General features: G+C 39.1%; 2 protein-coding genes across 3 annotated transcripts; one reads left to right on the plus strand and one right to left on the minus strand.

Moving 5' to 3' along the window:
- Nucleotides 1-23,899: 23,899 nt before the first annotated feature.
- kif18a (kinesin family member 18A) lies at nt 23,900-54,954 on the minus strand. 2 transcript variants are annotated; one of them, XM_022201075.2, is made up of 18 exons: nt 54,817-54,954; nt 51,813-52,158; nt 49,575-49,732; nt 49,294-49,398; nt 48,572-48,682; nt 48,141-48,338; nt 44,516-44,692; nt 44,330-44,404; nt 44,062-44,162; nt 39,569-39,731; nt 38,824-38,988; nt 37,688-37,809; nt 36,939-37,228; nt 34,344-34,400; nt 28,635-29,016; nt 25,053-25,145; nt 24,776-24,873; nt 23,900-24,470 (listed from the first exon to the last, which is right to left on the minus strand). In XM_022201075.2, the coding sequence occupies exons 2-18, from the start codon at nt 52,126-52,128 to the stop codon at nt 24,337-24,339; spliced, it is 2,745 nt and encodes a 914-aa protein (XP_022056767.2). In that variant the 5' UTR covers nt 52,129-52,158; nt 54,817-54,954; the 3' UTR covers nt 23,900-24,336. The 2 variants fall into 2 exon arrangements, with proteins under 2 accessions (XP_022056767.2, XP_022056776.1); XM_022201084.2 differs by having other exon boundaries at nt 24,776-24,876; nt 54,817-54,953.
- Nucleotides 54,955-54,972: 18 nt separating this feature from the next.
- mettl15 (methyltransferase like 15) lies at nt 54,973-111,936 on the plus strand. The gene is given in 9 exon segments (XM_022201052.2): nt 54,973-55,093; nt 58,081-58,332; nt 83,886-84,022; nt 97,971-98,162; nt 99,122-99,132; nt 99,135-99,220; nt 99,223-99,310; nt 110,541-110,879; nt 110,882-111,936. Coding segments are annotated over 8 exon segments (1,179 nt in total). The 5' UTR covers nt 54,973-55,093; nt 58,081-58,095; the 3' UTR covers nt 110,971-111,936.
- The last annotated feature ends 671 nt before the right edge of the window (nt 111,937-112,607 follow it).

Here is a 112,607-nt window from a genome sequence, read left to right on the forward strand (position 1 = left end):
ATAGTTTATTATCCTTGAACTCAGTCCTTGTAGGCTTTTCACACAGGGGGCTACTCATTACAGGCTTCTAATAAAAGGCAGCAGCGACGTAAAGGAGAGAGGTAACACACATCAGCTCGAAGTGGATGAACAACTCCCCCCTCGCCTTCGGTCCTGATCAGGATGCATGTGTCCCCGTCACCTCTCGGGCTCCTACCATCATCCTACTCTCAGGCCTTTTTGCTTCTTGACGTGGTAACTTGACTTGCTCCTACTTGTGATGTTGTTAACACTTCCTCTGCTCCCACAGCTTTTTCGCAGACTCTGTTACTGACTCATGCTCGTCCCTTTTCCACTATCCATGCCCTCCTCCGCACTCTTCACCACAATATCTTATGGCTGAGTCCGAGGTCACAGATCAATCACTTCATCCCCTGGGCTGCATATGACTGCATGGCATTTCGCTCTACGGTCTGCCAAGATACTTCACCTCTTTTTGAGCTTACTCGCGCAACTTTTAAGTGTTTGAGTGGAAAACATTTTGGCAGAGGGAGCGTTATTAGCCCGCGCCATGGGGCAAACGTGGAGATAAATGTGCACAGATGAGTTGGTATAAATGCTGATATAAACTGGACGCAGTAAATAGATGTAGAATAGGAGAATAATAGTAGAAATAGTTGGCTTGTTACCACTTGTTGTTATTACTCTTCACTTCCAAAGCCACCAGCTGCCTATAAGATGCAATCTTTTCTCATTTAATCTGACCTTTCTTTAGGAACTGCCAACAAAATGCCTATGAAAGCCTGGAATGAATCCCGACTCCGACTCCTCAAATGACAACTGTACCCAAATTAATCACAAAGTATTGTTAAAGCCATTCCAACACTGCCGTCATCGTGCTTCCCTGTTTACATCTGCTAATCACATTTGGGCCCAGGCAAGTCTCAGGAATCATTACTAAAATGCAGAGTGCCAGCCTAAAATTTTGAGTCTATTAGCACTTTCCTCCCCCTCGCCATAATAACAACTATTAAGCGAGGATGGATCCAGTCGGGGCTGTGTGTATCATTACTCTGTCTTAATCTTTGTTCCATAAATATTGATAACAAGAGCCCCGCGTCATGTGTTACTAGTACCTGCTGTTAAAAATAGAAGGCCCGCTGATGGCAGGTTATCTCTTACTGTCAGATCCCAGTGCATCTCCCCCCTCTACCTCTTGTATCTACAGGAAGTTGAGCTCTGGGACAAAGAGCAGACAGAAAACAGCAAATGGTCCGATTACACACCAGTAAATCAAACTATCATGCTGCTCGTCTTTTCTATTTACCTTCTGTGCTCAAACGTGTTGTAGTTTGCGGGGAAAACAATATGGCCAATATGAAAAAAACACTGATTTATCCACATAACGGCGTAATTGATTCAGAAATAATGAAGCATAATTTCATAATGAAGGAGTCAAAATAGCTTAATACAGTCACCCTGTTGACAATGTGCTTCATGCTGTACATCTGTCATTCTGTAGTGCAGCTTCATAATATTTCTGTAGAGTGTGGAATTAATTATCAGGCTCGGTCGGTGACTCAGAGCTCAGGTCTTCGGAAAGTAATGCAGCCCGTAAATAATCGCCCTACTGCCACCATACTTCACACTGATGACGAGTGCTGCATTTGTGCTAATTTCGCCGTTCTATGTATAGTGTGACGGACAGTGTCGGGATGAATGATATTTGGGTTGCCCCGGTGGCTCAGCCAGGCTAAAATTGAACCCGATGTGCCGCTGTGGCATTGAGGGTTTCTGTATCATCCGTCTCCTCCTGAGCATCTCTTACCAGTTAAACACCAGGTGACTATGTAAACTCTGTCTTTACTGCCTGGAGGGGGAGAAATGTGGAGCTCTGGGTGTGACATATAAGTGCATTGATCTCCTAACTCTGACTAACCTCCGTCTGCTCGACAGCCTGGAGTGGAGGATGCTGCCTGCCTGCCATTATCTTTATGACTGCCTGGGTGAGATGGGTAATCTGGGCCTGCCGCTGGACTGAGAGGCTGCTTAACTACATCCGGCAACAAGGAGGGTAGGCACAACATTTTGGATTCACTAAGATATGTTAAACATCTCTCCTCTCTTGGTCAGCGGGAAAAAAAAACCAAAAAAACCCCACAGAAATATGGATTTGAACTTGTCTCCGATCAAATATGGCCCCAGGACTGTGACTTATTCATGTCTGAAATGAATGCAATGTATTTTAATTCTGCAGCTCTGTGAGTGGAGGCTGTGTGTGAGTGTTTGTGTAAAGCTTGAATGTGTACGGAGTGGTACGAATTTGAATAGATGTATTTGCATCTTGTTGCTTAGCCAAAGGCATTATTGGTTCCCAGTGGTAGTGACCTGAAATTTTGCATGCACGGCAACCCTGCACATGGTAGCCTCTTTATGATCCCCCGAAATATTGCACAGTAGAAGTACGAGGCACTGACCTTCAATGCAGCACATACATGTAACACACGTCGATGCAGATGTTCACATTTCATGATTGTCTCCCCTTCCCGGCTTTGTTTTTTCCTCCTTCTTCTGAGCTCTGCAAGGAGAAGAGAAACAACAAAACAAGCACGTTTGGATTCGGACACTGATTTGGTGGTTTTAGTCATTAATATTCAATCTGATTTGCGTGCAACCCTTTCCTTTAGGTAACCAGGAAGTCAGACATACTGGAATGTAGCAGAAAAAAATGACCGAAAGGACGACTGCGACAGTAAAATACCAGGCGTGTGGTTATTTTTATAGCTTGCAGATGTATAGAAGTCATTCTACAGCAATACTGCGTGCATACTCAGGAGGTAGGTGGTAGATTGGGAGCTCAGATATTCACTTTATGTGATTCTGTCAGACACGGCTGAGGTGGACTGAAGCTGTTGACCTTGTAATGGATTTCTGAACTGGACATGGAAAACCGCAAAAATCTTCTTTTACTTCGAAAAACAAGAAAGCCCAGTCTTTTTTTATTATTATTATTCCAGTGCACTGTGCCAGACTATTTAGGGAGTATTTAGGTACAACCACAATCCGTTGTAAATACCCTGCTGTAAAATCCAGTGTAAGCCAACTTAAAGTGTACAGTCAGTCAAGGTCAGGAACCATGTGAAACTCATATCAGCATTACTCGGGCTTTAAAACAAAACAGTTTTTTTTCAATGTTTTTATGTAAAAGCCCTATTCTGACCCCATACTAAAATGCCTATGTGATGAATATAATCTTTATCTGCTTAAGCACTTGTGGGCGCCCAGGAGTGGAAGGGGTCAAGAGTTTTAGCTCCGGTCGTCTGATATAAAAGACAGTGGCGGCAGCCTGCAGAGGAGGTGGAGGCTCGTGACTTGGAAGCTGGGAGTTCAAATCCCCGGATTGACTAACGAAAGCTGCGCAGGGCAGCAACACTGTGCTTCTGCCTCAAAAGCAACTGTCAAAGTGTTGATGAGGGAGAGTCGCTGCAGTCCCAAACTGTTCAGCCACCAGCACCATGGCAGCTTCGTCTTTCACCTTGTCTGGATAAATTAACAGATTTTAATCAAGTTGGGATTTAGATTCGAACGACAGCTGATAGTGAACCAATCAAATCAACAGCAGAGATACAAAATCACCGCGCCTCCTCACACTGCTGCTACAACTCCAGATTATTTAAGGTTTATGGTTCACTATTTTAATCTGAAGCAGCATTCTGTAGTTGCTCTGAAGTTTTTCTTACATCTGATGATTGTCATCAGCAGAGCGGACTCATTGTTATGTAATTAAAGATTTTGCCCATTTGAAGTTTTCTTAGCAGTTAAAGCTTGCTGATGAAGATGATGTGACATTAAAAGAAGCCCCAAAACAGTTACGAAAAGGACCTTGTGTTGAGATTGTTTCCCTAAGTGCCGGTCAAGAACGAACAATGAACCTCAAGTCACTGAGAAGAAAAATCATTAAAGGGCTCACAAAAAAGGTGAAATTGGAACATTTTTAATTAAATGACATGCAAATGCCATCTGGGAATGGAAGATTACTCGATATTACCGAAAGCACCAAAACAGCCCATACAAGAATCTTTTTATGAGATTACATCATCCATGAAATTTCAAAAAACGAACGGAAATAATCAAACTAACGTTCTTAGACCGGGGAGCTAAAAAGATTTTCATTTTGGTGATAGATGCTGATCAGATATGACAATTGAAAAGGGCGGACAAATGTGCTGTCCATAGAAATGACCAATTTCCAGTTTGGGACAGAACTGGACTGATAATTTTGCCAAGTAGATAGATTGACTGGAATTAACTTATTCTAGATATACTGGAATCAGCTATGTGGGATGATTTGTAACAAGAAATTACATTGGAGAAAAAACATATCTGTGAGTTAGCTTCAAGACAGTGTTGTTACAAGCCAATATGTGTTTAGTAATGTTATTAAGCTGAGCTTCTCTATTGTTAGTACATCAGTATAATATATTTGTATGCATAGAGAAACTGATTGAAACTTAGTTTTCTTGACCTAGCTGACAAAATAATCCCTCAATTCATAAAATCACAAATTGTCTTTTTCTTGCCAAGTGTATAAATGACAGGTTTGTGCTTTTATGAGGCCACAACTGTGGGACTTGGTGGAGTTTCTTTGGTCAAGTCAAGGTAGTGCAGATTAAACAAACCACTAAAAGTAAACCATATTAACGACTGAACTTTAGGCCTTTTTCTCACTGAAAGTCTGAACCAGCATTCATGTTTTTGTTACATTATGCACCTTTGATCAGGATAGTTTTAGTTTCACATTGGAGTTGCTGCATGAAAGAACTTCACCACAGACGTCCACTGTGCTATCATCACCCAGGTCTTCTATAGTTGGTTATACACCATTCTGGTCTGGCTATACTTGACTGTCTGGAAGCGCCTCATTATCAATCTGCATAAGGGATAAAAAACAGAATTCTTTGAATCAATCACAGTTGCATTGAGAGGACAAAGCCCAAGATACAGCAGTGGTGCCCCTTCAAATAGTGAAGGAGGAAATGTTTTAGTGAAACTTTTGGGCACAGAGAGGCAAGCACAGCCATTAAAAAATAAAATTCACAGAAAAAAATTGGTGTACATTTGCCTTTCTGCACGATTCAAGCCTTGGGCACTAACTTGCTAGCCCGGAGTTGGCTGTTGCTGTTTTTTCATTGGATTTTGAAAACATAAACACACAGATAGTAGATGGGAAGGAGAAAGCCACATGAAAAACACAGTCAATGGCATTCTTAAACCTGCAGTCTACATCCTGTGAACCAGACTAGCTATACTTGATGCTGATTGGTTTGCAGATAAGTGTCCAGATTGCTATTCAAGCCATCGTGAAAGGGAAATAAGACTTTTCTTATTGCTTACCAAGTTAAATCCATACCAAGACCATCTCTTTTCATCGGAACAAGTTTCGACTGATTGGTCTGGGAGAGTTTCACAACTGTAATTTTGGTTCCAATCAAAATGAGTTATCCAAAAGTCTGGACCAAACAAGTTAAGTAGCATTGGACATAACCAGGTGGGCTGTCTCCCTCTGTTTACAGTCGTTGTGCTACGCTAAGCTAACCACCTCTTATCCAACTCTGCGAATAAGCGTATAGACCCAAATGCTTCCCCATCCCCCCAAAGTCAGACAAGATTCCCCATTACAGTTGACAGACAGACAGTAGGCACAAAGTTTAAAATAAAGGTCTTGAAGGGAATAAAAGCTCTGCAGTAAATGGTGAGGGAATTGTTAAGGATAATACAAAGGAGTGGGATTTCTTGTGTATTTGTCTGCGAGGGATATCCCAGCCAAAGTTTCTCTATACATCAAAGCGCCGCCGCAAATAAAAGCACACTTGTCAGGGGCGAACAAACTGCCTCCTTTGTGCCTTCTACCAACCAAATTCAGGCGCACAAAGCCTTTGGATGTACAACACTGCAAAGAAGACATACTATTCAGATGACATGCTTTGCTCTCTTGTGGTTTGCTGTGTGCTTTTGTCTGCCCTGACCAGGACAGATATATAATATCACTGGATCAAAATCCTTTCAGTCCCTTTTACTCCCTGTTAAAGACTCCCGTTACACTCCCTCCCCCATACACTCCACTATTCTTTCTTTTCTTAAACAAAGTAAACTTGATGCAGCCAGATAACACTTTCAGCCCTCAGGCCTAATGCCCAAAAATGAGTCTCAGGTTCATTCAGTTTTTTTAGTGAAGGGCCTTGTACAAACTGTGGTCAGACAGACTGGACACGTTTCACCGTTGACAGGAAATCTTTGTCCGTTTTGGTTTTCTGTTTCTTTAAACATCTGTCGCCTGCACCTTTCACATTGCTGTGAAAATAATCACTTAGAAAGTTCTTCCGAGCCATTAAAAAAAAAGAGAAGAAAGTAGTCTTATCACCCGCGCACACTCCAACATGACTCATGACTACACACCTGAATCACAGCAAAACTGCTTTTCCTCGCTCTCATCGCCGTGTTGTTTTTGAGGTATGTATTAGTTCAAATCAAATTTAAAGGTATCTTGACAAGGTGTCATAATTTATTTTGAATGTGACTGAAAAAAAGCCTCAAAATTTACATTTAACAGCCTGTTCTAATTGACGTCGGCAGTAGCTGCACACCTGCAGGTGGGCAACTCTCAAAGGGGACACAGAATATATCAGAGGGATCTCCAGATGATTAAAAAGAGAAAAAAAATCTTTTTGGTTTTAAAAAAACATTTCATCTCCAACATTTTCATTTCAACATAGTGGTCAAAATCATTTTTAATCATTTGTAAATTTCAGTAGAGCATCAGAAGTGAATGGTGGCGTTAGGTTTAACTTTGTGATATAATATATATATATATATATACATATATATATATATATATATATATATATATATATATATATATATATATATATATATATATTTAACCACACATTTGCTGTTATTTTCAAGAATTCCAGTTTGAGGAAAAGCAGAAATGAAGCAAAGCAATCCCAATTTGACTATGTATGGAATGAGATGCTTAATGAACAAAATGCACGGATTCTTGGTTCTCCTTATAAAAAAAAAAAAAAAAACACCCAGGAAACATATGTCAGAAAACCACCTAATAATTGATTGGATGGAAATATTATAAATAATATATAATGGCCAGTACAAAAAGAGGAGGGGGCCTTTTTAATTGTGAGATGAACTTGTGTGTCGCTTTGAACCTAGGGAGTCTGATTTTACTGCAATTTAATGGTGCTATCTACTATTTTTGCTCATTTTCTTTAAATATATATATATTTGACAAAAGCGTCAAAGCACACCTGAGCTCACTAAGAGACACAATGGTGAGAACCAGTGCTTCACTCTGCCTTAAGAGATTTCAGCATGTTGAATAAAAAGAAATCTCTGAGTGAATGCAGTGACTCATCACCAGGGTCATTTGCCTTTCACTGCAAATGAGTGTGGGTGTCTGCCTAACTTGCAGTTATAAGCTAGATATTGTTTTTTAATCATCGGAGAGAGAGAAAAAGGGTGAGAAAGGGAGACCTTGTGTTTGTGTTTATGTGTACAGTATGCACGAAAGAGTGTAAGAAGCACAAGTGCGCGTGTGTCTGTGTGTGTGTGTACAGTAACACTGAGGGCCCCATTTGGAGTCTTTGAGATGGATTGTGCGCCCGGAGACACGCATGTTATTAATCAAACAGGCGCTTTGGCCTGGAAGTGCAGTTTCCTGTCTTTTGACAGAGAAGCCCTCTGTGTGTCAGCAGTGAAGCATGCCTCTCTTTCTCATGTATTTGAGGGGGGAACGCGCCAAAAGTGGGAGGAGATACGATAAGTGTGGCTGGTGGCGCATTCTGCCCGGTTGCCTAAAGTTCAAACACTTATTTTAGGGCTTGTTTTAAGTGAAAAATTTTCCATCTTTCCAAAGCAGGTGCATTTTTTGCAAAAGATTTTGAAATTAAAGGCGACGGTAGGCAGGAGAAAATCTAATTAACCTCTATCTGCAGAAATCCAGCCCACATACAGCTGAAATTATATCCATGGTAACACTTCATTTGAAAGGGTGTGCATAAGACTGGCATTACACTATCATGGAAACTCACATGAAAACTAATGTGATCGTGAATTAAACTTCATTGGTCTTTTGTGGCTATTGCAATAAAGTGTCATGTAATTGTAAATGTCACCTAAAGCTGTCAGATGCTTTCAGCTGTACCATGACACTGACTATCTAACATCGCTTTGTTCACAAAACAGCCATGAAGAGTGTCACAAAATGGAACAATGTGTGTTTAAACCTGTGGGTAATGTGGACATTAAGTTTCAACAAAAACGATGTTTAAAAAGTACGATATCACTTTATCTTCTGCATCCATTCATAAACCCACCAGCTACAACATTGCAACCACTGATACCTGATATGAAAACCTGGATCCTAGCGTTCATGTGGGTGCTACTTTGACACGTACCACCCATCTAAACATTGTTGCAGATCAAACACATCCACCATGGCAACAGAACTCCCTTACAGCAGCAGCCTCCACCAGCATGATGATGTACCACACCACACCGCAAATAATGTGCAAGGGACATGACCAAGATACCAAGGTGTTGACCAAGACTCAAAACTCAATATTCCAGTTGAGTATCTGTGGGATGCGCCGGATCAAGCCTGATCCACAGAGCTACCACCATACAACCCACAGAACCAATGCCAATGTCCCATCCCAGAGACACAAAGACAACCCCCATAGCCTAAAAGTACCGTGTGCATACCCTGATGGTCAAAGTTGGCACAATGTAATGGTAAAAAATGCTAATAAGAACAGCAACACCACTGCAGCATATCCGTCTTTATGTATACGATAGAGGAATCAAACTTTTTCATCCATCATCATCATTGTTATTACACCGTGTAATCTTCATTAGGATCGTAGGGGGAGTCTATCCCAGCTGCCTTAGGGTGAAGGCAGGGGACACCTTGGACAGGTCACCAGTCTATCACAGGGCTACATATACAGACAAACAATCACACTCACATTCACACCTACGGACAATTTAGAGATACTAATTAACCAGTTTTTGGACTGTGGGAGGAAGCCAGAGAACCCGGAGGAAACCCATGCATGTAGAGGGAGAACATGCAAACTCCATGCAGAAAGATCCCAGGAAAGCTGGGACACGAACTGGGGATCTTCCAATCTTCTAGCTGCAAGGCGAAAGTGCTAACCGCCGAGCCACGATGCAGCCCTCAAACTTTTTCACAGATGTTTTAAATAAATTGTCATCAATTTTGTCAATATGCAGCTATTTCAGATTAGTTTAAAAAGCTGACACTGACTGGGATTACTAGCAGCACCAGAAGCTGAGCTAACCAACATTTACTATCCAGTAAGATACTTTGCTAGTTAACATGGTTAAGCCTTTAAAAGGAAGTCAATTGCTAACAAATTCAACAAGAACTGCTAACAAATTTTAACTCAATCTGCTACAGCATGGTTGTATGTCTCTACCAACCAATCAAACTGCAGTTCAGATTCATGTCAGTCCTAATTCTTATAACACATTCTGACAAAGTACCAAATTGTCGTCACAGCAGTCAACAATGCTTCAAATGTAGATGTCACTGCAAATAAACTACAAATTCATACAACCTGACAGCACACGCAATCTAAAAAAATTCCACAGTTTAAGGTTGATGAAGATTAGTGTCACCAATTCAGTTTCCGACCTGCTGTGGTCACTACCTCCAAGACCGTGTTGGATTATGACTTTAAATGTGAATACGAATTCTTGAGCTGTGGCCAAAAATGTGTTGAGTGAAGCTGAATCAGTTCATCCTTGAAACTAAGTGAACATTTCAGTCATATTAGTTTACGTTCATGAGAATGGGACAAACAGACAGACAGCCCCAAAATGGCATCAAAGTATAAAAACTAGCTCACATATTGTTTATCAGAACTAACATACAAATTCCCCTTACAGTGTTACAAAAAGCCTCATTCACATGGACTCCTCTTGTCAGCAAACCAAGCATGATCCCACTTGGAAAGACCACATGAGTATGAAGGTACACAAACTACTACCTAATGTGTCATGCAGTTACAGCTGTCGTAATCTTACTCTGTTGTTCCACAGTTATTTTCATAATGTTTTATTCATCCTTAAACACTTATGCACACAACCTATAAAAGCCCCACAGTCACTGGTCCTGAGAACAGCAACAGCATCAGTCTTTTTAATTAAATAGCAACATTTTCATTGAATCATTTTGGCTGCTAGAGGGCAACAGAGGAAGCAGGAGCCACCCCCTTAGTAGGTGCTTGAATTAATAGTGAATTAAAATTAATGAAATCCAGGGAAAATTTTACAAATATAAATCCGGCATGGCAAAGGCAGGCACGTAACTGCAAAATCTACTATTGACTACAGCCAAGGACCTATATTGGCGATTATGTCTCTCTCTCACCTCATATTTCCAGCCTCTTCTCTTCCACTATATAATAAAAGAAAAATCTTTTTCTTTCGGCTGTATTACTGCAAGTGACTACTGGGGGAAAATGACAGTATGGTTGAATTGCAGCGCTTTGTACAGCCATCTCAACAGTCATAATACTATCACCGATTCATCAACATCACATCTGACTTTAACACTGGCTACTTGCTCCACAAATCAAAGCTCACACAAGAAAGTGTCAATGCAGTATTCCAGTAAGAAACCCCCATGACTTTTGAATTCTGTCACTTTGTGCTGCTAACGTCAAGCTGAAGCCAAAGACAAACCCAACAAAACTCCAATCGGATCATTCTGGAAGACTTTCGGAATTCTGGTGAGACTTTTTTGCTCCTGCTAGCAAGAACAAAGCATTTTAATTTCACCACGGTTCTGCTTAGTGCCTCTGAAGCGACAGAAAAACCCCCCCTAATTTTCAAGAAATGCAGATGTAATATAATTAAAAGTGATGGCAAGACACTTGAGAGACATTGGAATTTACAGTCGGGAAGAATATCAACAGAACTTGTGGCTTCTCCCAAGTCTATTATACATCACAACCAAATGTTTTATACGTACCGATAATAATGATAAAGGCGTTAAAGTTGAACTACCCTAACAAGTGCAACAGAACTTACAGGAGAGTGAAGCAGATGTGAATCAAGCACAGTCTGTACGCGCCCACACAGTCCTGAGAGGAGGTCTAATCAGGCAAAGCAAGTGAAAACACCTGTGTGGGTGTAACATGAACGTGGCTCTAACTTTATTTGAAACAAAACCAATTAGCCCTGAATAAAAAGTTGCTCTCTTGTAGAATAAAAAGGATGTCAGGATGGATAAGGGGTCTGTGCTGAGATTACAACGCCTTCCCCCTGCAGGTAATCCTCCCGCCGTCGTCTAAAGCAGCCTGTGTGAGAGACGTGTACGTTTTTCACTTAATTGGGCAGCGTGACTGTTTAGTGTTTAGCACTGTTGCGGCACAGAAAGTGGATTCTCAGGTAAAGTAAAAAGTGCAGCACAACTGTGTGGTGTTTGCATGCTCTATAGCGGTGATTCTGATTGGTGCAGGATGGATTTTGTTCTTTAAATATTTGTTTTAAATTTTAAACTTCACCATCTCAAGCATCTACAAGTGTCATAAGATCTATCCACTTGGTACTCCATCCCGTACTCGGTTATATATATATAAAATACACACAGGAATAATATGACAATCCCTACCAGGGACTGTTTGGTAGATGCTGTCTCGGGTCCAGATCAGATGCAGTGCATATCAAATAATGCGAAGGCTAGCTGTGTAAAATCAGGTGTATATCACTGTTGGGAATACAACATCAGTATCACTTGTTAAAACTGCTCCTCTATCCAGCTACTGCATATGGCTGCTCATCTGAACACTCAAATTCGCTTCTTTGTGTGTCAAATGAGGTCTGAAGGCACTTGAGAGCGTGTCGAGCTTCCTTCTTGTCTACAAATGTCTAGTTTTGCAGAGCCTGACTATTCTGCAGCACAGAATGAACATGCACCTTGTGACAAAAATAGCAAACAATAGTTGTTGGCTTGTTAGCTTTTGTTTAAACCGATCACAATCGTCTGGGGCGGTGCCAAGCGAAGGACGCAACAACGGGGATCCCTCAAAATAATTTCAAAAGAATTGTTTTGGTGGAACATTTGAATGTAGGGAAGAAAGAAGTGTCATGAAAATGGATAACTCACTAAAAAAAAAAAAAACAAGTGTTGCCTTAATGTGCAATCGAAATGCTCTGCAAACATTTTCAGCGTGGTAGGTTGCTAGTCTGGAGACTGTTTGCCATAGCAAAGTGGAATTGGAAAATGGTAACATGTAGATGGTGAAAGAGGAAGAGGTTGTGTGAAATACGCAGAAAATGGCAGGCTTATACCTACAAACTACATCTGGTGAGCTAGTCTAGTGGATCCCAAAAAGTAAGCGAGCAAGAGTAAAGTTCACTCTAAAAAACTGCATCCATTGATCATGGCCATAAGCCACACATACATTCAGGTTGTGACAGCTTTATTCTATGAATCACAAACCAAAAATGTTAAAACCACTGATATACTAATGAATGCCATGTCAAAAATAACAGCTTCTTCCCCACTGCCATCACCCTGAACAACAGCTGAGCAATTCCTACACACCTGTACAATAGACACATGTAGAAAATTTTATTTTTTTGCGCCATCAACAGCATTCTCTGCTTTTTGCACTGCATCATGCACTTATCATTTGCACTACTGTGTTTACATACTCCTTTCCAGCTGTACATTTCTGTACATATTGTGTTATATTTAATTTTGTTACTATTTTCCCCCCTCCTTGTTCCTCTTTCTATGCTTTCTTTATTTTTTGTCATTCTCTTCCATATTCCTAGGGCGACACCAACAGCCGAACCAAATTCCTTGTATGTTGTGTACGTACTTGGCCATTAAAGCTGATTCTGATTCTGAATTAACGTTTGTCTTCAGGTCCCACTGCAATTAAAGGACAGGAGAAATGCAAATGGCAATTTTTTACCACAAAAACTAAGTCTAATTCAAATCTAACACGTCTCTCTTATAAGCATCATGGTTCAACGTCATCAAGTGGAGAATCCACTCGTTGGTGACTAACTTTAGGAAATGAACAGTGCAGGCAAAGATGACGGAGCAACAGGACGCTGCAAACTGAACGAGGAACAGGGGAGGCTTTGACAGGGCCTTTGGAGGGAACAGGTGCAAAGAGCTGCCGGGAATCGAAGATCATTTGAATGTCTGAATATTCCCTAACCATCCTAAAGAGGTGGAGTCACCCATCCACTCAATGTGCAGTCTTTCGTGGAAGTTGCGGTAAACGGTAATGAGCACACACTCATGCACTGTGTAATACCAGTAAGTTTGGGACTTAACCCTGTCTCCATGGCAATCACTGCAATGATGACAAATTTGCTGGTTCAGTAAACAAAACGACAAAATCTGGAGCCTTAAACTGATGTCTCGGTGCGTTTTAGTGATATGGACGTTACACATGTAACACAGAAGGGACGCATTAACACAGGAGGACATTTCACACCGTGTGCCTCACAGACAGAAAGAAACAGAATCGGTTTGTCAGAGTTTGTGTTTGCAGTCGGCGGGATCAGACTTTAAGTCAGCAAAGTACTTCAGTGGACTCTGCAAATCGTGAAATGTTTATTTGCAAGGCTACCTGCACGATACAGCTCATTCTCCTGAGGATGAGTCATCCACAGGCTACATACAGTACATTTGAGGTGGGCTTTGGATAAGCTCCTGGAGGAGAATGTAGAGGGGCAAAGAACACTGCTGAGCCATCACAGATGTACTGATTTTCTGTCACATTGTTTCACAACAGGAGACATTACCTGGTAAAGGGAAGTGTAACTCTCACCCATCCCCCACGTTTACCACCGCACAAGGTCCTGTCAACAGTCAGCTGCGTATTGATAAAGGGAGCTGGGTATTTTCTGCCACATCTGTTTCTCACAAAATTTCTTCACGCAGATCATAGCACGAAAATGATCACACACGCTATGTCTCTCTATATATGCAGACATATGATAACTGTGTGTTGCAGTGACCATACAAAATAATCCACTCTTTGGTGGCATTCGACTGAGAAAGAAAAACACTTCGCGCCATCTGCCTTTCTATGATTTACCTTCCCTTTTTTATGTAGCAGACTCGATACAAAAAACGTCCTTGAGGATGGATATTTGCAGTTATTTCGATCGACAAGGCCTCGTTTTTACAAAGTCAACCAACCCACAAACGTCCTTTTTCTATTTTTTTTTTCCCAAAATCATCTTAGGATACCAATATCTTTACAAAATCTGCTGCTTTTGTTAAAAATATAACATTTGCCAGTCCACTGTCATTTTACTGTTTGTCTGCTGGATGTAACAACATCATAAATTAGCAAAAAAAGTATTCCCGAAAAGAAGAAAATGACTCACACCAATGTCTAGTTTTGCCTCCAAACCCCAAAAGAGAGAAAAGCACCAAATGCTGATTTTCAAGTTGCTTATATATAGTTCATAAATGATCAAAATTACAGCTTTCTAAAGTCTTTCCAAAGGATTAACCAAATAACCAACTCAGTTTAAAGCTCTGAAAAGACACAAAAGCTGTGAAGCCTTACCTGATCCAGACTGTCCTCTGTACTGAAGTATCTCCTCAAAGGCGCCACAAGTTCAATGGAAAACTCAGCTAATTTTATTTTTTATGTCTATTTGTTTGCGCCCCACAGTGGGATTTACTGGACACAAATGTTCATGGTGTAAACAACAATCTTCATGGGCCTGTTTTACATGCCAAACCAGGTTGCATCCCAGGAATTTCCATAAACCCCATTTAAATATTTGCATCGAGCGTCATGTGATGGGACAAGCAAAAGAAAGTCTTTTCTGCTTTTCTTATGATGCAGTGATTTTGACTGAAATGTCAAATAAATTAAACTGTCTTTCCTAAACAAGTCACATATTTTTATTTCACTGAGTTATCCACAAAAGTCCCCTCCCTAAAAAGAAATGCGGAGGTGCATAAAATAATGAATATCAAGGCTGATCTTGACAAGTATTTAAAGCAGAAATATTAATCTTCCTTTTTTAACATCAACATGACATACTGTAACCTTTGTGCACACAACCAGAAAGTGTACCTGCTTTTAGGTGTCATATACATAATAATTCTAGGCTAAAAGAGGGAAAACAAAAGCCGACAAAGACACTATTAGTGGCAAAAGGACAGACAGCACTGGTGGTCAGCTCTCCACGAGTTGTTCCACTCTGACATATTGCTTTAAGATATCAGGTCATCTAATTAGACAGGGGATGAAAAGTTCACAGCTGTGACGTGCGGCCTTGTGTTAGTCAGGAACATTGTAGGAGAGATCATACAGTTTGCTTTTATGTGTAGTAGTCTGTGTGTCTCCTCCTGGCCACGCACAAATGAAAAGGCTCATTTCAAACGCCGGATTAACCAAAACACAATCTCAATTTCATTTAGGCCAACACTCATGGTTTATTTAATCAGAACTGTAATAAAGAATCATAATTGATTGCATCAGTGCTTTGTGTGTGTGTGTGTGTGTGTGTTTGTGTGTGTGTGTGTGTGTGTTAGTGTGATGGTATCTGGGGGTGTGGCAGGTTAAATGTTGCAAATGCTTCACAAGCAAATGCTGATGTTTCATCGACATGCGACATCTCTGTTTTGAGCAGCCTCGTCTGTTGTCTGTGTTTGTAGTCACTCTGAGTCTGCATAAGGTTTAGTGAAGGTTATTATCCCCGTAATGAGGAGCAAAAAAAACGGAAAAGGTAAAACAAATTCCCTTATACGTGTTCCTCTGACTTGGTGATGTTAAATAAGACATCTTCATGTAGTAACATAATGACAGTCAATCAAGAAAGTGCTCAGTCTTGAGGGGGAGATGCCATTAAAGTAACTGTGATCTTTGTTTAATGATGCAAAAATAGAGTTAACAACTTTGTGACGCATTTGCACAGAGGTGTTTTTTACTAACAAATGACAACACATAGCATGTAATGTCTCTCAGGGAGGCAAGATAAAACAATGGGTCCGACATGATCTGAGATTCTACCTGCAGTTGCTAAGCAACACCCACCTCCAACCTCTCAATCTGTCCCATTGGTCAGCAGGAAAAACGCACAAGGCGCCCCATTGGCTAAGAGAAAGTTAATAAACTTTAGCCAAGACCTGCCTCCCTGTGTGCGCACACACTCTCTCCCTCACACAATGAAGAGATTCTTGTGAATGAGAGCATGAGAGGGTGTCAGTGCTTGCGCAGTACAGTGCTGATATATGCATTGAGCTCCTGAGCTAAAAATAAAGATCACACTGAATGCTGTGCCACTGAAAGTTGCAAGACTGAATTCAAAGTGACAAGTCTAGTTCTCTCCAGACAGAGCAATGAGGTCCCACCCTCATAATAGATCCAGGAGGGTTTTTTTTTTACTTAGATTTTTTAGTATAGAATTCTAATAAAAGACTGTTCCCACCGATTCTCCACATTTGATCAGGCTAAAAATGCAACATAGGAAAGCCCAAAATATCTTTAAAATGCAATGTAAAAGTGGTATTTAGCAGCAGGTACAGACACCTACAGCTCTATCAAACGGCCTCAACCATCTTCCTATCAACAAGACTATCTTGTTCTTTTATATAGATGTTAAATTCAGTGTTATCTACCATTATTGAATTAATAAAAGTGGACATTGTATTGGTATTGTGTTGTGAATAATAGTTTGGTCAAGTTTGCATATGAGCTACACTGGGAGAAGCAAGGCAATTATTTATTCACTTATTATTAAGCTATATCTTTCATTTATTCACCGCGGGTAACTGACTAATTCCACAGTGGGGCCATTCCTAACTTTTCATCTTTTATTACATTATTACCTTTTGCCAATTTTAGTGTCACTCTAACTTTTGTTTAGGTATCTATTTCAAGTGAGGATTAACCGATTATCTGCTTTGCCAATTATCGACTCCGAAGTTCAGTATTTTTTGGATTTGCAATATTTTCGCCAATTCTTAATTTAAAAAAATATTTTAAAACTGTGCTGTTTTGGTCTGGATTCAGCTGGATGTCTCCCTCTGTCATCACCATAATGTGGCCTCAAGCAATGCTCCACCCATAAACATTTTTAAAAAATTAGAGTTGGTGTTAATCAAAATTTGCATGACAGGATTTTAATATTATTGTAAATGTATATCAGTTCCAAATAGCAGTAATAGCCCTCCTTGATTACCAATAATCAGTATCTATATCCACCCCGATAAAACCATATTGTTCAAGGCCTAATTTCAACTACTTACCTATTTCTTTCAGTTATTTAAAGAATTCATTATGGTGGACTTGGGAGCTCAATACACTGCACCTTGAGAAAAACAGAACGAAAATAGACAGAGCACAAGCAAACTAATAAACAGCATTACCAGTTTAACAATACATGAAAAGCATTGGGAAAAAGAATAACCAAATACCACAAGAAGCGGTGAACATATCTGAATGAATTGCACCCAGTGTAATATAGTCCCAAGGTAATCACATCATGATAAATGCTACACAAAGCAACCTACAAACCTTATAAAACAGATCAATTAATAAAGAGGAGTTGAGTAGATTTGTGGGAATAAAGATGACATCTGGAAGACATTGAGGTAAAACTGCATGTCTGCTGGCAAAAATGCAACATAGAACCTTGCGTTGCTGCAATAAGCTGCAGGAAGGTATAGCTGACACGGGACTGCCGGTGCACTGTTCCACTGTGCAGCAATGATGCAAAAACATGGTCATCATGGAGCAGTCATGGCAAGGAAACCTTACCTCATCAGAAAAGTCAGCATTTGAAGAGCACAAATCAACATCTGGACAAGCCAGAGTCATTTTGGAGGCAAGTGTTGAGCCCAAATTGAGCTCTTTGTCCACAATAACCAAAGGTGTGTTCAGAGAAAATTACTAGAGCAGCATTCAGTGAAGGAAGACCTTGCCAGCTGTTAAGCATGGGGGTGGAAATATTCCACTTTGGGGTTGTGAGCCAGCCAGCAGCACAGGAAACATCACACAACCAGGGGTAAGAGTTGTTTTCTTCCAGATATCATCAAATTTTGAATGCAGTCAGTCAAGAAAGTGAAACCCAAGAGTCTAGCTTCTAGGACAGGACAGTGATTCAAAACATACCTCAAAATCCTCCAGGAACTTCTTGATGAAACACAAGCTGGCCCTCTCACTCCATGACCTGTACATGACTTAGATTTAAACATGCTGTGCATTAAGACGGTCGTAAAATATCTCAGAAGTTCAGAAGAAGGACGAATGGCTGAAAAGTCCTAAATCAGGAGAAGAAAGACTCTTAGCTGGATCAAAAATACGTCTGCATGATGCAATGAAGTGGCTTTCGCTCGAGCTTTTGTTCAAGCCAGAATAACTGTTTCATTATTAACATTTTTTAGGTTAAGGAAATAAAAATTAACTGCATAGAAAGTTTTATTCAGATATGTTCACTTCAAAACTTAGTTCATCATAGTGACCTTCTAGTTGGTAGCTTACTTGTTACCTTAATTACTTAACTTTTGCTTACCTGGGTGGCAGCAGGGGAAGCAGGTCATCCATGCCTTCAGCAATGCTTTACAGCTCCTTCTGCTGGATCCTGGGGTGTTCCTAGGCCAGATGAGAAGCGTAAACCCTCCAGTGAGTTGTGGATCTACCCTGGGGTCTCGTCCCAGTTGGATGCACTTGGAAAATCATCAGAGAAAGGCAGACAGGAGGTATCCGAATCAGATGCCAGAATATGTAGCTGGTTTCTTTCGACGAGAAAAAAAAACTGCGATTGTGCTCTTGAGTTTTCTCCAGTTGGTTGAGCTCTTCACCGTTTCCCAGGATGAGGCCAGATGCTCTACCATTTCCCATTTCAGACACTTGCTTCTGCAGTCTCTTTCTTTCAAACACTAGCCCGAGGACGTGACCACAGATGAGGGTAGGGAAGTAGATCAACTGGTAAATGGAGAGCTTTGCCTTCCAGTTCAGGTCCCTCTTTTTATGACAGTCCAGTACGATGCCTGCATTACTGCTAACATTGCTTCAATTTGTCTGGTTACGTCATGCTCCATTGTCTTGGTAATTGTGAGCAAAATCCCAAGATAGTTCAACTCCTTCTCTTGGGACAGCAATTCATCGCTAACCCAGAGGGACTGCAGAGATATGCACCTGGGTATGAGTACCCTTGGCTGGGAATCACTGGTGCAAAGCCGTAGCTCAAGACAGCTGTTTTGAGATTATTGGCAACGTTACTTTCAGAATCAAAGGCTGGTCATCATTGGAGGTTCACCAGAGGCTTTAAGCTTTTAACAATACGTGGATCGTTCTTTAGCTTGGAATGGCAGTGGGCAAGAAACTTGTGCATCTGAAGTTGAAGTCTACTAATGCTCACCTATTCTGCACCCAACTTTATGATTTGGTTACAGAAAATGTCTGCTACAGGGATTCCTAAACTTTTCAGCCCCAGTCCCCTGAAATAACAGCTTCAGACACTCACAAATGCTAACAGGCCTGTCTAAACAAAGGCATAAGTTCAATGTCATATTGTGTGAATAACCAATATAAGTTAGCAGCAGAATACTTCAGTTAAGTAATTTCCATGTATAATGTGTAGTATTGCAGGGCTCCAGACTGCGACTAAATGGTCGCATTTTGCGACCAAAATTTGAGCTAGTGCGAGTAAATTTTTCATCTACTCGGGCATGTGCGACCAGTAAATTTACCGATTTCTTTTTAAATTATTATTGAATATTTTGTGTTACTGACAAACGTCTGCTCCACACTTTAGCCCAGTAGAGAGTCATGTGCAAATGAGCTGCCTGTTTGCCAACCAACATTAACTCCAAAAGAAGACAGGAATCGAAAACCAAAGAAGAAGAAGGCAGGCCAATGTGTGTGAGAGCGAGGGACGGACGAATGATGGTGAAGCTCCTGATGTTTCACAAAGCCTTTATTTACGTTCAGCCTTATTTTGAACACAAACTCACCTTTCTGTCCTTCACTCCTTTGTTGTCCTCATTCCAGCTGCTTATAAGTTTAGACACATCCTTTGCTAGACAGCAACAGCGTGGAACCGTTTTCTTTCATCTTCATGTGAATTTTCAGCAGCGTCTTCGTCATGTCAAGAAACCTTGGCTGTGTCCGAAATGGCAAACTAACGTACTACTCATACTAAGTGTGACGTCAAAATAAGTATGTAGTGCGTTCACATTAGATAGTATGAAAAGATTGAGTATGCGACAAATACCTGGATGTATACTAGACAATGTAAAATTTGTAAGTATGCACGTTGACCACACTAGTCATACTCAACCGCCCCATAATGCTTTGCGAGCTACCCACCGAAATGGAAGTCTCCGCGGGATCTGTGGCTGGACCCGGGCGATTTTTATTTTATTTTATGTGGTTAAGTAGTCATCCTAATCACCCCACAGATTTGAGAAATAGGCGTTTTATGACCAACGTTTTAAATTTGTCAGACGCCTCACAACGTGCTACTGAATGCTAGCAGCTTGTTGCAGCAGCTCGCTTTGCATACAGAACAAGTAGCAGCTACCTCCAGTAGCCTGCAGCTACAATTGAAACGATTCGCATAATCTGGCTAACAATTGCATGAGGAGTGCCGGCTTGTAATTGTCACATTAATTATGCGACTGTTTGTTGGCGTAAAATCGACCTGAAACCGGCATTCAGCCGAGATATTTGATAGCCGTACTTCCGGTTTTTGTCGTCGGAGGTTTGAAATGCATTATGGGAAACGTAGTAGTATACTACAATGTGAACGGTCGGCATTCTAATCATACTTACAGTACGTAGTATACAGTATATACTCATTGAGTATGCAGTATGTAGTACGTTAGTATGCCATTTCGGACACAGATAAACACTTCCTGTGCCGCTGGAATGGTTACAGAATAAAAGCCCGTAGCATTAAACATACGCCTCCAAAATAAAAGCCTGGAGAGAACGGTTATTTTAACACTAGCAAAACAAAGGCTTGCAAAAAATGATGAATTGATCAGCAGACCTTTATAAGAGGAATTTACACGTGATTTAGTATAAATGCATAACATGCACATGTATAACACATGCCTGTGTTCAGCACAAGGTCATTTTTATTAAAGTTTTCATCTGTCGGAAATTATACATCAACTGAGCAGCCTTGGTAGAGTACTGCGCTCTCTGAGTGCTTTTCTTGTTATGTTGTGTCAACTGCTGCACTATAAAATGTGAATTGAAAATAGTTTCTGCATTTATTGTGCAAGTATTTATCAGTAACACAGTGAAAATGAGAGAAAATGTGAATATTTACTTTGCAAGTCGATTTTGATGTGTGCCCCTAAATTTTCTGCTTGCGCTCCTAAAATTTTAAATTAGGGGCCACTGTGCTCCTAGGGAAAAGTTAGTCTGGAGCCCTATACTGAGTTAACGCTACACAGGAGCAGGTTTTCTTTGTTTAAACTCATTTCTAACATTTATGGCAATTGTTTGTCGTTTTCTAAATTTGATGGGGTCCTGGCTCTTTCGGAAAAAACTTGTCTACTATACAATTAGCAAAACTGTCCAAATCCAGTGCTCAGGACAAATCTGAGCCTAACAGTGTCACCACCTCATCTCATATTTGCGTCACTCGTATTGGAAACATTTAATCTTTTAAATTGTCTGGCATTCTCCCTTCTGTCATCCCTTTTTTCTTTTACATATTTACACAATATTTTGTGGCTGCAAAATTGTGAATAAAATCCGAAAAGAAAAATCATTTCTTTCCCGACTGAATGTGGAGTCTGGGCTGTGCTGAATGGTGAAATGCACGTATTGGCATAAACAAACAGCATTCTATCGATCAGCTTTCAGAGTCCACTTCTTTTCAGACATATGAAATGGTTGCTTTTTCAAATAAAAAAGTTGCGTGTGAGTCACTCCTCGGTCAGTTCAATTTTTTTGCCATTGTATTTGTTACTTTCTGAGTCTGTGCGACATCGCTTATTTAGTGTCAGAACGTCTCGTAACCGAAACTTCATTGAAAAACGCACTGAGACACAACGTCAATAGCACAAAAAGCAGATATTACATTTTAGAAAGGGATTTATTTATTGAAAAACAGCGGCAAATTCTGTTACAACCACTTTCATGATCATATACCTACACACGTGGACAAAATTGTTGGTACCCCTCAGTTAAAGAAGGAAAAACCCACAATTCTCACTGAAATCACTTGAAACTCACAAAAGTAACAATAAATAAAAATTTTTTGAAAATTAAATAATCAAAATCAGCCATCACTTTTGAATTGTTGATTAACATAATTATTTAAAAAACAAACTAATGAAATAGGGCTGGACAAAAATGATGGTACCCATAACTTAATATTTTGTTGCACAACCTTTTGAGGCAATCACTGCAATTAAACGATTTCTGTATTTGTCAATGAGCGTTCTGCAGCTGTCAACAGGTATTTTGGCCCACTCCTCATGAGCAAACAGCTCCAGTTGTCTCAGGTTTGATGGGTGTCTTCTCCAAATGGCATGTTTCAGCTCCTTCCACATATGTTCAATGGGATTCAGATCTGGGCTCATAGAAGGCCACTTTAGAATAGTCCAACGCTTTTCTCTCAGCCATTCTTGGGTGTTTTTGGCTGTGTGTTTTGGATCGTTGTCCTGTTGGAAGACCCATGACCTGCCACTGAGACCAAGCTTTCTGACACTAGGCAGCACATTTCTCTCCAGAATGCCTTGATAGTCTTCAGATTTCATCGTACCTTGCACACTTTCAAGACACCCTGTGCCAGATGCAGCAAAGCAGCCCCAAAACATTACTGAGCCTCCTCCATGTTTCACCGTAGGGACAGTGTTCTTTTCTTCGTATGCTTGGTTTTTGAGTCTATGAACATAGAGTTGATGTGCCTTACCAAAAAGCTCCAGTTTGGTCTCATCTGTCCAAAGGACATTCTCCCAGAAGCTTTGTGGCTTGTCAACATGCATTTTTGCAAATTCCAGTCTGGCTTTTTTATGAGTTTTTTTCAGCAGTGGTGTCCTCCTTGGTCGTCTCCCATGAAGTCCACTTTGGCTCAAACGACGACGAATGGTGCGATCTGACACTGATGTACCTTGGCCTTGGAGTTCACCTTTAATTTCTTTGGAGGTTGCTCTGGGCTCTTTGGATACAATTCCAACGATCCGTCTCTTCAATTTGTCATCAATTTTCCTCTTGCGGCCACGTCCAGGGAGGTTGGCTACTGTCCCGTGGGTCTTGAACTTCTGAATAATATGAGCCACTGTTGTCACAGGAACTTCAAGCTGTTTAGAGATGGTCTTATAGCCTTTACCTTTAAGATGTTTGTCTATAATGTTTTTTCGGATGTCCTGGGACAATTCTCTCCTTCGCTTTCTGTTGTCCATGTTCAGTGTGGTACACACCTTTTCACCAAACAGCAGGGTGACTACTTGTCTCCCTTTAAATAGGCAGACTGACTGATTATGAGTTTGGAAACACCTGTGATGTCAATTAAATGACACACCTGAGTTAATCATGTCACTCTGGTCAAATAGTTTTCAATCTTTTATAGAGGTACCATCATTTTTGTCCAGGCCTGTTTCATTAGTTTGTTTTTTTAAATAATTATGTTAATCAACAATTCAAAAGTAATGGCTGTTTTTGATTATTTAATTTTCAATAAATTTTTATTTATTGTTACTTTTGTGAGTTTCAAGTGATTTCAGTGAGAATTGTGGGTTTTTCCTTCTTTAACTGAGGGGTACCAACAATTTTGTCCACGTGTGTATAACCTCACGTTATTAACTGTACAAGATTAAAAAAAAATAGAACGAAAAACACACAGAAATACAAACAGCTCAAAATGGAGCAGTTTTAGCTTTATTATAGCTGCCCTGGGAATTGTGGTCATCGAAAAGACGATAGTTCAAAGTACATAACGTACATAAAACACAGAACATTCACAGGACATGTTGCTTTATTTTTGTTGTTAGTGTGTGAATGACTGTAGAATTTTTAAAAAAAAGTTAAAATCAATGTAATCAGTCAGAAAGAGAAAGAATAATCTAAACAGATGACCAAACCTACACAATGTTTATGTACAGTCAAGTAAAATTCCTTAAAAAAAAAAACACATTAGTGCAACTAATATTACTTTTGATGTTATTACATTTCCACAGTAAAACCACAACATTTTGAGAGAACTGTTTTTAAAGAGATGAATGTGGACGAACTGAAGTGCAGAGCGAAAATGTTCATAGAGGCCAAATAGTGTGATATTAAAAATATTGTTCCTTCACATCCGCTTGGCCACTCGTCTTAACTGTTGGGATGTCTTATAGAAAATAGATTTGGATTTCTGAGGTTCCAGGAGGTTGAGATTTCCTTCAGAAATGCTCCTCACAACTCTCCGGGGTTTGTTCTCCGAACCTGACGATCAACAACAACAGTGTCAAGAATAAACACTTCTCCATTCCTAATAGTTCTGAATAATGACGCGGACTGATCAATGAGGCCATATGTAACATGAAGAAATAAAAGCAAGGCTCTGTTACACATACAGCAGGTACAGTCTCAAGTTATCAAAGACACACAGGACACAATAATTATAGTTGCTTTTTGGAAATAATATCTGGTGCATGTACACGTCACAACAGTTTGCAGTGTCAGTTGTTATGACTATGTATATTTTGTGTTGTCGATGTCGTCTTTAGCTGCACTTTGTTGACACTTACCAGCAAAACGATGCACTCTGAGGGGAGCTGGGGCCACTGAAGGCTCTTTCTTTATGCGCTTTGGTGCAGAAAAACCCTGTGTTGACTCGTCTCTGATGCTGCTGCAGGAAATACAGCAAAGAGAAAATCAGCACAAGTCCCTCATCATCTACACTGAATTTGCATCTTGTTAACACTTGGTTAGCTAAATTATGTTAGGTATAAACTATTGTGTACAGAAAGAGGCACCACAGTATGATTTACATGAATATAAGAGAAAACTAAGAGTGTACGTTACCGGTTAAATTTACGCTTTCCTTGTGCAGCGGACGTCATGCCCATGTAGGTCGGGTTGGCTCGTCTCACATCCTGCAAGGACTGGATCTGTTGTCTGCAGAGTAAAGGTTCATGCTACCATGACATCTCTGCTGTTAGGACTTCACGTCGGAATAAGAAACATTTTTCCTTCGAAATCAGATGACTAAAAAAAGTCATCTTAGAACTAGAAACTTCTTTGGCAAGTTTTTCAAAATGTATATCCAAATCTGAACTTGATATCTGACACATCAACAACGTTTGCATATCCAAATACACTTGAAGCAGCATTTCCGCACCTATTACACCATCAGACATAAAATGAATAAATTAGTGTTAAATGATTCGATAAAACATAACACTATCCCATTTTACAGACTGTAAGGGTCATATTTACCAGTTCCACCTCAGGCATGGATGAATTAGTTATATTAGACATTTTAACCCCATAAAAGTAGCTTCTAGCTCAAATTCCTCTGGCCAGACCATGTTGATCTGTGGTTTAAATTAACAAGTGCATAAATTGCTTTATTCTATTGCAGGACACAGTGTGAACGTTTGTCAGGCCGACTATGTGACTGCGTGCTGGTGGCTTCCAAAAACAATCCCAGGCTGTAAAAACCCTACCAAACGAAATCTGCTGAGTAAAATGGGTATCAGCTTTTATGTAATTAACATTAACCTGTAATTATCCACGTTTAATTAGCTTTTCTCATTCATTACTCAGCCAGGCCTCTACATTTGGTTGTCTGTCTGATACACTTTGCATGAACTCTGTACAGAGAATTGCCACTCATCCACCCTGCAGCTCTGAAAAAACAATTCTTTCCTTTTTTTTTTACAGCTGTCAGAATGAAACTAACACACTAAGTGACACGGTTTATCATTTTGCATCATCTACAATAGTCTTGAACTAAGAAATGGTTTCAAAGGTAAAGCTTTTTCTTGCCATCTAAATGCAGTAATTTTCCTTTGAGATTTGACCAGTCCTGTCTCAAGACAACTTTGCTGTCAGGTGCTAAGTGCCCTACTGAAGTCTGGATTAGCTCCAATCTTTCATATGTGAGGGAAACTAGCACTTCGTGATGCAGTGTGTTTGTGGTGATGTTTTGAAACAATTTGGTTTGTTTGTGAAGCAGTTTTATTGTTTGAGAGGATAGGTTTTGATTTTGAGGTTGGTTAGGAACAAATTTATCTGACAAATAAAATGATCCCCATTTTGTTTGCCACTTCCAGCTGAAGACACGGAAGCGCTGCTCAGCTCAGCTGATTTAAGCCTCTTGGCCCAATGTTCCAGTCCGGAAACTTGCAGCTGGTGACAATACTTATACTATTTGCAACTCTGGTCTCTGCCTTGTTTTGAATAAGGTCGGGAGGATTTACCACCTTTGCATGGTTGAGTTACCATTCAGAGTGCTTTGAAAGATTCAGTGGGCAGCCAGAGGGATGACTTTCAAGACAGCTTTGAAACATTTCATGGAACAGATTCAACAGATGCCTGTGTTAGTTCCCCCTGAACCAGGTTTTAAATATACAATAGATTTTGCTCAATTAAATTAATTAAATTCTGTCAAGACAGAATGTGTGCTACTAGAGCTGTCTGGGTTAAAAAGCATGAATATTTAACCACTGTTGATTCATTGTGCTTTTGTTTGGCATTTAGCACTAAAGTTATAAATAGATTCTAAAGAATCTGCTGTTGATGGGGGAAAAGCCAAATACTTAATTTTTTTGTGGTAGAAACTACTATTAATTAATTTTAATATGAATTTAAGTGCCCTAGTTAATTCTGGCAACCTGTAGCTCCAACCAGAAAATGAAATGAACTGCAGAAGATCTGAAATGATGACTTTAGATTGATCACGACTGTTGTGGAACATTGAATAAAAACTGTATATGACTGACTTTTACACTTGATGCTTCTAAAAGTACTTGATCCAAATAATAGACATCCTGATTCATAACTATGAGCTTAATGTGTTAAAAATATGGATCTGATGCACACAAAGCTGCACTGGGACCACATGTAAAATGGTCCCAGTGACTACGAGTTAATTTAACATTAGTGAACTGCAGCTGATATAATCTTCAGTGACTGCTGGTGAAACTGGTCATTTTACTTGGCAACAGCAGCAGTCAGCGGGGTATAAAAATGAAGCCTGCTAGCAATATCACCATGTTTTCAAAATTGCCCTTTTTGATAACAAATAACAGGGCAACATGAAAGTCCAATAATGATTCCAGGTTTAGTGAACTGACAATTGGCAAAAAAAAAAAGGAAACAGAAAACTAAGTGAAGAAGTCACTAACAGAGTAAAACTCTACTTAGAGATATTCATGACATTCATAATTTGTGCTTGCTAATAAAAACTTCAAAACAGTTCATTCAAAAAGTCCTGGAGTGAGGAGTAAATTCTGAATTAAAGTCTCTCATATTTTCTGACATTAGGAAGGAATGATGAATCAGTTAATTTAGTGACTTATTTCTCTCTCTCATGAAGTCTATTAAAACAGCAAGTGACAAAATATTTCATTTATGAGTGTGTGCTGTTTTTTTTGGTTCCATTTACACTTACCCACCTTATCTTTTGTAAAACATTTCATTCTCTTTATCTGGACAAGAACTTAAGTGATGAATAGTTTATGCTGCCAAGGTACTGGTTATTGATCAGCTAATTGCATGCTTGTCAAGACATCAACAACATTACATCAAACCAGGGGGCCTTGGCCAAGAGAGACAAGAGTGCCTGTGAGTTTAGCTTGCAGACAAGGATAATAAATACATAAAAAGATAGCAAAGTAGGTATAGTTAATGTTGGAAAAACAGGCTTTAGAAAAGAGACTTCCTTGATTAATGATAAATAGTATGTAAATGAGAAAATGCCTCGTTTTTGTCCCCCTGTCAAGTATCTGTTCTGTGTGTCAACCAGGTGCCACTGATAGCTCTATTTGTAAGGAGTCCATTTAAAAACACTTCCTGATTACTGTTTTCATTGGTAAAGAAAAAAAAATGCATGTTGAGATAAATTTGGTTCTGATAAGTTGTGGCAACTGTTGATGAATTTGGCTTTTGAAAAACATGTCAGTTATGTCTGTTTTGGTTCATGTTGTGAAGCATTTTCTTTCGTGTTTCCCAAAGTCTTTCAATTGCCATTGAAAAAGAGTGCTTTAGTCTTTCTGACAGTATTTCTTGGTGAGCAACATGTACACCACTGTAGCAGTCGGTTTCAGATTGATGTAAGTTCAGTCGATGGACAGAAAGTCATGGGTCAAAGATTTCAGCTTTTCTGCCAATGTTCCCCAACTGCTCGCTTAACAGACTAGCTAAAGAATTTCAGAGCAAATTGGAGTTTCTGCAAAAAACGAGCAACAATTATGTCCTGGAAAGCCTACAAAGGGAATCACTGTCATGTAATAGCACAAGCACTGTTTTACACGTTAGAAGTTTTGAGTTGTGAAACATCAAAGAAGCAGATCTAAATTAAGAAAATCACAGAGAATGGCTGGGTCTCAGAATAAATATACTGCTAAATATCCAAAAAATGAATAGATTTTTCTCTCTCACCTTTTGGTAGGTATCTGGTTCACCTCACTGGCCTTGGGAGGATGCTGTAGTTGGCTTGGACCTGAGAGGTCAGAGGACGTTGATGCTTGACACGGACTGCCAGTGCTTATTATGATGGTTTCATTGCATGCGGTTTGGTCATCTTTGTCTAGAACTTCAAAGGTCATGTTGGGGTCCATGGTGCAGGAGGAGCTCAGCAGCCTGGACTGAACAGTTTGTTGCACAGGTTCTGGTGTGCATTGAATGGGGCATATGCCCTCCTCAAACACTTGGCTCCTGGCAATGGTCCGTGGGCTTTGTGGTGGGAGTAACGCAGACAAATTTCTCCTAATAGGCATTTTGGGTGGTGGTTCCTTTGTCATATGTGTTTGACTTCCTCTACCTTGAAAAACAAACAATCAGTTACTATCAATGAAACAATCCAAAGCTGCAATGAAGTCAATTCATCTGAAAAAGCACAATAATAAACAACTGAAAGACAACACAGCCACAAAGGGAGCTGATAAACTTTGACTGTTACTTATTTTCTTGGAAAGTTCAACAGAGAAATACTTGAGATTTGAAAGTTATCAGGAGCTTAAACTAGGAACTGTTTAAGGACAACTTTCATATACCAGAATTATATGGTTCCTTATCAAAAACTAAATATTTGAACAGTACAAATGAGAGCCAAAGTAGACAGAGAGCCCTACTGTAAATTAAAAAGGGATTGTCCATGCATGCTGCTCCCTGTATCCTGCATTTATCTGCTCATTGTGTATCCAGTGTTTATTACTCCAGATGTTGTGTGTAGTGTGTACTCGCTGGTCAAAATGCCACATGACGTAGGACGTTGTACGGCAGCAAGTCTCCATGATGCTTTGTGACAACCTTATTTGCTCACTAGAATCACCCCTGTAACTGATATTACTTCAGTTCAAAGGCATACTGTTATCTTTCAGACAGACTATTTTGCAGGGTCATTCATCCGTTTGCAGGAAGAAAGAAGGGCCACGTGTGGAAACACATCATTATTATTATATTATAAAGGTTGTGCCACCTGCATTGCCTTGATAGACACTTAGCAACTGAATTTACCTTTGATGATTACCATGTTTGTTGACTGTTTCGTCAGTAGACCTTTCCATGGTTGTATTTGTAAGCCTTTGGCCTGCCTTACTTTTGGTCACTGAGAAATGATTAACAATAACATCACACCATTTCAAGCTTTCATTTCAGATGTCAGCATTTGTAACAAGTCATCTTTATAATGCATTTTATCATCGTATTGTTTACAACTAGAGGCCCTGAAAGTGAAAGCAAATCAAACCACTTTAAAAAGGTACGCAGGGCAACAGTAAACATAGCACTCCCCAAATGATGCTGTCCTCCGTACTCAATCAGTAATCAGTAATAAACACTGAAGTGCTCTGGGCTAAAGAGCGCAATTTAAAAAATGTCACAACAGTGAAATGAGATGGACTGTTCCCTTAAGGTATACCAAAGTGTGATCACTAATGTTGGAGATCTTATGAATGGCACAAGGCAATTAAAAATTACAGTGCCCTTCCTGCGAATATAAACGTAAACTTTACAATGTCAGTTTGGAGCTGTGACACGCGTTCTTCCTCCAAAAAGCACTGCGTTTTATAAATAGACCAGAAGGTGAGGATTTCACAGCCTTTTTTTAAACCGAGGAAGACGTGGAGCTCAAACACACAACTCTGAACTCTGTGAACTTTTCTTTTAAAAGAAGAAAATGTAGGCGCTACTGTTGGCATTACTAAAAATAAAATAAGTCTTTTTTTGTTCTTATATCATAGGCTATGTAGTTTTTTTGGCTCCATAATGTTAAAATGCACCTTTCCAGAGAATATCAGGGGAATAAAACATCTTGGGGAGATAAATATGCCCTAGAGCAGTGTCTAGTGTGCTACTATTAGCTAGCAGGTCCGCGACATCCAACTGCATTGCCAAAACTCAACCCAACAAATATGCATTACACTTTGTGATCATTGCAGTCCTTTCCAACAAGGGTTGATCTTTTTTTTTAAAAAAAAACAAAAACACAAACACATTTTGCTTGGTCTGCTCAGCTAGCCAAAAACGTGCATCTTGAGAATTAATTTAAGGTTTTAAATGTTATTATCTTAGGGTTAGATGGAAGCAATTGATTCGCCGTGGCGACCCCTGAAGGGAAAAGCCAAAAGGAAAAGAAGAAGAAATGTTATTATTTTGTGACACAAAAAGGGCAGTGGCCAACAAAACATTTATGTATTGTATCAAAAATTGTACACACAAAAACATAAAAATCTCCTGTCACTCCAACTTCTTTGCACACAGTTGCTGTCTAATAAAAGTTGCGGCACTATCACTGTTGTCAGCGTATGCTAATTTTCAATGCCAAAGGCTGTATAAGTGTTTATTTTGTGGGTTAGCCAAACTACGTAATGAGACTGTAATGAAAACAGATGTCTGTACACTCCTTCAAAGCTAGTTTGTTTGACAAACAACAATTGGAAAGTTTTGCTGTTAAAATAGACCAACAGACTGTGACTCTTCACTCATTCTAGCCTTAGCCAGCTGTGGATGTCATTTTCCCATCCACATGTAGAGCTAACACCAGCAGATAGTCATTAATATTCAAGATCCACTGTCTCCCAAATAGCTGAGGGATTTGCGTTAATTAGTGGTAATTATTGCAAGAAAGTAAATTCCTAAACAGGCTAATGTTAGTATAATTTCATAGGCGGTAAAATAAAAATGTTTGTGCAGTTCAATTTTTTAGATTTGATACAATTTTTAAATTAAAACACATTATGTTCAGACTAAATGACAGTGAACCCTCTGGCTTCATCCAAACTAAAATAGAATTACTGAAATAAAAATGGCACATTTAAATATTGATAAATACATGAAATTCTATCCAACTTTTTTTTTTTTTTAACCACAATGCTATTCAACAACATCATCAACAAAAACACAGTGAGGTTAAATCACAGAGACTGCATCACATTAGGAGCACTATTACACTCATGGCATTTCCTGCAGAGGTGTGGTGGGGGTTAGGAAGGAGTCTAAAAAAGAAAAACGCCAGCACATAAAGGAAGTGAGAACACTAAATGCAAAGGTGAATGACTGATTTATACATTTCCCTAAATATCAAATGCAATATTTAGAAAATGTGAGTCAGACATCAGACAGCACACCATATGAAGAGACGGTGATAAATAGCCCTTTTCTGTGGCAGAGGAGTTGTCCTCAGCAATAAATGGCAGCAGAGTTCCTTCAATCACATATTTTTGGCTTGTAGGGGATTAATACATGCATGAGTTGCTATTTCTGGTGGAGGCTGCACTGAATTAGGGTCGCCTGGTTGCTGCTGCCTGTTTTTTATAGTGCGCCTTTTCTGGTTGGTGGAGCAGGGGAGTTTACGTCTGTTGACGTTTTTTCCTGCCCTGCCTGTGGATCTGCATTTTCATGAATGAAGCTCAAGAGGGATTGGGAGGGTTAGATGCTAGACAGACAGAGAGAAAACATTGGAGGGCAGGAGGGAGAGAAAGGCAGAATGGAGGAAAAAGCCAAGCAAAGAGACATTTGAAGCATAAGGAAAGGCAAAAATCTAAGCAGGAAAAGGCAGATGGAAGAATTGAGAGGTAACAGATCTAATAGGAATAGAAAAAGAACAGTCTGAGGGTGGCAGCGGGACACAGCTGAATGAAAAAATCCCAGAACTATTAATAAATGCATGCGTGGACATGACACAATCGGCGGTAAATTGTGGAATGCAAAAAATAATCCTGCACGGGGATCACGTTTGTGCAATTTGCTCTGACAATGCGGTGAGCAAGGAGTTAATGCTCTTTCAAAACCACAACCCTCTCTAAAACCGATAAAATTTGATTGGCTTTGCAAGCTGCAGGGTGGAGCTATTTCTCATAACATGCTGCAGTGACTACCATTAAGAGGTGAGGAAGCAGTAAGGGACTGACAAACAGCATCAAGAAAAGAAGAGGAGTTTGGCTGAATGCTAAATAAAAGCTTTGTTTATTAAAACACACGTGCTGTTTCACCTCTATATGATCTTGAAATTGTCAGTAACTGAATAATGATTTTGCACAGCATATATGAAGCTGTGCTTACTATTTGTACATATAGCAGGTGTGCACATATATGACATGCACATAGGACTGAAAGCTCTTGATTAAAATGAACACGGACAGGATAGTTTTCAAGGTTGGAAAAGAATTCAGTGAGTGCATAAAGGAGAAGCATGCAGAGGGCTAGGATTTTATTAAAAAATGAAACTCTGGGTACAGGATACAAAGAATAGAAAAACAGAGATGCAAAGACAGTTATATAATGTTTTAATAAATTATAATACCATGTCAATTTCAATAGTTGATGATAATCTATTGTTAAGCATATTGCATGCATGTTGTGTTAAAAAAAGGATATTTTTCTAGATAATGTACTATTTCATAAGGTGCCTCTGCAATACAGGATGTAACTACAATCAATCAGACAGTAATTCATGTAGATAAAATTGATATGTTAACTTTTTTTTGTTTCAGGCACATTTAGCTATAACAGCAGATTACTAAAGTTACACTGAAACAGTTAATGTATCTATATTTCCTAATAAAAATAAAGGTTGTGGATTGCTGTATATTTTTATGTGCTTGATTAATTTGGTAAATAATGGGGATTAAAATCTAAAGTAATAGTGAAGAAAAAGGGTGTTCATTAGTGCTTTTTAAAATACTTTATCCACTGAAAGTGTGACTCTATGTCTTTAAAATGTGAAGTGTAAAATTCACTGTAGCAAAACAATTAGTGTGTGCAGGCGTTGAAATTTGCAGATAAACAAAGAAAAGTGTGAGCATGAATGAATAATAAACCACAAAATGGATAACAGTAAAACAAGCTGGCTTGACTTGTAACACTGGTCAGACAGACAGACTGTACGGCGAGTCGGGCTCTCATACAACTTCCAAACTAAATACTGTTTTGGAGCTTACATATTACAATAGGTTGCTGGGAGATTTAATAGCCGTGGTGACAAACTCCCTGGTGTGATTGTATTTCATTTCATTTCAAGAAACTGTGGTCATCTGGCAAAAGTATTTTCTTCAAAAGTTACATTTCCCACAGTATGTTCTAGTGAAATGTAGACCACCTGCAGTAAATATCATTACAGTCAATTTGAACTGCCATATTTCACGGAGGTTTTTGTGCTACATTTCCCCAACGGCTTTCCGTGTACAGATTTCCCTCAATAAAACCGTTTGTGAGCATTCACATCCTTTCATTATTCAAGTTTTGGCCAGGACAGAACGTCCGCACCACAACTATAAATCAAATTAGATTACATGTCTCATTTTTACTGCATATTTTACTACCTTGAACAACTGCTTTGTGGCTGAATGGCTAAAAACATGTTCAACAAATAAAAAACAACATGGCAAAGTGAAAACTTAACATTGCACACAACAATTCCAAATTTATACGGCAAACCACTTTATGATCTGCGCGTTCTGCTTCAATAAAATGTAGAATTGTCTCTTTATGTGTGTTTGTGGAAATGTTATGCACTGAGTAAAAAGTGACTGTGAGAGGTGAAATAAGTGAATGATTGAGGGTTAGGTGGGAATAATAGGTATGCAGGGTTTTAGATTAATGACTACAGTATGTGTGAGCAAGACGGGGGCGTGGGGAGAGTCGACTTACCTGTTGGTGATGGAGCAGTGTTGCACAACAATGTTCTTTGTGTGTGCCTCTCTGCACCTGAGAATTAAAAGGCAGAGACATGTGAGGAGATTATAACACAGACAAGTGAAAAACATTCTGCAATTCTGGTGTGGTTTTATTCCATTAAAATGTTTGATAATGCTTCGCTTTTCTTGCTTGTACCTGAATTTAAGATTGAAAGTCAGTCAAAAGAATTCAGTGAACATTTTAATAAAGTCGTCCATCTGACACAAAAATGCAAAAATTACAATGTTGAAACATTTCCAAACACCGTGATTCACTGTACAGATGTTCAGTCAGCCAAACAAACTTCATCTTAATAAAAATGTGGTCTGGTTGCTGTAGCACATTCAATAAAATGAAACCTTGTGCAAAAGCCAAAGCATAACACACAGTGAATGTGGCAGAAACATGAAATCCGAAGACAACATTGCCAGTGAAAGTTTTTACTCAGTGTATTCCCCAAAGACCGAGTCAAGAGTGGTTTGGCTCTTTTACAAACATTTTACGGTCTTTCAATATTTAAACTACAACCCATAGGAGGCTGACACTAATATCTATATTTACAAGACATCAAATTCTTTGTTAGTGACAGTGAAGTTAATTAAAAGTCAGCAAAAAACACTTTCAAACGAGCACTAAATGTAATGCAATTGGAAACAGGCAAGCAGTGGCACAGAGGGACAGGTGCAGACTTAACTACCTGACAAACGATAGACACCATCATAGTGAGTGAGTGAGTGTTGTTGGCCAGCTTTGGTTCATGCTCCACTGTCTGTCATGGCTTATATGTCACGAGGGCCTGGTGCTGCTAGGTCATGCAGAGATGACAAATAAAAATGAACTGTGCCGTCTTACAGGTCCCACAATGCACACTAGACCTGGACTGATGCCAAATACACTTACTGAACCACCTGACTTTTATATTTAACGCCGTCGTAAAACTTACAACCGTGCGTCACGTGTGTGTACTTCATGTTTACTGAAATTATGAGCTGAAGAGTTAGAGGTGGCCATGTGTGAGGTTAGTGGTGAGCGTGTAAAACCGGCTTTTAAAAATATATCACAACAACACAAAATTAATAATGACAATTTAAAAAATAAAATAAAACAAAGAAAATTTTTATGTTATGTTGAAATTACAATACATTGGCCTAAAATTAAAGACAAAATATCTACTTTTAAGCTCAATATTTGCAACATATTCCCTGAGGAAAAAGCTAAACATCAGGTGTGCAATGCAACAAAAGTAAGTCTGCTTTCAATTGGTCACCTCTCTCACATTCTGTCTTTTACAAGTCACATGTGGCCACACTGAACTTAGTGGGATTCCCAGTGAAGTCAAAACATTGTGAAATTGATGTTTAATTAGTCAGTAAACCATAATATCTTTTTAAACTTTGCAGTGCATCTTGTCTGATGGCTAAATTCATCTTCAGGTAAGCATACTGAACTTAGCGGGCCATTTTTTAAACATTATCTATCCATCAGCTAGGAGATGGCATGTGAGAGGAATGGCTGAATGTTATTTTCTCCCTTATCAGTTTGACACAGGTTCGTTCAATCTGAAGCCTCCGAGTTCCTCATTCTGGGAGAAGTGAGATCGTCATATACACTTGATAAACTGAGGGGGACAAATCATTTATATTGAATTATCAGGGTGACATGTCTCCCAATAAAATGCTGCCTTTTTAATATTTCTTCGGTCAACACAAGTTGACGCATGTGTAAGTTATTGTTTTGTAACATTTTTCTGGATGAATATATTTTGGGGCCGTGGCGTGTCAAAGTTGATCTTCAACATTTAAGTCCCTTTCCGGTCATCGACTTAATCCCTAGAAACTCATCTCTGTGTATCAAAGTTACATATTTAGAAGTTTTTTTTCTGCATGAAAATAATCCCTTCCTGCCCTAAAATAGTTGTAGAGATGCAACTCTAAACCCTTGCTTCATTCAGAATGTGCTGTTCTATGAAATCCTCACCTCTCTCTCTCTCCACCCATCACCCCCTACTTGGTGCAGCTTGAGCAGTCCAGCTCACCTATGGCTCTGCTTAAATACTGGGAAACACATTCTGAAGAAAAATGATGACACAGAAAGCTGGCCCAATGCAAGTATTGCTTCTTTAGGTTTGTTACATATGAAAGCCCGAATCTGTGTTTTTGAGACTGACACTGCAGTGTCAAGGTGGAAGTGCTCAGTCATGGTGTTGACAGCTTATTTCACTCCTATGTTTGCTAGCATGAATAAGATGTCACATGGAAATGCTTACAAAGTAGAAAACTCGATTTCCACTGGAGACGTCCTCATTATAAGCAACCACTCAGCACAGCAACATTTGATGCTTTAGTGTGTTAAGCATTTTGTGGTCATGTGGTCAGGTTTTCCTGTATTTCTCTAGTTGACATAATTCCAGTGAAGTTATCTGGTAATACATTTTAGCACTGAATTAATCAACTGAGGGAAAACTGACACAAAATCGATAAAGATTAATTGATGATCCTACTCTTCGCACATGCTAAATAAACAACAGCAGAAGAATAAAAAAAGGTTTATAACAGTATGATGACTTACTGCAGGGGCTACTCTGGTGATAATGCAGACGTGAGAAAGACAGGACAGATGCCAGCTCGCTGCGGAGCCCCACGTTTCCTGCCTCATTTGTCTTCTGTGAATCCACACCAATCCCTTCACCTTTCGGCTGCTGCCTCGCCCCTTCCTGGTCGGCCCAGACCACACCTCTCTCCCTCAACACAAGGTGCTCTAGCTCGTGGTTCTCCATCTCATCTGCTCCTGTGGCCAGCCCAGCCCCGCGCAATGCAGAGTAGTGCCGACTGTAAGCTGGCAACAATATGTTCACCATCCTGAAATGCAATAGAAAACTAATATTGAGACATTTTTTCGCCAGGAAAAAATACCGGGCCACAGTGAGGTGAAGTGCATTTTCTTCAGATGAACTATCAATCCATCTTAATCCTCATTAGGGTCGGAGTCTGTCCCAGTTGACTTAGGGTGAAGGCAGGGGACACCCTGGACAGGTTGCCGGTCTATCACAGGGCTACACATGGAGACAAATTTTCACACTCACATTCACACCTACGGACAATTTAAAATCACCAATGTAGGGAGAAGCCGGTGAACCCTGTGAGAACCCACGCACGCAGAGGGGAGAACATGCAAGCTCCACACAGAAAGATCCAAGGCCCAGACTGGGGCACGAACTGATCTTCTCGCTGTGAAGCAATAGTACCAATGTGCAGTCCCACATGAACTATAGAAATAGAAAACTTAATTCAGTGGGAATTAATTTTAGGTCAACCTACTTCTGCATGCGTTTGTTTTCCTGATCCTGCAGTGTAGTGAGCTCGACCATCTGCTTTATGTGTTGGTTGAGATCATTCACCTGCAGCTCCAGTCTGTGGCAATGTAGGTCCTTCTCCAACGCCTAAACAAGGGAGATGAGGTCAGAGAGCAGAAATAATGAGGCAACAGCCACTGAAACATAACAGCATATTGAATTAGCACTCTAGTGAGCAGAATTAAAAGAAAAAAGGTGGTAGGGGGTAAGGATACTAGGGAGAAGATGCAAAGTTCTATGTTTATCCACGTTTCAGCACAGAAGCTGACTGCTCAGGGAAAGGGAGGGGAGTAAAGAAAAAAAAAAACAAACTCTGACGTAAAGAAACTACGAAACAACAGCAGAGAGAACATTTGACCGGTGGGTGCGTCATAGTTCTGGGTCAGTTCCTGGAAGAAAGGATAAAGAAGAAAAAAATAACATGGACATGGTTTTAGGTAACTGGCTGCTGTGTGAGGGATGAGTAAAGGGTATTGATTTATTCTCTTCAGTGATCCACGAGTGAGCTGGAGAAATAAAATGAGCACGGTTCTAATTACTGAGAGAACAGATGGGAAGAAAACAAAGACAGTCACGACACCAGTAGAGACACAGCCTACCTTCCAAAATAAACAAACAAAAAACACCAAGCAATGAGTTTTGACGGATGTAACCCACATTGTAAAGTTTTTCCACAATTTCCAATCATGCTCATTTGCCTTCGTACATTTCTTCCAGTTTAGTTTTACTCACTTTTTGCCTCTACTGTTCTATTGTTCAAAGACTTGTGAGAACTTGTGAGTGACCCATCACCAAGTGTTGCTGGAATTTATATTAACATGAATATAGATATTTGAGTCACACAAATTCAATTACCTGAAATAATTAGATATTATAATTAAATTTGGCAAAATGTTCCCAAACAGCTGTTTAAATACAAAAAAAATAGGTGTTACACTACACCATGAAGCAACTGTATTTTGAGGAGAGCGCAGCACGAAATAAAAACGTGTGAAAAGTCTACTACACAATTCTGTCACAACAAAAAATTGCAAATTCTTGTTCATTACGCTGTGGTTTTCAGCACCGGTAAACACAAACAGGTCAAGAAGTTCTACTTACCTCTGAGGTGTGATCATTTGACTTCAGCAATTTAATCTCATTCTCGACACGATGAAGCCAACCATCATTTTCCAGAAAACGTGTCTCTGCCTCCTTCAGACGTTTGCAAATGTGTTGTTGCTGAGTGCGTAAGCTGGCAATCTTCCGCTCGTGCTTACAAGTGGCCTATTGAAAACAAAATTAGAAAGCAATTACAATAATATTATGAATTGTGTTTTGGTATTAGAATGACATGCTATTGCGTCTGTATGTAGCCCACATAACTGTAGCTACAAGCAGTAATATGATAAGCAGACCTAATTTAGTAATTCATATTCATTTAAAAACTCTAGCTTTGGTTAAGAGCTTGTTTTTGGAGAGGCAAATCTGGAGAAAACCCCCCCCTGAAAAATGGGTATCATTTTTGAATGAATGTTTAAAAATGCAGGCAGATGATCTTGCATCTCTCTCAAGAAAGTTGTTTGCACAGTTTGTTTTGGATGACAGCGAACTATTTTACAAAGTGTAGTTCCTAAAATGACAGAGAATTGACTTTTATACTTTAAAGACATGTACAGCTGGGCCCAACAGTGGGACACAAATGGCAGAGAAGAGCCAGGAACTGATGAGCAGTGACCCTATCCTGTAGTGGCGTAAATGAGAGGCTAAGACAACTATAGAGAGCAGAGAAGTGAAATGATGACTCAGCAGCTGTTTTTCTGCAGGGATGATGGAATCTGTGGATAGCAGCGTAATCAGCAGCTACCTTCTCAGTCTTTTCCTTGGCACAGAAATATTGGACCTGCAGGTTGTCCTCCTCACTGTAGCGCTGGCGCAGCTCATTCTCCTTCAGTTGTCTCTCCAGATCCAGCTGTTCTCGCCTGATTTGGGTTCGGCTTGAAAAGATTTGCTGCAGAGCTTTCGACACCCTAGAGAGCGAGATTTTTATCACAAACTTTGCCCTCCAATGTCAAACTTTTTAACAAATATGAATTTATTTATTTATTTTTTTAAATCACAGTCAATTTAACTTAAAATAAAATCACTGAGCAGGTCATTGTGTTCACAACTTAAAAGAACAATCTGTGATCCAAATATAAACTGTTGTTATCCAACAATGGCATATAAATATATAACTGCTATGGCTAAAACCTATAAAATTGGCCTTAAAAATTGTTAAATAAGCAGATTTGTGCAGTCTAATGTAGGTAACACAGCTTGCAACAAACGAAGCTGTGATGCCCAGGTTTCTCTGTTCATGTCAGAGAGATGCTCATTGGTCATTTTTGAGGCTGCAGTGGTGTTGTTTTGGACTGTATTAGACTGAAAGGTGTTTTTGTCCACTCCGACTCACACACACGAATAGGGACAGAATATTAGAAACACCTCTTAGTATAATGCAATGCAATAAAACATCACCATCACCACAGGGATTCAGGCCAAATGTGATTAGAAGCTGCTGTGCCACATGTAAGGGGCAAATTTAATATATTGCCGTGCCAAGAGCTCTTTGCAAACCACTTGATCAAGTATTTAGCACATCCTAAAAGGTCAGGAGATATTTAATATTTATTCAACACATTTAAATCAGTTCAAATACATTAATACAACTAATAATACCAACGAAGATGCATATCTTTTAAATACACCAAATGTATGCATGACTAATATTTACCACGATTAATTAATGATGCTTTAAGGCAAGAGTCAATTAAAAATCCACAGCATATAACATTTACTTTAATTGTGAGCTTCCCCAAGATGCCACTTTGGTTCACACTGAGCTAGAGATATTCTTAGTTATATGATGTATATATGTATTCCTGAAATAGAGGTAAGGTGATGCCCAGATTGGATGCAAGTAGCTGTCTAGTTGAGTTAAAGCAGGAGGAGAGACAGGAGAGGCATGCAGGTAAATAAGGCTGGAGAGCTGTCGCTGAAATGTGACTGCACTCTTCAATGTAACTCCAGTGACGTAGGAGACGTCGTGGCCTTGCTAGACTGCTGAATTTTTAATAGTGTGAGAAGCGTGCAGCCTCTATTCAGAGCCTCTCACTGTGCGAGTTGTGAATTCTGATGCCAGTGAATGAAGTGTGTGGGAGTGAGACTCATTCAGCTTTTCCTTGTCCCCCGCCCCCAACCCAAATACCACGACAGATGCCACTTTATGCCTTAAAGACAACTGGATGCAATCGAGCTGATCTGATTAAGTACAATAAATAATTATATATATATATGTGTGTGTAATTTGAATATTAAAAAAAAAAAAAAAATAGGCACTACAGGCACAGCTGTTCTCAAGATTAAAACCCCACATTTAAAGCCTATGAGACAGTTATGCTACTGTTTATTCATTGCAACTGCATCACACTCTAGTATACCTGTATACAAATGTATATAGGTGGCAGATAAAAAGGAGGAAGCTTACTCTTTTAAACATAAAACTGTCAAAGCCAACAGTTTTCAGTCCTAATCTTTTGGCTTCAAATCTGCTTTTTAATCCAGGAAGTAAAATAGTCTTTAGTTTAGACAGCTAGACTGAAAGCCAGAAATGCTCAGCACAGTTTTAGACTCTACACTACTCTGTTTCAGTTAAAGACTAACACAATGTATGCAGAGAGAAAAAGTAACAATAGCTACTTATTTTGAATGCAGACAGAAAATAATGCTTTCTTTCTTTTACCACAAACGCATCTTAAAATGCAATTAATTACTTTCAAACTGTCCATCATTATTAGTATAATACAGTGTCCATCAGCTCCTTTAGCAGGTCCACTATTACAGCATGGGTCAGGAGTGAATATGACAAGAACCACAAGCTGTCTATAAGTATGAAAATAATGCTGTGCTGCAGAGTTTGAATTCCTATTGAGGTGCTGATACAATGCTGTAGCTTTAATTCCAAAGATAATACGAACACACAAAAACAAGGATTAACATATTTCTGTCGGAAGGCCTTAGAAAATGTTATTAGTTTCTTTGTGTGATGCATTTCCTTTTAAAAGTATATAATTCATAGAGAGAAGAGTGATTTGCTTTTTAAATGGATCTTGTTATATCCACAAGTGCAGCATGAGGTCATCACTGAAGATGCACTGTTTTCCAGGAAATAACAGTTTTCCAGGAGGTCCAAGAGCCCATTTCACGGGATAGTATTTCATGGGAGTAAAACAAACATGACAGAAACACAAACAAGCTGTTTTAAAGTAAAAAAAATAAAAAAATCTGATCACCTTGGTCGCTCTGAGCTGGTCTTACACAAGTTAAGTGAACAAGGATATGTTGTTTGGTATTGGATCACTGATGACACTTTGTGTTCAGTACACTGTGGGTAGGTCAGCTGTCAGAAACTCCACTAATGCATTGTGTGGTAACTATATGTGCATGGCAGCACAAGCAAACTGCTGCTGGGATTTTCAGCTAATGACATCCACACTGACACTGTGTTACTATTCAAAACATGTAGAATGGCTATGGGCAAAAAAAGGAAAAAAGACGCTTTGCTTCTATTTTAGGTGCATTTTTCATGTATGACACCTTGAAATTGCTGCTCCTGGCTGGAAACTACAATTGAACTTTGGGATTACGCTTATAGAAAGAGTGAAGTCAAGTTATCCCAACACCTACCACCATCACTCATTGTTGTACAATCACAATACAAAATATTATGGATCAACATAATCCATCATAGCGTTATTTTTTTTTAATTGCCAAAGATGTAGTTCTACAAGTCTCATCGGACGGCGACTTTCACCAGCACTGGGTGGTTTGTAACAAAGAGCTCCAAATCTGAGGCTGCTGCACTAGAATAAGACAATGATAGACTATGTAGTCTGGGATGGGAATGAGTCACGCCAGTAAGTGAAGGAAGTCAAATATCTTTGGTTCATGTTCATGAGTAAGGTGAAAACAGAAAATGAGACTGACAGGTGAATTGGTACGTAATGGGAAGTAACAGGTGTTGCACTAGACTGTCACAACCTGACAAAAAGAGTGAGAATACCGATACATAGAACCAGAATGGATTTTCATCACGTGGTGCTTGGACCCCTCAGGGACGAGGTGACGGGTTTAGACACTCAGATTAAGACCTGAGTAGAACTGCTGCTTCTTTACACTGAAAGAAGTCAGTTGAGATGGTTGGGGTGTCTGATTAGGATGTGCCACAGACGCCTCCCTCAAGAATTTCAGGCTGATCCAGCTCAGAGGAGACCCGCAGGCGGACTCAGAGCATGCTGTAGGGATTGTATATCCCATTTTGACTGGGAATGCCTTGAGACCCAGAGGATGAGCTGGAGAAAGTGGACAGGGAAAGGAGCCTCTACTTCCACCAGGTAATGGCTACTTTTCCTGATCTGCTACAATAACAACCAACAACAGAATAAGTGTCGGAAAATACACTGAGTCCAACAATAGGTCACAATATAAAGACCACATAAACTGTCTTGTTCAAGGAGAATAGCATGTTTTTGTGTGTGTATGTGTGTGTGTGCGCGTGTTCAAGTCAATATTTCTTAATTAGACTGGGTTACATTAAATAGAAACACTAAGCGTCTTTAGACTCTTGGAATATCTGCACCTGTGTGTAAAGAACTGTGGAACCAATGTACAAACCTGCATATTATTCCATCAAGCAATATTGTTTTGTATACTGCATAAAATTTGAATAAATTTACTTAATGTAACCTCAAATTGAAGCAAGTTTTGTTGATCCCATTCACAAGCAACACCTCACACTCCAGCTTTACTCCCCCCCCCCCCCAACAGCTTTTAGTGAATGTTTTTATATGTATAGTTGATTCACAAGTGCTCTCTCCAACCTAGCATATGTAAACCATTGTTAACTAATATGTTTGCTATCGGGACATGCTGAGATGATTCAATAAAAGTTCATTGCTAAAAGCTAATTTAGTAATATTTATCGTATCATAAAAGCCAATAAGTAAAGATAAAGGTTACATATATTAATATAATTCTTCATAATACAACCTTACCCACCATCCCTAATTACACTTTACACTGCCTGCTCCATGTCTTTATCAATCATTACTGCTGATCTAAAGTCACTACAATATGTACAAACTCATAGAATGGATGCTAACTCTACAATAATTAGCCAAATACAGGCCATGTGCTGCTTCTGGCTGAATCAGTGTCTCCAAGTACAAGGTTTATGATGAAAGGGTTTATGACACACAAAGAAACAACTACTGGCATGTCTCAAGTTACAGTCTGAATCACGCTCATGTACATGCTTACCTTTTCAACTCTGCTTGTTTATGTGGAGAGATCATGTTAGAAGCCCCAGGCGCCATATTCTTCGCCTCATATTCTTTCAGCTTCTGCTTCAACTGTACAATCTTTAGAAATGCAAAAGAACATTGAAATCAATCAGAAATGAATCATCGATCATGGTAAGTGTCCAAACACAAAGAAAAGGGAAAAAAAGCAAAAAGAATAAGAAGAAATTTTATGGAGATTTTCTGTTTTTACATTCAGCATGGCAGTGTTGGTGGTTTCACATTACCTCTTGCCGTTGCTTCTCGCATATCACTGCATACTGACCAATGTGACTGTCCAGGCTTACGACATTACTCTTCAGCTGACAGAGGGAAAAATTGAATGATTTAAAAGCATTTTGTATATTTACAGCCCAAGAGTCGCAGCTGTTATATTGCAGTTGATATAACAATACAATAGCTTTAATACTAACCGAGGACTTAATCTCCTTGGCCCTGTTGGCATATTTAAGAGTGTTGTGGGTGTCGTCATATGACTTAGATGAGGGGCTGACATTGGCAATCATAACTGTCCTGCAGTTGCCTCCCAAGGAGTCCTTCAGAAGCCGTGTCAGCTTGCTGTCTCTGTATGGTATGTGAGCCTTTTTACTCTGAAACCAATAAAAAAACCTAAGATTAGCCATAAAGTTCAATTCACCCAAAGTGCACACAGACAGGCAATTCCGAAAACATGAAAAATTCTTGGGGCTTCATTGGGTTCAGTTTGAAATTGTATCAAATAAAAGTTTGAAAGGAACAAGTACAGAACCCAGAAATCCACTACTTCTGTCAAACAACACATAAATCAAAATTAAAAACCAAAAAACTATGTTTTTGCTGCGCTATGCAGAGAAGTACAAATGGGAGGTGGACTCCATCTGGACTTGCTCCACAAAAGAAGTTTAGTCACATTATACTGTTTGGTGGGGACCAATAAACCTAACGGGAACAAAATTCAGTATGGAGTGTTCATTTCAGAGCTGAAGTCTTTCTGCAGCTGCTCTGTGAACACAACTCAGACTGTAATAATGGCTTGAGATAAACTACAGCTGCTTAGGTGAGTCACAGTCTCATGGGCATTAAGATTGTACAGAGTCACATTAAAGATAAGCTAGGAAAGGAGTGTAAAATGATATCTTTTGGGGATCACAGCTGTGCCTGCACCTTTCTCTGGAAAAACCCTAAGTTTGCATCTGGATTCAAAAATCTTAGTTATGGTTCATGTCAGGTCTGGGGCTCTCAGGTTAACTATGTCTGTAGAGAAAATCGCAGAACAAGAATTTACAGTTATTCCAAAATCAGCATCTAAAATAAATGACCACATTTCACAAAGATCAAACGTAGACTTATGGACTCCATCAGTGTCACGGTGAAGCTGTCACATATTCACCTGCAAGTTGACCGCCTACAACTTGCAGGTGAATAGAAGGATCTGCAGCCATTATAATGGGAAGTAGCTGAAGCAGCTACAAATCCCGACAGTAGTTTCACATGTTTGTCTTTAAATTTGCCGTCCACTTTCACATGTCAAAACAGCCAGAAAGTGAACTGAACCTCTTCTTGTGCAAAACAATCCAGAAGTTGTCACTTTTCTCTAACAGTCTATCCAGTCAGGCACTCTTTCTGGTCTGCGTACTGGCCTTACATAATGTAGCACATACATCATAACTTAACCCTTGTTACCATTAAAATCTCCACTGACTCACCAGTGTAAGAATTTTTAGTCTTAATTGGGAAAATAAAGTCACAGCAATATCGTGACACAAGCAATAACATTTTATATATAGCAGGACACATAACTCAAAATTTAAATTTCAATGGATCCTTTTGATAATGTTAATTAACCACCATTTGAACAGAGGTCATAAAGGCTACTTGTTAACCAAGTTTACCAATAATTCCAGAGTTGAGGCATGGAGACCCAATATTTTTTTATTCTTATTTTTTTATTTAAATCAAACAAAAGTGATCAACGGGGTGATAGAAAGTTTGCTTTGGAACATCGCTGCAAGGAATCTGCCCATGCCTGAAAATTTTAACAACCACATGTTGGTGTTTAAAAAACCCTCAACTTTCTGTCTACAGCATTAAGCAAGATTGGCACCATCAAATATATCATGTTTTACAACAGTTTCAGAAAGCCCCTTTATCACGAGTGGGAAACACTGGCCTCTGTGGATGAACGCCAAACTAGACGGAAAGGGTGTGTCGTCAAATGTATCTGGACTAGTCTGGACGTTGCCTCAGGCAAACAACTTACAACAAAAACCTCTGTGCAGCATAGCATGAAGATGACACGCTGAACGGCCCAAACAGATGTAGCAGACATTCTTCTCACTCAAACGAATGGCATGTCAGCCCAAACACAAGTGGGGACATTCTTTCCTGTAAACAATAGCCACAACATGAATTCCCTGTCTGCCAGCAGTAAACACTGGAGCGCCAATACCCATGGGGATAGGATAGTGGTGGGTGTTCTAGGCTGAGGAGATCAAACTAGGAGTCGATGACGGCAACACTCAAAAATGGAGGGCCGGGTATTAGATTAGATAAACTTTATTGTCCCACTAGGGAAATTTGTCTTGGGTATCATACCGATTGGACAGTGTACATGAAAGAACACGGTTTTAACCCAAGAATGAAGCAACCTGTTGAAGATGGATCGTATTTCAACACTGCTACGGTGGATTTGCACAGCACTTCCTAAATGCATGTGGCCTGCTTGCACCTTGTCCCCTGAGACTGGTGTGTAAAATGAGAACACTGCTTGACAAGTTAATGTATGCAACTGGAATGAAATAATACCCAAATACTCAGTTAACTCTCCACTTCCCAGGCACTCTGTTTCATATGGATGCTAGCAGTTAACTTCATATGCCTATGCCAAAATAATAAGAATGTCATGCAAATTGTCCATATGTGCTGATGATTTTCTGACAAATTCAAGCATAAAGGAAATGCTAAAAAAAAAAAACCTTTCCTAAGAGTTTATGATGTCTATTAAACATTATACAGTCATTGCATTTGTACTCAGTATTTACATTGCACCTCTAGAAACATCCACACTATTCCAAAAGTAAAATTTTGCTCACCTTGAGTTGTGGGCTCTTTGCAGTATGCAGTCGAGTAGTTATTAATCAGTTTATTAATCATGTGTATTGATAACTTTTGTTTTAAAACAATTGAATCTTTCTTGATTTTATTTTATTTGAAATGCAGTCATACGGTTTCCACAAAATCATTATTCTAGCTTTTATTTGTCAATCACAAAATATGCATTTCACTTGTTGCCAAGCTAACCAAACACTCAACTGTGTTGCTGCAGTCTGACAGACGCTGCTGTGTGCGGCTGTCTTTGATAACCATGAGGTGTCTTTTGCACACTGAAAATTTAAAATTCTGAGTATTAGAACAGCGAGCAGACAAAATTATTTAAATGTTATTTTTTGTGAACAGAGCATTAATCTTAAGCAACAGCTGTCATTGAGACATCTGACAGATTGCTCACAGTAAACAATAATTAATATTTAAGGGGAAACAACATTTTCTCATGATTTCTTTATAACTGGAAAACAAAAAAAGTCAAGGTTTTCTTGGAACGACTGGGCAGCTGGGGTCATAATGATCTTGAAAAATAAGGAACCGTGTTTACAACATAGAGTGGTGGTGTAATGTCAAAATTATATGGATCCAAACACCATTCACAACCACGTGAATTCATATTACTTTGGTTAGTTTCATCCTGGGCCCTATTTTTCTTGTTTTGCATGGAAAACAATAACAGTGCAGATTGTGTAAGCAGTGAACCATGTTGTTGTTCTATTCTGAAAACACTGTTAAGTTTTCGGGTTATTTTCAGTGTCACATCACCACATATCCGTGGTGACGGTGATTTATCAATTTTTTTTTTAAAAATCCTTCAGGTGGTCATTATCTTGTTTTGGCAACACTATGTTATCCTCACTACACAGTGAGGGGGCCCTACACAGTAACAGGCAGGTGATTTAAATGATGTCGCTTATCAGTGTATACTATAGATGTAGAGTAACACACACTCACCTTTGGGTCAGCAAGAGCATTGATGACATTTCCTAAAGCGAGCAGTGAGCGGTTGATGTTTGCACCTTCTCTAAATCGTGCCCCTTTGGCGTTGGTCGCACTGGCTCTCTCTGAGCCAGCAAGGTCAATCAGGCTCATTTTGGCAATGCAGACATTAGGATTGAGGCTGGCAGTTTTGTCCTGCTGTCTCAAATATATCTAGACAAAAGCAATGCAAAAATGCAAAACTACAAATTAAAGACAATCAAAAACTAAGCTGCAATGCATTGTTAGAGGTTTGTAAAGAAAGGAGATGCTTCAAAAATGTATTTCCTCATAAATGGAAGGTATAAGTTACTCCCCACTTAAAATTAGACAGTGCAAGCATTTTTCACCTCATCTTTTGTATTCATGTTCTCCATTCAGATAATACACAAACTAAACTGAAATACCTGAAACACTGCATGAGAGCGAGAAGAGGTGGCGTTCATATCTGTGGGGTGCTGTGTCCTGTTTCGATTACCAGAATCCAAAGCCTCAAGAATTTGCTCTGCAGATTTGGGCTGTATGGAAAGAAAAAGGACAACATGATGTGACCAAACAAAAGGCCCCATCTGGAACCACCAGAGTGTACTTTCACAACGTTACAACTGAATAGTGAGGCGGCTCAAGATCAAACTGTATATACAGGTAAGCCAATTATGTAGAATCATAATGCGACAGTATTTTTTTAATAAAGGTATAGTTTTCTTGGTAACACGGTTAAAACGTGCTGTATGACTGACGTCACAATCAAACAACAAAGTGTCAGTTTTAATGCATAACATTTTCTTCTACTCAAATTTTATTTTATTAGCAAAGGAAATTACTAGAGAAAAACTGACTGCTTTGTTTGGTTTTCACCAATCGACTAGTCCTCTCCTTCACGCTATTGTGTGATAATGTCATAACACAGGAAGGTTGAAAAGCAGCGCGTGTATTGTTACCATGCTATTAAGGTTTATTATTTTACAACTTCTACAGATTTGAGAAAGATGATTTTCTAATTAAAAACATTTACACGGTCTAAAGCAATTGAGTGAAATCTAAATTAGATCTACTGCAATAAAAGGTAATGGCACCAATATTTACCTTTAATATGCCATACAATGTTATGAGGAGTATTACTACTAACCTGATGCAGTGAAAGGCCCTGAACAACCACTCCTTTAGAACTGTCCTCTCTGACTGCAAGAGGGCCTACATTTGCCAACAAGTCTCTGATCTGTTCATTGTAAACCTGTGAACAAATAACAAAAATTATGGCAAAAAGCAAGGAATCCATCAAAACCATCTTATGAATGTGTAATTGCTGTGATGTCTTTACTCACAGCCTGTGTGGGCCATACAGACATATTACAACTGCAGGAAAATCAACAACACAAACAGAAAAACAACAAGAATTTACATATTCACCTCAAGATAAGAGAACGCTACAGCAAACTCTTTCTCGTCCTTGGCATCATCCATGCGTTTGAACAACTCTTTCATGGTGCGATACATGACTCCCGGGTCATTTTGGGAGCCTAACATGGTGTGAGTCTTGCCTGCTCCAGTAGCACCATAGGCAAACACTGCAATTGAAAAACAAATTAATATAAAGAAAAATGCATATAAATAACAAGAATGCTTAGTGCCAAATACTGCAATAATTTTGAAAGATTCAAAGTGATTTTAGTAGAAATTAGGGCTGCCCCGAATAATGGTTTCTGGCCTCCGAATATTCGGGCCCTATTAAAGACGAATATCCGAATATTCGTTCCGCCCCGTAACGGGGGCGGCGCGGTAGTGGCGGCGGTAGCGGCTTGTGACACAGACGGCCCGAAAATTCGGATCCTTTTTCATTTTTAGAAAGTTCTGGCCAACATTTCCTGATGACAGATTAAACCCAGTGTAAACCGACCTTCATTTTGTGTTCAGCAGAGGTCTTCAGCATCTTGTCTTGTGTTTATGCAACGAAGTGAAGCGCGACGTCAGAGTCGGCAGCCACCCGGCCATTCGGGTGGTGTTTACAAACACGAATGGAGGAGCCGGAATGAGCCGAAGAACACGGCGGGATGAGCCGAAGTGGGCCGAAGGCGCAGGGAAGAGACCTATATATATACAGTCTATGGAAGAGACGAGCTCCGAATATTTTCGTCTGGGGGGAGGAGGGAGTGATCACATAGACATATGTGTATATGTTATAGACATATGTGTACATGTGTATGTGATCACATGATGAGATGAGCCGATAAGTGCCGATGTGGACCGAAGGCGGAGGAAAGACAGTAACGCGGCATATTCTTTCCGCCCGGTAACGTCTGACAGGGTGGGGCGAATATTCGGATACCAAATTAATATCCAGATAGTGCCGTAGCGAACGAATATCCGGATATTCGGGTCCAGCCCTAGTAGAAATGTTCATTTTTTTCAGTTGATTTCAGTTGAAAACAACAGAAAACAAATATGGTGTGGTTTTTGCTGTGATCTGTACCAAAAAAAACATGTTTACTTATGTCTAAACTATATGATTTATAGGGCAGAGCACCACATTGCTTCAAATAAAATGGTATTTTGTGACACATTTCAGCTTTATATATACAAAAAAAAACGAAAAAAAAATGCATTTCAAGCTATTTAGATATTGCACTTTGCCATATTTTGATAACTGCTCTGCCCTTGCTTTTAAAAGAGCAGAGCCATAAACATAACATGAAAAACTTGGAAACCTGAGCAATAAACTCATCAGACATATAATATTTCAAAATGAGGCACAGAAACATGTACGTATTTTGAAAAGCCTGGCTGATGTCAACCTAAATTTCGTAAAACAAATTTTAAAAATGTTCTAACTAGATTAAATTAAAAAGTGGGCGCACTGGCACTAATAGATAAATAGTAATACTTCTTCTACCCTACCTACTGCAAATGACAAGACTGAAACTCACAATTAAATTACATACAATTTTTCTTTTCAAAACAAAATGACGGCAATCTGCAATCAGTATCCACTCAGTTTATCCAAGTATGCAAAAGACCACATCTCTTTATGAAAGTCCATTCCTTTTATATCTGTGTAAACTAAATTGCTAAGTCAGCTACACTGCCCATTAACAAATAACTACAGAGCTAGTTAACCCAGCAGGTTAGATTACGTTTTTAGAACTTGTGACTACCATTTCTGATTCTGACAGCTGTGATTATGACTGGATTACATAGCTGTTTGTAAAAGCAGTAAACAGGACTAAAGTGTCTGTCTGTGTGCAGTGCATTGACAAGATAGTACTGCCTGAGGATTGTAGTAAAGCAGCTATACACTAAAATTCCTGTCTGTAGTCTTGGAGGTTGTTGCCATTTATACAATATCGAAAAAAAAACCTAAAAACATAGAAATTGAAGTGTGAATCGTGCTATATTATCAGAATGTGATATTCTCCTTGTAAAAATACTTTTTAACTTAAACATATACATTGCAGCTGTATTACTGAATCTAAATCAAAAACCTTTTTTGGCTAGTTACACACAGTAGAAACAAGCTGTAAATACAACAACTCTGGCATATCATTCCCTCTTTAGCTGATATGGTGAACTTGTCAGCAAACAGCTGATGCCAAACAATTATTACGTGTGCATGCCAACATATTTGACAGTTTGCATTGATTCAGTTGTTACCTGTGCAGTTGAATCCATTCATCACACCATCCAACACTCCTTTGGTGGTGTTCTCAAAAATGTCAACTTGAGTAGAGTTCTCGTCAAAGACGTGGTCAAAAACAAACTTGAGGTCTTTGTTAGCTCTCTTGTTGATGTTTCTATTCCGCACTCTTTGAGACCCAAAACATGACATGTCCTGTTCCTTTGGATCAAATATGAGCATGTGGTTATCAACCACCTGGACCACATTTCGGCAGTTTTCGCGCTTCTCAGTATCGTTGGTCGGCCTCACTCGAACCACCACCTTCACGTGGCTACACACATTGCTTGCCATTGTGGTCCCTCTGCACTGACTGACCAGTTACTGCAAAAAGAAAAAACAAAACAAAGCGTTACCGCTATTTCCCACATCGCAAATTTCAAGCAATATTGCAATTTTAATATGACAAATAAATCAAACAGCATAAATGAACAGAAAACAATAGGTGACAGAAGTTTGCTTTGTGCCCAGTCAAGCTTGTTGTAGTTTACTATGCAGACTGAGATGGACTGAGACATATTTGTAGTTTAATCTATACAAATAACACAATTGATTTAAGTTTACACAATCCCTGAAAGGTTTTTTCTTAGATTAGTGTTCGTGGCATTGCAGATAAATGCCATATTTGACAATCAGAGAGATTTCAAAAATCTCCTTATGAGACGATCACACAACTAGTCAGGCATCATTTGCTGCTGGTGCACGTTGTGTAGAGCATGGTCTCAACTAGGGCTGCTTGACGTTTGAAAAAACTGTCATTACACTATTCTGTTTGTCTGCAATATGAAAAAACAGCATAGCAAACATAGCATGGGTATAATTTACCACTGGACAAGGATGCAGTTTGTGGCCAAAGCAGTGCAGCCTCGTCCACTTCTTCAGGGCGCCAGTTTTCACCATGTTCACTGCATTGTCTGTTGTTATACAGACTTGTCATCTATCATTGAGGCCCCAAATAGCCAATGCTTCTCTCATCCCCGTTGAGATGTTCTCGCTTGCATGATCATCTGGGAAAAATTCTGATTGCAAGCAGCAACTCTTCAGTTGGAAGTCCTCATTATAAAGTAGACGGTAAGACTCGTGTAGGGCTCTGTTGTCTGGCTGGACCACAACTCTGCTGTAGCTGCATGATATTTCACTTGTGACAGCTCTGTTTCAACTTGTGCCTTGCATTCTTGATACAGCTCTGAGATAGTAACTTGAGAAAAAGTATTACATAACATTTTTCAAGCCACCAGATTATGTTTTTAAAACCATCCACTATATCTGTGTTTATTGGCATCACGTCTTTGGCAAGGTTAAAAAACATTGTGACCTTTCTCGTATGGCAAAAGCATCACACCTGGCTTTCAAATCATCACACAAAACTGGCAGTAATTTATACTGTCAAACAAATCAGTTAAATGTGGTGAAAACAACTTCAAACCACCACAAATTGAGACATGTTTTCGGTCAACATCCTTCCGTCTCTAGCCGAAATAAGCTCTGACAAATGCCAACTTTTCTTTTCCTGATGCTCATTTGTTTTACTGTGAAGCCTGAATGTCAACGTACTCTGTGTTTTTCAAATAAAAAAACATATCTAAGAAGTCTTAAATCTAAGTGCTTTATTGATATACTGTGCAGCCCTAGTTTCAAAATTATTGCCAGAACAAGATTACAGCACTATACACCTGTATATGTATGTGCCTGAGAGATGCAGTGTAACACAACAGCAATACAATAAATCCTACTCCAATAGACGTTGTAATGTGTAGAGTACTTGAAAATGATTTAGAGATGTTTGGATTTACATTTATGGACATTTTGAAGACTATATTATTCAGTAGTGTTGAATTGTTTTGATTCTGTTCAGTCTCAGTGATAATAACTGGGTATATTATGAAAACTACTGTGACACGAACGCGCCTTAGCTAAGTCAAAACAAAAAGGTGACTAGGTAAAGTGCATACATAACAAACGTGATCATCTGCCAAAAACTGATGGCACACCTGATATTTAAGCTACATTGAGCAGTTTCTAAACATCTACAGCTGCCATTTTCCAGATCAACCACTTATAACGTGCAAATAAACTGAATTTTATGCTTGTAGTGACAGCAAAAGTGCATCTGTGTGAGACTTCCTTGTAAATGAATAATGTTTGCATTTAACAGTGTGATCAGATGACATTTAGGAAGACTGGAAGCAAAACTATACAGCATCATTTTTGACGTGGGATTTGTCTAGCAATGTTGAATTTCCCTCTGGATCAATAAAGCACCTGCCTACCTGCCTTTTTTAGACTGCAGTTAAATAAATAGGAAAGGATCTTTATTGCAATTGTTCTATGAGCTTTAATTTTTAAATATAACTGTGAATGAAATTAAGATATTTAGATGCATGCAGTCACAATGTGGGGACTGAAATTACTTTTTGGCAGATGGAGTGAGTTGAATAAGAGATGAATTAGTACTTTAAAGATATTTAAGATCAACCGAATTGGCTATATTTTGTAGCACAAAGCAAGAAAAAATATTTGGATTTTTGCAATCAGATTTTGGCAGACACAGTTTGACATTACTTAAGATTGGGTGTGTGATGTCTATGACTGTATTTACATGCACATTGGCATCCTTGTTATTCCACAACTAGTAAAAATGACTCCTTGTACCTTTACTACAAAGAAACTAATGCAGCAGTGTTCAAGTAATTGGATGGCAGCTTACTTAGAACTTCCAGTGTGTTACGACATTGAGGTTTAACAGCTGATAAACAACTCTCAAGTTTAAAGACATAATGATATGACTGTGAGATATGTGCTTTGTAATATGCTAGCATACATGCTGGAATTGAAACTCACATTGTTATACGGCAACAATCCCACCAACGTTAACTTGACAGGGTTGGCAAACGCCTGCTAGCATGCTAGCTCTCGCACAAATTCCCACCGGCTAGTTTAGCTTCGTTCGTTTAATTTCGTGCGCACTGCTTTTTGTCTTACCTTTCACCAGTCGCGGTTATCTTTCATTTCACTACCACGGAAACGTTTTCAGATGAAACGCAAGGAGTACCGTTAGAACAAAAAACAGACTCGCAAGCGAAGCACAGTCGGCGATAGCTAGCACGACAAGCGCCAATATTTTCAAAAACAAGCCCTCTTCCTCGGTCGCAGCAGATTGGATGTTAGCAGCCGCTCAGTGGGCGGACCGGAGTGACGCACCGGGCATTCTGCTGCCGCCCGGTGCGTGAAGGTGGAGCTACTGCTGTGATATACTACGGTAAGGTACAGCTAATTTACTGAGACACGATTCTCAGGCACTAGAGTGAATATTTCTTATGTTGTACTGACTGTATTTTTTGAGTCAGTTTTTGTGTATTCGTTGACATACCTGCACTTGCTCATCCAGCATGGTGGCATAGCAACAGTATTTACTGCGCCGCAATATATTTCAGGCGTGAAGTGGCCAACCTACAGCAGCAAACGTTTGCTAAACGTTTTGTATACAAATGTAGTCAGTAATAGCTCTCTCAAACATATAGGCTATAGCCATGTCAACACATACGTATAAGAGTGGTTATCATACATATGTGTAACCCCACGCAGCCACTGTGACACATTTACGTTGTGGTGTTTTAGCCATGTAATTAGCTAACGACCCTAACCTTGCTCAAACCACAAGTCTGCTTTTGTGTAGCAAGTCACTCCAAAGTGGTGACACAGATGAAGACAGGCGCTCGGTTAAATTAAATCCTCCTGTTAACAGCTAACCCCTACAGCCCAGTGCTGTAAAGTTAGGCTAATAGCAGCTATGGCTGCTATGGCTAGCAGCTAGCATATTACAGCAGTGCTAATAATGAGAAGCATGGCACAGCTACTATCATAGGCCCTGGAAGGAACATCTCTTCTCAAATTTAATAGTATTACTCCTATTGTTGTGATATCCAGAATTATTCCCCACCCTGAAACAGGAAAGAAGACTACAGAGGGGGCAGGCTGGTAATACTGACTGTGTCTGTGTACATGGGACAAGTTACTTTAATGTATTTTGTGTATTTTATTTATGAATTTTGCGGTTTTTATAATCTTGGAGGTGCAAAGTAGAAGTTGTTCAGATATGAAGATATTTACTTCTACTATTCCTTAAATCTTCCCTCAACTAGATTGCTTCCAAGCTTTACAAATCACGGAATATTTTACTGAACTGGGAGTTCCAACAGATTTATCAATGGTCGTCTAGCTCAGACTTTACAGATTCCTGCTTCCTCACTGCACGCTGCATGCAAGATGAGCCATTCACATACATCGACTGCTTCACTGTCTATCAGTCTTATTTACCTTCTAGAATCCCTTTTGCTAACTCTAAAATATCTCAGCTGCAAGTAAGGCACACTAAATGTTCTGCTGCTGGCTGCAAGAGTGAACACTCAAGTCTTTGTGCACTCCCAGCATCCAATGAACTGAAAACGCAATGGATTACTTTTATTATTAATGGAAAAGTCACCACAACAATAGGAAAATCCTGAGTGTTAGTGTGCTGTGCAGCGAATGTTGGTCAAGTTACTGTTATCTTTGGTACATCCTGCATCCTAATATATCTCAGAGTCTGTGGAAAATGTAAAAGTGAGGGATTAAGACTGATTTAAAGCAATAAATTAGCACTGGGTGTGTTCTTGTGTTCTTCTTGTTCCCTGTTGTGCCTCTGTGCAAAGCTTGGCCTTTGTTTACATGGTTTTCGCTTCTTTCCTGTTACTTGTGCTCACATGTACTGCATTTTAATACAGCCGAATTCCAGAAAAGTTGTTTTCATTTTCGTATTTTTTTTTGTTTCTGTTGTCAGACAGCCGTTTCCAAGCTGCTGCTTTGCACTGCTAAACTACAGATTTTCTAACAGCAATGCTAACAATCTCAAGATACACATTACTTAAAGACAACAGTTGTGCTACAGCAGTGAACTGTCTTACTCCCCACTGTCAATGACAGACACAGAGAGAGTCTTGTTCCTGAAGGTAGTGGGTAGAGCTAAGCTGCATTTAAAATTTCAGATAATGATATAGCCTGTTTAGAGCAGGGCTGAAACTGGGGCTCATATAATCATTTAAAAATTAAATGTCCTCACAGTATTTTGAACTAAAAAATAAAAAAAATTAAGTTTTACATCCTGGGTATATGTGAGACAAGTGGTAATGAATGAAGGGTGCACTCTTCTCCTTTGTTCACCTGCAGGATGTGATGTTGGTATTTACATGTTGATGCAAACAACAGTAATATAATAATGTACAGAAAAAGACTGATTTGTATCCTTTGATGTGCAGCAGTTATGGCCCACAATCTACCAGCAATCATGACTTGTCACTCAATCATTTAAACATTTGCAATTCCCAATACCATAATGCAGTTGTTGAATTCTTTCACCTAATGCACATGTTTCTGTTTTAATATAATCTTGTAATGGGTATATAATTACTGAGCTCTAATGTTTAATATGTCGTAAAGAAACACCTGAATACCATTTTTCACCTCGGTGCAACATACAGGAAGCATTGTTCATGTTAAAATGCCAAAAAGCCCTAATCAGCCCAAGATAAATGATCTGCACTTATACAGTGCTTTTCAACCTTAATGGTACTCAAAGCACTTTACAGTGCTTCTCATTCACTCATTTGTCGTGCCCAATGGCACTTCATCATGTGGACGGGGTGAGGATCAAACTACTGACTTTGCAATTAGTTGTACATCCTGCTCGACCACCTGAGCCCAGCTGCCCAAAGATGCTCTTACCTTTTTTTGAGGTGTAGTGGTGATGTGGTGTATGACCCACAGAGTGATTTCAGCAGTGATGAGACAACACTGATCCACACTGTGTTGCCCTCTTCTTTTGGATTGGCACTTCAATTTGGAGAGCAGCTGTTTATGTCAGCTGAAATTTCCCATTCCCTCCGCAACAGTCAAAGCTAATTTGCAACCAGACACCATAAGATTTCTGTCAATTTGCACTTTTGATGTAGATCCAACATTTTTTGTTCAAAATAATTTTTTTGCACAGTGCGTTGTTGTGACTTTGCATTGCTGTATTATACCACTGGATATATAAACTTCCTCCTTGGTAACTGTCCCAGATAATAGCCTATTAACACAGCAATTTTATGGTGATAGAGTTTAACTTTCAAAATGTTAACCCATTTTCAGAAGTATTTCACAGTTTATTCCTCTCAGTTGGCTTTCTGCTTAACTGATCACATAACTTTGCTGTTGTTTTCTCCATAGATCATTACAGGGACTATGATTTTTCACATGCCCATGCACTCCAACCCAGTGCTGCAGAGAACGAGTCTGGCTGTGTGGAGAGCATGGAGGACACTGAAGCTGAGACTCCACTCTTCTGTAGCTGGTGCATCCTCTGGTCCCGGGTCCCTGGACAGATCTGAGGAACTATCTGTTGCTCCAAACAAAAACCCTCCTCACACACCTGTCATGCTCAAGGAGGTGCTTCATTACTTAGATGTCCAGCCAGCTCAGGTATGTTTGCAACAGTTCGTGCAAGCTTTTGGATGTCCTTAAGACAAAAAGTTTGTTTAAATGTTCTTTTAAATATGTTAAATATTTATTCACAGCAAACGAGTGCTCTGGGCAAGTAGTCAAACAAGAGCAATGGTGCAATTTTACTTCTTTTTTTCATTATTTCCAGTAAAATGATTTCACCCACTCATGTATTTTCATATTAAAAAATGTTCTAGAATGTGTTCAGACTGTAGACTGTAGGCAAATCTGACGTGTGACTAAACTGAATCTCAGGACTGTCTGTCCATGCTGATATTTGCAAGCGATTAGGTCATATTTGTATTTTCAGGCATTGTTATCCGGTCTGCCGTGGTTGCTGTGGTAATGGCATAGACATGCAAACTTGTACTGAGATTTGTTTCTTATGTTCCTAAATTCTGTTCCTTTCTTGTGTGTCAGAACATTTGAAAGTTATTGCCAGTTTGTTGTATTAGTTTCTTGGACAGTTTTCAACTGGAAAAAAAATATTATGAGACCAGTGTTAAGAAATAGTTTTCCAAATGTGTGCATGATAACACCTCAGTAATATTTCATTGCACTCGGAGGGTAGCTCTTAGAAAGGACCTCTGTACTGATAATTATTCTCTTTACCGAGATGTTTGTTGAGAAGGTAAAATTCTATTCACACTCTCCATAACAACTTGTTGTTATAAAGGCACACATGAATTGGACAGGGTGCCAGTATCTTGGCTTTCACTTAATGTATGTACTACCAGGACAGATGGGCATGAGTCAAAAGCCTTCTGGTGTGGCAGGCAGCATAGGAGGGGAAGTGATGCCCCCTTCCCCCCCTATATAATGCATGGTCAAGACAGGTGGGGGCCATGGGTCAACAACTTAGTCAGGAATTGCGCCACTGTCAGGCTGTTGGCAGGACACAGGGTGCTGCATCGCTCCTGCCTGAACTTTAGCACCTCTAAACTCCTCCGCTGCCCGCCCATTTGCCAACTGTCCCAAGACAGCTTGCCAATCAGATGCTATTAAAAACAGTTTGATAGATTTTATTTTTTGTACAGTACATGCTGTAGACCTCACGCAGTGTGACGTTCTGTGGGAATGTTGTATGGCTGCACTCAGAAGTCGTGCCTCAGTGCTGCTTCCCTGCAGATGTTTGTTAATTTATTTATGTGACCACATACAATGTTGCAGCTTCACTAGTTCTATAATTGCAGCAATATTACAACCTTATTAAGGCGCTGATACATTTAAACATTACATGTTCATATAGCTAAGTGGCTGTACACACACACACACACACACACACACACACACACACACACACACACACACACACACACACACACACTGCTGTTCAAAACTTTGGGGTCACCCAGACAATTTCACATTTTTTTCATGAAAACTCACACTTTCAGTCATGTGGCAACATAACTGCACAAGGGTTCTCTAAACATCAATTAACCTTTGATGTACCAGTGTGTAACACAGGAGTGATGGTTGCTGCAAATGGGCCTCTGTACCTGTATGTAGATATTCCATTAACAATCAGTCGTTTCCAGCTAGAATTGTCATTTACCACATTAACAATGTCTAGACTGTATTTCTGATTCATTTCATGTTATCTTCCCTTAAAAACAGCTTTTCTTTCATAAATAAGAACATTTCTAAGTGATCTGCATGCTTGCATGTGTATGTGTGTGTGTTTAACCTGAACACAAATCTGTGGTGGCTGAGTGATGGTGCCACTAACAGATCAGTTGTTGTGGGGAAGAAAACCTGCCATTAATTGCAGAAAATTGTGCAAATTATTAATGATTTCAATGGATATCCTAAAAATGAGAAAGTCACTCAATTTCTCTTGTCAGCAAAATTAAAACCAATTCGATTTTATTTAATATAGTACCAATTCACAATATGTGTCATCTTGTACCGCTTCACATAATAAGGTAAAGACATTATGGATTTTAAACAAGGAACAGAGAACCCAGCAATTCAAAGTTGCCCTTGGATTCCCTATGAGCAGTCAGCGACAATGGGAAAGAGCAGAATAAGAGTATGTATGAATGGATCACTTAAGGGCTGATGGCTGTTAGAGCAAATACTGCAGTTAAACTGAAGTGTGTAAATGGAGGCTTTCAGTGCCCTGCTGCCTCCCACACAGGACGTCTGGGTATGAATTTGTGTGCAGGTAGCTAATTTGCGGTGGTAGCATACACAATACTGTCTCTGTTCTACAAATGACCACCATGCTTGTTGGATCTGGATGGATAATTTGTCATATTTCTTCACTGCAAACATATATTCACATAGAGAAACAGTGCGTAACTCACCACTAATTGATTTAAATAGTGCAGTGCAGTTGAAATGGTTTTCTCCCTTGGTTTGATACATGTCTGTGTGAAGCCGCACAGTGGGGGTGGGGCTGATTTTCAGCCCTTGTAGGTGTGTAGCTTTAGGGATGGTAAAACTGGTCATTTGGACCACCACTTTGATCTAGAAATCTCAACAGCAAACTTTTGGATCGCGATGAAATTTTTTTTACAAACGTGTGTTTTGCCCTCAGGATGAATTTTAATGACTCTGGTGATTCCTTGACTTTCAGGTTTGGTCAACACTAATACGGATACTTTGCCAAACAAACATTTTCCTCTACAATTAGGCCTCTCATCCACACAAACTGCATTTTAGATCACTCAAATTTGTCAGTTTGTCCATACTTGCTTACTGTAATGAGCATGTGCCTTAAATAACAACAACAACAACAATAATGGTGGATGTATATGCCAATTACATACAGTTACAAGTGTACAAGTTAACTTGACATTGCTACATGACTTAACCGATATGCAGAAGTCTTTGTGTCAGCTTTGTTCGATATTCCTTGATCCACAGCATCCACAGAAATGACACAAGCACTTCAAAACCACAGCAATGGCAAGATATGTTGTTGATGCAGACTGGTGCACTATACTTGATTGTGTGTAGTAATTTTTGTAAAATGATGTTCATGTGGACAGATTTGTTTTGTCAAAGGAAGCGGGGAAATACTAATCTAGAAAAATAGCTGTTCCAGTGTGTACAAGGTCTTAATTTAGTGCAACCAGTAGTTCAAACTTTTTTCCATATCTTCAGCATCTACTAGATCGCTTGACACAGCATTTTGTACTTTGTATTTATGGTTGCCAGATAATTTATCCAACAGAAAAGGCGGTTCCTTTGACTTTTCTTATAGTACCTCAGTAAAGTCGCATTTGTGGCTCTGAGTAAAAGTGTCTTGACATTTACTGAATTGAACTGCCATAAAATTTGGTTCACACAATCCCTCGAAATTATTTGTAATAACTTTGGTGATCCTTAAACTTTGCCACTCATGGGACTGTCAGGTTATTTTTTTATTTTTAATTTTGTCTTTTGGATGTCGTGTCCCTTTTTTTTTTTTTTTAGTAGTGACAGTTGTGATAGACAGAACGTTGTGGATGAGAGCAGTGGGATGACAAGTAGCAATGGTCTGGCAATCAAACTGTGGACTTGCTGTAAAAGTCACCCACATGGTATGCACCCTCATAGACATATATATGTCAGGGTAGAGACTGCGATTTGGTAGAATTGGAGATTCTACCAATAGAGATTGCGATTGGAGTCTCTACCAGTAGAGTTTGCGATTGTAATCTCTACCAGTAGAGATGGAACTTTAAATCTGACCCCTGCCCTGACCCCTGACCCTAACCTTAACTAACCCTGACCTTTAAATCTGACCCCTGCCCTGACCCCTGACCCTAACCTTAAAAGTCTAACCTTAGCCCTGACAAATCTCTACTGGTAGGATTGGAGTCTCTACCAGTAGAGATTGCGATCGCAATCTCTACTGGTAGAGACTCCAATTGCAATCTCTACTGGTAGAATCTCCAATTCTACCAAATCGCAGTCTCTACCCTGACATATACGTAGACGCCTCATTGACTGCGGCTGCCCACTCGAGTGGCGTGCCTGCAGGGCCGCCATCTTGGATCGGGGCCACTCGCTCCTACAATGCATTACTTCCATAGAGGAATGATGTGCTTATACAATTAAAGTTGTCATAAATCGCTCAATTCTCAAGCAATTTTGACAGGGTTTGCTTGTAACAAACGCCAGGCATGCTAGATAGATAGATAGATAGATACTGCTATTATTACTACTGTGAATAATTATAATTATTATTATTATTATTATTACTACTATTAATATATATCAATTATTATTATTATTACTATTATTACTGCTATTATTACCATTATTTTCATCGTTATTATTATTACTGTTATTATTACTATTATATCACGTGTATAAATCACGTTCTTTGGGAAAGCTTAAACATGTGAGAAAAGTAGCCAGAGATAAAGAATTGTCTACAACAAAAATAATTCCATCATAAATCAGGGCTATTATTAGATCTATCAGATGCTGTATTCTAACCCACCAATTACTGCAGTAAATCTGTTTTTTTCTTTGTAACAGACTATTGCGAGGAACGCTAGATTCATAACATCGAATTTTAAACAAAAAATTGTCTCAGATCAGTTATTTCACCGGTAATCAGCTGTGTAATACACAGGATGATGTAGAGAGCTGGTTAGATCATGGGTAGAAGCCAGACACGGAGCTGATGGGGTTCTATCTGTCTTGTCTGCATTTATTTCACTCTAGCGATGACAACCTGCTAACAATATATTATTCCTTACATACATCTTACCTGTGAAAAGTAATCCCACGAGCTCTTGTTTCCTTACAGCGCTCATTAGAGCATCCATAGGCTAAACAGAAGTCCGGCATCTTTAAATAACTATGCTGGAGTCAGAGGGAAGTGTGTAGCTTAAGTGTTGAGTGGCAAAAACAGCATTGTAAAAAATATCCGAGCACCTTGTATAGTAGCTACACGTGTGACATTTCTAAAAAATCAAACAGTTTGGCAATCGGCTCAAAATTCAGCGAATAATTCCACTTTGAGATACAGCAGTACCTCTTGCCTCCATAGATGTTGATGTATCGCTGCCTCCGCTGGCCCCGTTTCAAGATGGCGGCACTGTAAGCACGCCTCTCGACAGCCTATGAGGCGTCTATGTATATATGTCTATGTGCACCCTAACCTCAGCTATCAGGTCAGCCTTGCTTAGTTTTTAATGTGTCCAACACTTCAATATTATGTGCAAAACAAATTAGATTGCCATCAGCCTCAGCTGCACTTAGCATTTAGTGATAATTGACAACACTAGCATGCTAACATGGTGAACATGGCAATCATTACACCTGCCAAACATCCGCATGTTAGCGTGCCACCGTGAATCTCTGCTTTTTAATGAGATTTGTAAATCCAACCCACTTCCAAATCACACATGTTGCTCTTCACCACAGTTTCCTCATCTTTTACAGATGTGCAGACTTTGTGGTCGCTCATTGTACTTTTCCAAGAACACGTCTGTGTGCTTATTTATTTCGCTTGTTTTCACTCTGCTAGTGCCAGCTACTTAACCCTAATGCTGCAGCCTAATAGCATGATTGGGCAGTTGAGAGCTGACCCAAGTGCAGATACATTTACCATAAATTACTCATCAGTTTATTGTTATTATTGAGGGAATACTTATGTAAAAAAACCAACAAAGATCATTTTATCACAGAGCCCTACTTCAGGGCAGAAAATATGTTTTGAGTGGGAAGTAGAGAAATGCATCAGTTGTGATTCACTGGTAAATTCATTTTTTGACACATATCAAGCAAACAAAATGAGAGAGGGAAATAACACACCTAGGCATGCAAGGTTACAAAGTAGGAAAATTTCTTTTCATCTGGATGTGTCTATTTAGGAAATTTGACTTTTGTTCATGTCAGAGCATTACGAAACAAGTGATTGTGAAGGCTTTGTTTCTATTTAGCTACCTGGGTTTATACTCTTTAATCTGTGACGTCATCTGCAAATTGTACAGCAGTTCATATACTAACAAAGACTAGAGTTCAGTTTGATTGTCTGGATTTTGTCTGCCTTGTAGTCATTATTAATGTTATTTTGTTAAATTATGATAGCAACTATTGTGACTTTTTTTGCCACATGTGTGGAAGACCTGGTCTGTGTTTCTTTTGGTCTACTTGTTTTGACAAAAATTATGTCTAAAGCAAGATGTCTATGCAGCTGCAGTTCAGACATCCATGAAATTTGGTATTTCTTTTCATTGTCCCTGGGGGATTTATTTATATGTACCACAGAGCATTTATATATAGAACAATGGCATTCTTTCTACTAGTCTTCTTTAATGGTGCCTTATTTGGAATTGGTGTCCTTCTGGACCTATTATTAGCAATGTCGCCACATCCAGGGATTTTAAACATTGTAATAAACCATAGTTTCTTTTAATATTGTCCCAGTCAATTGATTATGTGAATTTTTAACCAGATACAGATGTTGGAACTTTGGAGCGACTGCTCAAAGTTATCAAAGGAGGCCAGTGAGAGCTGGAGCTACTCAACGCAGAGACGATGAGCAGAAAGTTGAAGTTCACTGACACAGACAGTCCCTGCAGTCCCTGTGTACTACAGAAAGTCAATCCTTTCAGTGTTAATATGACAGAAACTCCATCTTAAGTTGAATTTTAAACTTCAATGTGGTCTTGGCTGTGAAAAAACGGTTGTATATTCATTTTATGTAGGTTTTCTCTCTTACAGTGTTTTCACAAACCTTTCTCTTCAAGTAGGGAGTACACATGGTTAAATAAAAAAAATGTGATGAAACAGGACGAAGCTTCGTAGCGCAGGCTGTTTGTGTAGGGGACCTCCTCTACGTCAGATTAATGAGCCATCAGCTGAGAGTCTAGGGGAAAAACCATGTGCTGCTGTAGAAGGAGAAACAAGCTGCCTACTCTTACATTTCAGCCTTAACACACTCCCCCTTGTGGAATTAATGAGGCCATAAATTGTTTAACTTACCTTTTTTGGATCAGTATCAGAGTCTTTCAACCATTAACACATTTCTGAGCAAGATTAGGCAACTAATGAATATTGGTTGGACAATTACCTGATCTTGCGTAAAGATACATCTTAATCTTAATAATATTGAACAGTTTCTTGTGGTTGTGCATAATTATGTATTATGTAACTGAATCCAAAGTGGATCCATCCCCCAAAGTATCAGACCAGTTATCTAGAGATTTCCAAATTTCCAATGATCCTATTTGTTTGTCAGTCGTTTTCTGCTCCTGTGTTTACTCATAGCATGACTTTCTAATTTCTCACGCCTTTACCTTGTTACTAAGCAAATCCAAATAAAGTAACAACAGTAAACAACTCATAAAAGTGCACCCAAGCAGTTCAAAGGAACTTCTTCAGTCTGCGGTAATTGTAAAAGTCATGGAGGTATTATTGCTAACTATTGTTAAGAGCAGGTTACTGATGTGGAGGTTATGGCCCACAAATAGCACAAACTTGATTAGACTCATGAAGACAATGAAAATCTACTAGAAAAATACATCAAAACACGCAATCCAGAAATCACAGGTGTTGCAGCTTGTTAAGTCCCGGAACCACAGCAGACTCTGTTGAGTACTGCATTTTTCACTTCCCCTGTTATTTGGTTTATTTGGCTGGCTGTAATTCGGACACACGAAGAGGCACTCTGTTCTATGGATAGATGGAAACGAAACACTACGCCAGCTGCTTCCTCTCAGTGTTATTGCATTTTTAGATGCAAGAACAGAGCACAGACTAAATAAAAGTTGTGTAAAGTTGTGAGATATTATATATATGCAAGTGGTTAACATCTGTTTTATCTGTCCTTTCTACTTTTTTACTTTAAATATAGTTGCGGGCAATTTATAGCTTACAGAGGTTCTTGGAGAACGAAGGCACCCGTGTTTGATGCAAATTAATCCAGCGTCTTAAAGTGTGCCACTTGTCAGAGAAATGATGTCAGTGCAGAATTCCTTTTTGCCAGGTACTGAGTGTACCAGCTTGTAAAGAGGTTCATAGATTGGATTAAAATGAGCTTGTCTCTTTAAATTTGTTTAAAGTCTTACAGCTGAGTTTTGGACCAGCTGAGGTAAGAAGTCGCAAGGGAGACTAACTCTACAGTACAGGGAATAACATGTACTTCTGTGCAAAACTATAAAAACCTTTTACTAATACACAATTTGTAAAACCTCTTTTATGAAACTGACAGAAAGAAATTCAAGGAAATTTAAACATTTGTGATAGATATTGATCTTTGTCAGCTCTAGCAGATCAAACTGTATTCTGCTTCAGATAAAAAGAAGTCCTTTTTGTGACTTTGTGTTTCCTGACTTATCTTCCCCGGCATCGGCAAGGTGAAGTGCTGCTGTGAATACAAGCAAAGGGGTAATATGATCTTGTCTCTTCAAATTAGTTAAAAGCCTCCAAGTTTCTGTTTCGGCCATGCCCCTGAGGGTAAGAAATGGCTTCAGGACTAAATATGAGGCCATGACATGAGATCATGAGTGCTTGATGTTTTTGCATCTTTCCTTTCTGTAGATAACTTTATTACACAGTTGACACATTTAAAGACCTATGATTGAGATTTCATTTATCTCATTATTTCATTTAATGGAACTTAATCATTTTTCAGATGTACAATGTCTGATTTTAATTTAGTTGTCGTAAGTTCATTTGATAAATGCCTGGGAAATTGCTGTCATCTTTTATTTAGTAATTTCGATTTCTGTAATCAGTTTTGCATTTTCCAAGAAGTGTATTTTTTAACTGTAGAAAGTTTTATTCAGTTTAAAAAGGAATATTTAAAGTAAACTGAGGACACCTGTAGAGGTTATCGTGTAGTTATTCTTAAACAATTGAAGACAAGCTTATCTGTCTTGCACAATGCATAGAATAAAGACTGTATTGTCTGGAACAAGCAACTTACTGTATTGTCTGCTCTAAATGTGCCACCATAACTTCTTCTGGGTCTTGCCAATGTTTTTTCTTTTCTTTTTTTTTCTTTACACTCCTTTTTTGGGAGCACTGAGTAGTGAAAGAGGAGGCTGGTAAATAATTGATCCTTGTAATTAAACACTCCAGCCAGGGATGCTGGGGCTGATTGACGGCCAGATATTAGGCCCTTGTCTCGTAAGGTTGGAAGTTTAGTCTGAGGTTATCAGTGGCCAGAAGAGTCTTTCTCCCTCCCTGCCTCATTACTTTCATGAGTAGAACATTTCATAGTGGAGCGGTGGGTGGGGGTGTGGTGTGAAGACAGTCTGGGACTTCATTAGCCAAATGGGGTGCCTCAGTCTACAGAGCGCCAAATCGTTCAGCCTTGCTGAGCAGACAACCCCTTTTGTGGGTGCTTCACCACACTGTCCTGTAGAGTTGTTTTAGCCTTTTCATCTTACGCATTCTTCAGCTTCAGGTTCACTGGAACAACAACTTAAACAAATAAAACAAGCTTTCCTTTCACCTACTTGAGCAGATGTTGTCCATCATAGCTCAGCTTAAGCAAACCTTCTTTCTGCCCTTATTTGCTCATCTTTGCAGATTGCTACATTTCTTACAAAGGTGTATATCTTAGATTTTTTGGTGCAGCACATTATTCTAGACAGCCTAAAGGCTTCCCTAAAATGTTGCACTTTATTAATGTTTGATTGAATTGGCCACAACAGCATTGACTCTGTGTGGGGTGTGAGAGAGAAATGTCTTTACAACTGATGCATAACATCAAATAACAGTGCACGGCAAAAGAGTAAACTGGAGAAGAGTGGGCTGCTACATCATCAATTCCCCAGAGTTATATTTGCATAGCTTTAATAACAATTATTGAAATTGTGTAACTCTATACTCACATGCATCCAATATTGCTAATCTTGGTAAAAATAAACTGGAACCCATCCTTGATGCTGAATTGATAGTATTACAGCAGGTTTTATTACAATATTTACATTTGTTCCTGGTGTGTGAGTGTGGGTATGCTAATCAGATACATGCCCTGTGGACAGCTGGATTGAGATGACTCATTCCTGCAACACATCTTCATTTGGTGTTTGTGTGAGGTCCAACTACATTATCTCTGTGCTCTTTCTTATAAATATGTTCAGGGTAATTATATAACAAAATGTGTATTGTTCAGTCTAGTTATTGTCACTTAATATTTATCACAGTTACAAATAAGGTCCTTCATATTTTATTCACAGTGATTTTGATTCTTATTTTTACAATCTATTCATGCTTTAATCAAAGGGTTCCACTTCCTGCCATTTTATCAGACTGTGAAAATGGGCAGAAATAAAGGCACAGAATTTTTTTTTACCCCATTCTACTGTTTAACTGATGCCTAATGGTTGAGAAAATGATTAGCATCAACTTTCCAGTTGTAAAATCCCTTCTCATAGTATTATTAACCGAGATCCTGTTGCCGATTCATACTAAAGATATTTTACTAAAGGTGCGATGTACATATACTCCCTTACTGATCTTCCTCAGCATGTGTTCTTGCATTTAAATGAGCTTTATTAAACTGCTGTTGCACCTCTTCTGATAAAAGTCAGTTACACTGACCTTATCTGTGTAACCAACATTATCTATATTCCCACAGCATCCAGATGAAGTGCTGTTGTTCTCAGCTGGACTGCTCGTACTCCTTACCTACTCTGTTTCCCGACTAATTTGGCAGGAAAGATCATGTCCGCTCGACACTACATGACACTACTGACCTAAACCAGTAACAGAAGTTTCCTCACTTTTCTCACTGTTCTTACACCATGCCTATCTCCATAGTTAACCCGAGTGTCCCTGCTTTAAATTAAAACCCACCTTGGTCTTTCTAAGTTGCAACAGTGTACTTAGCATCTCCTGTCTCTACCATATAAGACACTGCTTTTCTTACAACGACTACATGAATTGTCATATTAAATCCTAATAGTCTTGCCTCATCTTTTTGTCAGTGCATAACTCTTAAACACCTGACAGACCAGTTGTGCTTTGGCTTACAACTCCTTCAGCTTTGGATGATGACTACCCGAAGGAAATATACGCACACTGGCAGCATGGCTAGTTGTAGTAAATTTCAACCTTATTGTATTAGCAGTTCTGTGGTGAGAGGTAGCTGTAACACAATGCTACGTACCCTCCAGGCAGCCTAAGGCTCCTGAGATTGACCATTACTCCCAAAGCACTCAAAAGATTGATGTTAGAGATTGAAAGTTTGAGGCAGACTGATGGTCATTTGTTCAAATTTGTCTGAACTTTAGTGATTTTTACGTGTAAGCTTGGACGATGTGATCATATAGATTGCTAGAGAATTGATATTTGATTTACTGAGCAGACTATGGCTTTGCTTGTGTCTTTTTTAACTGTTCCATAGCATGAAATTTTATTTTAGGAGGAAAATTTAATTTCCTCCTAGTTTTTGGGAGCTTGGGGGTCCCTGATAGTATATCAATCATAAAATGTGTCGTCGTTTACTGAATGGCATATAAATTTAACTGCTCTACAACTACCGCCAGAATATCTTCAGAAAGAAACATCTTGAAGTGTTTGCAGGGGGACGTGATATTGTCTGATTGTGAAAGAGTGGCCTGCCATTCTGGGTGATTAGTGATGTTGGCACTTTGGGGTGTTCTCCATTGGGGTAAGCATGGAATATCTTCCTTTGATCCAGTACATCATCACCTTCATTTTCCTCATCATCCACACACTCATTGTCATCAGACAGACCATCTGCTTTCAAAAGAAACAAGGAAGCATAAAATTAGAAAAGGTCATATTCCTCTTTTCACCCACTGATGTGCGCAGACACACATGCACATACATGTTCATTACATACGATATGTTACTCCACTGACTAAATGTTCTTCCATCAGTCATATCTGCTGTGAGAGCAACAGCAGATGTATTGGATAAGTTGTGGACATCTGTAGCTTGTGTTTGTTCATAAATGGCTGGTATGACTTACTGACCTGAGAGAAAACAGAGAACTTTGGAACGGGACTCGATTCATTTCAACGTCTGTTTAAAACCCATCTTCCCAACAAGAGAGTCTGGTCCCATATCTGCTGCTTTAAAAACACTAATGTGGTTGTTACGACACTCGTTTTATTTCTTGTAGCACTGATGTTTACATTCGGGTGATGCTACCTCAAATAAGTGAGCAAGTTCGCCAAGCTACTAGCTACATATCAGATTAAAGTCGTGGATGTTGTCCGATTCACCTGTCCTGTCCTTTGCCATTATAATTGCCAGTGACAAACCGTAGTGTTCCTAAACAACAAATTTTATGAATAGTGGAGAGTCTTCAAGCTCTAATTGGTCTGCGTCCCTTGTAACTAGAACCTCTGCACGTATAAAATCTCCACATTACACTGCCTTCGTTCGGTAAACATGCGTTCAAATAAGCGTCCCATTACACTGCTGTTCTGTCGCCTTCAGTGCACCTTCACCTCTTTTTAACAAGCACTATATTTACAAAACATTGGTGGACTGATGATGATGATACCATGCAAAGGCCTGGGACAACTTTCTCAAAAATCAGCACATACCACCGCATACAAAGCTTCCCTCTAAAGCCTCCCTTTGAGCACGCTCCCTCCCCCAAGCCCCCTCCACAGCCCCCACCCCATCGCCTAGTTCCTTTCATATCATATATTGTCAACCCAGTCTTCAAACTACCGGAAGCATCTTTTTAAATGCCTCTAGATGTCTTTTCCCTATTACGAAGCCCTCCACCATGGAGTCCTCATTTAAAGTGATTCTTCTTTGCACTCCCTAATGGACTTGGCCCTGTTCTTCTTTTGTCTTCCTTTAGTGCCATGAAATTCACCTTCAGGAGAGAAAGCCATCTTTCCTGATGCTTCTTTACATTTTGTGAATATACTTAGATGATTCCAGGCCCCTCTTTTCAGTTTCACTTGTGTGTTTCCTCTTGGGCTTTATATAGTTTGCATTGTTTCCTTGGCACACTGTATTGACAATAGTGTCACACTTAAGAGAAATCTCTCAGTGGAGGCACCAATGAAGCATGTAATCATTTTGAATAGATCCAGTGCATCATATTTGACCTTATTTCTTGTTTGCTGTTAAAACAAAGACATAGCCTCTGTCACAGTTTGTGGCATTTACTATCCAGAGGAAGTTCTACATTTTGTGTTTTTGGAATTAAGCATTTGTAAGCATGTCTGAATGACAGCGTATGAGATTGAAAATGAAGAGTTTCCATTTTTCGTTATGTTTAATGTCTCCAACTGTGTTCAAACCATTTACACCCTTGAGACAGGTAAACACCAGATAATACGTTAAAAAAGAGCAGAATGAAGAAGAAAAGGTCAGTAAACTAGCTATATAGCTAACTGCTCTGTTGTTGTTGTTTTTATTCTGTTGTTTGTATTGCTGAATTGTGATGGATCACAATTATTTTACTGTAATTACTTTGACCACATAACAGCGCCGGTCAAACTCACATGTGAATTCCCCACATAACTTTAGCTACAGTAACCGTGTGGACAGTTAGCTTTCCTAATGAAAAGTGTTGAACACCTACATCTACCATCAAAGCAGCAAAAATTTCATTCATTACTTTATATTATTCATGAAATACTTTGAAATAAGATTGTAATGTCCTGCCCTGACAGATTTGACACAGATTGTGATCAGATCAGAATCTAATACAGATTCTAATTCAGATAATACCGTGGATAGTGATTTCTTGTCTAAAGCACATCAGACTGCCAGTGTTGCAACATGTCATGTAGTTTCTAATAAAGCTCATTGATTGTGTCACACATACTGTAGATAAGAGGTCAAGGTACAGTAGCTGGCATGGACCCATGCAGGAAGCAAATATTAAAGTCTTTGCTTGCCTTGATAGTTGATTTGTGTCAACACCGGAAAGTGTGACTGTGCACATCCATGTGTGAGGACACACATCACAACTCTACCAGTGCGTGGTTTTATGTAAAGAAATAATCGCTGTGAGGAATTTGATTTGCGTCACGCATTGAACACGTGTATTTAACATAAGATAAGACTTTCCTGCACATGCCCCTATTTTTATCCAGCTGCGTAGTGTAAGCAGCTTCCTTGACAGTGTTAAGAAGGTGAATATTGTGTGGAAAAACATAGTCATTCTCCTCATTACCTTGTTGAAAGGTAAGTATTTATGAATATGCTTTTATTTGTATTCTCGCGTGTTTATTAGTTGCACACAAGATTTTTGCGTTGTTGTTTGCTTTGGCATTGTGCCAGATGTATATTAGACTGGAACTGACTTCTGAAGTAGCGTCAATGTCACAAAGTTCTGCTCCTACACATGCAAAACTTAAATTTAAAATGAACACAGAGAAACGTTCCTCCTTGAGCAGTTCAGTGTGAAAACAACCTTCTACTATCAACATTTACATACATAATTTTACAAAACCAAGTCAGGTGACCTAACAAAACTATTTTGACTTTTAGAGGGACTTTACCCTCAAAACCCACTAGTGGGTTTGAAATGCAGAGTCAGAAACTGTGAAGAGAGGAAGAATTGTTGGGTTGTCGAACTACTCATCTGTGAATCACTGTTCCTTTGGGGAAACTCCATCAAATCTAAGCTTAAAATAAGGATATTTCATCAATAGTACTTTATTTCATATCTCATTTTAATAATTTTCCCACATTAAATTGTTTGCGCTAAACAGATTCTGTAAAAAACAAAATAATTACTTGTCCTAGGTACAACCAGGAAGCCATTAGTGACTCAATCACACAGCAATAAATTGGCTGAACTTGACTGAGCTGTAGTATGTAGAGCCACCACCCCACCTCTGGAAATGTTTATACCAGGTATTTCCAGTTTTTGGTAATCGAAGAAATTAATCTTTGGTTCATCTTTTCTCTTCTTTCTTCTTTTTTTTTACGATGTATGACACAATAATTTTGACATTTTATATTCAAGACATTTTAGACTTCTCTCTACTTCAATTTGTTTTTATGCTGTTTGTATAGAGGTGTAGGACTTCATATTTCAGTGTAAAAATGACCCCATAGTGAGTAAAAATGTGCCAAAAGTAGAAAATGCTCAGAAATTGCTTGGGGTTCAGAGGGTTAAATGTTGCAGCACTAATTTTGCCAAAGCTTCTTTTTGGAATATAACTAATAAAAGAAAATGATACAACAAAATACCTAATAAAATACAGAAATACAGTCCTCCTGGATGTTAATATACCTGCAAAGTTGTGACAATTGTGATTTGACGAGAGTAATCAAAGTAATGAGGAGGATTTCACACATTGCAGGCATCTTGCCCCTATTATCAACCCCAAACTAACCTGTTAGTCTGTGGGAGACTTTAATTTGATTATCGTGAACAACTGTCTCCCACAGCTCCAGAGCACAGAAGGCTGTAGTCTGTGTATGGTCTGCAAGGCTGAATATCCTGATGCCACTGTGCTGAGAATTTGTTTTCTTAGAATAGATAGTTATGTTATAATAAATGCATCTCTAGGTAATGAATCTTTATAGGCAGTCGGATGTGAGTATAGAAATATGTTGAAAATATATGTTAGTGTTACTCCTGCAAACTCATACAGCTGGCTCTGTGTTGGCTCTTAAGTATTTTTTTTAAAACAATCACTAGACCTTTTTTATTTACCTCCAATAGTGTCTCCCAATAATTTGCCTGTTAAGGTCTGCATTCAATTTTATGCAGAAATAAATCTTTCCAGCTCTGAAAATATAGCTCACTAAATCTCCAACCTGCAAAAAAAAGGAAAAAAAGAAAAGACAGTTTGGCTAGGGGGGTGAGGGTGGAGAGTGATGACTCATGCACGCAGTAGAGGTCCCTCCCTTTCCATTTCTTTCAGTGTCCAATCAGTTCTTTCACAGCTGTCACTCACTGCTTCCAAATAACATCTCCGCAATGCTTTACTGTCTCCTGTAAATCACTGTATTTGCAAGGATTTACAGCGTGCTTTAGGATGTAAATAAAACAATGCATTTCACGTCATTCTGTCACACAGATTGTTGCTTGATAATGTGATTACCTTTGAATGCAGATGATAATCCTCTTCCGTTCAGGATGCTGTGGTCATGCCGTGACCGCCGAAACAGACATGACCAAACTTCCTGATGCTCCGGAAGAGATATAAAGTTGCTAGTTTATGCACATTAGGATTTTTAATTTGGGGTGAAAAACATCTAATACAGTATCATATTCCCAGAGAAGCTACAAAATCGATTTTTTTAGAAATTTAGTTGCTTTCAGATTACTTCTTCAGAGTGCCAGCAGCCTATGAAACGGTAGAAAGACTAATTGTTGCATTGGATTGCCTACGGACAGTAAATACTGAGTTATTGGCTCATAGTTTGAGAGAAGATAGAAGTGTCTGCTACCCCTGTTTCTCCAGGGATCTCCTCAGCACAACTATAGTGTAAGTGGCAGTCTCGGGACTCCTGGAAGTGGGCGGATGCTTGACATGGGCTTTATGAGCTTTATGTAGAGGAGGACAGGGACTGGGGTTTTCCTCTTTGCCATCAGAGTTTTATTGAAAAATGTATAACAAATGCATTGATTGAACAAAGGCAGAGCTGGCGTGAATTATCTGGAAGTGGTGGTGAGACAAAAAATACTCGGTAAAGAAGAGGAAACATGGAAGAAAGATGAAAATTGGAGGCGGTTGACTATGTCATGGTGTTTGAGTTGAAGTGAACAGATCAGGTGACTCTAAATTGTTAAAATGTGATGCATAATCTGAGCTCTATACTCAAGACTGACTCTACTGCTAAACATTTTACCACTAGGCAACAAAAGTGTATGTGTTTGGTTGATATGTGTTTGAGGTTTCTGCTGCCACCCCAGTACGGTGACGGTTTTTCGTATTTCTGTTGTGGTGCTCATTCCTGCAGGACTCCTGCTTTTTCATACATTCACACTAACGGTCCTTTTTTTGTCACCAAACTTTACCAAACCTAAAGCACAATCCTCTGAAAGCCCCCAGCGGTCACAGGATCAGCACCTTGGACAGCGATCGTGGCATACTTGTTTACAAAAAGTTAAAAATGACCTGAGCTGAAAGCAGGATGATCTAGTGATACTCTCAAACGTTTACCACAGCTGATGAATATGTTGTTTTATTTTTAGAAAACAACCTTCAGACACAATAACCACAACCTTCAATCAGGTCACTACTGAACAAAATACGTGCACAAGAACACATATTTCTCCATTTCAAATAGACTCATTCAGAATTAATTGTGTGCAGCTGTGTGTAGCTCTCAGTGATGCAACCATAGCTCCGATTTACCAACCACTCGAGTTGCTTGCAAACTGCAAAATATTTCTTATCTTTTTTGTTTTGTTTTGTTTTTAGATTTCCACAGTATCTAAGAAGTCATTTCCTTTGTTCAAATATCCACTGCTGCTGGTTTGTCAGGTTGAATTCAGGATGTGGAAGTTTTCCCTCGTCGTTTTGTTTTGTTTTCTAGCAAATTTCTTCCTAATTCTTTGTACTTGATTAGGAGATCAGCCACATGATACAACATAACTTTTCAATTTATAGATAGGTAAAGCAGTTGTGATCGTTGACATACTACAGTAAATGACGACATGATGTGTTTGCTTGTAAAGCGACATGGAGTCTCATGACTTTGTGTTGGCTGGGTACGCTAATTGAAGTGTTAAATTAAAGTGAAGCATCATCACTTCCTTGGATTTTTATTAGGAATGGATTTCTCATATTTTAAGGGGCTCTTATATTAAATGTGAATTGTCTGTCCTTACCAATCTGTTGTACAATAATGGAAAATTACAGAGTAGCTGTAGTTTCCCTTAACGAGTCTAAACTGCTTCCTTTCTTACATGTGCAGGTTAGTGTTATTCCCTTCATTTTCATCACAACCTTTATCCTTCCATCATATTTAAATATATTAAATTTAACTGTGTGTTAGTGTGTGCATGGTATATTTCAATGTTTGACCTCTAAAGTGGAGGTGTTTACAAATGCAATCTGTAATAGAACAGTTTTCACTGACAGAGTTATTTGTTGCAGTTCATGGAGACCTAAAAATATTCTACTTGATTGATTTAAAGCAAGGTGACACAAGACGGAACATAAAGACACTTAACCATGTCTAAGGGTTTCGTAACCGTCTGAAATTTGCTATATATGGTGTGAGGGAGACTCCGTGACTAACAGACTAGCTGGCTTCCTGAAATTGTTTAGATAGTTTTCCAGTATGTCTTCTGCCTTCTGCTACACTGAGAACTACACACATCTGTAGACCAGTGGCCCATGTCCTGCTGCAGACAATCCAAAAAAGGGATTTCCCAGAAAAAAAAAGCTAAAGAAACTGGCTGAAATGACGACCCAAGAAGGTTGAGTCAGTCTTTGTAGCTATGTGCAGAAAGCTTGTAAAGATAGTCCAACATTTAGCAGCTAGAGAAATTTCTTTCAGATGCTATGTACATCAAAACTTTAATATTTTCACTATACATGACTGACACTACATAGTCCTTTTTTTAAAATTTTTTTGGCAGCATGTACACTGTAGCTCTGTGGATATGGCTGAACAGTACATGATGCACATATACTACTAATCTCTGTTAGTATATTGCTCTTCATCTGCTCTCTTTCTGAGCCAGTCATATTTTCCTCAAGGGAAGATGCTTGATTTGAAGTCGCACCTTCCTGTTGCTTCCTTTGCAAAATCATGTCCGCTGTGTTTTGTGATTGATGAATCAAAAATTAAATGATTATAGCTTTGATAGCTGAATAATCATGGTGGTCTCAAAAGGGATTTTTCGTTTCGCTTTTGAGTAACACAAAAATATGCAGTTTCAATAGACTCCTTTTAATATTGTGTTGTTTTGAGAGCGGGAATGATCATGTTATTTGTAATTAATTGCTTGTCAGGTGTGAAGCGTTAACGTGTCAGTAGGATTTATACAGTATCCAAATATTTCACTCTTATTTTATTCTCATTCCTTTCCCCGCTCTTTTGAATCTGCAAGTCACTTTCCTATTTGCTCAGCAGCAGTACATTATTAATTATATGTCGTCTACAATTATAGTTGATGACATTCACCAGATTAGAATTTATCCTTTGGGGACCATGAATATCAGTGCCAGATTTCGTGGCAATAATCCATTCATTAGTGTTCGTGACATTTAACTGTGGTCCAAAGTGTCGGACCCACAGGAGGACTGAATGGCCGATACACCAGAAAAGACATTCCCATTCTTATAGCCACATGCTTACGTAAAACCCACTACTGTATGTTTCTTGACACCTTATTACAGGTGTAATTGTCTTTGTAGACATATCTCTATCTCACACTTTACCTTACAGATAGGAAGTATGGAGCCAATAGGAAGCCTATAGTTGGATTTCAGTATTCTTATAAAGCTTTGACCCTTTAAAATTATAGCAACCAAGTCCTTAACAATACTTTCCTTACTGGTGCACATTCATCTGCTAGGATAAGTTCATGCCACTGGAAAAACATCATGATTTAATATCCCTATGTGAGCTGTAACAAAGTTCTCTAACAGCCCGGTCACTTTTTCCCTGTTGAACGTCCCGTAATCATTTTCTGTTTCTGATTAGGAGCCTTCCAACATCAGGAGACACTTCAACAACAGTCACACTAAAATACTTTTAAGACTCACATATGTACTTGACAGACTCTGACAAGAGACTTGTCCTTTTTCACGACTTGTCAGTGTCTCCAACAGGATTTGTTCACTCTCAGTTTGGAAGTGACCTACAAACTACTTCAGACGGGTGTTTTTGTAGGCAAATGAACTAATGTCCTTACGCGTGTAGACATGTCTTGTCTTAACTAGCTCAAATACCTCCTCGGGTACATTTATTTACACTCGTGCCAGAAGAGTGCAAACAGCGCTGAATAGACGAGGAATGAAAGTATTTGTCGTTACTCTCCAGCATTCCTTTGACAAAAGAGAGATTAGTTCAACATACAGTGAGGCATTTGGAAGGAGCCCTCTGGCAAAGAGTTTTGTTAACATTTTTGTGCTCCTGTATCACTTCTTCACTCATTCACTCACACTCTCGTACTTACTCTCACTTTGCACACGTAGTACGTTTAGTACACTTTAAATTTACGTAGGTGAGGCAGAAGGCTGCATGCGTCGAAGACATGACTGATCACCATCAACATAATTGCTTGACAGAGTAATTGTGGGAAGCTTTCATGCCTTTTGAGTTTGTCTGCTCTCACTGGCCATCTGTTTTGTGCACGTCTGCCTCCTACCTGCTATTCCAATGCACTATTACGTTCATTTGAATAAAGTAGAGAGAGGAATAACTCTACTACACCCTCTTCAAGTAAAGTTGAAATCAAACTGTGGCTGTTTAGTGAGTAAATAAATGGACAAATCTAAAGCTGTAATTTAGTACTTCAGGCGTTAAATAGTAATTATATTGTAAGGTAACACTGATATAGTTTGAGCCTAGCCGCGGTGTTAAATGTGAGATTTATGTCCAGAGTCAAGTGCGCAATGGTAGTTGCCACATATGTAGACGCTTCACTTGCTCTCTTCACTTGTTAATAAAATCAAAATCATGGCTATGATCACAACTTTTATCTGTTCATACAATTCTCATCATGCTGCAAACCTGCCAAATTCGTGCACACTTGTATCTCGCCATGAACTTTGTGTGACAGAAAAAGAAATGCACACCGGTTACCTCCACTCTTGCCATGGCAACGGACGCGACAAGAAAAGCGATCCTGTACCTGTGTATCTGTCTCCCTAATGGTCTGTGTGTTAGTGTAACAAGATCTGTAAAAACTCCCCTCAATGACATTTTAGATCCCCCACTGTAACTGACCTGGGCTGGGGAGTCACAAGTAGGATTTAGGTGAGTACTCAGGCTTCTCTCAGGTTCCTCTTCCCCTTTTCCTAATGAATTCAACCACGAGAAAGCCCGAGATGAGGCCTCTTTTTCCACATGGCCAGCATATTATGTAGTGTTGCATGAGCTGTATTTTGTTTTCAAAATCTCATTAATGCAAAAAAAAAAAAAAAAAGGACTTTTCCTCTTCATCATATGTGTTTGTAAAATATCTCTGGAGCGGATTTTGATTCAATATACCAAATAAGAGTTTATAATGTGTTTACCTTTCCCTTTTTGGAAGAAAAGCTCTCATTAAGAATGCTGTGGGATGACTGCCGAGGTGTCCTGCATTATAGCACCTTGCAGCTCCACTGTTGGACTGTTGGACTGCACCACTTGGACCACTCCTAACTCTCCTGTTCCCTCTGCTGGGAAAGGCAGATATTGCACACACTTAACAGAGTGTAAAACACAGACGAGAGTGATTACTTTTATTTTAGGTATCATCTCTGCATTTGAAGGCTGAGATCACCCATGTTGTGCTCTGGCTTAATTCCAGTCTGCTGCTTTCTCTAGGAAGGCATCGGGCTAGGTGAGAGCCTCGCTGACACCCCTCTGTATGAAATATCAATGTGAATGACTCATTCCCAAGTTTGGTGTCAATCATCATTGCAAATGCCAAACCCATTATCACCAGATCCTTTCAAGAAGTTGTTTTGTCCATCTGGTGGCAGAAGTAGCAGGCTTTTTTTTTTTTGAAAGAGGAAAGATTTTCACAACAGCATTCAGGTCGCTTGAAGAAGCTTGTTTTTCCCTCAGGGTGAAGGAACTAGATTTTCAATTTACCTCATAAATGACCTTGTAAACATCCAGTTTTCAGTTTTTGTAGCATGCACTTAATTTTTAGCTTAGTTTATTTGATATGTATGTGTGAGCAAAACTCACATTGAACCTCATAAAAATGGACAGTGTCTGTACTCAGTGCAACAGTGATACAAACAAGAATAAACATACAGTATTTATATTTCCAACCATCCGCCTCTAAGAATATTGAGCATCCGCTGTCTGTCATTTGAAATAAACAAGCTTTACCTTTGTTCTTTTGGCCACAGCTTCCTCAAGATGTGACAAAAGATTGTTGTGACAAGTGCTGCACACTCCAGTAGAGGACCAGTTTGTCTCCTAGTTGCTTGTGTCGACTGTTTTGATAAAAGCCAGCCTACTTTGCTGTTTGTGTTTCTGTTTTCATTTTCCTTTTTTGTATTGAATAGCACAACAGGCAAGTTCATTATGCGTGTGACTCATCCCACTAGCCCACACCCCCTCCCCATCTGCTGCTGTGCGCTGGAAAGGAGAGGGAACCGCCATTGATCACTTCTTCCCTCACACATGCACGCACACACCCCACCTTCGACGTCACTATCGATCGGCATGTTTAATGTTTTTGTGGGGAATAGCTGGCATTTCCTTTTGTGTCATTTTACATCTGTTCCCCACCATTTGCTGACATTAGAATAAATCACAGGGTAGAAATGTAGAAAATAAAAAGTAAAGCATAATCCAGCAAATTATTCAAACAATCTCAGACTGTTCAGTCGATGATTGAACAGGTTGAGGTTTTTTTTTTTTTTTTTTTGTAGCAGTGCCAGTCTAGGAATATAGAAGGAATCATGTCTGGACAGGAGATCTTTTCTGCTTTGTGAGTGTTATTCCATGGATACAGCTGAGTTATCAGCTTACCCGACCAACAGCAAAGATGCTGCAGGATGGTTGGCAGGTATTGCACATTTCTTTGACAAAACATTTTCCCACTCCCTTACTTTCATGACTTGATTAATAAATTGTGTTAAATAGTTAAACGCTTGTGACACTGACATGCACTTCTGAGAATGTAGATATTGACACATTTTCTCTGTGGTTGTCCTCTCATGCATCATTTTTATATAAAGTGGAAAGTAGGAACTGCTTTCTCGAGTCATTAAAGACTCAATGCTAACTGTTTTCTCCATAATCCTTCTCTAAGCAATTAGAACTAACATTGTTCAGTTCTACAATAAATTTTAAAATATTTATTATTCAACCACGTGAAAAATACAGACTTTTGGTTTTGGCTACACGCTACAATAGTAATTGATGTTACTATATTTTTTTTCTCTGCAATTTTTTCATTAGGAATCATAACAATGATTTTTTTTATTCTGACCAAGCATGTCATGGTAGACCTACACTTATTTATTTCTATCTTTCAGACTCTGAGGTGGTCTAGATAGCTGTACATTTTTGAATCAAGGACTTTAGGTTCATATGTAAGTTCTAGTCAATGACTGAGAAACAATAAACCACCAAAAGCAAAGAGTTTGCGGCAGTGCTTCACCTCTTTATCAAAATATAGAGCACCTGAAGGGAGTGTGCTGACTGTTCAGACCATAATATCACAACTAAATTGATGATGAGACAAGATCCATTCGTTTCTCTCTGATGGTGTAAATCCATGTCAGTTGTGCATTGCAGTAACAGGAGGAAAGAACACCTGGGTTTTTATAACTAGGAAAACGCTGTAGAGTTTCTCAGTTGACGCTGTATGGTGCATTTACACCTTTGGACAAACACTATATAGAACCTTTATTTATTCATGTAATCTCGTGGACTGAATTGATAAAGAAGGTTAGTAGAGATGGGAAATATTTCCATGGAAACGACTTGTGAGCTTTCTCATCATGAAGGCAGTTGTATGATGAGTTGTTTGTGTGAGGATTAAGGTAATGTGCATTAATATAATAGCAGCACTTCCATTAATTTGGGTCCAGTTACGCTGAATGGCAGCCTGTGGCTGATATGAAGTATCCATATTTGCTTTCAGGCAAATACATTTCGAACATATTAGACCTTTCTGAAAAATCCAACTTTGACATCATAATCAAGCCTTAAAGGCTGAGATGACTGCTGCTTTAAAGTTGCAGTCCCACATCTGCATATCTAGTTTGTTGGAGTGTTGTTTTCTGAAAACCTCTTGCTGCTGAAAATGATACTGATGAGAGCAAGAGAAACAAAGTTCAGGAAAGTTGTGGTCCAAAAAACCACAACAATGAGCTGAAAAACTAAAATGCTCTGTGCAGAGTCGGGGGTTAATTCTCTTTGGATTTGTTTCTAAAATCAACTCTTCACATTACATGTAGCCATTTAATTAACTCGTCATACAAATACATTGATTTACAGCAGCTTCAACTGAATTGAAATTTCAATTCTGAAACTTTATTTTGTTTTGGTCTCATGAAGGCTTTCAAACTTGGGACTTTAAATCTTTTTTATTTTGATGCATTTTGTTGTGAAAGGGACAATAAATAATGATTTAATTGTCCCACAGATAAAACAGTGGGACTTCAAAAGAAAGCAACACAATCACTGACATTTGCTAGATCTGTAAGAGATTATAACCAATTAAAACATGTCATGTTCATCTTGTGGCAGTGGATTTTTTTGTTACTGTAGTAAATTACTAACCCAGAAGAGCCTATTAAAATGAGTGCAGAACAAAATAACAACAAAAAAGAACCTGTAGAGTACTGTAAACCTTACAGTGTGCCTCTCGTAGAGGATGGGTATATTTGGGGTTTATTAAACAGAATTTGTAATAACAGGCATTCTTTAGAACTGGACGTTACATAATTTTAGCATCGACATCGCAATGTGTGCAGTAGTCACATCACAGGAGGTGCAATGTGAAGTAGGGCCAGTTAACTGGAAATCGTCATGCTACGACTTGTTTTACTGCTTTATATGAAAAGAAAACTCCCCCTTTCTCATTTCCCATGACTAATCTACAAGCGAAGTCTATCAGACGTAATAAAATATATTCCATTTCAGGGTTCTAGGATACACAGACGCAGAGATTATTGACATGCAGGCTCCACAAGTGCACAGCAAAATGAGCGAGGAACACTGAAAAGGAAGATTTGGTGACTAAAACAAACCCAATGTCAGCTTTCTGGAAATGTTTCTGCCACAGAAAGAATGATGTTGACCAGAAACACAGATCCAAATGCCATCCAAAGCAAAAGAAAGTATTCTGGTTTGTTTTTCCAGTGTTAGGCCATGTGAGAAAGGTTCCAAATGGCTTTTTTCTGGCTTTTTTTTTTAAGAATTTTTGATTTTCTATGCAGATTCACTCCCCCACAAAACCACCCTAATGGTTCTAGAATGATAAAATCTTTCCAAATAGAGTTATTAAAGTCACTTGATGAAAACGTCTGTGTTTTTCATGTTGTGATGTATGCAATTTATTAAATTAAATATTTGTAACTTTTTCCCAACATCATGCAATCTAAGTATATGTAATTATAATGTGTGTATTACAGAATTGGCATTATATTATGATTTTAAAATCTATTTCAATATCAGTGATTTGTATACAAAACGCAAGGCACTTAATGTAAGTATAGGGAAAACTTAATTATGAGCTTTATTTTTCCCTCTTCTCCATTCATCAGGTAAATAAAAGTATGTATGTTGAGGATTTTAACCTTAAACTTGCAGAGCTGTTTTAGTTTTCGCTATAGTATTGAATTAAGTGTCCTGAAGTAAGAGAAATAGAGACAAAAGTGATATAAACAACCGCATGTCAGTGTCAATTAAACACTTAAAAGATGAACTAACATTGTGACGAGAAGATGATGATGCTGATGATGATGATGAATCACGTATATGGAGTCCTGTTGTGAGAAGAATGTGTTGCTTTCTTGCTTTCTCGCATGTAGGTGGTCCTGGACATGACATTTGGAGGTGGTGGTCATACCGGAGCAATATTGAATGCGGTTCCTGAAGCCACAGTTTTGGCCTTAGACCGAGATCCGACAGCAATTTCTCTGGCCCAGCAGTTAGCCAAGGAACACTCGTAAGTGATTTATTGAAAAAGATCAGCTAGACCAAAACACAAGTTAAAGCTTAAAGCTACATACTGTCTAGACAAATGTTGATATCACGGCTAATGTTTGACCATAAATTTTTTATCGTCACGCTTGACAGCTTGACAATTGTGAGCAGTGTTGGGTTTGTGACCGTTATTTCTTAAGAAAAAAAAACAATCTGTCGGTTTGATATACAATAGTGTTGCAGGTCTCCCTTTATTTCTCACTTCTTCCCTGAGCCCGATCAAATGCTGCTTGCCAAGATACAGCCCCTGTGTCTCACTGTCCAATCAAATCCATTCTTCCTTCTTAACTTAAAGCTTTTCACCCCCCACGCAAAGCTGGTGGGCCCAGCATGTCATTTGTCAGAGTAAGGGCCCACGCATGCAGTGTGAGGGAGATGCTGCCTCCCACAGAGGATCTATAAGTTATTGGAGGGGGGGAGAGAAGGTGGTAAAAAGTGGAGGGAGGGAGGGCGGAAAAAAAGAAAATGAAAACAAAAGAGTGAGAGAACAGGGAGACACGAGGACACAATGCCAGGGTGAGAGGGAGTGTGTGTGTGTGCATGAGCAAGGCGCGGGAGGATGAAAATGAGATGTTCCTAAGACCATGGCGTGGGAAGGAATCCTTTTACGTAGATTCTGGGGAAACCTCTCTCAAGGGAATCTGCCGGAGAAATGTGCCTGTGAGCAGGGAATGACAATTAAGAGAGAGAGAGAATGAGAACACTGTATTCTGTCAGCAGCAATATACCCCCGCTGTAAACTCTTCCACGCCTACTCCTGATGCAAGTTGAGAGAGGCTAGAGAAATCTAGCAATTAACCAATATTATTGGAAGCCTGAGTAAAAGACCCTGGCAGCCTACGCAGTCCATCCACACAACAGGGTTAGAGGATTTTCTCTCTCCTCTGCACTCCCATGTCTTGAGGAAAGTAGAGCCTTGATGCAAACTGTTTTGTGTTGGTGTCACTCAGCGAAGCCTGTTTTACAGCACACGGAGAATAATTTAATGTCCAAACACTATAAAAGCATATGATGAAAGTAGCTTGCTGTTCCCAGAATAATATTCACCCATGTCTTTAATGGGATTTGTCTCCTGCATGTTCAGCCTTGCTATTCTCTGCACCATTCTTCTTGTTGCTATGACTTCCCTGCGCTTGAAGCACAACAGTAGTTGTGCCCACAATAAATGGTATAAATCTGAAGTGAAAAAAAAGGCAAGTACATATGGGGTCACACAGAATGTTATTAACTATTTGTATGTGCTGTGCTAACACCGTGTTGGCTGTCACATCAGGACGGGAAACATTGGTGCACTTCAGAAGCCCACTTTGTTATAGTTTCCCTTTGGCTGTTGGTTTTTTGTCCTTATTTGACATATTTAAAATGTTTTAATACTAATGCTTTTTCTCTCTTAGGGATGGAAGTCTTTTCAGCTTTTATTATGGGGTTGATTCACTTATTTTTTTCTTTAGCACTGCTATGTTTTGTTTATTTTGTATTGTTTTTTTCTTGTGTTTGTGTTGTTTGTAGATTTTGTCAAGTCTACAAATAAGATTTTGGCTCGTAATGAAATTGAAATAAATAATTTGAGGAACCTGCTGACAATCTAACAAGGTCATCTGACTAAATACTAGAGTTTGTTTAATTTCCTTCAGCCTGATTTGCCGGAGGTTTCATTGGGAGATTTTCCTCTCCACCGTGGCCAAATGTTTGCTCAAAAGCAATTGTTAGGGTTTTCTCTATAATATTGTAAGCTTTTGACCTTAACATTTAAAATGTCCCAAAAAGGGTATTCATATTTTACTTTCTTTTAGTAGTGTAAATTTGTAATGTTAGTCTTTCATCTCGAATGAAAAGCACTTTGCGTCTGCTTCTGCTGTTTTAAATGTGCGATTGTCATCATGTTATCCCATTTTTTGAGGGTGGGGTTCTTTCTTTTTGTTTTAATCTAAGTAGCATGTGTCCACGAGGTGTAATGTTTATATGTAATTTTTATATGTAAGTAGCAGTGGCTGTGGTAGCGTTTCCATGATGATTGAAGAAATTATTCCCATCATTCCATTTCTGATAGCTTGTACGACTGTTTCAATGTCATCTACGCTTTTTGCCTTTTTACTGGATTTTTAAAAAAAAATAGGTGTAGCTCAATAGCTAGCTACAGCCATCAAGAATTGTTTACATGCACTTGGAAAGACCGTGTATATCATGTCAGTCCTAAGTTTTCAGTGACTCCTCTCTGCTGATAACTTGGACAAAGAAAAGACTTTGGAGAGAAAAATTCTGTTGTCACATGAAACAAAAATGAGCAATTTGGCCACAATGACCAGAAATATATTTGGAAGAGTAAAGTTGAGGCTTTTAGCCCAGAGAACACCAAATCTACTCTTAGGCATGGTGGTGGCGGTATTATGCTCTGGGGCTGTTTTGGTGAACTGCTTTACACAAACTAAATATAATATTGAACAAGAAAAACACTCAGGAAGCGCAGTACTTTGCCAAGCCTGCTCAGTCGTTACATGATTTCCGACAGATAAGTTCCGATAATTCTGCAGCCATGGATTTGTAGTAGGATCGCAGTCATGTGATCGTCAGCAGGCAGCTGACGTAGCGTTCACTTGTTGTCATAATTATAGTGACGCCATCCCGCTATCTCGCAATGATACAAAAATCTTAAAACAACTCTTTTGATCCAGACTATAAGCTGCATCACTTCCTAAATCTAATTAGGTGGTCTTTGTGTCATTTTTGACCTTCCCTGAACATTTTATCTAGATCCGTTATTCAATTTTTGAGTAATATTGCACACAGAAAAACAGACAAATGTACGCCGATCATCACATAACTCAGCCATGTTCCTTGGCAGAGGAAAAAGGAGAATTGTATCCACATTCTTCAGGAAAATTTTAAATTATTAGCCAAAAGGACGGGTGTAGAATGCAGATGGTGGTTCCAACATCCCCAAATGCACATCAGAAATGGTAAAGAAATGATTTTATCATGCTAGAATGAAAGTTCTAGGCTGGCCTTCCCAAAGTCCTTACTTAAACCCCATCAAGAACCTGTGCAGAAGAAACAAACGTGTCAGAAAATGTAGCTATACTACACAAATTCTGTCAAGTGGCCAGAGATAGAAGCAGAAATTTGCCTTTTTATTTTCTTCTCTTGCATTGTTGAATGTGTTCTAACGCACTTTAGATCTACTGCTTTATGTGTAAAGTGCTACATGAATTAGGTTGACTCAAATAGATTGCCCATCTCATACAGTTTAAGTGTTCTAGTCATTGTTGTAATGTTGTATTCTTTCAGTTCTAACTAGCTAAGTAATAACCTCAATCCATCAATCAGTCACACATCATAGACGACATCCAGGGAAGTGTAGATTTCCATATTTGGAAACTTTTGTCTTTGGTGACGCAACATTTCATAACAGGAAATAAAGGTGATGAAATTAAAGTGGAGAATCAGCAGGGAAGCAGGTATTGAAGCAGGAGACCACTGAATGAGGGAGCAGCTGTTTGGTTGCAAATTCACTGTAGCCTAAATAGTTGATGAACAAGTAACAGTGAGTATTTTTTTCTGACATTCTTTAGGTCAACTGAGGTAATTTAGTGAAAAAAATGAAATTTTAAAGACTTGACTCTCTGTGTTTGTATCCTTCCGTTTTTTTCACTGGACTGTAGATATTTTCATCACTGCTCCCCTGCTGAAAGCAATCAATCAGCATCTTGTCTTAGGCTTCAGTGACGCAGGTAAAGGAACTGAGCAGGTCAACACAAGGGAATATTTCAGGCTTGATTTGTGAAGAGGCAGCATCATGTTGAATGAGCTTGCACTCAAACTGAGGCTGCTGTGAAGGTTCCTGATGTCCTCACAGAGTGTACTCTTATTCCAGATGGACAAGAACAAGTGAATGCGAGGAAGTGTTTAGTGAGGGAATGGTTTTTGAGGACATGTCGACGCTTTATATGCAGAGTACACAATTTAAAGCAGACTGACCACAAACAGCAGACAGAAAAGTCTCAGTACATTACATTATACATGTAATAATCTGTTTTACGTATTTGTTTTGCTACAATTTAAAACAGGTTTGGTCAGTGTTTAAAGTATGGGGGACATGACTAAATGGATTATTAATTTCATGCTGCTTTATAATGCTGTGCCATTTTGCCACTTTAAAAATGTAAAACTGGAATCTGTTAAGTTATTTAGCAGGTTCAAAGCAGCCTATAGACACCTTTGAGCACCCTTTGATTCTTCACAATTAAATACACACATCTTAACAGTTGTTGATGCTTTTCTAGTCGTTTCTTTGTAAGGAGAACATGGAAATACCTTGAACGTGATTCAAATGAGACTTACTGTGTGTTTTGGCGGAACATGAGGGGAATTTAGAGAGGGCACGATTGCATACCAAGTGGAATGGAAATACACGATTAGATGTAAATTCGCACCGGGCAGTGCAACCTGACATGAATGCCTTGCAAGTTGAAAATGTTTCACCTTCAGCTAAAAAGAAAAAATGCCTATTTTGTGGCTTTATGGGTCTACTTTGTACAGAGACAAGAGGAAAAGGGTGAATTAATGGAGGAAAATAAGAGGCAGACTTCATTTTGAACCGGCAATGACACAATCTGAGACAAAAAGGTCTCACCAAAGTCACTGCAGTTACCGAAGGTGAAGATGAATAGTCACATGAACTTGAACATGAACAGTCAGGGCAGTGGTGAACCAATATGACTGTTGCGTGGATGAAAAATGGAATGAGTCAACATATAGTTTTATCTGATCAGTGGTTTATTCTGTATCAGTGACCAACACTAATATTGTCAGCATTGGTTTCCTAATCTTTGTTATTGAAATCATTCCTTCATTTAGTCTGCAACGCTTTGAACAGCTATAGTGTGGGTCTGGGAAAATCATATTCACTATTAGGTTGATCCACTGAGATGGCAGTAAAACAAAAAAAGTGCATGATGTCAATGTTGTCGGGTGCTACAACTATAAATAGCTCAGATCTCTTAAGCAATTATAAGCCCACACTTGAACCTCAGCACATACACCACTGAAACTTGTCCTCTTTAATAATATAAGACCTTACATAAGGCATTTATATCTCCAACTCTGTGTCTAAGCCACATAAAGAAGTTAATAATTTAGAATTGTTATGTAACTGTTTTGCATAATTTTAAATCCATCAGTGGCTTACAAAACGTGTTGTAGAAAAAGTCGCAGTGACTAGCAGAAGGTACGTTCATCACCTGGGTGAGGGCGCACATAACTAAAAATTAGATAATGCAGTTCATTACCAGCCGTCTATTAGCGCAGTTGAGCTTTCAGTATTATGTTGTAGCTAGCAATTACGAAACTTTGACTGTGACTTCAAAGAAATAGCAGGTTTTAAATTGTTGTTTGTGAAAAGAAAAGATTTATGTGAATATAATAAAATAGCAGAGGTCCCATTTGTGATGGAATGTGTTAATTGCAGCACTCTACTCGTTTTCACATTTTGTCATTCATGCATTAACAGTGCAGGACTGAGAATGCTGAGAGCACATTGGAAGCACAGTGTTTTTGAGGTGAGGCGCTGTAGTTGCTATGATATGCAATATCTGCTGAAGTCATGTGTTGGAAACGCTGATAAAATGACTGAATAAAGACCAATTTATGCTTTCTGCGTCCGTAAGGGTGCGAGTGACAAGAAAAATTGTCATCTGACTGCACATGTGCCTGGAAAACAAGTGGTGTTTACAATGAATGTTTGGTATGATGAGAGAATGTGCTATGTGAATCTCTACATCTTTATAATTCATCACTGAAAAAGTTATAATTAAAGTAGATGGTAACGAACACAGCAGGAAGTCCTAATTTCTCCAGAAACCTTGTGTTATTTTCACGAACTGTGAAAAACACCTCAGGAATAATCACATTAATACGGTGGTACTAGCAGTAATCTTTAACCAGCTGCTAAGTCCCTGCATGATGGCAGAACAAGACAGTTGCAAAGCATATGTCCTGTAAAGCTCGTCATTAATTTATTAGAACTATGCCCTTGATCGAAATCGGGACCAATTGTGGCATATCTTTTAAGTGATTGGTGTCAACTCCAATCTATGTCAATCTAAGATTTTTTGATTTGAAGAATCTAAGATTTTTGATGGCAGCTCAGATCTGCTGCCATACAGGTGTTTGAAAAGAAGAGTGCAAATTGTGGCAGAATTGTTTGAATAAAGTTCAACAGCTCTGGCTGAAGGACATTAAGCATCGTAGGAACTCTGTCATGGTGCCCGTTGCTAGCTAAACTCCCACAATGCTCTCTGAATTACAGTGTTAACTACACTCAACAAAAATATAAACGTACCATTTTTGTTTTTGCTCCCATTTTTTATGAGCTTAACTAAAGCTTTTTCCACATACACCATTTCTCTCAAATATTGTTCACAAATCTGTCTAAATCTGTGATAGTGAGCATTTCTCCTTTGCTAAGATAATCCATCCCACCTCACAGGTGTGCCATATCAAGATGCTGATTAGACACCATGATTAGTGCACAGGTGTGCACGTCAGCGTGTGTGGCGTTGTGTGGGTGAGCGGTTTTCTGATGTCAGTGTTGTGGATGGAGTGGCCCATGGTGACGGTGGGGTTATGGTATGGGCAGGCGTCTGTTATGGACAAAGAACACAGGTGCATTTTATTGATGGCATTTTGAATGCACAGAGATACCGTGACCTGAGGCCCATTGTTGTGCCATACATCCAAGAACATCACCTCATGTTGCAGCAGGATAATGCACGGCCCCATGTTGCAAGGATCTGTACACAATTCTTGGAAGCTGAAAATGTCCCAGTTCTTGCATGGTCAGCATGGTCAGCATACTCACCGGACATGTCACGCATTGAGCATGTTTGGGATGCTCTGGATCAGCGTATACGACAGCGTGTATCAGTTCCCGCCAATATCCAGCAACTTCTGACAGCTATTGAAGAGGAGTAGACCCCCCCAATAAAACAAAACTGCACATTTCAGAGTGGCCTTTTATTGTGGGCAGTCTAAGGCACACCTGTGCACTAATCATGGTGTCTAATCAGCATCTTGATATGGAACACCTGTGAGGTGGGATGGATTATCTCAGCAAAGGAGAAGTGCTCACTATCACAGATTTAGACAGATTTGTGAACAATATTTGAGAAAATGGTGATATTGTGTATGTGGAAAAAGTTTTAGATCTTTGAGTTCATCTCATAAAAAATGGGAGCAAAAATAAAAGTGCTGCATTTATATTTTTGTTGAGTGTAGGTTCTATGGCTATTGTACAATCCCTGTTCTGACCATAGGTTCTAACATCCATGTACAGAATACAGGTTTCTGCTGTGTTTTGAGATTCTTGAGCTACCATACACCCTACTCTCTCAATTCTATATTTCAGACAGTGCCTTACTAAAACTTTACTAAAAGGTTCTTGATCACCTACATAACATTAGGGAGCAGCTTGGATGTAGATATTACATATTTTTCATCATAAACTGAAGAGCTTTTTAGGTGTCTAGCATATACGTTGGTTTCAATGAAACTCATTATTGGCAGACACTAAATAGTAAATGACAGAAAAAAAAAAACTTGATTGGGAGAAGCTTCATTACAACTAAAATGTGCCCAAATGCTTTTGTTATGATATAACTCTGTTATGTGCACACTGTACATGTTCCTAATGCTGCAGTGTGATTTAATTCCATGGTTTCTGTTCATTCCTACAAAAATATTTAGTGACTTGAATAATTTTTCAGCATTTGTAAATCAAGTTAAAGTTTTTGGTTAACACCGTCATTTTTGTAGCTGAAATGATTTTATTTCCAATGATATTCTATTTCCATATAACTGCTGCTTCTATCCTGTTTTCAAGCCTGCTTGTCAACAGACTCATGGTCTTGTGAATCAAGCTTTGTGTTTCCACAAATACTTAAATGGGAGTAAATTGTGTTCTGACAGACTTCTCTTGTAGATGAATCTTGAGGACAGTTTCAGTTTTCTTTTTGTAACAAATGGCAAAAATGTTGTAACATGGTATGTTTCAGTCAGGTAGCCTTATGTCACTTTCCACTTTCTACAGTGTGACTATTGTGCATGTGCTAGTTGCAGTGTTGATGCTGAAATGATACATTGTGCAGCTCTACTTAATGCTCCAGTATGTAAATTGATAATTTTTTCACAGCTGCATTAATACATTTCTAATAAGTCACAATAAATGACTTTGTAATATGGTACTGATAAAATGATACTTTGCTCAAACATATGGAAAAAATTCCCTCCTAAAGCTGCCTTTGCAGCACCAAACTGCAGTGAAATTAAACAGCTAGCTTTGAGAAAACAGTCCCGTCATCATCAGCGCAGCACTGCTTTACCTCCAGCTGAGTAAATCGGCTCCAAGCAGAAACCAGCACAGAAAGCATGTTCTAAAACCAAGAAAAGAAAAAGTTTCCAAACTCTCACAGAGAAGAGTTTACGCTGCAACTTTGAAAAATGGAAAAAAAAAAATGTCGAAATTGGAGATGGTGGGTAGAGTGCTACTGAGGAGGCAGTAACAGAAAGGGATTGTGCAGGTGATGGGGGAGAACAACAAAGCCTTTACTATAGATTTTTCAACAAATTAATCACTGTGCTGGATAGTGAATAACAACAGCAAAGCAAAGGAAGGCCCAGGCAGCGTGGGTGAGATGCTCCCTTGCTATTTTGTCTTCAGTGGGTTTTGAAATAGAGGACCTGCCAGTTTGTGTTCTTTCCTTCAATGCCCCTTGTTAATCTTGAGAAAGGTGGAGTCGTAATGTACATAAAAAAGAGAAAGTTTCAAATTGAGTAAAATATATGAAGAGTGTTTTCATGCCACCAGTGGAGCAATTTCACATAGAGACAGCAGTTGGTGACAGTGAAATAATGCGATCAATCATTCAATACACTATGTACATACATACGTAAACACAAGGACTCAGGCTACACCAGTAGCATCTAACGGCTTCAGCTGGTAAACAGTCAAATGGATATCCCATTATATAGGCCATATTTGTTTTAATACAGATACTTAGGACAATATTTAACATAAATTTCTGGTACTTTCAGTGTTACTTTACCACAAATAACAACAAAATGTAAGAAATACTACAGAAAATCCGCAAAACAATTGCTACTTGGAAGCTAATACCACCATTTACTTTTGCAGGGCTTCAATCTGTAGCCATTTAACTGCATTTTGCAATTAGCTGTACAGACACTTAAACTAAAATGAATCTCTACATGTACGAGAGGTCCACCTCAAAAATCTGCCCTTTGTTCCAACAGAAAGGACAGAGGGGTTAACGGTAGATTGTTTTTGATGAGTGGTGAGTGCTCATTGTGGTTTAGCTTACACATGACAGTCGTGCACTAAAATCAAAAAGCCTTCTCCTCCAGATGGAGGTTCATGTGTTGAGCGCAGTGACTCAGTCGATGTGCACAGGTTGCTAGTTGCTTTAAAGATGGGTGAGACAGCAGATTTAATGAGGCATTTGAAAGTACATTGCATACATTCAAGAGTAGAGACTTGCTTCCTTTTGATTCACCACAGACAGCCAGTGTTGGCTAATGTTAACATTAGGTTTTATACAAATCCAGGCTGTGTTGCCTACTGAAGCTGCTCAAGCTATTGAGAAATATTACGACATATGGTTATTTTCTCTGTGTTTAATTTGCTATGGATAACCAGCTATACTGTATAGGATCAGTAATGAGTGCAGCTGGCTCTCTCTTCTGATTGGTTAATGTATTTATTTGAAGTTTATAATACTAAACTGCACACATCTGTGCTTTTTGTATTTAACCTTTGTGTTTATTCTGTTATCATGATTGTCGTCAGGTAATGACTCTCATTACATGATTTTTTTTATATAATTTTGAGAAAGACAGTTATTTGGTAAACAGTAAAATTACGAATATAGCCAATGGATTTTTATTGGTGTAGATGTTAAACTATGTATCGCACATTATACCTCAGCCTGTTGAATTCTGGAGGTCTTTGTTCTCTAACAAGGTCTTTTCTGTTCTAAAAATGGAATCCATTGCCATTTTTTGAGGGCTAAGAATTCTTAAAGTAGGGTCAGTAACATCAGTGTTTACTGTCTCATTGTTATAAAGCTGTAAAATGTTAATTTTCACCACGGGTTAGTAAATTTTATTCTTTCCTGGTGGTAAAGATTAAGAGACTTACTATATTTCAAAAGTCTCCCATGTCTTTCTTATCCATAGAGCCCAAGATTGTGCATTGCAGCTGTTACTGACTAAATCTGAGGTTGCCAATGGGATTTCAGGTAGAAAAATATAGCCATGGGCTTAAGAGGTTAACTGGGCATTTTCAAGAATAGACAGAGCTGCACTAACAAGGTCCAGTAACTGCTGTGTGATAACAAAGGTTACCCTAACATGAGACCAGCTTGTCATGCTATTCTCAGCATAAAGGAGCTTTGCATATTGATCTTAGGGCACATTATGCAGTTATTTTCATTCACTTTGATAATGATACCCCTCTTTTCTAAACATTTTAGCCTGTCTGTCATAAATACAAGACATGACTTAGTTGTGCAAGCTCACAAATGTGTCATCATTAGTGACTGTCCCAAAATGGGCAACATGTTGTGTTTTTTTTCAAATAGCAGGCAAACTGGAAATACATGGCATTAAATGAATGAAACAAAGAGGAATGAACACCAGTAATATTGATCTGTAGGTTCTGAGCCATCAAAGTTTAAGTAGGGTTTTTTCAGACATGTGACGTGGTGTTTTAGTTTTCCCAGTGTCATGCCATTCATCCCTCACCAGATGTCACGACAACAAGCGCAGTCTTTGCCTTTTTTTTAGGTCCCATTTAAGGTTTGAAACATATGACTTCAAATTTTAAACCATGAGTGCCACATAATGTGTTTTTGCTATGAGTCTGTTATATGCAAAATGAATTGTTTGTAATTTTGAGATTATCAGATGTTTTGGTCACTTTGGTTTTCAGAGTAACAACTTTCCTAGAAACCTTATTCTTTGGAACTGATTGGTTGGAGAAGGCAGCAGAAGACCTTTTTGCTCCTAATGTATAGATGCTAACGCTGCCATCATCTTTGTTCACACGATGTTAAAAGGTCACATGAAAAATGCAATGAACGTGGCTTGAAGGTCTCACCGCTCGTGCGTGAGGATGCGAGTACACAGATTCTTGCTCTGTTACATACAAGGAAGGATGTCAATAGGCTTCCAAAGAAAAAAGTGATTCTTTTTAAAAGGGTCACAGGAAAGCTACTCAACCTTTTGAAAGTTGCTGATGAATCTTAGATCTTTCATGCTCTCTCTTCAAAACATGTTTGCTTGAAGTTACTTTTACTTGCCAGAAGTTGAGTGTGGGTGTTGTTTACACATGTGTTTGTATGCATCGTCTTTGTGTCACAAATAGAAGAGTAGACGTTGTCTAACGTTGAGTGGCCTAAAGATTAGAGAAAGTGAAAGGCCAGTCCTGTTACCCCGAAGCCTGCACAGGCTTAAAGATACAATAAGACATGAAATGTCATGACACGATAAAAAGTAATACAAATAGAAGAATAAATAATAATGAATGTAAGAAAATATGAACAGAAAACATACAGATGCAGAGGATGTACTCAAGTCTATTTGGATATTATTAGTTTATTATCAATATATTTAGCATTCTACATAATATTGAATTTAATAACGAAATAGATGGGAAATTTAAACAATTTGGATTTCTGATTATGAAACTTGACCAATAAAATGATGAAGTTACAGGAATTTGTGATTAGGGTTCTTCTTTTTATAATATAAAATAATGTCCTTAGATTCAGCTTTCAGTATGTGGTTTAATTGATTTGCAAGACAAATTTCCATTTTCTCCCAAATATGGCTTCATATGAATGTTTTATTAATGTTTTATTTTGTCTTCTTCATCTTCAAAAATATCACATTTATCAACATCATCTGTTGTATAAATCTTGGGGGAAGTCTTTACCAAAAATGAATACTGTGTGCAAGAAGCCATGTAAGAAAACAGGGTTTATTTCTTGACTTAAATTTTTAGACTTTTGTTTTACCTCTATTATATACATTTTGTTTTCTGTCATGGCTTGGTTAAATTTAGCTACCAAAACTACCTGGATAGGTTTAGTAAGAGATTATGGTTCAGTTTCTGTTTGTTTAAACATCTTACATGCACTTATTCACAAAAACGCAAGTTATCTCTGTCATCTTGGTTACTTTCTGTTTATCAGTGATCAGTATGGATGATAATACACCTTCTGACCAATTAGTCAGAGCAGTTCGCCCAATCTGAACCATAATAATGGAAGTGATGACAACAGATAATTAAAGGGCTGATACCATTCGAAGTGGGTGGTTCAAATAAATGAACTGTGACATCGACAGTCACATCTAATATCTGTAATGTGTATTGGGAGTTAATGTAAATTCAAGCACAATATCTACAGCACTCTGATCAGATGCAGTTATTCTGAATCAATTAGAGCCAATATAGCAACAAGGAAGTGTCAGTGTTTTGTGTTTTTGATTCGAAATTTCTTTTCTCTTTCATATCGAATGGAATAACATTTGTTTTAAACTAGTCCATTTTTCATTCGGCAGGTTTTATCCACCACCAGATTAACTCAGCAGTCAGATAAATTAACACTTTAAAGCCTTCTTTATGTTGAATTTCACTTTTTTTTTGTTTTTTTTTTATTGAAACCAGTCTCTGTCAACTCTATAATCTTTACTGACTAAACATGTCTGATTTTATAGGTAGTGTCTGCGGAGCAAAATACACTCTATCTGGTCTCGTTTTTTAGACTCAAGAATTGGTAAAGCTTGTAACCTCTTTCCTCTTTGTTTGTGATAGTGGTGCACCTCAGGGAAGTATGCTTGGTCCACTGCTCTTCCTCTTTTCCATCTATGATGTACTTGTCATGTCTGTCTTCTCAATGACCTTTACTTGAAACAATCTTCAGATTCTGAAGGCTTTTTACAAGTATGTAATCCTCATAGACTAAACATGTACATATTTTCATTTACTTAGGAGACTTTGGTCAGAACATATTGTATGGTCTGTTGTTTAATTCTCCATGTAAACAGAAGAGATTTTCAAACCCTCTCAGTGGACCTAAAATGAGTTGTGTTGTCATAAAAAGGGACCCTACAGTACATAACTCTGCCATCACACAGCAGAGTCTCTGAATTATTTTATTCTCATCTCTTTCTGTAAAATATGGAGCACATTTCATTTAGAAATTCATCTGTCCCTTCACATTTTAAACATTTATAAAGCCATTTTCGGCTACTGATAGAAAATTGTGAACATTTTCTTTTGTTACATGCCTAATCTTTCATTTCTTTGTGTTCTGTATGGTTTACTTTCATAAATATTGTTTTCTGTAGTACCATTTTGATATTAACCTCTTTGTGTGAGGATGCTATTCAACCTGTTGAATTTATTTTCTGTTTATTGATGTCTTTTTATGCAGCTGTTATTTTTATTTGTCCTCTCTAATGTTACTTTTCTGTCTTTGGTGCCAAAAATAGAAGAAAAGTGTGCCAACTAGCTTATTGTATTTAAATGTTATTCAGATGATGAACTGAGGAACTAAAAAAATGGAAGATAAATGTGTCTTATTTATGCTCACACACATTGAAGTGATGTGCTCTTTTCCATCATTCTCTTTTTTTTAGTTTTATGCTAAGTTCCCCTCACCTTCTTGGGACATATTATCAATCAGCTGAATAGCAACAAAACATTAAATGTGCTTTTGGAAACACTGGATATCAGAGAAATAATGTAGCATTTATTTTCCAGTCTAAATGAACAGAAGTAGTATCATACAGATGTCTAAATGCATTATTCCTTTTGGTAATCTTTCCTCCAGCGGTCGTGTGAAACCATTGCTTGGCCGGTTCAGCGAGCTTGAAACCCTGCTGTCTGGCATGGACATTAAGCCAGGCAGCATTGATGCTGTCCTGTTGGATGCTGGATGTTCCTCCATGCAGATGGATCAGGCAGAGAGAGGCTTTGCCCTCAGCAAGGATGGACCCTTGGATATGAGAATGGATGGAGAGAGGTAAGAGATTTGCTGCCTAAAGCTGTAAGGTGCACTGGATAATCAGAGCTCCTCGCGCCTGGAAATTGTTACAGTGCTCATTGGTGCAGTCGTATCAAAATTCAGCTAATAATAATGGGGCATGTCCAAAAGGTAATGAGCAAGCATGGACCCATTAGGCTTTACAGTGAATGAACAGTGAACAGTCTGATATGTTAAGAGTGAAATATTTCCTCCCCAACAGCTTCTTTTTTGCAATTAAAACAACCTATGTTTTCTTGGCAAGTGATTTCTTGTAGCTGTGCGAATAGAACAGTTCTTTTGTTGTAGTAGGGGAAGAAGAGTGACGCTTTATCACTGCACAAAACTCTTACGGAAACAACAGGTTCATGGTGGGTGTATAAAATGTGTGGGTTTGACACCAAAGATCACAGTTGGTGTCTCAACTCCTACCAACATTAAGCGTTCTTTTCACAAATCCACAAAAGCGTTCTTTCCTAAACTATACCATGACCATGGCATTTTTCTTTCACCGCTATGTTAACATATGAGAATAGCTCTTATGTGAGTTATGTTACCTTTTGAAGGATTTGCTTGTCATATTCCTATTGACTAAAAATCGTGTAATACTGCTTGAATATAACAGTGTAATCTAAAGTCTCAGTGCAGACATGTTCAATCTTAAATCAACTTTAAATGTGTAAGGAATGATATATAGCTATATAATGCTTCTTCAGTATTTTCAGAAATATATCTGAATCCCTTTTCAACGTCAGATTAATGTGCAAAGCAACCAGATAAGATAACCTCGTTCTAAGCTGTGCACAAGCTGCATTTCTCTTTTCCTTCCCTCACAATCATTCTAATTCATAACTGTCAGCCATAAAGGTTTTCAGCTGTATCTCAGAGTTGTCAGGATTCGCCACTGTCAGCAAGGACATGACGTCAAGCAGCTTAATTGGGCTTCTCTTTGTGCGTAGGTACCCCGACATGCCTGCGCTGCTGACGTTGTGAATACCTTAGATCAACAGGCTCTTGCATCCATCCTCACTGCATATGGGGAAGAACGACAACGCCAGGGAAAATAGCTTCAGCCACTTGTGGAAGGCACGCACGATGTCAACACCCATCACCCCGGACACAGCAAGCTGGCGCAGCGTGGTAGGCAGGTAAGCTCAGACACTACCCTGATTAATCCCCGGCAGGCCATTCTGGAGGCTGTAAGGGAAATAAAACACGAGTGGGTTATTAAGGCTGCCTCCCGGTGGGACATAATGTGTCTCAGAAAATTACGTGGACTGTGATCTCAGTCATCATTCCTCTCCTCTGCCTCTGTTTTGGGTGCCTTTTCTTTCACACCTTCCTTTTCAGAGATAAAGATGAGACAAAGGCAGAGTTGGAGGTGGCTGGAACAGAATGTGGCTCATGCCTTGAAAACAGTATCTCACATGCTGCTTTTCCTCCGCACTGCTTCTTTTGCCAACCTTTCCCCCCCTCTTTTCCCTTCTCACAAATCACCTGACACACATGCAAACGCCCACATATGCTCACGCACACGACACGCTCGTGCATAAAGCACAAGTTAGATTATTTGTTCTTGCTAATTGCTTTTATTCATTTATTTATTTATTTACTCGAGCCAGATTTGAGATGCTGAACAAGCGAGATGTCGTTGCAACAGTTATTGCACAGAGCAGTATGTGCGTCAGTGTCACCCTGGGAGAACAGGTGTGAGTAAGAGCAGCTGTTTGATCTTTTTTGAAGAGCAAAGCGAGTTACCGCTGATGTTTATTCGTAACAATCGAGGTCTTGAATTAAGAAAGTTCCAGGGGGAGCTCTATGACCAATTGTGACAGTGATGCTGGCAGGAATAATTTACAGTCACGAGAGAAATGACGAAGGCTAGTGTGTGTGGTGTTTTGTGTGTGTCCGTGTGGTATTGAGACATCATAAAGGAAATTCTTTTGGTCACACCTTTTTCCTCCTTATTTTTTTAGTTTACATTATGCAGCTGCACAGCACTACATATTCAAAATTATGTATTTTTCGAGATGAAAATAAGAAATAGTGCTGCAGAACAGGTGTTTCATTTTTGCTTTGTGTTTGCTTCAGCACTCATTAACTGAATGAGATTATACAAGATGTACCAAATTTGCATTTAGCGTGACTTGTAAATGAGCAGCGCTTTGGAGTTGTGTACACAAATGGGGCCAGATATAAATGATACGTATCAATGGGAACCATGCATGCAAAAACTGATAGAAATGGACTGTGCTGCACAGTGTGTGCAGCTTACACAAGCCAGATACATTGTTTTCTACAGCAGTCAGTATGCGACACAAATGGAATGGTGATGGTAATGTGAGCATATAAGGTAAAATGAGTATCTGGAATTCAAACATCTTTTTCAGGCTCTTTGCTTGTATTTCTCTGATGCAAATGGAAAATATGTGGCACGGACAGACGTTAAAGGTACTATATTGTACCCTTTTTCAGCAAATTAAGTAATATCTCACATTTCCCCAAATATATCTTTCAATTTTCCAGCCTAAAATGCTGCAAATATGGATCATTTTACCATGACTGTTTAACCCTTTACGCTTCAGTGCGTCGTAGGTGTACCGCCGGCGGTAACACCTACTAATTTGCATAGGAATTTCAAGAATGTCCGACGGCTGCAACCCGATTATACAAACACTATACGCCGATGGAAAGCTTAGATTCTCATGAATCCGTCGTATAAACCACTTTCAGATGTGATTACCACAGCGGGTGAGAAAAACACATTTGTCCGACAAAAACAAATATTCATCCGTCCGTTCTCTATACACGGCTTCAACGCACACAGCGTGACTCACATTTCCGGGTTCATTATTACACACAGAAAAAAGATTCCACAAAAAACGGCCATAATCCAACCTTCTCCATCCAGACAACACAAGCCAGTAAACTATTTTGTCCAAAACATGTCCTAAGTCGGTATAAAATCACGAATCGGTCGTTTTCAAGGAAATGAACCTCGCGATGTGCGTCCAATATTCCCCGTATTTTTCGTCATTTTTTTTTATTTAAAAATACGAATATTAGCGATTTTTTGTACTGAAAACGGCTGGAGTTTGACTGAAGCTTAAAGGGTTAACCCCTGGTTTTTAAGACCTGTTCTAAACAAGCAGTTTTACTGTCTGCAGCTTTAAATGCAGCTGATCTTCAGGAAGAAAACTCTCTGCATCTATATTGACAGAATAAGCAGAACAGCTGACTGCATGGCAGCTGACAGATCCGTGACTTTTAGCTCTAACTTTCTTTCTGATTTGAATATGGAAATATTACCGAATTCACTGCATAGACATTGCTTTTAAATTCATGTGTATGGGGAGTTTGTCAGACAGCGTTGCAGCTATAAAATCAGTAGCATAGCAGACAACAGCTTGAAAATGGCTCTGTAGTGACTACTGGTTAAAATGTAGTCTGAATGGGCTGTGTTTCAGACTCTTTTTTTTTTTTATTGACTGACAGCGGAAACTGAAAAAAAATGTAAATGAAAACAGGTTTATTGGGAATTTACAGTAGTATTAAACTGCAGTATATTAGAGCATAGAGAACAGATGTAAGGCCCTGAAACACAGCAGGAGCCACGAAAAACCCACACAACCCACCCAGTCCTTGTTAACTGGTTTCAAAACAGGCTGAAATATTCCGCACAGCTTCAATGGCCACATTAACAACACAATGTGCTTAGAGTGAGGATTTTCCTATTGCTGTGGTGATATTGTCATTAAGTATAAACAGAATTCATAGGCCTGAAGTTCCTCAGATGTTGGGAGTGCATGAAGACTCTTGTGCTTACTCTTGCAGCCAATAGCAGAACATTTTACGTGATTTTCTTGTGTCTGAGAGATTTAGGGTTAGCAGAAGCAGCTTTCAAGAGTAAATAAACCTGACTGACGGTGAGGTAATTTGCATACGGTGGGATGGCAGGAAAAGCACATTTTAGCTTGATAACTATTGGTTCTCAGTTCTTACTTAAAAACTAAATGCCATCCTTAAGCTGAGAGACTATCTAGCTCAGTGGGCTACAGAATGGTGATAGTAAGCTTCTTCTATTTTCACAGCTCTTATTTACACTTCAAGTTTTTAGGGCATAAACAACACAATAAAAATAGATTTTCACTATATCGAACCTTTAATGGATGAAAAACAAATAACATTGATGCATTTCTTTTAAATGGGAAATTCCAGAAACACAGAATGAGATGTTGTTATTCTGTGCAAGCACATGCAATTGTTGGACGTAAACAATGAATGCTGGGTGGTAGACTTGAAGGAGGAGTGAATTTACGGGTACACATCATCAGTAGTGTTTCCTCTGGGTCATAGGGTGTTTCGGCCTTTAACACTATACACCCTCTCCAGAGGCGGCCAGCTGCAGGATGATCAGTCCTGAGCTTGCGTCCCAAGCCCAATTGGTCATGAGCCAGTTTGACTGACCGCATACCTCCTGTCACACTACTTGGGGGCCCAACTGAGGTCATTCCTCTTCAGCCAGAGCCACTGGCTGCTTCTTTCAGCTGCCTCTGATGCAGCTTTGACAGCTGTGCGCTGGCTGTGGCCCCTGACTCCCATGTCCCACAGAAGTTTTATGGTCGATTGTTCCACGAAACATTTAATATTAAACATACAGAGTAGTACATGTGAGATATGACAAAACTAATTTAAGTAGAAATTTACTGAAGGATTTTGGATCATAAAATGTTCTTGGAGGAATGAATGAATTGTAATACTTCCCTTTCAAACAGCATGAATTATTCTTTGTCCAGGATATCATTTCCTTTCAGTACTTACTGAGAAATCTGTAGGTTTAGACTGACTCAGTTTTCTATGGTGGTCTAATTAACCTGATGCTACAACCTGAAAGTCCAATAGCACATCGTCATTCATTGTCAAAGAAGATTTTATTTTTTTTAACCAAAGATGCACATATTCGACAGTAAAACAGATATATATACACAAGAGCACAAGATTTGAAATGATAATTTAGCATGTAGGTACACATTGTGTGCACTCTGATTTCTTAGGGGTCCTACAGAGTGATACTTTCATTTATAAATGATGTTTTGCTGGGGACAAACAGATTTTTTCAAAACCTGACACTCAAACCCAACAACTACAAATGTTCTGTTAGTTCAGTCATCAGTTTTAAGTTGTAGAATTACCATTAGCTTGCATATATGGCTGAAATGCTCGCCCTGCAGAACCCCCTGATTTGTTCAAGTTGCTTGCATGCTTAGTTGTCTTTGTGCACAATATATATTTAATATCCATCCATCCATTGTCTGTACACCACTTAGTCTTCATTAGGCTCACATGGGGCTGGAGTCTATCCCAGCTGACTCAGGATGAAGACAGGGGACACCCTGAACGGATCACCAGTCTATCACAGGGCTACACTCAGAGAAAAACAATCACACTTTAGACAACAGACAATTTAGAATCCCCAATTATCCTCGGCATGTTTTTGGATTGTGGGAAGAAGTCATGGTAACTGGAGAAAACCCACACATGTACATTATAGTATATAATATGCATAACATGTAATACATGTTTGTGAACGACATTCAGTGACAGAGCCGATACAAAACCGAGGGTGCGACCTCTGCAGGACAGTAGTTATATTACAGAAATATAAAAGAAAACACTGAGGAACACGTCTAGGCTCACACTTTGGCCAGTTGCATTTACCATGCGCTAAAATATTTACAACTCACAACATCCATAATACACATAACGGAACAACATCCCAACTCCATGCAGAAAGATCCCAGGAAGGCCGGTACGTGAACCGGGATCTTCTAACTGCAAGGCGAAATGCTAACCACAAGGCCACTGTGCAGCCCTGCATTTAGTATGAGTACTAACAATGAAAACATACTCTGATGTTGTCATTGACAGGTTTAACTAGCAGTGAAGCAGGTAAGACCATGCAAATACATGGCCTTATGTTTATATAACATAAATAAGCCATCAGAGCCTTTCAGGACAGGTAAATGGTGGAAATGTTCTTTTTTAACCCTTTGATGCACAACATGAGTCAAGAGATATCCATTTTCCATTGAATTTGGATTACTTTTGACCTATGTTGTGCATCAAAGGGTTAAGCACCATGAATTCAGTTTCAATCTTTCCTGTATCTGCAGTATTATCACGTTCTTCATGTGTATTTGGCTTCTTTAATTGTCTTTGCCGTATGTTGTAAACACCAACACAGTGTCCAGAGGAGGTTTGTTGTCACTGGATGATTCTAAAAGACACGATTTGTGTCTGGAGCCAGTGTCCCCTGCTAACACAGGAGCCAGTCTGTGATATTCATGTTGCATTGCTGAAAGAACGGGTGATTTAGGGTGATGTGTTGCACAATTTTAGACCTAATTCTAGTTCACTTACTTTCTGTGCTCTAACTACTTTGGCCTTTTTCCTCTCATGTTTTTTATGTTATCCTTTAATATGAGGAACATTAAAGAAAAATACTAGAATATGTAGAAGTGGTGAAAAGTGTTTTCACTGTGAATGGTACTCTGATGATAATGCAGATTGTTCAAATAACTATGCATGATGTTGGTCATGTACAGCCTGTTTAATGAACAGTTAAGATTCTTGAAACAGAACCATGGCATTGCTTTGCAATTCTGATCAAAAGACTGCATAAACAAGTTTCTGTCTTTGTGCAAACACAGGGATTGTAGAACCTACAGAATTTTATGTGTCTGACATCTGGATGGTTAGAGTGTTTTACTTTTTATGTGATAATGGAATCAAGAAGGCCACAAATTGATGGATTTAATTTAAAGCACATGGAAACAATAAGGAATTTAATGTGAAAAGGAGTCAGCTTTAACCACAGTGCACCAAAATTCAGCAACAATACAACGGTATAATCATTCTCTGTTTAAAGTCTGAGTATGTGTGTGTGTTTGGTGGAGGAACTAGTTCAATGAATCAAAACTAAGTAACATTTTGATAACTCACCTTGTTGCAGTGTTAAACATGATGGTAACAAAAGAACCCTGGTTCACCAACAGTTTTATGTTGAATTGATTACTGCCTGAAATTTTTGATGAATGTTGTCACTGCACAAAATATGCTTGCCAGCTAAAATCAGTGAACAAACCTCTATATCAGGGGTCACCAACTATATTGCCAGAGGGCCAGAATTTTACCGGACAGTCACTTTAGGGGCCGGACCCTCAAACAAAAATTAAATAAAAATCGAATTTTGGCATAACATTATTATTTGATGTTTATTTTTTATATTTTTTTCCATTTCATTACAAAACTGAAGGCATTTTTAGCCTTTATGAGTCAGTGCTCCTATCACTTGTACCACAGTCAACCACTAGGAGTGATAGAGATATTTTGCCTCATCTCAAGTCAACTTTATTCACAGAGCACTTGAAAAAGAAACACCGCAGAAGTGACAGGAAAAGGCCTCTTAACACGGGTAAAATGGCACTCTCTAAGGCCACGAAACGACAAGTTGATGTGGAAACAGATCCTTTAATAATGACTGGACTGACTGCTTTAATAGTGTGGACCACATGATATTTTCTCTTTGATCCTCACAATTTTGGAATCCAGTCGCGGGCCGGATTGGACGGTTCCGGCGGGCCGGATTCGGCCCGCGGGCCGCCAGTTGATGATCACTGATCTATATTTTTAAATATACACATATGTGACTGTGACATCTGGGACTTTCACATGTGGTCTCAGTTGTTCCAGCATTTACAAATTATCAGACGTTATCTGTTCTTGGCAGGAGAGCTGCAGAAGTCAGTGCTTTCACTTTGGAAACAAAGAAAAAAAAATAGAGATGGGGATGTTTTACATTCGACTTCAGGGAATTTGAGATTTGCACTGTTGATCTGCAGCAGCAGATCTTGACAGTGACAGTGCTGACCTTTGAGGAAACAAAACCCAGAAAGTCCAAAACAGAGGAAGCTATCATATTAGCTTTCTTGAACCATTCAATTTTATATAAATTGAGTACAAACTGCTTCTTAAAAGATCTGCAGTTTACAGTAAGTCATGAGACAGGAATCAATGAGTACACATACCACCAGCCTTACCCGTTAACTGGCTTGTTGTAGCTGGTTAGCATTGGAATACTCTCCGTTATATTCCCAGTTGACTCTGCATATAGGTACCATGTCACCAAGGTTACAGCATCACCCTTTTTCGTGAGGACTTGTAAGTTAATACAGTGTACAACCTTGTGGTGTGACAAAGCATTAAATCTGATTAACGTGGTCCCTCTATATTCTGAACAGTCAAACAGAGTTTCTTTCATTTTATATTGAAACCTTTTCAATATCAACTTGAGCAAATACGTCTTGTAGCTGTTGTCTGACCTTAAAGTTGTGCTCTTCTTTCTCATCTCTGTTTATTCTGCTGTCGTAAACAAACTTCAGCTTTTTGTTCTGTCAATAACACTCCTGTTATCCAAGTAGCTTTTGCATGTCGTCATTCTTTCCTTGTTGCATGTATGCTACAGCCATAAAGTACATCAAGCTTAGATAAAGCCAGAGTAAAAAAAAAACGGCTGTGCAATGTTATTCTGCATGTTTTTTCTATATAATGTATTCGTGTTGTGGTTCCTTCTTACTACCAGATTCCTACTTATATGTACACATACTAATCTCTTGTTTTCTCCATGGATTCTGTCTGTAGGACCTTTGAAAGATGAAATAGAGAGAGAAAGCACATGGCTTGGCGAGGCCAGACCAGGGCTGGTCCTTGCTGTGCAGGCCATTGTATGATTGCAGTGTGAGTCACACCTTGGGCTGTTTAGTGCAGGAGGAGAGAAATGCCACATCACTCACTTCTCTATTTATTGCAGTTTTCTCTTTGGGTCTATATAAGTGTCTAATTGTTCTTTTGTCTACTGTGTGACAATATTGAGCTGGTCAAGGTAAACCCCGCAAACTCTCCACTTTTCAAAGGGAAATATGTTTTTCCTAACTTTAGTGTACGGCAAATGAATAAATATTTGAACATTTTGGCCCCACATCTACCTACCTTAGTGTAGCCAAATTCTGATGCATTCTGGCCCCTGTGTGTTGTTTATAAACTGGTGTAGAAACCTGTAAATGCAGTTTTTCTGAAGCAGCGTGTCTGCTGTTGGTAATGAATTTCTCTACTTTGCATATGCACTTGGTGAGAGCTCGATCACGTAACTACTAGAGGAGACATGATGTTTTGCATGAAAAATTGTGCGCTTCTACAAGGCAGAAAATTATTCAGAAATATTAAATGTAAGTGTGCATGTGTGTGTGTTAGACCAACGCCGAGAAAGAAAACAGTATTCTGGATTTTTTTAAAAAAATAATAACCCAAGCACTGGACTATCAATATATAATTTAAAGATTTGACTTGAATTTGCAATCAGTGAGCTGAGTGATAATGAGACTGCATTACCCCCGTACTTTACAGACACATGAGGCATATCAACACCATCTCCACCCTCCATCTGCTCCGCACATAGCCTCTCATGGACCTGCGCTCAGTTCTACTGCAGCTCTTTTCCACTACGCACATTGGCTTGTATATACAGTATTATTCAGTAAGTTGTGTTTTTGTGCCTCAACCATTTTCTTTGAACCTATTTATTGACGTTGCATGCATAAATAATATAAATTGGTCTCATGTGTGATGATTCTCAGTTAACCAGACAATTTTGTACATAAAAGTACTAAGTAAAGGGCAGCTGGAAATATTTTTTTCTTTCAAATGTTCATTCAAGATGTTTCTTTATTGTCCTGACCAGTGGAGATACCAGACATTTCCACCTCTCTTGTGTTACTCACATAATGGTAACGCTGTGGGCTGTTGAGGTCATACAGTATGTGAGTCATTAGGTCACATGTGAGTCTTCAGTCACAAGAATCAATGGTGTGGATTGGTGGTGTGGAAGCTGATAAGTGGTGTGTCAGGAACCCACTTTGTCCATAGATGTTGAAGTTTGGTCTCCTTTACTTCTACCTTTAAGTGCTTGCTCTCATTCAACTAAAATGTGTAAACGACTGACATCAAAACAGCATCTTCAGTGGATGAGTTGAACTCCATTAAGCTCTTTCAGAGGCTACTTTGTCTCTGTGCCTTCCTCAGTGCATCCTGTGTTTTACATTGCTGTCACAAACAGGAAGAATAGAAATCATAGCGTTTTCACCGTGACGAATGTGAGCTAGCATGGCGAGCTAGCTACCAACAGCAGTTCACAGATTTGTTCATTGTACAACTTTTTATCTGTGTCTTTATTTCCATTACCTTCTTGAGATTTCAAGGCCCCCTTCCGTCCTTCTCAGCTGCTTGCAGTTCCTGTTCATAACAAGTACAAACAAAATATTTTTTTGAATGAAAGATCAATCCCCACTCTCAGCTGAAATAGACTTTTGAGATTTTGTCTGTTCTTTGTTCAGTCTGACTAACTTTAAAGGTAAGATCAAGCATTCTGGAGAAAAAAAAATGATATTAAGCTGGTTAGTCTGTCTGTGCACGAGACTGAGCTTGAACGGCCAGAACCAAGCTGATATAGGGTTGTGAGGATCAGTCCAAGCCACTTGTTTTTTTTTTCCTACTCTATAGACCTGTACTACAAAGTAGAATTTGGGGTTAGCTTGGTAAACTCAGATTTTACATTTTACTGAGGTACACTGCCATGGTAACTAGAGTGAGTTACCAGGCTATATTCAGGATAACAGAAAGGCATGTCAAAGTACCGCCTACTGAACTATCAGTTCTGTAGAAAATAGCATCACCATGTTTACAAGATTCCATTGAACTTAGTGCATAGACAGTGACAGGGCCTTTTAGGAAGGCAGAGTTTTCATCATCCAGTCTCTTTGTGCCAAGAATATTGACACAGCTCTCCACTTTGACTGTACATAGACCAGTGGGCCCCATACTTCCACAGAACCTCCCCCCATAGGGTTCTCCAGGGGACAGTGTTGTAGGCCCTGTCAAAGTCCCCAAAAACACATAAGGACTGGATGGTCAAACCCCAATGACCCCCTCAGTAACTCCACTATTTTAATGGCAAATTTCAGGCTTTGCAATTGTTTGGAGCCTCCTTTCCACCATCCTCCAGAACCTCTAGTACCCATCTGCTGCTTCAGCAAACCCTAGGACACCCTTCCCTGTAAAGCCTCTAGTGTCCACCAACAGGTTCTTGGGTTGCTGCCTGGACAGACACCAATGACTTTGAATATGGCCCACTCTGATTGATTCCATGTTACTACACTCCCCCAGGATGCATTAGAAATTATGGAGGACGTGGGAGTTGAAAACCTCACAGACAGGATCTCCATCAGACATTCCCACTTCACCCTTCCAACTCACCACCAGTTGGTGATTAGTTCACAGGTTTGCACATCTCTTTACCTGAATGTTCAAGACAACCAGCTGCAGGTCTGATGCTAGGACTACACAATCAGTCACATCCACTCACTGGTGAGCTCCCTTCGACCTGACTCCGAAGGGAAGCCCCAGTTTCCTTATTCTGTAAGATGTCATGCTGCTTCTTGATCGCCAATACACTGAGGTATTTCAGTCTACCTTAGCTTAGTCTGGTCCTTCCTCGTGGACAATTTGCCTTGGGAGATGTTACTAGAGCCTGTGTCCTCCAACAGCATAGTCCCCAGGTTCACAGGGACACACAAATAAGGTGGGAATTCTTCAAGAGACGCCTGAATTTCAATCAGGAAAAGACACAAGAGAGTCTTAAAGAGTTGTTGATTGCATTTATTTGAAATGTGAGTGTGACTGGGAAGGTTGAGTATGAAGCACAGTGCTTTGCGATTAAACCCTATCGTGATGTAATCATAATGAAATGCAGGTGACTGTGGTATGAACTAAATAGGAACATTCCCCTGATGGAGTCTGGACACTGGTGGTGGTGAGGCTAATGAGATGTGAGGCAGGACTTTTATTGAGTTTGTTGGATGGGCTTGTAGATGCCGATTGTGATGAAGCAGAAGGTGAATCGGTTGAAGACCGCTGACAGTACCATACAACGAACAGTGTAAAATTTGACAGCACTAAAATGATTGGGTTGCAAGGTTGTGGCAAGATCTGATTGGTTTCCCAGACAGAGGCACACCCTCAATCACCTGAGAGAGAGAGAGAGAGGTAGAATGGTCTTTTGGATTGAGCTTTCACTAGGCCCATCAGTCACATACTCCACCGTGAAGAGACTAGGCCTGCAGTGTTGACCACTTTGTCTGAAGTATATTAGAAATCAGTAAAAAGAAAACACTTTTATGTCCACAGTATATGTTGTACGTTTCTTTATTTCTAAATGCAAATATCAGCTTTTACAAGATCAACTTACTGACCATTTCTTGTCTCTAGGATCGTTTCCTCCTGCTGTCATCTATGCACGTAAAGACCGACTCCACCGACCTGCACATGTGGCCACAAAGACTTTTCAAGCTCTGCGAATCTTTGTGAACGATGAGCTGAACGAACTACATTCAGGCCTCTGTGCTGCCCGGTCAGCACTGAAACCTGGAGGTCGTCTCTGCGTAATCACCTTTCATTCGCTAGAAGACCGACTGGTCAAACGTTTCCTGAAGGGAGAGGACTTGTCTAATCTGGATCAGTATCATTTCATCCCGAGGAAGCAAAGCACCAGAAAGGAAAAATGGGCAGGGGAAGAAAAACATGTTAGAAGTTCCTATTGGATTCCTCTGGAAAAAAAGTGATCACCCCAGAAAAAGACGATGTACAGGAGAACGCTCGAGGACGCTCCGCTAAACTCAGGGCAGTGCTCAGACGTTAGCTGTGCAATGTTTATAATGAGAAAATGGAACTTCTCTTCTTTTTCAGCAAAACATTTCATGTCCTGACAAATCTTAGCTCCTTTAAGCTCACAACAGGAGAGACCCAGAGTTTTATACTGGTAGTGTTGCCTCTTATTCAGTCTGCTGTCCAGTGGATTTACTGTGTTTGTGGGTGGGAAGCCAGTGACTCTATAAGAAAAATAATGAATGTCACACCCCATGTGTCCTCTCTCTGAGCCTCATATTTTACTCTATTTTATCACTGAGAGGTGAGGATTAATTACTGGCAACACTGTGTATTGTGAATATGTCAGCAAAAATTGCAATGTACTCTAAGTATGGTTATTTAGAGAACAAAAAGTTAAACTTGAAAAGTCCACTCATCGATTTTTACTTCTGTCTCACAGCCTTCATTCAGTAAATCGATCACACCAGGTCTCTGTGTTATTTCAATCTATTAAGCAGACCTTTGATGCAAAGTTACTTTATTGCTACATATGTATTTTTAGTGTTCATTTTAATATTTTTGCTAATATCAAGAACAAACTTCCAGATCTGGGAAGAAAAAGCATATCCAATCTAGTAGGGCTGGACCCCAATATCCGAATATTCGCCTGAGTTAGTACACAGAAGACAGAAGCCAAAGACGGAGATATCCATGCTACTGCTATGCTAATGCTGTTGAACTCCAAAGCAAGATCAAGCTTCTTCTGCCGCCAAGTGGATGGGGAGTGGGGTGAAGCGCATTTTGAGACATTCAGATAATTTTGAATATTCAGATATTCGTCATTAATTGGGCCTGAATATTTGGAGCCCAGAAACTGCTATTTGGACCAGCCCTACAATTAGAGACAGTCCTTTGTCTGATCTTACCTGTTCAAACTCAAATGGAGAGGCACCACAGTGAACACAAAATATTCTTGGTAAAAAATTTTCTTTATCAAATAAAGCATGTGATTGTTTTATTTCTATTGCCTTTTGTGATTTGCCTTTTGCATTATAAAATGTACACAATATGACTTATCGTTCAGTTTACAGCGGATTAACGTTGACATTTCCTTTTATTGCAGCAGCACTAATTATCCTGCACAATGTTTTAAGCAAGCACGAACCTCTGGGGAAACGAAACCAACGTGGAGGTACCAAAAACTGCACTTCCTCCATTGGCCACTTGGGGCTCACCCCAAAAGCAAATTAATCCGTATAGAGCTCCGTGATAAAATGCACCAACTGCACAGCAGAATTAAACATGTTGACAGCTTGATGGAGAAACCATTTTGGTTTTTATCGCCAAGTTCTCCATTCAGGACTACTGTAGCCAGTGTGAGGTTTTATAAAACTCATACATTTAAATTTTATTAAGCATCGTTAAGGTCACCGTACCGTCACAAAACGTTTTGTTGCCCTGAGATGTTTGCATGGTCGGTGTTAGCTTCACTCTTGCTGCACCACTTTGTTGATTCTTGATTAGCCAGGTATTGGGAGGAGTCAGGTACTGCTAAGATGACTTGCAGTTGACGTGATTTGTCTATCTTTATATGTCTTTGTACAGTTTGTAGTCTGAAGTAACAGATTTAAGTATATCATGATTCACATTTAGATCAATTTCAGTGAAGAAAGGTAAAGATTTTTTAAA

The sequence above is a fragment of the Acanthochromis polyacanthus genome, chromosome 2 (genome assembly GCF_021347895.1).
Source record: "Acanthochromis polyacanthus isolate Apoly-LR-REF ecotype Palm Island chromosome 2, KAUST_Apoly_ChrSc, whole genome shotgun sequence".
NCBI classification, from domain to species: domain Eukaryota; kingdom Metazoa; phylum Chordata; class Actinopteri; family Pomacentridae; genus Acanthochromis; species Acanthochromis polyacanthus.

Coding starts and splice junctions, on each gene's coding strand:
- kif18a (XM_022201084.2), bottom strand. CDS start 52,128: ATGGCAAGCAATGTGTGTAGCCACGTGAAGGTGGTGGTTCGAGTGAGG. Junction 48,339..48,571: donor GCTCTCATGCAGTGTTTCAG/GTATTTCAGTTT, acceptor GCTTTTGTCTAG/ATATATTTGAGACAGCAGGA. Junction 37,229..37,687: donor GAAAACAAACGCATGCAGAA/GTAGGTTGACCT, acceptor ATTGCATTTCAG/GATGGTGAACATATTGTTGC.